Source organism: Cervus elaphus, chromosome 12 (assembly GCF_910594005.1).
Source record: "Cervus elaphus chromosome 12, mCerEla1.1, whole genome shotgun sequence".
Taxonomy (NCBI): domain Eukaryota; kingdom Metazoa; phylum Chordata; class Mammalia; order Artiodactyla; family Cervidae; genus Cervus; species Cervus elaphus.
The window spans coordinates 21,689,756-21,824,815 of NC_057826.1; the positions used below are offsets into that span (position 1 = coordinate 21,689,756).

At 50.5% G+C, this 135,060-nt stretch overlaps 2 protein-coding genes, 1 non-coding gene and 1 pseudogene across 5 annotated transcripts; 2 read left to right on the top strand and 2 right to left on the bottom strand.

Moving 5' to 3' along the window:
- Positions 1–11,722: 11,722 nt before the first annotated feature.
- LOC122705107 lies at positions 11,723–14,660 on the bottom strand. The gene is made up of 3 exons (XM_043920316.1): positions 14,577–14,660; positions 13,980–14,107; positions 11,723–13,863 (listed from the first exon to the last, which is right to left on the bottom strand). Exons 1-3 carry the CDS (start codon positions 14,658–14,660, stop codon positions 13,212–13,214), a joined length of 864 nt encoding a protein of 287 aa, XP_043776251.1. The 3' UTR covers positions 11,723–13,211.
- ACTN1 (actinin alpha 1) lies at positions 14,359–111,604 on the top strand. 3 transcript variants are annotated; one of them, XM_043921060.1, is made up of 22 exons: positions 14,359–14,766; positions 67,995–68,109; positions 72,379–72,498; positions 80,029–80,115; positions 81,945–82,032; positions 82,546–82,624; positions 86,058–86,139; positions 87,386–87,471; positions 94,766–94,858; positions 96,114–96,344; positions 98,038–98,185; positions 101,424–101,574; positions 102,064–102,172; positions 102,670–102,810; positions 103,643–103,825; positions 104,096–104,230; positions 105,276–105,455; positions 106,206–106,352; positions 107,301–107,381; positions 107,889–107,954; positions 109,120–109,278; positions 110,842–111,604. In XM_043921060.1, exons 1-22 carry the CDS (start codon positions 14,662–14,664, stop codon positions 110,998–111,000), a joined length of 2,745 nt encoding a protein of 914 aa, XP_043776995.1. In that variant the 5' UTR covers positions 14,359–14,661; the 3' UTR covers positions 111,001–111,604. The 3 variants fall into 3 exon arrangements, with proteins under 3 accessions (XP_043776995.1, XP_043776996.1, XP_043776997.1); XM_043921061.1 differs by lacking the exon at positions 107,889–107,954; XM_043921062.1 differs by lacking the exon at positions 107,301–107,381.
- Positions 37,376–37,482, top strand: LOC122705993. Its single transcript, XR_006344259.1, has one exon. It is a non-coding gene; the product is annotated as a U6 spliceosomal RNA (small nuclear RNA).
- Positions 111,605–117,046: 5,442 nt separating the features above from the next.
- On the bottom strand, positions 117,047–117,683 carry LOC122705881 (annotated as a pseudogene).
- Positions 117,684–135,060: the final 17,377 nt, after the last annotated feature.

Sequence of the window (135,060 nt, forward strand, 5' to 3'; positions counted from 1 at the left end):
GGGAACAGACACACGCATATGTAGGACTGAGTTCCTTGACTGTTCACCTGAAACTATCACTACATTGTTAATGGGCTAGACCCCAACACAAAATGTCTTTGGTGTTAAAAAAAATTAAAATTAAATACATATATATATATATAAAACCTTATAGAACTATGTGTGTATGATGCTCATGTTTTATATAATCTTAAAGGGACTGTGTATGTATGATACTGATGCTTTGTATAACCTATAGCTGGGGATATGAGCATAGCTTGCCCTCCTGGCTGGCCCTGGCACTGAGACTGATGGAAGAAGCTGGCCTCAAGGAACCAAGGCAGGGGTTGTCTCCACTGGGACTCCCTGGGGGAGAGTCCACCAACTTGTCAAGGCTTGGCCTCAGCCCCCCCTCCCCCCCAGGAGCCCTATATTTCAGCTTCTCTAGTTGTCTCTTTTTCTGTTTTTAAATACTTATTTGGTTGCACTGGGTCTTAGTTGCCGCATGCGGGATCTTTAGTTGCAGCATGCTAACTCTTAGCTGCGCCATGTGGGATCTAGTTCTTTGATCAGGGATTGAACCCCAGCCTCTTGCTTTGGGAGCACAGAGCCACTGGATAGCCAGGAAAGTGTCAAGCTGTCTCCCAGATGCTGTGGTCCCAGCTCTGTTGCCTTTCTGCCACTAACAGAAACACTTCCCTGGTTGCTGTTCCCCTTACCTGTCACTTCCATGACTGTCTCCACCCATTTCCTTCAGCTCCAGGACATACTTTACCTAGGAAACAACAGGAGAGAATTTCAGGTCAAGAACAAGGCACAGTTGCAATGATTAACTCAATTGGCTCCCATCTATGCTCCTGAATACAAATATATTGATTCACAGATGCAAGTTCATTTGGTCCAGCTTCAACATAACCTTGTATGATGGTTAATTTTATGGGTCAACTTGAGTGGGCCACAAGTGCCCAGACATTTTGTTAAGCATTATTCTGGAGATGTCCGTGACACTGTTTTTAGATGAGATTAACATTTAAATGAGTTGACAAGTAAAGCAGATTGCCCTCTTTAGTGTGAGTAGGCCTCATCCAGTCAGTTGAAGGCCAAATAGAGTAGAAAAACCTTACCTCCTCTGAGTGAGACTTCTTCCTGCCTTATGGCCTTCAAACAGCAATGCTGGCCTTTTTTTTTTTTCTGCCCTTGGACTCACACCAAAGCATCAGCCCTTCCTGGGTCTTGAGCTGCTGGCCTTCAGACTGGAACTACACCGTCATCTCTCCAGCTTGCCAACTCACTCTGTCGATCTTGGGACTTGCTCACCTCCTTAATCACATGAACCAATTCCTTGTAACAAACCTCTTTATATATATATATATATATTATATATACATATATATATATACATCCTACCAGTTCTGTTTCCCTGGAGAACCCTGACTCATCACCACCTTGCCTCAGAGATATTGTCAATATCCCCATTTTGCAGATGGAGAACATGTGTCAGTCAGGGCCATCACCAGCCACTCCGGGTACACTGCCCTCTCTGAATCTTGATCATACTAGCTCTTCTCACCTCCTTTCTCCCTTTCTCCCCATGTCACGCTCCCTTCTGGCTCATTCTAGTTCTGCTCACTTCCTTTTCTCCCTTTCTCCCCGTGTCATTCTCCCTTCTGCAGCTTACCTTGTCCAGGTGGCAGCTCTGTCTCTAACCCCATCCCCATCTGGGCCAGCAGGTATCTCAATCTAGGAGCTGTGATTCTTTCACTGGTTCTTTCACAGGGAGTTGAGCAAATCGATATTTATGGGGGAGTTAAACACACATGCTGGCCTTCCCTGATTCTGCAGTCACTTCTTTTTTTAAACACTTGAAAATATCTCAGAACCCACATTATTTCATTTGGTTGTCAAGCCACACCATGGTTTTGTAGAGAAGGCTGTATTTCCTGGAGACTCTAATCTCCATTTCTTTTCCTACCACTTTGTACTTTCCTTTCTCACTTCAGATAATCTTCTCCTGCAGGTTTATGTTCAAGATAATTCAGGGAAAGGTGTTTGGTTCACACATTTTGACCTGCTGTAGTTTCCAAAATATTTTGGAGAGATCTAGGGGGTAGTTTAATCTCTTCTTTGCCCTAGACTGGGTAGTTTTGATGTGACAGTGAATGTATTCTGACTTGCAGATGGTAGAAAGAAAGGAAAGGAAGGAAGAATAAAAGAAATGAAAGAAAATAAAGATATCAATAGCAGTGCCCAGCAACTAAGATTATATGAATAATTCTCTAAGGATAGCTTGTACTTGACCTTGGGCCCCTGATAGCTCAGTTGGTAAAGAATCCATCTGCAATGCAGGAGACCTGGGATGGATCTCTGGGTTGGGAAGATCCTCTAGAGAAGGGAAAGGCTACCCACTCCAGTATTCTGGCCTGGAGATTTCCATGGACTGTATGGTCCATGGGGTCTCAAAGAGTCAGACATGACTGAATGACTTTCACTTTCAGCCAGGAGCAGGGGGAACCAACAGCCACAGTGAGGAATATACTAGCTTCAAAGATTACATTTACCCTAGGTTCTTTTTCCATCCTTCATTTGCCTGCCACCTGCCCACCCTTGAGTGGCTTGTGGGGATCTTAGTTCCCCAACCAGGGATTGAACCTGTGCTCCCTACAGAGGAAGTATGGAGTCTTAACCACTGGACTGCCTTGGAAGTACCTATCTTTAGGTGAAAACACTTCAACACATTCACTGTTAATAATTCTTTCTTCTGAGCATCTAGAGAAACAGGTCAGTAAGAGATTTATGTGGAATGATAAGGCAAATGGGAGCCAGGAAGATCTTTGAGTCCTGGATAGTGTCCTTTATGAAGCTTCTCCTCCAGACTGGAACCTGGGAACATGGTCTTAAGCTAGAGCCAAAATAGAGTGAGAGGGAATATGGAGAACAGCTTCCCAGAAGGCAGAATGTGGATGAGAGACCTGAAGAAAAGCCTAGTGGGAAGGCGCCAGGAGGGCCATGAGGTCATGGTTTCAGAGTCCTCCAGCCCCTTGGTTAAAGAACCATTTCACTGTGAATTATTATCCCTATTTGTTTGTGTCTTTAATAATAACCATAACAATGGATGCCACAAAGGTCAGCCCTGGGGCTCCTGTTGGGTTAATGCATTTAGTAAGGGTTGGAGGCGGAAATAAGTTGATGAAATTGTTGTTGATCCAAACACAGTTTGGCTGGCCAAGGCGGCGGAGCCCTGTGAGAAACTCCAGATGGACTTCATCTCCTCTGGGTTCCCAGACAAGGACAAGAATGGCAGCTAGAATTTAACTTGAATATATTTAAGGTGAGGCATGTGGGATGAAAGCTCATCTCAGCTTCTTATATGAGATGGAAGACTATGAGGGGTGCCCGGAGAAGCTGGGCTGGCCCACAGGTGGTGGATACTCACTCAGTCTAGGGCAGAGGCCCACCTTGGTAGCCAGAGCAATCATCATGCCTGTTGTAGAGGAGTCCTGGGCCCCACAAGGGTCTGGACTGCCCCTTGCTGTGTGGGGTCATCAGAAATCCCACCTGACATGGCTTGCTGGGATCTTACCACTTTCCCTTCAATTGACATTAGGAAAGGAGGCCCCATGGGATGGAAAGACCCACCCAAGATCACTTGGTTGGATGGAAGCTGAGTCAGCACCAGAATCTGGCCCTTGGCTTCCCATTGGAGTATTTCCACTTTTCGTGTCTGTAAGCCCCCGGCCCCTCCAACTCCTGCTCAACCAGAGGCAGGTAAGCAGCAGCCTCCCAGCCCCCAGCTGGAGATGGTGGGGGGATGGGGTGCCTGGGGGCTGCTCAGTTTTCAGCCATGCCTTCCAATGAATGCACACCAGGAGCTATGCCTAATGCACTGTTATCTATAAGGGCATGAAGTCTGGAGTCAGACCTTGATCATTTAATTCCTCTGAGGCTTTTTTCCTTATCTGGAAAATGGACAACATTAATCAGTGTGTCTAACACATAAAGTGAAATGCTCCATGAAGGATCACTGTACAAGATGGGGGGTCCAGGTCCCCAAAGAAGTTCATGGTGTCTCAGGAGAGCCAGAGTCACCTGTAACTGTACTCAGTGTATATGAACGTGGTGGTTTAGGAGCAGGGGAAGGAATAACTAACTAACTAGAGTGTACCAATGTCTGTCCTACTACTTATCAGTTAGATGACCATAAACACATTTCTCAACCTCTCTGGAGGTGACTGAACTTCTTATGTGTAATATGGGAAGATTGAGACAACACATACATTCAGGGTTATGGATTTAAGAACTGGATATAACAAATACGAAGCACCTGATACCTGGAGAACTCCATGGACAGAGGAACCTGGTGGGCTACAGTCCATGGGATCACAAAGAGTTGTAAACGACTGAGTGATTAACACTGACGTCAATAAAATAATATTATACTTTTGGGGAGTAAAGTCAAAGAAATCTTCACAGAGGAGGTGATGTTTGAGTTGGGTTTGAGAGATGAGCAGAGTTCTACAGGAAGAAGTTAGAGCAGCATGGACAAGGGCATAGAGACATGGAAATACGGCTTATTCAAAAGAGAGCAAGCATCCTGGAGATTCTGCGGCAGGGAGTTGGTGGGAGTGAGGACACAGGGACAGGTTTTTGTGCACTTTATGCCTAATGTAAAGAAATTTGGACTTTAGGACAAAGAGGGCCTTTGGAGATTTTTGAGCCTAGGTAGGACAGGATCAAATTGGCATTTATAAGATATGCTTAGTTGCCACTCTCTTGGCTACTGGGTTTTTGTTCGTTTGTTTTGCCACAAGCCATGTTACAACAACTAATACAACAGCTAACACTAATACAATAGTGTTAAACTCCTGAATATCTATCAGAAGCCCATTGGTTGCAAGTGACAGAAAACCAAACTCGAACTAGGTGTGGTGGTTTTAAAATAGGTCCACAAATTCTTTGGTGGTGGTCCTCCCTTCAAGAGGTAAAGACTGATACTTTCCCTTTGAGTGGGAGGCAATCAGAAACAGTAATGATTCTAACTGGAGGGACTTAGTAACTCACTGCTAACAAAGAGAATAAGTGGAAGTGACAATGTACACTTCAGAATTGAGGTCATAAAAGGCCCTTCTCACTTGCTCTTTTGAATAAATCATTCTGGAGGAAGTCAGCTACCATGTTGTAAGGACATGCAGTCAGCCTACGGAGAGCTCAATGACAAAGAACTGAGGCCTCCTGCTAACAGCCACATGGATGAAAGCCCAGTCAGGCCTTGAGAGTCTTTGCTAACATCCAGACTGAAATACAGTGAGAGACCCTGAGCCAGAACCATCCAGCTTATACCACTCCCAATCCTTGATCTATAGAAACTGTGAGATAGTTAGTGTTTATGGTTTTCAGCCAGTTTTGCAGTTCTTTATTATGCATCAATAAATAATCCGATATGCCAACTCAAGCAAAAAAAGGAAATTAATTAATTAGCATACACAACTGAGAAGTCCAGAAGTAGTACAACTTCATACAGGAAATCAAAAGACGTCACCAGGACTCAGCTTTTCTTCACTCCTTAGAACTGCCATCCTCTGCACTGGCTTTTCCCTTTAGGTTCCATGTAGCTCCTGAAAGCTCTAAGCTGCTATCATCCTCATTGCTGGGATCTCCAGGGGAATAGACTGTGTGCCTCTTTCCCAGCAGTGCCAGCAACAGGCTCATTGCCAGTCGTGCATTCTGATTGGCTCTCACACCCAGCCCAAACCAATCGGTGTGCTCTGATTGGCCCTTTGTTGCTCAGCCCTGGTGGTTAGGGGTGTGGTCAACTCTACCTGCAGCACAGGGCCTGCGGTAGAGGCGGTGCCTCCCTAGAGGAAAGTCAAGGTACAGTTGCCAGGAGAGGAAATGGTTTCTGGGCAGAGAAACAATGAATATCCATTATACCCACACTTGCCCTGTACTTTTCCTCATGAGTCTCACACACATTATTCCATGCCAGCCTCCTGGCTGCTCCTCAAATGCTTTTCCTTTTTCATGTTATTTAGGTCTTAAATATTCCCTACTCAATGAAACCTTCCCCAAACACCCCATTTAAAAGAGTAACTGCTCTCTACATCACCCCTCTGATGTTGTGATTTATAATAAGAAATATATATTTGCTCTTTGTCCTGTTTTTGGCACAGAGCTCCTAAACCCCTCAAAATTTCCTAAGTGGTAAGACCAATAAAGATGTCTTGATATTCATAACAAACCCCTTTCAACCACACTAGAGTTTATGTTAATTGTATGACTTTTGGAAAGCACCTAAAGATGGGGGCTGGTTGCCAGGGCAACCAACTGTGTTATTGTAGGGTTGGAACTTTCAGCCCCATTCCCGTGACCTCCAGGGAAGTGGGAGCTGTTGGAGGTTGAATCAATCACCAGTGGCCAATGATCTAATCAATCATGCCTATGTAATGAAGCCTCCACAAAATCCCAATAAGGACAGGGTGTCAGGGTATGTTTCTGGACGATTTCTGGGTTGGCGGACACATAGAGATTTGGGGAGAACGACGTTTCCCAAAGAGGACTTTAAAAACTCTGTACCCATTCCTGCATACCTTGCCCTATGCACCTCTTCCATCTAGTTCTTCCTGAATTATATCCTTAGGGTCGCAGAGTCAGCCATGACCTAGTGACTAAATAGCAGCAGCAGTAGCAGTGTAATAAACTGGTAATCTAGTAAGTAAAATGTTTTCTCTGAGCCACTCGAGCTCAGAGGGGGTTGTGGCAAGCTCAGAATTCATAGCCAGTGTGCCAGAAACACAGGTGGCAACCCAGACTTTTGTTTGGCATCTGAAGTCCCGTAGGATTCAGCCTTGACCTGTGGGATACGATGCTGTTTCCAGGTAGATAGTGTCAGAATTGAGGTAAATTATGTGGAGGACATCTAGCTGGTGTTGGAGAAGTGTCTGATAGTGTTGGGACACCCGTATATCAGATCCCTACACTCTCTATTCCCCTTCTTTCCTTAATTTTTTCCCCCTGAATAATATCATATTATTTTCCTCATTTATCTTACTCTCAGACTCTCCCTTTGGAGTGTGAGTTTCATAGGGCAGAGATATTGTCCATTCTGGTTCCTGCTATATCCTCTGTGTCTAGAACAGTATCTGGTCCAAAGCAGGTACTCAGTACATAATGGTTGGATAAATGAATGAATGGGGTTCCCTGGTAGCTCAGCTGGTAAAGAATCCATCTGTGATGCAGGAGACTCAGGTTCACTTCCTGAGTCGAGAAGTTCCCCTGGAGCAGGGATTCTTGGGCTTTCCCTGTGGCTCAGAAGGTAACGAATTGGTCTGTAATGTGGGAGACCTGGGTTCGATCCCTGGGTTGGGAAGATCCCCTGGAGGAGAACATGGTAACCTACTCCAGTATACTTGCCTGGAAAATCCCATGTCCAGAGGAGCCTGGCAGGCTACAGTCTATGGGGTCGCAAAGTCAGATATGACTGAGCAAAAAGCACAGCAAATGGATGTTCACAGCCATCCTGGGAAATAGGTGGGATGAAGGTGATTCTTCTTCTGTTAGCGGTAAGGACATTGACACTTGAGAGATGGCTCCTGTTGGCAAAAAGATTAAAAAGAATTTTTTTAACTTTAATTGCAGAGTGCTAATGAGAAAACAGCAGAGGGGAACTTAGTGCATTACAGTGTGTTCTCACCAAATGAAGGTTAAATGATGCCCTGATCAGTGGTTCAAATAGAGAAACTAGTAGGAGAACTGAGTCATCGTCTGGCACTGTGGTGATACAGGCCTCCTGAAAGCAAAAGAAACACCTGCTGTATCACAGTCAGAACTTACATCATGCTGGGAGTCGTAGTTTAATTTAAGCAAATAGCAACAGTCACATTTAAATGAAAATGGTTCGTTTAAATCTTATTGGTTTTGCTGTTTCTGTTAAATAGAATCTGAGTCGGACACGACTGAGTGACTGAACTGAACTGAACTGAACTGAACCTTGTTTTGATTTTATCTTGATGGTAAACCTTAAGAAGATTGTGCCTAGTTTTATATTTGTGCACATTTAAGGACCATTAAAACAAAAATTAAGTAACTTTGTGAGAATTTGTATCCTTTATAAAGGGACTTACTTTGTATTCCAGATTGTGAAACACTGTTTCCCAAGGCTTAAACCCTTTTGTCATTGAAGATCTGAAGGAGGAGCCTAAGGATGTTCTTAGAACAGGGCTCAGAACTTAAAGACCTTAAAGAACTTAAAGACAAAGTCCAGCTCTCTCAGTCTGCAGGTAAATAAACTGAGGAGCTCAGGTCTTTTGACACCCAACGCCCACCCCGGGGCTCTTCCTCTGATGCTATCTTGTGCTCAGTTAAGGACACCTGCTCCCAAAACCTACACCATTATTTCTATGGAGTGACCGGAGCAGGCCTCTAAGGATCAGCCTCTGTGGAAGACCAGTGGGGTAAGCTGGGATTGATAAAACTCCTGAGGAACTCACTCCCCTAGCCTGAGGTCAGCTTACCCCTCCCAAGGGGGTGGGGGGGTACTAGTCACCAGGAATTCCCCAGTTGTGACTTGAGTGTTTCGCTCTGGTATTTGCTGGGAACTAGAGGCAGCTGGGGAGAGACCCCCACCCTCCTCAGAGGGCTCAGGTTGGGGAACCCACCAGGCATGACTGTCCCCTGATTGGAGCTGACCTCAGGGTGGCTCTCTGAGGGGGAGATTTCTGAGGTTTCTATTTAGATTGACCCCTGGACTTTGGGGTAGCTTCCATGTAGCTCAGTCGGTAAAGAATCTGCCTGCAATGCAGGAGACCCAGGTTCAATTCCTGGGTTGAGAAGATTCCCTGGAGAAGGAAATGGCAACCCACTCCAGTATTCTTGCCTGGAGAATCCCATGGGTAGAGGAGCTTGGCGGGCTACAGTCCATGGTATCCCAAGAGTCGGACATGACTTAGCAACTAAACCACCACCACCTGGATTTTGGGGGAGAGATATATGCAAAAAAAGATGAAAACAAGGGCACCAAACCAGCTAGATGTTCCATCACCTGAGATCTAAAACCTAAGAGCTGGGCAGAGCATGAGAAACAAAGAAACATTTCTGCCTGCTCCAGCAAGATTCTGCCAGATGGGACTCTGCCGGCCATCTTCTTTTCTCCCCTGATGAGCCTGTGGGGTGGGCGGGGGGCGGGGGGCGGGGGGCGGGCAGGATCTGGCTGCTGGTGGCTGAGGACTTGGGCCTGAGGGCTGAGAGCTGCCTGCAAGGATGAGAAGGATGATGGCCTGGTCAGTTTCTCCAGTGCTGGTTTCTGGGGGAGTTCCAGGACTGACGAAATGCTTATGTGGACAATGGCAAAGCCTCCCACAGGTTGAAGGGGGAAAGCGAGGCCCAGAGATGAAATTTGACTCAGGTCATTTTTCATTCAACAAAGACTGCGTTGGACCTTTTGTATTCTAGGCCCTGTGGTAGGCTGTTGGGGGGAAGTAGAAGGGTAAGACTGCATAAGGGCAGTAGGAGATAAAACGTGGGCAAAGGACTACAATAAAGCAAAGCAAAGAAAAAAAGCTCTTTTCAGTTACAAATGATGTGCTGTAGAAGCTCAGGGGAGAGTGACTTAATGCATTCAATTGCTGGTGAGTGATTTCCCCTCTCCTCTAGCCTTCTACAAATACAGTCATTCCTTATGAGAAGCCCATAAGGAATCTTAGTCTGTAAGGTCAGAGGTTCAGGACACAGTGAAGGAAACCCCCAGATCTCTGGGCTTGCGAGGTCTGTGGTGCTTTTGGTTTCCATAATCTTACAGATCCTACTTGCGTGTTTCCCCACAGGGCCTTGTGTGGTCAGTTCCAGACTCAGAAGAAGATGGGCCTAAGGAGCACTGGAGTGGCTGTGGCAGGACAGGCTCCCAGCTGGAGCTCTGCGTTCTTTACATTCCTGGCAGATGTCAATCCAGTTCATTTTTTTTTTTTTTAATCCAGTTCATTTTTATCTGTAGACTGTGTCATGGGTGACTATCTGCTGGGTGGATGCGTTTTAGGGGAGAAAACCTGTGGTTCGGTCCCAGCTAGACCAGGAGGCTTGGGAACATCAGGACCCCTCTTGAGTCTCTTAGCACTCTGCCTGACACAAAGTAGGGGCTTGATAAGTACTCCCAGAACTCATAGACACACCATTCCTCCCTCTTTCCAAGGGAAGTTGGATCATCGACGCCAGAGCTAGGTTCTTCCAGCTGCAAAGCACTTGTGGCTTTCCGGGTGACTCATCACTGGCTGGAGTGGGGCTGTCTGCAGTGCTGGTAATGGACTAAGCTAGCCTCTCAGAGCTGCTGCTGAGCCGGGAGTTCCATTCCTTGAGGAGCTAGGGGGAGAAAGCCCCAGCTGGTGGAAAGGACCTGAGTGCTTTCCCCGCCACTGACTTGAGACTCCTTCAGTCTCGATTCACACCCACTGGCCTATAGAATGGCAAGACCTCTGCCCACAATCACAGTTCCTTCGTCATCGCATCCAGAGAAATCCAAAAGGACGGAAAAGGGGCTGGAAAGGCTGAGCCTCTGGGGAGAAAGGAATCAGTGCTGTTCCAGATGAGCCCTCCCATTTTCCTTCATGATCTTCCCTTACTCTACGTGGGTTGCCCATGTGACCCCAGGGATTATTTCTTTTTCCTTATTAAAAAAAAATTTAGGGAGGGGGGATTGGTATGGGGAACACATGTAAATCCATGGCTAATTCATGTCAATGTATGGCAAAAACCACTACAATATTGCAAAGTAATTAGCCTCCAACTAACAAAAATAAATGAAAAAAAAATATTTATTTGGCTGTGCCAGGTCTTCTTTGATCTTTGTGCAGCATGTGAATTTTTTTTTTTTCTTCTTTCGGTTGTAGCATGTGAATTCTTAATTGTGGCATGTGGAATCCAGTTCCTTGACCAGGGATCAAATCTGGGTTCCCTGCATTGGGAACATGGAGTCTTATCTGCTGGACTAATGGGAAGTTCTTTTTTTTCTAAAGGAGCTGCTTTTCTTTTTAAAGCAGCTGCTTTTCTTAAACATTTTTATTGAAAAGTCATAATGGACCTGCTCTAATGCAAAACAAAACAGCTCCCACAAGGGGCGGAACAGCCTCCCCAAACAAGCATTTGTGGAATATTTGCTAAGAATCTCCTACCTCCTCTAAGAGAGGACCACATCTTTCTTCTTTGCTTTTGTATCTTTATAGAGCAATTGCTTGATAAATGTTTGTTGAATGAACTAATTAATTAAATTTGGGGAAATTAATAAAATATGCATATGTTATCTCAAGCAGCTAAAAAAATAAATTGCTATTATCAATGGCAGTAGGAATGAGAGTTATTGATTCAAATGGTAAGTATATGACAGATTAAACCCATAAAAACAGACCACTACTCACCAATCTTTAAGACTAAAATTAAAAAAAACACTGAGTGGAGGGAGAACATGGAGCAACTGAAATTCTCACATTCTGCTGCTTGGAGAGTAAATTGTTAGTCGATTTGAAAAATTAGCAATATCCACTAAAATGAAACATATACCTATACCATAGTATGACATAATTCTTTTCCTAGGTACATATATATATATATAATTTCTCTTGGATGTGATATATATGTGATATCTCCAAGAGAAATTATTTCTCCAAGAGAAACATGTTCACCAAAAGCACACATAAAAATGTAAAACTGTTTATAGCAGTTTTATTCATAGATTCAAACTGTATACAATACAAATGACAGGAGAGTAGGTAAATTACTCAGCATATACTTATACAATGCAATACTACACAGGAAGAAAACAAACAAAAAAAATCAACTGCTGATACAAGCGACAACATAAACAAATCTCACAGACATTAAACTTAGTGAAAAATTCAGAAACCAAAGTACGCATACTGCATGATTTCAGAGACAACTTTTCAGGCCTTACTTTCCAGGCTCTTCTGCCATATCTGATGTTGCCGATGTCCCTCACTTGGATGTTTCCTTCTGGATTTTCATGACACCATGTTGTCCAGGCTTCCTGTGCTTCTGTGGCCCATTTCCTGTCTCCCCCAGGGGTCCTTGTTCTTTACAGTTCCTTTCTAAGTCCTGCTCCTCTGGGTTCAGCTGGGCACTCTTAGCTCCACTGAGGCATTCTCCCTGGAGTCCCTCATGGTGTCCATGCTATCCATAGTCAGATGACTCTCAGATTCTGTTTCCCCTCAAGTCAGGGCTGTGCCATCACCTGCTTACTGGACAGCTGACTCTGGACATTCTTAGAGCACTTCTGGTTCCAGCACTACCTGGATTATTACAACTCCTTTGCAACTGGTTGTCACAGCTTCCAGCCAGCCTTATTCCCCTCAGACCCTCACATCATGTGGCAGAGAAGGCCTTCACTGTCTGGCTGCTGTCCACCTCTCCAGCCCTGTCTCTTGCCCCTCCTGGCCTTGAATTTCTGGTCTAGCCATGTTGTAACGCTAGCATTCCTTTTATACCATACAGCTTCCTGCCCCCATGTATTAGCTCACACTGTTCCTTCTGCCTGGAATAATCTCCCACTCTTCTCTTTGTCTGGCTGACTCTTGTTCTTAAAGACTCACTTGAATTTCCCCTCCTCCAAAAAGTGATACCTGGAGCTTCCTTTCCTATGCTGGGTTCAAAATTCATCCTCTCTACCTCTACAGTCCCCTGGCTGGGGAACTATCTATCTCCTTGCAGTATATTTTTATTTCTGTGTGTCTCTGCTGGACTGCCAGGGGCAAGGAGTGTGTCTTTTTCATCTCTAGATACATAACATCTAGCACATCTCCTGACACATGGATGGGGCTCCACAAATATTTATTGAGAGAATGAATGGCTACCGCACCATCATTACCCTCAATATCAGGTTTAGAGCCATAGTTTACAAGTGGATATAAAACAGTCTATAAATCTGCTGTCTCCATGGCTCAGAAGCAGTGCTTCGTCAGCCAGGGACTTGTGGAGGGCACAGTGCTGACCGGGGACACTTTTATAAATGTGCGAGATGGACTAATGGTGCAGGGAGTGACACGTCACCCATATCTGCTTCCCACAGCATCAGCTGGCTCCCCTGGGAGTCACAGGCACTTTTTCCAACTTTCCCATCTGTTGGCCTTTCAGGTAACCCAATTCATGGCCCTTTCTAACTCCTTCAGTCACCTCTGAACTGTCAGTTGAATTTTCCCAGTACACCCAGCCATCCTTCAGGGGCACACACGGATCAAACACTACTCTGTGCAGATGCTCCTGGAGGCCCCTGGCTCCTGTTCTTCAGCCCTGGAGCTCTCGGGGGAGCCCACTGGGGGGATCCGCCTCTTTCTAGGCCTGAGGGAGGAGGAGCAGGCAGGCTCCACCAACCTAAAGGTGTTTCTTCGGTCTTGCCCTCCTTCCTCCAATAACAATAAGGCTTTGTTTGTCAGGCATAAGGTTACAAGGTTGGCTTGTGGAGCTCTGAGAACCCGATAAGTCCCCCTTTTACGCTCATCTCTCCGAAGTTCAGTTTCTCCATCGGGTCTGCGGTGTGTGTTGAGGGGGCGTGGAATAGGTAGATCGCTCAGAGCTATTAGGGTGCTGCCCAGGTGTGTATAAGGATAGCTCGGCCCTGCCAGCCCGCGGGAACCCGCAGCGGAACCCGGGGAGCTGAGCGACTGAGACCCTGAGCCCAAGGGAGGGCGGCAAAGGAGCCCGCGGCGAGGCGGGAAAGCTGTGCGGCTTCGGAGCGCCGATGGCTTGCCAGAAACCTGGCTCCGGCAGGGCAGGGGTCCGCCGGGTCGTGCCGCGCGGGGCGGGGCCGGGGGCGGAATCAGGAAATTCCCAGTAAATTCCTTTCCATTCCGGCACTCCCCGCCCCCCTTCTCCGGGTGCCGATCTCTCCGGACCCTGGGAAACAGAAAATGAAATGCTTTTCGGGTTTCCTCGCGTCGGTCCTCCACCCCCTGGCAGTTGTGGGCTTTGGAGCGCTCGTGGGAGCGCAGGACGCCGCGGCAACGGAGTACCGGGCCTTCCTGTGGGCTGGGAGCGTGTCCAATGCCCCGGCCGTTCCTCCTGGGGCTCCCGAGCGCGCGGCCGCTCGGTCCCCGAGCTTGGCGAGGCGTCCCCCGGCTTCGGTCCCGTTCAGCTTAAGCTGGTGTCACATGAGCCGCGCGGGGAAGTGGGAACCCGGGGAGTGGGCGGGGGCGTGCGCGCCGGGAGGGGGCCGCCCAGTCCACCTATATGCGCCGCGGCCTGGCTGACGGATGCCAGGAATTCCCAATGAGAGGCGAAGGGGGGAAGTTTGGGCAACTCGGCCTGGCCAATGGAGAGCCTCCGGAGGGCTCTGCCCCTGCCCCTCGCCCCCGCCCGCCTCTGCGCCCGCAGCGCGAGTGTGTCCGCCTCGCTCAGTGTGCGTGGAGATTAGGTCTGAGCGCCGGCGCGAGGCAGGCAGTCCGCGAGCTCCAGCCGCCGCCGCCCGCAGCCGCCGCCTTCGCCAGCAGCGCCGCGGCGGAACCGGGTGCAGGGGAGCTAGCCCGGCCCCGCCAGCCCAGCCCAGCCCAGCCCTAGCCCAGCCCAGCCCAGCCCAGCCCCAGCCCAGATCGTCCCGACTCTCTCCCTACGCCTGGGCAGCAAGCCGCAGCCGCCGCCGCCCGGAGAGAAGGTGGAGGAAGAAATCCAGCCCCTAGCACGCGCGCACCATCCATCATGGACCATTATGATTCCCAGCAAACCAATGACTACATGCAGCCCGAAGAGGACTGGGATCGAGACCTGCTCCTGGACCCAGCGTGGGAGAAGCAGCAGAGAAAGGTCAGCAACCTCCCCGGCCCGTCGCAGCCCCCCGCCCGGGGCAGCTCGGCTCTCGGGGCTCCGGGGTTCTGGGTTACGAACCGGTTCCAGGCGCGCACGAGCGGGGGCGGGGGATGCGCGGCGGCCGCGAGGTGGGGTGTTGGGTTACAGGCGCGGGGCGGAAGGGGGAGCGCCCCGGCCCCAGAGCCCGCGAACGCCGAGGCTGAGCGCTGGGAGGTGGGGCCGCCCGCGGGCAGGTCGCCTTGGGGCGGGCTACCCAGGCCGCCCAGCTGCAGTCGCACCGGCCCCGCGAGGGCAAGGCGCGGGGGCGGTGCTCCGGAGGCTGGGGCCGAGCCCCGGGCTCGGTGGCAGTTAGCTCCGGATCGATTTTCCCTTCCCTTCCCCGCCCCTTGACCGCCTTTCCATATGGCGTGCGGTGGCAGTGCGCTTCCTGGGTCGCCTTGGTACCTGAAGGGGACAAGCTGCATGGGTCCTCCCAGCCCCAATCCGCCGGCCGAGGGGGCAGCGGGCGCGGCGGGATTGGCACCCCCCTCCGGGTCTGTGTGGAGGTGGACCTGCCGGAATGGGGTTAGGGCCGAGAGAACCCGGGCCAAAGCGGGCTCCCCAACGGGCCCTGTGGAGGCGGGGTCAGGGCAGCAAACCGTTTTATTGCTTAACTCAGTGCTTGGTAGCTGCGAACCGAGATGAGCTTGCGTCTGCGTCCTGCCTCTCCGATCCCCGCTCGTTCCTGGGAGATGGCGAATTTGGGCAACTTGATCTGAGTTGAGGGGCTCGGTAGGGCAAGGCATTGTCTCTGGGGATATTTGGGGTCAGTCCTTGGGGCTCCATGCTTAGCCACCGAGGCGCGTCCCAGGCCGCGTGCCGGGTGCGCGCTCTCCCACGGGCGCTGGGCTCAAAGCTGGCGAGGGGACCCGGGCACAGTGGCCGGTGGCAGGAAGAGGTCAGAAACCACTCTTGTTGGGGGGAGGGCGCCCCAACCGTGCCTTTGCTTCCTGCCTGCGCGGTGAGCTCTTGCCCCAGGCGGCCACGTACCCTGAACACCCTTTTCCCTCCTCCCTCGCGGCCCGCTCCCATCCGGTCCCTTCTTAACCCCCACCCCCACCTCCACCCCTCGGCTGATCTGGGAATGGCGGGGGGGGGGGCGGGGGACACACAGGATGGCGCGTCCCCCTGGATAGTGCGGTTTGGGCTGGGCTTGAGGGAGAACGCTTATGTCCAAAAATGGTAACATTCATTCCCTTTTTTAAACTTAAAAGGGGGGGGAGTTTAGGGAGCCGACTGAAGTTTTTTTTCAGCCAAAGGCATCCTGTATTAGCTCACTCAGGAATCCTAAGCCCTGAAACTGGCGCCCTTTTACTCACTTCATCAGACAAGCAGAGGTAATTTAAAACAGCGCACAAAGGGCTTCCCAAAGCAGGGCGACCTGAGCCCCAGGGTCTTGGCTTCTGCTGGGCCCAGCCCTCTGCAGCCGCCCCAGAAGGTTGCCCTGCTTCTAGCCGACTTCTTTTCCTTGCAGCAGTTACTTAAACACCCCTCCCCCTCTACCTGTCGGGCCCCTCTGGGAGGGCTGGGGGAGAGGTGAGTCCCTCCCTCACCTGGTTTATCTCCTGGGTCAGTTGGACTGTTGGGGAGTTGAGAATGGAATAATCTGGAGATTCTCATGGGGGTAAAGGTTGGGGAGTTTCAAGGTGCACCTTCCTTGGGAATAGATTTTAAGTTGGACAGGAGGAGTGGGATTAGTGTGTGGTGGATATTTGGGGGGGTCTTCTGTGGGAGGGGGGTAGAAGAGTAGAAATTTCTGTTTGCCTAGCACCTACTGTGTGCCTGGCTAGGTGGAGTGACAGGACTGCCCAAGAATTAGGAATCAGGTCCTTTTAAGGACTGTGGGACTAAGCATTGAACCTGCACATGGTATTCATTATTATCAAATGAATGAGTGAATATATTAAAAGCAGTGGGGGAGAAAAATTAGTGTCTCTCTTTCTCTCCCTACACACACACACAGACTCAGAACTCTGACCTGGGTGGTAGTGGGTGTGCACCAGGCTTTTGGGCAACCAGGTGGGAACAGGGTCACCTGGGAAGGTTGGTTACCCAGGGACAAACTCCACAGTTCCAAAAGCTGGCATTGGCTGATGTATGCTGGGCCCTGTTCTAATTGTATATATTGTTTCAGTTGTTACTCCCAGCAGCTCTGGGAGCCGGGCAGCAGGAGGATGAGGAAATGAGGGGCAGAGGTGGAAGTAACCAGCCTAGCGTCCAGACAGTTGCATGGAGGGGCTGGGTTGCAGCGGTGCTCCCTCAGGCAGCTTCCCCTCACTCATTCCTTAGTTGGTGAAGGAGGCCGGAAAGCTGGCTCTGGCATCCAGAGCCTGCAAAGATCTCAGACCAAGGGGAGCCAACACCTGCTTTGGTGGGGTTGATGGAGAAGGCCCACAAGCTCTGGGCCTTGATTGAATCTGGTCCACAGCTTTTTTTTTTTTCTGGGCCATTAAGTCTCTGTAACCTCAGTTTCTGCACATTTCCCCTAGTTCTCAGCAGGCTGGTGGGGATCTAAATTGGCATTACAACAGGAGGATCAGACTTAAGGTAACTTGGTGCTTTTTTTTTTTTTTTTTTTTAACTTGGTGCTTTTGACAGTCTCCCTGCTGACCCTGGGAGGTGAGGGTTGAGTGGGACCAGAGCCAAGGAGTAGGACAGAGGCCGACCGTTCCAGATGGAGGCGGGAGAGTGAGGGCTGGGGTGAGGAGGGGCAGAAGGAGGTCACGGTGCTGTGAGATACAGAGCTGAAGACCCCTGTGTTTTGTCCTAGACCAGACAGCCTGGACTGTGGGTGAGACTTTGGGCCAGTCATTTCGCTTCTCTGAGCCTTTATTAGTTTGTTCAGCAAGTACTTTTGGAGCCCCTCCTCTGGGCCAGGCTGGGATCCCGGTGCAGAGGGTGCAGCCATGAGCTAGACAGGCCAGGTCTCTGTCCCTGTGGCCCTTCCGTTCTGTTTCCTCCTCCTGCCTGCCCTGCACACCCCTCAGGGCTCCTTACAGGCATCAGATTAAATGACTTCTTGGGTGACGCCAAGGCTGATGCAGATGCTGGTAGAAGTCTGTGCAGGTAGCAGGCATGACTCAAGAACCTGCCTTGGGTTGGCCATGGCTTGTCCCTTCAAAGAGTGCTTCAGTGCAGAGTTCATCCTGCTGGGCTCCTTGCCTCAGGACAGAAAATGCCGTGGCTTGGGCAAGTTTACTGGATTTTACAGTCTTTCTGATGTTGGAGGCTGAGAACTGAAGCCATCTTTTCTAGGGGCCCCAGCTCTGAACGCCCATCTTTTGGGAATGACCAGCGTCCTCAGAGCCCATGGGTGACTCTCACCCACATCCTTGTGTGTGTGCTCACGTGTGCCTGGAGTCAAGTTGGCTAGAGAGAACATAGATTTTGAGTAAAATCCTGGCTCTACACTTGTATGCTTGTGGCCCTGGACAAGTTACTTATCCTTTCTCAGCCTCCAATTTCTTGTTTATAAAAAGAAGCTAATACCTTCCCCGCCCCCACCCCCTTTACTGCTAGGTCGACAGCAGAGGATATGTAAAAGGGCCTCTTCTGCTGTTCAATTTTTTTTCTCTCTCTTCCCTCTTAAATCCTGGAGGCTCTAGTGTCCTGTGTATTCCCACTGGTGCCAGCCCTGGGTTTTTGTTCTGTTTTTCACATGTAGGACCTTAATTAATATTTGTTGAGCTGATGGATGTTCAAACAGAGAGACAGCCCTGACAGGTAAAAGAAGGTAGTTGTAAATAGGCCAGATCCTGATTCTGTATCCACATCAAGCCAGGTTGTCAAGCTATGTGGCAGGAAGAGAGGCTGCTTTATTTACATTTGCTTCTGGATTTCGAGGGGCTTCCTGGTGGCTCAGCGGTAAAGTGCCTGCGATGCAGGAGCCACCAGAGACGTGGGTTCGATCACTGAGTCAGGAAAGATCCCCTGGAGGAGGGCACAGCAGCCCACTCCAGTATACTTGCCTGAAGAATCCCCATGGACAGAGGAGCCTGGTGGGCTATAGTCCATGGGGTCACAAAGAGTCAGACTGAGCATGCATGCATTCATGTCCTGGACTGCGAGACCATCCTCAGAGGAGCTACCAAGGTTACCCACCAAGGTGGAGGATTGCAAAGAGGGGAGAGTCTGCTGTAGGTGGGTTTATCTGGGGAGGATCAGGATGTCTGTCTACCCTGAAGGCAGGAGGTTAGGAGTGAGTGATGCCTGGTAGTGATAAAGCCTGAAAGAGGAGAGAATTGGCCCTCATCTCCATCCTCATATTCCTAGTGTTCACTCCTTCCCGATTCACTCCTCGTCAGTGTCCATGGAGGCAGGACGCAGCCTGTCCTGTGCTGTGCAGAATCCCTAGTGCCTAGCACAGAGTCAGACCTATTGCACGTGGTCCAGAAATGATGATGAAATAATTGGATAAACATCATGCCTGGCTGCTAACTCCAGGCCAGGTTGGTAGAGATTGGGATGAAATGCTTCACATTCCAGATAAACCATCCCTTTCTGGGACTGGATTCTGGCTCCGGCCTCCGCAGATGGACATGCTCTGGGCACCCTGGTTCAAGTCTTCACCCCGCCACTGGCTAGCAGTGTGATCCAGGGTGAGTCACTTACCTGCTCTGTGCCTGATGATGCCAAGAGGGAAATGGGGATAATAATTGTTCCTGCCTGAAATAGCTGAGTAGAAGCTTACAAACCAAGTAAGGTGTGTAGGGAATTTTAGCTTAGTACATGGGGTATAGTGAGTGCTCAGTAAATGTTAACTATTTTGAGGAACCAGAGCCGCTATGGCTTTTTTACCGTGATGCTTTGAGATAAGATGTAGTATAAAAATCCGCTTCCAAAGGAAGCCAGGAGTGTGTGGGAGTTGTGTTGTCCTTGACCTTTGACCCCAAAGTCAGTGCTGGTTCATTGGGTGTCACCTGACCTTTCCGTTTGCTCAACCCCTTGACCTATAGAATGGTATAGAATCCCTTGCCTACCCTTTTCCTACTTCCTGGGTATCCAGGATGAAGAGATGGATGCCAAAGTGCTTAAAAACATGTCAGTTGGTTGTAATACAGGTAAAATACCTCAGAGTGTTTTCAGGCTCCTCTGATAATTAACCGATGAATGCCAAAGTGCTTAAAAACATTGTCTTCTAGTGGTAATGCTGGTAAAACGACCTCAGAGGTCTTCAGGCCCCTCTGATAATTAACTGAGCGCATTCTGCAGGCCCTGCTCACACCCCCAGCAGCTTGCCCAGCCCCGCTTGGCCCCAGATTGCAGCTGCTTCCTCTCTGAAACTTGGCCCACGTGGGTGCTCTGAGTGCAGGTGCCCTGCTAGTTGGTGAAGTGGTGGACAGAACCTGGAAGAGAGATGGGAGAGATGGACAGACTGGGAGCCTCAGGGCTGCCCTGGAGAGAGACATGTGAGAGGGCCTGGGGCACAGGGCGGGCCGGACTTTCCAGTTCTGAGCAATGATGAGACCTTGAGGGGCTGCTGAGATGGGCTTGTAGGATTCAGCCTCTTCAAAAGGAGGAAAATCACTTCCTAAAGTCTGACTTCTTGAGGAGGGCTGCCAAGGCCTCCTTGCTCAGTGGGTCAGGGCCTGGGAGAGGCCCTCACCCCTGGGACCTTCCCTGGGGGACTGTGAGCGGTTCTGTGCGAGGAGGTCACACCAAATGGGCGTCCTGTCACTTGGGATTTGTGGTTGGGATTTGGGGCTCCTCTTTCCAGCTTCTTGAGGAAGGCCTGGGGCTGGGCACCTGGCCAGTGGCCACAAACCATAAACTTGGCTTGAGGACTTGTCACATGAGACCTGGCGCCTCCTGCCCTGCCAGGGTGGGGCAACCTGAGACATGGCCCGGCCACAGGCCTGCTACTGTGTGTGCCTGCTTCTCACCTTCTAGTCCCTGCAGAGTGTAGGAACAGCGGCGATTTCTCCTTGTGGAGTCGGTCTGAGCGCTGATTGGAACCCCTGTTAGGTAGCAGATGCTCCACCCAGGTGGGGCTGTGACAATGACAGGTTCCATGCAGAAAGGCAGAAAATCCCACCAGGCCATACCAGTCACAGCAGGGGCATGCACTGACCAGTACGGGGCAGGAGAGGTGGCAGGGAAAGTTCTGCTGGGAAGCCTTTCCTTTCCCTGGTAAATGATCGGGGCTTGTGGTTGTGGTTGTGGTGGGGTGTGTGTGTGTACACAGGGGGTAGGACTTCCCCTACTGGAGGGGGAAGATTGGGAGGAGCAGGGGTGCCAGTGAGTCCACCTGCCATTGTTTTCCCTCCTGGTCCTCCTTCCCCATTCTCTCTGCCCCTCCCAGAGCTGACCTCTCACCTTGCTAAGAGGCCAGGCTGTTTGTACAGCTCATAGGTTGGGCTCTGGAGCCCCACACCTCTGCACAGGTGTTGTCGTGCAGGTGTTGTCGGGACTGTCCAGCACCTGAGCTGCCCCCATGTGTGACCCACCCCCACTTTTCCTGGGACCTGTTGTGCGGCTCAGGGTTGAAGTGTTAGGGCATGTTCCTGGGACCCTGCTTTTATCCCCTGAGTGTGGTCAAAGGGCCCACGTCTCTGCAGGAAGGGTCTGGGGAGCTGGGCTGAGTTACTCACCTGGGATGCTGGAAGGGTCCCAGAGCCCACCAGGAGCTGGATAGGGTTTGGACAGTCCAGTCTGCAGCTCCCCAGAGGGGTCACAGCTAAAAGGCAGCAGGCGGAGGGACCCTGTTATCTGGTTCCATAGTCCTGGTCACACTGGGTCACCCTGCTGGGACTGGGGATTTAGCCCAGCGTGTGCTGTCTCCTTTGGCAACGGCACAGTATCTTAAGTCCTAATTGCCCAATCTGAGGCAAGACACCTGGGGAGTGGCCGGGGCAGGGGGTTCAGCAAGGCAGGGCTTAGGGCCATCCTGGGAGCCCCTAACACAGGGCCTGATGGTTCTTGGGCTGAGCATCAGGTCGGGGAACCCTCCCTCCTCAGTGGGTAGAAGGTAACCTTGGGGAGAGGGCTAGTCCTTCGCTCTCCTGCTTGTCCCTCCTGGTCTTCCTTTACCCCCATCACCCCCATCCTGGCTGGGGGTTACTGGCAGGATCTTGCCGTGCAGGGCACCTTGTGAGTCTGGAGTAGTCACACTTGGTCGCAAAGATACGTAGGCGACAGTCACAGCCTCACCCTGCCCCCTCCTCGTGCCCTATTCAGCCACCCCAGGTGGTGCCATTACTTGCAAAGGGGTTGGGTGGGGGTAGCAAGGCCTCCAACCCCTCCCAGACAGAAACTGGCCGTCCCAGCCACCTGCTAGCAGAGCCAGGAGCAGGACTGGATTTTTTTTTTTTTAAGTTGAAAAAATTCTTTTTCTTTTGAAAATTACAGTGGCTTACCCTTTCTGAGCATGTGCTAAGCATTCCGCCCTGTGCTAAGGACTCCACATGCATTAACACATCTAATCCTGCGAGGGGGTACTCTGACCCTGTTTTACAGAGGAGAGAACCGGCTCAGAGCAGTCACGTAACTTATCCAAGAACCCACAGCTGGCGAGAGGTAGAGCTGGGGTCTGAAGCCGGGCTGCGTTGCCTCCTCAGATTTTGCTCTGCTGCTTATAAAGCAAATGCTTGCATTTCTAGCAACATTTAACCAAAGCCAAAACATATACAAAACAAAACCCGGTGATGAAAGTGTTCTGGAATTAGATAGCGGTGGCAGTTGCACAGCCTTGTGAATATACTAAAAACCACTGAACTGTAGGCTTTAAACTGGGTGACTCTGACGGTTCAAGAATTATATCTCAACTTTAAAAACCCTCAGATAATGCTAATTTAGGAAGAAAATGACAGTTGCCTGTCATCCCACCTCCCAGAGTTGAGCTCTCTCCATCCTCGCCCCTTTTTCTCTCACTTGTGAGTCCACCTTTTCTCTCTTGCTCACTCTTTATGAAAAGGTCAGGGATCCTGGTTCATTGCGAATGAGTGGGAGAACAGAAGAGGAAAATAATCAAGAAGGATAGCTTTCATAAAAAGCCTGATGTGGCCCTTTTCTTGGAAACTGCTTAAGACTAGATCTCAGATAAACACAGGCAAACGGAAGCCTGGGCTGGGGGTGGAGGTGTGTTCCTTCCTCATTGATCAAAGGCTGAGCTAGTCCCATGGGACCTGCCTCCTTGGCCTGGGATTACTTCCCACCTTCTGCCATCCCACGGTTAACAGGGAGGGTCTAAGTGGGGCAAATTTCTCTAAGTCCTGAGGCATGAAGAGGGGAGGGCAGGGCCAGGGTCCTCCCCCAGGAGACAGCTGCCCATTCTCAGAGGTTGCCTAGCAATAGTGGGAACAGGTGACTTAGCCCACTACAGAGGTGGGAGGAGAATAAAAGGCAGCTGGGATGGAAATCGGGAGAAGATGCAGAGGATGCTGTTACCCTGGAAACCGCCTGCTTGGTCCTTGGCTGCAGTGGGCTACTTCTGGGCTGGGATCCATTCTTCATTGAGAGATTGAGGGGTCCTCTCCAGGTCTGTCACCCACAGGGTTGGGGCGGGGGAAGGGGATGTAGAGAAACCTCTTGCACATGGCCTCTGTGGGGGATATGTTCTCTGCAGCCTCATTTAACATTCACAACAGCCTTGTAAGGCATGTCGGATGATCACACTTGATAGATGAAGATGCTGAGCTTAGAGATATAGAATAACAGGCTCACACCCAAAGGCTCACAGTGAGAAGGGGCTGGTACCCTTGGTCCTTAAACATTTCATTTTGGCTTAAAGCATTTCATGTGCCCAAGATCTGGGAGGCAATGTAAACACTATCCACTTTCAGGGAAGGGAAGAGAAGACGAGAGAAAGGAAAGCTAGAAAGACGAGTTGTCTGTTTTATATCCAACAATCAACCTATAATATTTATTAAGATGTCTTGGTTCTCCAAATAAGTAAAAAGACTGTAGCTTACACTGATTGAAGTTTGCATGGTTTGGATTATCTCAATCTTTAAAAAAAAAACCCTTGAGAAAGATAGTTAACTTCCCATGTTACTACAGATGGGGAGATTGAGGCTCAGAAGGTTTAAGTAGGTTTCCAAAGATTGACCAGCTAATAAACGAGTTTATGAATGATCCCAGGCAGACTGACCTCGAAATGCCACCCTTCACCAGAAGTACAGATGCACCCATTGGTATCTTGGAGTTTATGTTTTAATTGAGACAAGGCTTACATAAATAAAATAATAAGGAATAGTTTAAGATGAAATATAGTAATTCCCTGGTGGCTTAGGCAATAAAGAGTCTGCCTGCAATGTGGGAAACCCAGGTTTGATCTCTGGGTTGGGAAGATCCCCTGGAGAAGGAAAGGGCAACCCACTCCAGTATTCTTGCTGGGAAAATCCCATGGATGGAGGAGCCTGGTGGGCTGCAGTCCATAGGGTCGCAAAGAGTCGGACATGACTGAGTGACTTCACTTTAAGATGGAATATAACCGAGTACTCATTAGATGGTTCATGATTTTTAACATTTATGCTTTCACCTGTGTTCTCTCCATTCATTGTGATAAAAAGACTTGTGAGGTCTTATTCCCATTTTATAGACAGAACAAGTAAGGCTCAGAAAGGGGGAGTGGTTTTACCAGGGTCTCTTGAAGCCCGATTGGGGTAGAGTTGGTTTTGAATCCAGGTCTTTGACTAGAGGGTCTGTGATGCTAAAGGGGTAGGTGCAGGCCTTTCTGAAGTTCCTTTTCTGGGTTGAAAAGGTAGTGGAGGATTCTAGTTGTATTTCTCCCTACTTTTCAGTAGAAGGAGTAACTGCGGGGAAATGACTCCAGAGCCTGGTGGCCTCTCCTGGAGCGGACCCTAGCTGTGGGGGGCTGGCTTCCCTGCTATGAGAGTCATGCATGCCCCCTCCTTCTCTCCTGCTTGGGACCCTTCAGCTTCACCTGCTCCTGCTGGCCACTCCTTTTGGTCTCCAGGGACACCTAGCACCCTTTGAACCAGGTAGCTGATGCTCAGTGTTTATTTTGACTTTAGAAGCCTGTGCCTGTAAACACAAAGTTGCAGGTTCTGATTTGAGCCTTGAGGCTGTTAAGAAAGGGGGTGAGGGTGAGTCTGAGGGCTTAGGTTGGGGTGAGCTGTTTTGGCTTTCAGTGCTGCAGGCCCGGCCAGGGGACAGCTTTGGGGGGGAAAGACCTGTCCCATCCCATCACCTTGCAGCTGAGGGTCTAAATCAAGGCCATGAGGGCCTAAATCAAAGCCATGATGGTGGAAGAGTGATGGGGGTGGGGAGGGAAAGGAGCCTGGTCTCTACCTTGTTTTTCCTGTTCTGTGATGGTTGGTACTTGGGGGCTGCGGAGTGTGGTTGCAGGCCTGTGATTTGAGGCCAGGGCTTACAGGGGAGCATTTTTATGTGCCTGAAGATTTATTTTTTAAAAGTCATCTGCAAAGCTGATTGTAACCAAGGGGAATAGAGCAGAGTGGTGCCGGGCTCCGTTTTCAAATCGTCTGTAGGTGAAATGACCGGAGGGGAGGGTGCGGCGACGTGGGTGGCCCCCTTCAGGCAGGTCTCCTAATGGAACTTGGCTTTCCATCTTGGGAGAGAGGCGCCTGTCCTGCCTGTGGGTGGGAGGGGGCTTGTTACCGTCAGGCTCTTTCTCCTTCTGTCCCATGTGGAAGTGTGCGCATGTCACAGCCTGTGGTTTGAGGATGGAGAGAGAAGTGGGACTTTTAATTCTTCTAAGTCCCCAGACCAGAAAATGGGACCCCTGTCTCCCCAGTGTGAGGCTGTGCTGGGGGCAGGGCCAGTAGCTTTGAGGTCCCGGATCTGTTTTTGATCTCCAGGTCTGTGAGCGAGGATGTGTGTGTCGATGTGAATGGAGGTGTGTGTGTGGGTGTCTGTATATATGTGTGTGTCTCTCTGTATATGTTTGTGTATGTGTGTATGTGAATGTGCATATGTATATGTGTATGTATATGTATACGTGAGTGGGTATGTGTATTTGTATGTCTGTGTACGTGTATATATGTGTGTATATAACGAGTGTATATGAGTGTGTATATATGTATATTTGTGTATTGTGCACATGCGCGTGTGTGTATGTGCGTGTGTATGTATGTGTATGTGTGCATATGTGTGTGTATATACGTGTGTGGTGTGTGTCTGGCTCTGAGGAGCCCCTCTGTTGTTTTTGGCCACTGCCTTGACTTCGGCAGGGGAGTGGCTCCTTTTCAAACACCGCAGACATCCTCCAGATAATGTCTAATGGCACTTTCCAGTAGAGTTCCCGATATTCGGAAAGGCCTTTCTTTCCAGGAACCCAGAGTGCTTTTCCAGACTTGGCCCTGGGAGCTGGGAGCTGGAGGAGGTGGAGCAGGGGAAGCGGGGATGGGGGTGGGGGCCCAGACCCCTGGTTTCCTGCCCTTCATCCTGGATACTTTGCTAGCTGGGGCTCTTTGGAGGTGTCTTTCATGCCTGAAGTCCTGAGGACTCGCTTTAGAAATCTGGATAATTTTCCAAAACTCTAGCCTCAAAGAAAGCCACCTACCTTTTTTTTTTTGGTAAGTTAAGCAGTGGTAAACTTAGAGATTCATTGTATATAATCAGCTTTCAGCTTTTTAAAAAGGAAAGAATTCCACATTGGGGTTTAATTCCCTGGGCCTGTCTGGATAACCGCCCACCTGCCTTCCCCCCTTAATGGTCTGCTTGGTGCAGGCAGCAAGGCCATTTTGGGGCCCAGGGGTGTCCAGTTAGGGCACCTGCTCCCGGTCCCTTTCCATGGAAGTCGCTGGCTCAGGACAAGGCCAGCTTAGGTCCACCGTATGGCTCGGAGTGTGGTTGGAGTTACCGAGCTGAGCACCCACCACCTCCCCTGAGAAGGAGCCAAGCCCGGGCTAGGCTATGGACCAGGCACGTCTCTGAGTGTTTCACAGATATTAATTCATTTAATCCTCAGAACACCCGTGTGAAATGATTTGGCTGGGGGAGTAAGGAAATTTAGACCTGCAAAGGCTCAGGCGGTTACAGCTGTTATTTCTATATTTTCTGCTCTGAGGCCAGTTTGCAAAGAAGATGAACATTGCAGATTGGAGACCCTGGCGTTCTTCTCCCCAGTCCCATTCCTGTCCCCCAGTGGAACTGATCACTATCCAGTTCGGTGGTTTTCATTCCTAAGTGTCCACGTATGCAGTTCCTACCTGTCTGGTTGTGTGCATGACAGATGGTGTCACACCCAGCGTATCACCGTGCACACCGCTCTTTCTGTCCTTCCCTGTCCCACACCCCACTTGGCAGGAGCTCTGACCCCCATTCCATGGATGAGGCGACTGAGGCCTGGAGGGGCTGGAGGACTTGGGGGATGTTTACAGGTGGCAGGTGGGGCCAGAAGCCGGGCTTCCTGCCTCTGCGGGTGGCTCTTTGTGTTCACCTGCTGTTCCCGCCACATCGGAGTTCAAAGACTCACTGCTATTTGGTGAGGGAGGGCAGGGGCAGAGAGTCTGTTTTTTATTTTCTTCCCTCCCATGTGTGTTTTTGACACCTGGTTCTCATCCCCTGGGGCATGTGCTCCTTTGCCCGCTGCCTTCTTCCTGGGGCACCGGGAGTCAGGTTCTTAGGGACTCACACTACTTTGCTGTTTTTTTCTCTTCCCAGGAGGGAGCCCTTCTGCTTTTATTGTTCCTTGATGAAGTAAATATGCAATGACAGAAAAGCTACTGTGAATTAAGGCATGCTTCTAAATGAATTTGTATTGTATGTCTCACAGTGGCTTCTTGCAACATTTGGAAGTTAGTTGTTCTTTGCACATAGTTTTGGAAGAGGCGGGAGGTGGGAAGCCGTGGCTGGCTGAGTCCATCTTGGCTGGGTCCCAGGGGCAGCCAGTGGGATTCCAGTTATGTCTGTCTGTGCACGCTTGGTTTCCTGGCTCTGGCCCTTTCTTCCTTCTGCCCTGGCTCTGGGCCACTCAGCCCCTTGCCTTTGCTCACTTAGCGCCTGGGTAGAAGATGGGTTGGAGAGAGCTGGAGAGGACACACATGTTGGCAGCCTCTTGGCAGCCTTCACTGCACTTGCTTAGGGCACTGTTGTGAGACTCCTAGCTCTGAGGACATTTGGAAGATTCTCAGGGGATGTCACTCATCTATGACTGACTGGGGACTCCTTGGATGAGTGAAGGTGAATCTGTAGGGTCTCCTGGGGCTTCCTAGTAAGGGGTCCATTGCCTGGGGCTCCTGAAGGCTGCGGCACTGGCATCTGGACACGCATGCCACCTCATCCCAGAGCCTTGAAGCCTAGCAGGATAGGGGTCGTTTAACAGCGGTTCTTACTTGGATGTGCATCAGTCACCTGGAGGATTTGTTACAACACTGGTTGTGGAGCGTCATCCTCAGTGTTGGTCATTCACTGGGTCTGGGGTGAGGCCTGAGAAATTGCATTTTTAGTAAGTGAGATGACACTTTATAGTGACTTGCAGAGGGGGGTAGATGTAAGCAGGGATGAGGAACTGGGGCTGTTTTTGCAGTCTGCTATGGAGATCTTGAACCAGACTCTGACATTGCTGGTAATTTCTGCCTAGTACCTCCTCTCTCTCCCCCAGAATAAAGACCACGTTCTTCCTCTCTTTGGGAGGCCCAAACTCAGGGAGGGAGGTGTGCTTTTGCACGCCAAGAAAAGGTGACTCCTCAGGGAGCTCCAGTGGGCATGTGGTAGTCAGTGGTTACCAAATGTTGGATGGACAGTGACTGGATGCCATTCGAGGGGGTGTGGTAGCCACAGTCCAGCAGGAGACGTCTGCAGATGAGAAGGTACTGGAGGTGATGGCCCCTTGAGTCACCAAGGGTCATTCTGGTGATGGGGCTGAATCCGGGGTCCAGAGCAGGGCCAGGGAGGCTCCTGGGACTCAGAAGGGTGCCCTGGGGTCAGGAGGAGGCCGGAGGCTGGGGAAGCCAGCCTGGAGCTTGGGATGGGCTCTGAGCCTGCCACACCACCTGGCATCCTTTCCTGCGTGTCCTGTTGCGGGCTGGTGGGAGCCAGCGCAGGCCTCCAGCTCCCTATTAGGTAGTCCAGCTGTATTTCTTCCTCTTTTGGCCAGCGGCCCACTTCACATTCCTCTCCCAAGGTGCTGGCCCAGCTGACACGCCTCTCCACTCCCTGCCCTATTGCATTTGGCTGAGGCCTCTACTTCAGAAATTCTTAGGGAGTTTCTGGTCCTCTTGTGAGGGTTTGGGGCCTCAAAGGAAGTAAACTTGGCCCTCGGTTTTCCTTCTCTTTCCAGTCCCAGGGCCGAGGGTTCTCTCAAGTATTGGACATGGGTGGCCTGCTCTGCTGTCTTTAGGCTCAGCCTCCTGGGGGTGTGGAACCAGACAGAACCCGGGGCTCTGCATCTCATCAGGATGTGGGGTCCAGTAGGACCTTGGTCTGCCTGCCTTCTCCTCCCTTTCAGCTGGGACCTTGGGGGGTGTCATTTAGGAGAAGAATCGGTATGGAGACTCGGCTCCTTTTTTTTTGCATTGTTAGGCCAGAGAGCTGCTTCAGGAGACCCTGTCCTCTTTCCTCGGGGCAGAGAGAACAGTTGTGCATTAGGTTCCGGGGCTGTGGGAGACCCGAGGTCTCCTCTTAGAGCTTCCTATGGCCACTGTGTGACTCTGGACAAGTCACAGCTGATTGTTACCTATAAAATGAGTTGTGTTAGTCGTTCAGTTGTGTCCGACTCTTTGCAGCCCCATGAACTGTAGCCTGCGAGGCTCCTCTGTCCATGGAATTTTCCAGGCAAGAACACTGGAGTGGGTTGCCATTTCCTTCTCCAGGGGATCTTCCCGACCCAGGGATCATAAAATGAGGGGACTGGGTTATAGGGTGACAGTGGGGCTCTGTTGTAAATGTCCTGCTTAGATTATCACGTGGAGATGATCTTTAGGGTCTGGGTCAATGCCAGTATCCTGTGTTCTTATCCTCTTTGTGGGGACGGGTTACTCCGCAGTCTAACACTTCTTGAGGTGACGTTGAGCTTGATCCCTGGGCTTCCAGTCTGGCCCTGAAATAGCCTGCTAAAACACTGTCTCATATCTTTAGGAGTCTTCTGTGTCTTCACCCTTCAGGAATTTGTTCCCACCCTCTAGGGAGGGTATGGGTGGGGCCAGGTGAATGAACTTCCCTTAGGGACCCACAGTGCTCTGTGTCTTGGGCCCTGCATGGACTCTCTTACTCTGGAAATGCCTGCTTGGGGTGTGGCCGAGTGGGAAGCCCAGGTGCCCGGGGAGAGAGTGGAGAGCCTTGTTTGGGGTGGTGATGGGTTCCTTAGCTTTGCCTAAGGATGCTCCAGGTGTGGTCCGGGGGTGGGAATGCTAGGGGTGGCTCTGGACGGGTGGGGAGGGCATCTCTGCCCTCTGCAAGGTGGACCACTCATAATCAGCCCTCTCTGTAGGCTTGGCTGACCCACGGCCTGGTGCGAGGGAGGCGGCCTGCCCGTGGGTTCTGTGGGTAGAAGAAACTCCTGCCGGAGCCAGGGAACAAGGGTTTCAGCCTGGAATCTGCCCAAGGGACTGGTGTCAATGGGCAGCCTTGTTTTTCACTTTGTTTACTCCCAGAACCCAGCTCTATCCTTTCCCTTGGAGCAGTCTGAAGAAATCAAATCACAGAAGGCCTGACCAGAAGGGAACCCATACTGTCCCCTGACCTTCTCCACTTAATAAAGAGACTGAGGTCCGTGGTGGTGATCTGTCTTGGCCAAGGACACACTGCTCTGAGTTCATTCCTTGTGGGGCTGGTTGAAGTAAAGAATTTATTCTGGGGACATGTAAATCATCTCCTGAAGTCCTCCTTGCCGGTGGGTTTCAGAACACCTGCCGACAGGCGGGGTGAGCCTCTGTGCTCTGAAGGCAGGTGGGGCTGCTGGGGATCTGTGTGGGTGGTCACGTTCAGGTGAATTTCACACCTGCTGGCAGCTGTGCTCTACGGGGGGAGGTGGTGATGGACAGACAGGTGGGCCCTTTGCATGGCTGCCCTTAGCTCAGAGGTTCCTGGCACTGGCTTCTGATTTTGCAGTTGAGGAGGGAGCCAGAAATGAGTCAGAGGGACCAGTGGTCCTGATGTTAGCACTTAGCACCACATGCCCAGCCCAGTGCTGAACCCATTACATGCATCGTATCACTGAATCATCATAACGACCCGTAAAATCTAGGTGCTAATACGGTTTCATCTCCACTTTACAGAAGAACCTGAGCATTATTGAGATTAAATAATTTGCCCAAGCCACAGACAGAGAGGGGCCTGGTGGGCTACAGTTCGTGGGGTCGCAAAGAAGCAGACATGACCGCGCACACAGCGTGCACCCCAAGTTCTCGAGTGGCGTTCTGGCCTGTGAAGCCAGAGTTGCCCGGCCACAGCCTGCGCTCCTAACCACCACGTTGACCGTCTCCTCTCCTCTCTGCCAGGGCATGCTGCTTGATGGCAAGTCGGCCTGACTGGAGAAGGGAAACCCCTCGCTAGAGAAGGAGCTGGGTCTCCGCCCTCCCCAGGCCCCAAATACCTCTCTCCTGACACACACATTCCTGCGCATTCCTGAGCAACCAGAAAGTGGCTGTCTCTCTGGTCCCTGCAGGTCCCAGCGCTGAGGCAGCAGGGGAGGGGGGCGGCTCAGCCCTGAGGGGGGCTTTTCATGAGCCCCTCCACACTTCTCTTTGCCGCCCTCTTTTCTTCTCCGCGTCTGTTGTGTCTCCTTCCTGCCCCGCAGTGGCACCCCAGTCGCTGGCCGTGCCTGGGGATGGCCTTGGGAGGTAGGCTTCTCCAGAGGGATGGCTTTCTTTGCCTTTCTCGGGGTGCAAGGTGCTGGGTGCCTTTGCGGGCTGCCCTGGAGCCGGGCTGTGTCAGGGTTGGGCTGCTCCTGTGTCCGTAGGGGGGCTCCAGGCTCCCGCCCCCTGAAACAGCGATGGTCATGTTTGCCCGTCTTTGTTGCAGCTGCTGTGCTGGCTGTTACACAGCCTGAATCTAATTTCATCCTAACAACAAGGTAGGAGGTATCAGCCCTGTTCACAGACGAGGAATCAAAAGCCCACAAAGTCAGAGATTGCACTGAGGCTAATTTATGGCAGATGGGGGTTAATGCCCAGGTCTGTGGACCCAAGTGCCCAAGTCCACTGAAGCCCAGCATGAGCAGAGAGTGGCAGCTGAACAGAACCCCTGCCAGACAGCGACAACAATAAAACACTTCCCAGCCGGGCTAGAGTATCCTGGGTCCGGGTGGGCTGGGTGTCTCGCTCATGAAGGCGCCTTGCTGGTCTCCTCTGAGAGAAGAGGCCAGATGGAAAGCATTTACGGGCTCATGGGCACCTCTTACTCATGAGGCTGTGGCCGGGGCATTGCTCAGAAAAACTCAGGCAGGAGAACACGTGATGCACAGGCAGCCAGAAGCCAGTCAGAGCCTGTCCCTCGCATCTGGCCTGGTTCTGTGATTCCTTCTTTTCAGAGTTTCAGTGCCCATTGTCATTGGGACTTGTTAATAGGGGCTGTGGGAGCCTGGTGAATAATGATAGTAATGTGATGGCAATAGTACTGTGAGCACTGTATGCACTCACTCTTCTAATGCTGTGTGCCTCACACTGTCCTTGGCTTTTTACATGTAAGCTCCGGGACGAGGACTTTCCATGTACTAACCCATATATTCCTCACAACAACTTTGTGAGGTGGGCACTAATACCCCCATTTTACAGGTGGGAAAACTGAGGCCCAGAGAGGTTTAGTTGTTCATCCAAGGTCCTACAGCTAGCAGGTGGCAGAGCTACCTTGGAATCCAAGGATTTCCAGTCAGTAAGACCATACATGATTTCCTGAGGTCAGGGACCTCCCCATGGCTTTTATTTCTGTCCCTAAAGTTGGCCTAGCACCTGATACCAAGTGGACTCTAGGAAGGGTCATAATGATAGAATGAAAGGTGTTGGCATCCTGCCCTTTGAGGGGAAGTTGCCTTTAAGTTGCAGGGATCCTGGCATGGCTGGCATGACTTTCTGTTGAGGAGTGAGACCCTGAGGCCCACCCTTGGTCTCCTGAAGCCACTTACTTAATGAGGGGAGCCCCTTAATAAGGGGAATCTTAATGGGGAAGACTTCAAGTGCAGATGGATAGAGTTGGCAGGGCTGGGAAGATAAGCCCAGGAGACACAAGGCCCAGAAAGCCCCTCATTAGCTACTTGTTGCTGTGGGGAGGTCTCCCCTGTCTTCATGTTATAAGTGCCATTAGGCATTTAACTGCCAGGGAGGGATAAGATAGCAAACAATTCAGAATTTAATAAAGTTATCAATTCATAGGGTCAGGGTTGTTTCTTATTTCTCTCTTTATCCATGTTTCCTGGCATGTGTAGGGCACTTAAGTAATGTTAGTTGTGTGAATGAATGAATTAAAATAGAATCTTCTTATGGAAAATTCAAGCACAGGAATAGAGAAGAGTATAATGAATCCCCATGTACCCATTACCCAGCTTCAGCAATTAGCAGCGGAACCTGCTGGTTGTATGTAGCCACCTGGGACACTTTACAGTGAGATTAGCATGCTAGGATGAACGGCTAAGAACTTCTTGAGAGGAAAAGGACACATGGAGATGAGATGCTGCTATAGTACTAATAAGAACTTGCTCTCATGTCGCTGCTGTGACAGGCTTGCTGCAGCTGCTTCTTTGAAGGTTTGACCTGACTGCACTGGACCATGTGGCATTGGGCTCCAGCCCCAGAGTGGGAAGAAAGTTTCTGAGGATGAGTTCAGCAGATCCATGAGATGCTCAGATGCATACACTGTGGCTAAAGGCAGTGCAGCCAAAATAGTTCACTCAATTCTGTGTATTATGGGGTCTCTCTTTTCTTAAATGGCGTTCAAATACTTTTAAAGTACAGAATAGTAAAACAGATACCCAGGTGCTTGCCACCTGGATTTAAGAGATATTAAGCACGTGCTGTTTTCAGATCAGGGCCAGATGATGCAAGATGTGTGCCTCTGAAGAGGCCATTTGAGTGAGAGACCTACCACCTAGCGTTTCCCTGTCATGTTCAAGGATGTCACAGCCTGTACAGTGAAGGGAGCGCAAGGAAGGCCCCAGGCCACCTTTGAGGAGACCAGTAAGACCTCCTGGAGGAGGTGATACTGTGAGCTAAAATTTAAGTCTTGAATGTGTAAGAGTGAGTCAGGCGAGGGAGGTGGTGGCAGAGAGTGGGGGAGGTGGACCAGGCAGAGTGTGACCAGAGACACGAGACAGTGAGTGTCAGGTTCTGGGAAGGGAAGGCCAGGGAATGAGTGTGAGGTGGGGCGGGAGCAGCTGGAGGGGAGGAGGCCTGGGGGTGGGTGACAGCCCCGAGGGCCTGTGCGGGCAGTAGCGGGCTCTGGGCCTGTCTGAACTGGACGGTGTATGCTGAGAGGGTTAGAGACCAATGTAATCTCCAGTGGAGGTTCGGGAACAGGGCGGGGGAGGTGGGGGAACCGCGTCAGAGAAGTATTGAAGGAAGCTGGCTGTTTAGAGAAGTCGCCAGGCTGGAAGAGGCTGTGCTGGACTTGGCGTGTTGAGTGGGCCCCGGGGCTTGGAGGAGCGGGACCTGAGGGGCGTTGAGTGGAGATGGAGTCAAGCTCAGAATTTCCAGTAGTCCTACTTTCCAAAGAAGGAATGAACTGTTAGGTTGGGAGTTACCTTGTCTTAAATGTGTTTAGGTCTGCTGAAATGGAAATGGGGGAATTCCCTGGTGGTCCAGCGATTAGGACTTCGTGCTTTCGCTGTTGAGGGCCAGGGTTCAGTCCCTGTTTGGGGAATGAATCCCACAAGCCATGTGGCGTGGCCAAAAAACAATACAAAACAAAAACCTTCTAGTTGAGGTATTCAGCTAACCCTAAAAGAAATGAGATGGGAAGGACATGGAGGAAGGAGGGCACTGGCCCCTCAAGGTCTCTTCTTGCTCTGTGTTCTAAGAATATAAGCTGGGAGAGAGTTGGTTAAGTGACCCGTGGGCGCAGACGAACGGTGCTTCAAGGAAGGCGGCTATGGAGGAGGTGCTGGCCTGTTGCCATGGGAACCATCTCTGCTGTGGGTTTCCAATTCCAAGGATGCCCTGGAAGGAATGAGCTCACTCCACCTGCAAGGTGATGAGTCAGCCTGCTCTGAAGTCCTGCTTGCCATCCAGGGCTGAGCAAGACCCTGCTTCTGCCCCTAATGGACCACTGATACTTCTCTGCCTGATGTGGGCTGTTGTCATTAGACAGGAGATGGAGGCAGAAAAGGCAGCCACATGCCATTCTGGTAAGCTCTCTGGATCCTGACTTCAGTAGAGGCAGGAGAAAGCCTCTATTCCACTAGGCCAAACCATGGTGCTCAGCAGGGCTGAACTATGCTGTCTGCAGGCCGCTCACCTCACACTGACAGGGCACCAGCTACACCTGGGACCTTGTCGTCCCGGCATGTAGGCTAGACGGATGCTGTGTGCTGAGGGCTTTGAGGAAGTTCAAGTGTAGGGGTGGTTTCCGAGGGTGGATGAGGAAACCTTCCGGGATTTGATTGCACACTGGAAGGATGAGGGGTCACTAGTTTGCCGATTGAGTCCTAGATATGTATTTGGAGGTCTGGGCTTGTGACTCATGGCCCTTGCCTCCCTACCGCCCGTGTGTGCAATTCATCGTTCTTATGGGGGAGTGTGCAGAGCTTCTCCACTGACTGCCAGGTGAGGACTAGCATCTCAAACAACTGTGATTTCAGAGTGTGAGGCATCTTCCTCAAGACCGTACTAAATGCAGACCAACATCCACTGGGTTCCATTCCCTCAGAATCCAGATGGGGGCCGGGGCCTGTTCCCTCCCTCCTTGGGGCAGCCTGGGGATAACGCTGAAAAGGCCAGGGGAGCTTGGCTTTTCTAGTTTCTCACTTGCCTGCTTGCTTCACCTCCATGGGCCTCTGTTTCCATCTGAGAAGATAAATGACTTTGGGGGAGCGGTGAATGACCACTTTAACCCTTTCACCTAAACACAACTACTTAAATTTTGAGAACCCATTTTTGTTTTTAGCCTCATGCTTGTGTTATTTTGATAACGGTAGTCGCGGTGGATCTACGATTTAGTTTACTTTTATATTTCCCCACTTGGCATTTTTATCAAAGATACTTTTTCTTATATAGCCACACAGCCTTGATCTTCCTTCCCTGGAGCAAGTGAGATCCAAGTATACAGATTGTTTCATGAATGCATATGTACTTTCCTGCCTCTTTCCAAAAAGCAGTTGAGGAAAGCATGAACCCGGTGCTCTGTGACATCCTAGAGGGGTAGGGATGGAGTGGGAGATGGGAGGGAGGTTGAAGAGAGAAGGGATATATGTACGCCTGTGGCTGATTCATGAAGATGTGTGGCAGAAACCAGCACAATATTGTAAAGTAATTATCCTCCAATTAAAAAAACAAAAACTTACTGGAAGTGTAGCACAGGGAACTCTACTCCGTATTCTGTAATGACCTATAGGGAAAAGAATCTAAAAAAGAGTAGATATATGTACATGTATAACTGATTCACTTTGTTGTCTACCTGAAATTAACACAGTTTTAAATCAACCATACTCCAATAAAAATTAAAAAAAGTTGGAAGATCCAGAGCTTGTCAGGGTGGTGGTAGGTGGGTGAGGTAATTGAGAAAATAATGTTAAAAGAACTTAGTTTTTGTAAGTCAGCACTGACCCTAGTTTTGAGCTTCCCGTTAGCTAAAACAAAAGAAGAAATTGGAATTATCATCTATTTCCTAATAAAGGGAAGTGCTCTAGTTCATGGGAAAGAGACACCTTGTCTCTTAGCGTGAGCACGGAACACCGAGGGCTTTTCCCTTTTAGGAGAGCAGTGTGCTGGGTGATGCCACCAGCATTAGTTTCATGGAGCACAGAGAGACCTTTCTGTATATTGGTTCTTAAATCAACGCGGTAGAGTCAAAGGCACGATGTTAAATCACACTGCTGTGAAGGCACTTCTGTGGGGAGCTGAGAAATGAAAGCTGGCTCCCCTGTTTCTAGAGCTGCAGCCTGAGCGAGGCCCCGGTCCTTGGAGACGCTCGTCAGCATTTCCTGGAAACTCACTTGCACTTGTCTGACAGGGGCTAGAGGGCGGTCAGTGTGGACTCCTGGGCTGTGTTCAGAGGTTTTCGGAGGCTTTTCTGAGATGAGAACTTGTGCTTGCAAGTGCTGGGCGTCTGAGGCCAAAACTGCTATTTCATTAGGAGAACAAGAGTTTGGCTCACACCACTTCTTTAGAAGGAGAGCCATTGAGGCCGAAGCTGTCTTCTGGAAGCACTTGGTGGTCTGCTCAACAAGGTGCTCCTGGCGCCTGGCTTTTGACTGCGGAGCGGGGATGAGGCTGTCCAGTCAGGCCTGGGCCTGGACCTCGACTGGCTGCCCGACTGTTCCGCCAGGTGACAAACTGCTCCTCTTACTTCTCCCGTCCCTGGGCATTTTCGTAGTGTCCAGTTTTGAGCTCTTATAGATAATTCCTCTATAAATACTCCTTTCACTGTGGACCTATTTCTGCATTTTAGGATAATATCTAGGAGCTGAGTAAATCAGTCAAATGAGATGATCATTTCTATAAGTGCTTTTACATACTAATCAGTTGCCTTTAAAAGGCAGACTAATAAAAAAATGGTGCTCGCTTTGGCAGCATGTATACTAAAATTAGAACGATACAGAGAAGATTAGCATGGTCCCTGTGCAAGGGTGACGTGCAGATTTGTGACGCAGTCTGTATTTCTGTGCTCTGACAAACTAGAGGGGTGGGATGGGGCAGGAGGTGGGAGGGAGGTTCAAGAAGGAGGAGACATATGTATACCTACGGCTGGTTTATGTTGATGTATGGCAGAAACCAACACGATATTGTAAAGCAACTATCCTTCAGTTAAAAATAAATAAAATTTAAAAAATAATAAGAAAAATAGAAAAGACAGGCTAGCTTAATGTGCCATCCATAATATACAAGCTATTTTTTGTTGAAGTACAATTTCAGGTGTACAACAAAGTGGTTTAGTACATTTATAGGTTATACTCAACCTACTTTTTAAAACTAATTGAGATGGAAAGTAATATTTACTGTGGCAAATTTAAAAAATACAGCAAAATTCAAAGAAGAAAATAAGGATCGCCTAGAATTCCCTCACCCGAGAGCATGGAGGTATGTGGTTTGATGGGCTGCTGCGGTGAATCTGTTGCCTCTTGTCAGGCAAGGGTTTGATCTGTGACAGTCCCCCCTTAATGGCCATCCTTAGGGGACCCCTACCTGGCGGAGGTGGGGGTGCCTGGTTTTCCTTGGACCCAAAGTATCTTCTCAGGCATTGGCCCATCTGGCTATAGACTTGCATTTCTAAGGTTCTCAAGGCTTCGCTAACATTTTTATCTAGTACTAGATACATAAGAAGGTGACTAGGAAACTCTCAGGATTTAAACATTTGGGAGGAACATGTGAAATATTATCACCTATTGGCAGCTTAGCAGTAGCTGCCTCTTGCCAGGCGAGACCTAAGGGCCAGGGGTATGGCTGCTGAGTGCCGGTGGGACAAGCGATCAAGAAGTGGAATCTGTGTCTGTGAAGATTCTGCCTGGTCCTGGCTCCTGACCGCATTCCCCAAGTTCCTGTGAGGCTCGTCAGAAAAGCCAGGGTGTTTGGTGAAATTGAAGGGAAGTGGGACGAGTCGTAAATGAGAACCTATGCCTGCCGTCTCTGTGCGGGTTCTCACTTCCCTGCTCGCTTCCTGTGGTCCAGGTGACCCTCTCCTCTACAGCTCGTCTTTAGGAGGGGGCCTCCTGGCAGCAGGAGAGACTGCTTCCTGATCTGGATTGGCCCTTGTTGACCTCTTGGCCGGGGTGCTGGTGCTGGGCTGAGGGTGGTCGACACCTCCAACCCACAGTGAGACGTCTATGACTCAAGCAGTTACGCATCCGCTCTGAATACTGGGGTAGGAGGAAGAAGAAGGTCTGTCCGTGGAATGACTTAACCTCAAATAGGAATGGAGGCCTCCGTCCCTGGAACTCCAAGAACTAACACTTTCTTATGTGAAGTCGCTTTAATCGTGTCTGACTCTGTTCAGTTTCTTAGATGGCTTCAGATGCCAAAATGGGTGAATCTACTGGGAGTGCTTGGTACTGTGCCCAGAGTAGGACTCACCTGGATGGTTGTGTTATTTTTGTTATGGAGGAGGTGGTGCACAGAAGCTTCCTTTTTCTTGCAACTTTGGCCTTGCCTTTGAGTTGAGTGGGACTTGGGCAGGACCATAGCCACCCCCCTTATGGGAAGAAGAGCTGATGCTGAAATGATGGCTTCTTAGAGTCACCCACCTGTGGGATTGCCAGGCCCTTGAGGAAGTGCACTTAGAGGAGGCTTGATGTTCCTTGTGCTGTTTGTCCTATGGTCAGCTCATCTGACATGGGTGGCGAGAGTTTTCCAATGTCTGGGGGCTGTGGATGATCAGAACTTTGGAACCATGGGATCCACCACAGAGGATCTTGGTGTTGGGACATTTCTTTGGGGGGCCCTGAAGGGGGATGCCGCCAGAACGTCTCAGCTGCTGTTCTATTTGTTTGGGTAAAGAGCTCCCTGCTGGGGCCTTGTAAGGCTCTAGCTTGTGGCCATGTGGAGAGGCTGGGATTGATTTATTCTGTCTGGTTGGTTAGGCACTCTACCCTCTGCTTCGCCCCACCCAGAAAACCACAGTGAACTGTCAAGGCTGGTCTAGTTACAACGCATGGTAATCGGGAGGAGGAGAGGGACTCCTGAGGAGACCGTGGCTTGTGCTTTGCTCTGTGAAGAGAGAGGATCTATGCTGTGAGGAGTGGAGACAGGTAGCAATTAAGGGCCTCCTACTTACACCTTATTAAATGATCATCTACTACTCCAGGTGGCCATGAGTTCCCGGTAGAATTCTGGTTCCTGCAGGCATGTCCACCCTCTGCCATCCAAGTGGAGAGTTTCATGCCAAGGCTGTATTCCCTAAAGAGTAGTCTGTGGACCACCTAGCATTCATGTAAAAATTGTAGCTTCTTGGATCTTGCCTAGACCTGCTGAACCAAATACTTCAGGCTCAGAGCCATGGGATCTGCATTTCTAGCAAGCTCCCGACTTAAGTTTTAGACAACGCTGGAGACCTCTGTGAAGGATGACCTGGGAATGTTGTTACTTCAGGCTGAACGATAGGTGTTCAGCTAAACAAGCTCAACTCTTTCACTTCCCCTAGGACATCTTGGTGATGCTTTGTCGCCTCATATACTGCAAATTCACTAGCTGCACCCCCCCAAATGTGAGTCAGGCATCTCTTCTGGACCCCAAGCCCAGAGGGGAAGTCTTTAGAGAGGAAAGGAAAGAAAATCTCTTGCTTCCTCTTGTGATGGTTTTTGGCTTTGGAGCAGATGGGCCGGTGGGCTATCTGCAAGGCTGCGTGAGAGCACTGTTGGGGTGATCATGGTGGATGGAAGCTGCTTTTCTCCTCCTGGGCTTGCAGAGGGGGTGTCTGTACCAGACAGGCGGTCCACCCTGTCCTGGCCACTAAGCACAAACATCTGTGTCCTGCAGTGACCTGCCAGCCCTGTTGTTTGGTTTCCTGTGGAGGGAGGGCTTTTCAGCATTGTGTATCCTGCTTTGCCTGCCTCCCCTCCCTGTCCACCTTAGTGACCTCTGGTCCTCTACGCTCAGCTGAGCCAAATCTGACTGTGGGCTGTTGTCTGGGTTCTAGCTTTCCTCCAGACAGTGTGACAGGAGGGGTTTGGGTTGGCCCTAGACTGTGTAAACGCCTCCTCATTGTTATGGCCCTGGATCATTTAAGCCTGGGGGTCTGCCAGCAGCAGTGTGTTTGCTGGCCCAGACTCAAACTGTCCCCTCGAGACAGGGGCCCAGGCAGCAGGAAGCTCGAAGGCCTGTAGGACTCAGCTTAACAGGCAATTCCCTGATGACTGCACACCTTTAGGGGTCATCTTGGAGGTTCTAGGTCAAGAAACCCTCTGGCAGCCTTCTGCCTAGCAGAGGGGCTAAGAGTTTTGCAGGGGAGATATGGCACTGTGGGGGTCACAGTGTAGAAGGGGGTCAGGGGCCTCAGAAATGGGGGGCCTGAGTCTGGTAGGGAAAGCTTTAGGGGAGCTACAAGGTCTACTGATGTCAGAGTGGACTGGGGTTACAAGAAGGATGGGTATAGAGGAGGTGGGACTTGGAGGTAAGATTTAAGAAAAAGGATGTCCGGAGCAGTGAACCTGGAGGCCCAGACAAGATGAACTCTTCCAGTCAGAACAACTTAACTTTAAAAAGGTAAGAAGAGAATCGGATCAGGGCAAGCTTCCAATTGAATGCATGCTTGTGGTCTTTTTTGAAGGCCTTGAGGATTGGTGCAGCCTGTGGGTTAGTATCTGGGGCTTGTTTATGTAGCAGAACTATGGAAATGTTCTTACCCTTGGGCCGGGTAATTCCACCCCCAGGATTGTGTCCTGAGGAAAGTGTCCAACTAAAACAAAGAAAGGCTTCAGAATTTTCTCTATGCTGTCCGTAGGAGCAGAAGGGAAGTCTCCTGTGTCTCTCTCACGTCAGGGGAGGAATTTAACGAACCGTCCTGACACATGATCATGGTGGAACATTTTTTCAGCCTTTAAGTGACATTTAGGATGATCACACAGGAATAAAATGTTCAACAGAATGTTGAAAGCAGGAGAACTTTATCTAGTATGTACATTGTGATCGGTTGCAACTGTAAAAATCTGTGTAAACAGGAAGATAGCATACAAAAGTGAAAATGACTGTGTTGAAGTTGTAGGATTAAATACTTAAAAAAAATTAGTACTCAAATTTTATTTTTTTTGCAAGTCAGAGAATTGCTGTCTGCAGCAACATCCCTCTCCAAATATTTTTCTGCCATCACCTGCCCTTTTTCTTGAGGAATGGCAGCTCAGTGAGATTTAGCTGTCTGTTCTGAGCACTTTGCTGCATGCTGTGCACTGTTGGGTCCCATGAAGCACACAGTGTGGGTAAGACATGGCCCCCTGAGCTTGAGAACAGGGTATTTGTCCGCTTGCTGGGGAGACTAGATGTGCTGAGCAAGCTGATTAGTGCTGGTTGCTGGGCCATGGTCCTAGCATGGCCAGGGGCCATGGGGAGGCGAGGAGGCAGGTAGATGGATGGTCAGTGCCTTCAGCCAGAATTGGAAAGATATATAGGACCAGAGGACGAGATGGTTGGATGGCATCACTGATTCAATGGATGTGAACTTGCAAACTCCGGGAGATGGTGAAGGACAGGGAAGCCTGGCGCTGTGCTGCAGTCCATGGGGTCACAAAGAGTCAGACATGGCTGAGCAACTGAGAAACAACAACAACTAGGACCAGGAGAACTTTCAGGACCAGGGAGTCACCTGCCTGGCAGCTGGGAAGCCCTCAAAGCCCAACAAGAGTCCAGTTCTCCTAAGATGGGTTTTACCCCAGTCATCACTGCTTTGAATGAGATCAGACTTAAATAAATGCTTGTGATTCACTCCATTTTCTTGAGACTGGAAACTGAAGTCCAGGAAATGAACTCTTCCAGGAATCTCCAGCGTGCCCCCCGGGACCAGGCTGCTGCTCAGACCTGCTCCCTGTGGGATGACTGTGCTCATCTGCCAGCCCCGCCAGTGCCCTCCCCGGGGGCAAATCCCCTGTTGACGATCCACGCCTGTGAGGCTGCACTTTGGTCCCTGTTGGGCTGGTGGAGGGGGTCAGGGGTGTCTGCCTTCCTTCCCCAGTGATCTCTCCTTTTAAATCTGTCCCTGGCCTGCAGGGCTGCTGGGCACTCCTGGGAGGCCGCCCATCCACACTTTCCATTTGGGGACCTTGACATTTTGTTTAAGAGGGGATGTGATTGAGAGTGTGTGAGGGTGAGAACCGGAGGTGCTGGCTCTTTAAGGCTTGGCCTTCAAGTGAATTTTGGCAGAGGGGACACTGAACATTTAATTTTAGGGCCAGGAGGGGGTGGGGGAAAGTCCCTGCTGCATCTGGTTTGTGTTAAGTCCTTCCCTTCAGAAAAGGGCTGTGTTTATGGTTCAAATCCAGCAGAGATGGTGCGAGCAGGGCTCCACTTCCCCGTGCTAGACAGTGGGGCACAGGGAATGCACAGAGCTTCCTTCTGGTCCTCTGACCCCCATCCCAAGATAAAAGGTTCCAACTCCGAGACAACTTGGACATCCATTTTATCCCTGAAGTTGAAGCAGGCGTTTGCCTCCAGCAGCTGAGCTTTGTACGCCAAGCTGTGGAGTGCCCGGAATTGGCTGGCTGTCAGGTCGGCTTGTCTGGATCTGAGGGTCCCGCATGGGTCAGCCGTGCTGCTGGTTCCCGCAGGCATCGCGGCCATGATCCCAGGTTTGAGGGCTTGTGTCCAGGAGGCCCAGGCTGTCAGAGCTGGAAGGTCCTGCACAGACCAGATCCAAGATTGGATTTGGTCTCATTCTCGACAGATGAGGAAACTGAGGCCCAGAGGGCCGAAGAAGCTTGTCCAAGGTCACACAGCGAATCAGCAGCGGACTCAGGATTGAACCAGACTTTCCTGATTCTCAGGTTTGGTTTGGTACTCTCTTCGGGGTGCCATCGGGCTTCCCCTTCTGCCTGCTGTTTGTGTCACTCTTCAGGTTCTGCTTCCTCAGAGGGCTGGCCTTGGGGATAGGGGTTGTGATGGCAGGTCTTGAAACTTGGTGGCAACATTCACGAGGCTGTGAGCACCTCCAAGGCTGGCTGACTCACTGCTGTTTTCCCGCACTGCTTCGGTCCCTGGCACAAAGTAAGAGCTCAGAAAAAATGAAATGAATGGATGAGTGGGTGACTTGGCCTGAGGGTGGAGGTGCTGGTGTTCCAGTTAGAAACATTGTGTTTCCTTCTGAGCATCTGCTCTGAAGCTGCCCTGTTCCAAGGCTGGGTCTTGTCTTCCCCAGCCCTTTCTTGGTTCTGGCCCATCACCCAGTTTCCAGGGAAGTCTAGGGTTTCAGAGCTAAAAGGAGTCTTCGATAGCAAAGGGTCCATCCCCTTCAAGTTACAGATCAGGAAACTGAGGCAAGGCCAGTTGTCTGGGGTCTGCAGGTCCTGGATGGATCAGCAGGGACTAGTCAGTGGGAACACAGGACTGAAGGCAGAGCCCGGTGTGTTATGGAGGGCGCTGAGGGTTCTCTGTACCTCCCTCATCCTATGTCTTCCTCAATTGGGCAGATTAGCCATTTCCTCTGCCTCCCTCTTCAGTCTAGCTTCCTCTCCACTGTGGAGGAGGATGGTGGGGTGATTTCACCAGTGCCATCTCGGGAGAGGCTAGGGCATGCAGGGATGGGCCAAGTCATTCCCTTGTGCTGTCCTAGAAGGGGAAAAAGGGTGTTTGGGCTCATTTCCTCCCAGGGAAACCGTAACTGGAGTCATCCTAGAGTCAGAGCCCCGGGAGGGGCCCTCCACCCTCTCCATCACCTCTGGCTTGGTGGGGTACTTCCCTCCTGCTGATTTCATGGGGGCAGAGGAGGGCCAGGGACACATGTGGTACACCTGGCCAGCACCCAAAGCCTGACTTACTGCTTTTGGAGGGGGTATTTCTCATGGTCCACTGCAGGCCAGGCTGGTGGTGGTAGCCAGGGGAGGAGTCAGGCGACATCTTTGTGCCATTCTAAGAACCGGGAGTTCTTAAATCCTATTGTGGGTTGCAGTTTGAAATCTGTTTGCCTTATAAGTCTAACTGTCTTTTTTGGTTTTATTATGAAAGTATGACATGCTCATGGTAAAAACAAAACAAAACAATTCCCTACAGGTAACATGGTTATTTTTCTATGCCACATACAATATTTCATATTTAATTTATATATATATATATATTTACTTAATTGTGGTAAGTATATATAACTGAAATTTACCATTTTGACCATTTTTATTTATTTTATTTTTATTTATTTATTTTTTTTCATTTTGACCATTTTTAAAGTGGGCATTTTAATGGCAACAGGTACATTCACATTGTCGTGCTGCCGTCACCACCATCTCATAAACCTGAAACTCTGCACCCATGGGACAAGCAGCTCCCCTTTAGTCCTCCCCCAGCCCCTGGCCACCACCATTCTTTCTTCTCGGTGAACTTGACTGCTTTAGGAACCTCATTAAAGTGGAATCCAGCAGCATTTGTCCTTTCATGTCCGGCTTATTTCACTCCGCATAGTGTCCTTAATGTTCATGCCCGCTGTGGTGTGTCAGCATTTCCTTCCTCTTTAAGGTTGACTAATATTCCATTGCATGTGCACACCGTTTTGTTTATCTGTGCATTTGTTGATGGACATTTGGGTTGCTTCCACCTTTTGACTATTGTGAATAATGCTGCTCGGAACGTGGCCTTGCTTTCAGTTCTTTTCTGTCTATACCCAGAAATGGAATTGCAATATTTTATGTATTGACTGTTTACTGTTTGCGCCTCTCAGGCACTTTGAGCCCCCATGTCAGTGGTGTTAGGTCAGCACAGCGCCCTGGGCCCTTTCCCACGTCCTGTTGCTCTTCCCCCAGGGCTGGGTCCCTGGCTGGCTGGCTTGGCCTGCCATGGTAGCTGTCAGCCGAGGTGGGTGGGCTGGCCAGCTGGGTCTCCTTGGTGTTCTGTGTCCAAGGCTGGCTGCAGCACAGCTCTGGGGAGACCTGGAGCTGCAGAGCTAGTGTGAAGCTCCGAATCTCCTGATGGAGGAGGGCCTCTGGCGGCCAGATCCCCATCCCTCTTCTCTGTAAATCTGGTGAAGCGGGGTGCAGTCTTCTGGGCACTCTGGGGTGGAACAGGGACCCCAGAGCCAACTGGCCCCATTTTCCCCACTGACTTTTTTCCCCACAGTTCTTCCTGCCCCAGGCTGTTTCTCTCCTAGACGGTTACTGTGTGATCCCTTGTCTTCCAGGGAGTTCCAGAGACTAATGGCACACTTCCTAAATTCCTGTGGAGAAAAGGTCTATTTCTTGCTCACAGAGCGAGCTCTCGCCTCCGCTTCCTGCTCTGCTCACGGTCCACCACTGTCTGGAGTCGGGCCCCCAAACATGCTCACCCTGCAGAGCGAACTGGTTTCTGCCTGCTGTCTGGAGTGGACCTCCACCACGTGCCGCGTACTGGCCCCTGGCCAGGATCTGTGTTGTCATTTCCCGATACTCAGTCCACGTGTCACTGGTGGGGTGTGTAGTTACCTATCGGCTTGGCCGTGGCTCCCTGGGAGCTGGGCTCTCTCTCTTGTGGCAGTCACTGGTCTAGGACCCTGTACTTAGAGATGCTCAGTAAGAGAAAAGAGAAAGTAAAAAGAGTTTGGGATCTGGTTAGGAAATGCCTGGTTTGGGGTTTGGGGCCTGCTTTTTGCCAGTTGGGTTAATTAATCTTCCAGAGCCTCAGTTTCTCTCTCTCTAAAACAAGGATCAAAATCTCCCTCTTAAAACTTGTTGTGAAGAGTGAATGTGATGATCAGGACAAAGTGCTTAGTGAGTGTCACTAAATGTTAGCTGTGTCATTATTGTGCCCTCTAAGTGGGAGAACAGTCACCCGCTGCCGGGTCTGGGTGAGGAGTCTGGGGGAAGGCGAGGTTTTAGGAGGGCCATGCTTTCCCTCTGCTTCTCAGCTGTCTGGTCCCTGGAGAGGCTGGGAGAGGAGCAAGAAGCTGTGTGATGCCGCCTGGCTGGGTGGCGGCAGTTTCCTCTGCAGGAGGAAATTACTTCCTCTCCACGGAGTCCGGAGTTGTGTGAAACTCTCCATGCAGCTGGTTGCTGCTTGCTGATTGTGTGTTGTGGGGAAGGAGGAGTCCAGGGTACCTTGGGCTTCATTCCAGATGTGATATGTCTTCTGATCTTGGCACCCTATCCTGTTAAACCTTCTGGGAGCCCTTCTCTCCAGCACCAGGAGTTCTGGCTCAGAAGTGCCTCTGCCCTGTCCCCTGTCCCCTGTCCCGATTGTTTCCTACGTGGGTCCTACCTACCTTTGTGGACTTCCGAGGTGGTGCTAGTGGTAAAGAACCTGCCTGCCAATGCAGGCAATGTAAGAGATGCAGGTTGGATCACTGGGTTGGGAAGATCCCCTGGAGGAGGGCGTGGCAATCCACTCCAGTATTCTTACCTGGAGAATCCCATGGACACAGGAGCCTGGCAGGCTCTGTTCCGTGGGGCCACAAGAGTCAGACATGACCAAGCGACCTGCCTTTGTAGACCGCAGGCTCCAGGATCCTGTCTCCCTCACATGTGGGCATAGGAGGCAGCAGCCTCTGTCTCCATGCAGTAGAATGCGCCTTTCTCCGCAGGATAGGATGCTTGGGACCACCTGTGCACAGGTCCTGTCCAGGCTCTGGGGAGGGAACAGGAGAGCGAGTCCAGCTTGGGGCTGCTGGCTCCTTTCTGCTCCTCCCTGCAGGAAAGTCCATCCTGCAGAGGTTTTCGGGTACTGAGAACAGCCTTTGGAGCTGCCAGTTCGGGGCTGGAGGGGAGCTCTGCTGTCTTACTAGCCTGTGTCCTCCCTCTGAGCCGCGGTTTTCTCATCTGTAGAAAGAAGGCGATCTCGCTTGCAGGATCACGGCCAGGACTAGATGAGATGATGGCGTCCTGCACCTGGTGGGCTCTCTAAGCAGGGGTTGTTATTTTGTAAGTGTGCCTGGAGCCGGGGAGCACTTACACAAACTCTGCCCAGAAGGCAAGGCGATAAAGACTTCCGGGGTGTTTTCAGAGCCCAGAGTTGCCCCAACAGGTCTGATTCTAGTGGAGTACTTGTTACTTGTTAAAATACCGATTCTTACCCCAGAATTCCTGAACCAGAATGGCAGTTGTCGGGGTGGGGTCTATATTTTCATCATATTGTATGATTCAGCCAACTTGGGAAACCTCACCTCCCTCAGATTGCTTTCCCAGTGGTTGTATCGCTTGTTCTTCACAAGAGCCCTCTGGGGCAGGTCTGAGGCAGTAAGGCCCCACGTAAGGTGAGGGGGGCTTTACAGGTGAGACGGTGGAGTGGAAGGGTCAGAGGTGGTGGTGGTCTGAACAGATGGCTTGTTCCCTGGTGGTGGAACCAGAATTAGAACTCAGATCTCCCGGTGCTGTGTGTCCATTGTGCCTGCAAACATTCTAGTAAAGCATGGAAAAGGTGGGGGATGGAGAAAAACGGGGCAACTGGAAGGAGGTGAGTAACATGGCTGCAGTGTTGGCAGGGAGACCCGTGGCGCCTTCTGACCCCCTTGAGGGAAGCCTGCAGAGGCCAGCACAGGAAACAGGTGGTAGGCACGCTAGGACACTTCCCAGGTGTGCCTTCTTGAAAACCAGGGCCGAGGTGAGCTTGACGAGCAAGGGCTTTGTCCCAGGGCCGCTGGGAGTCAGCAGGTGTGAGGAGTTTAGGGGTGGCCGGGGCCAGGTGGGCAGGGCCCAAATAAGACACACACATACACACACCCTGGATCAAGTTGTTTAGTTACTCAGTCGTGTCTGACTCTTGTGACCCCATGGACTGTAGCCCGCCAGGCTCTCCTGTTCATGGCATTTTCCAGGCCAGAATATTGGAGTGGGTTGCCATTTCCTTCTCCAGGAGTTCTTCTGGGCCCAGGGATCAAACCTGTGTCTCCTGCATTGCAGTCAGATTCTTTACTGCTGAGCCACTAGGGAGGTCCCTGGACTTAGGGGCCCATTTTAGCCTCAGATCTTCCATAAATTTTTCTGTATGCACTGAAGTTTAGTTTGCAAATATATATTTATTTATATGAGTCTTTGATTAACATTTGTCATCCTTCTTAGACTAAAGTCTCCTTGACTTAGGGGCTGTGTCTTTACTTGGCCCAAAGTGGGATCTTCCCAGGGCCATTGGCAGAGTCCTGGGCAGGTAGGTCTCCATCTCTCTCCCTTCCCCCTTTTTATGATTAGGTCTGGAAAGCCTTCTAGAAGCACAGGCAGGGCTGGCTCCCCTGCTCAGATGGAGAAGTCAGAGTGTGTGGGAGAGAGGAATGGACTTGGCCAAGGTCAGCTGGCCATGCCAGATGCAGGGGCCCACGGCCTCCCTTCTTCCTTATTCCCGGGGTTGGCCTGGTGTCCATTGAAGGGAAACTGATTTAGGTCGTCTGTGTACCACGTCCCCTTCCAGGTTCCCCCTGAGAACCTCCTAATGATGATTTCAGGTTGATTTTTCTCCCTGTGTCGGTGGAGAGGTTTGGGGAAGGGGGGTGTGGCGGGAGGCATTGGAATTGCTCTTTTAAGGTGTTCCAGGGTGGGGTGGCCCACCCTGACTGCACAGCAGGGTTACCTCTACCTGGATGGGGGTCAGGGGACCCTTCGGGAACTGCCTCTGCCTGGACTCACCCCCGAGGGCAGTCCAGATTGGGCTGCAGTGAGGTGCGCTATGGGCAACAAGAGAGGAGGAGCCCTGCCCGGGCTGGTGCATGTGACCTGCTGCTGGGCCGGCGGGAGGAGCGGGAGGGAGGAGGGCCACGCTGAGCGAGCCTGGGTCAGAAGCATGAGCTGTGCACTCCTCTGACTGGCTGTTTGATGTGACCTTGCGAGCATCTCTGTCTGAGTTTTCTCCTCTGTAGAATGGGATGAATGACAGCACCAGCCTCATAGGGTGGCAGTACTGAGGGCTGACTGTCTTGTACTGATGGAGCACTTGGGGAACTGGGCTGCAGAGGGCAGCCTGCTCTCTGAAGTCCTTCTGTGCTGACTTCAGGTTAGACTGTCAGGCTGAGGATGGTGGACCGTGGTGAGTGCTGTGGATGTCTGGCACTTTCTCCCATTCCGCCTTCCTCTCTTGGCTTGGATCCAAAACCTTGGTGTGACCTCTGAGCCCTCCTTTCCTCCCTCGCTCTCTCCCTGAGATATATCTCTCATACCCACCGACTTCTCTGTCCCTGCCACCACCACCCTGGTCTAAGTCACCTTTGCCTCTTGCCTGGACCTTTCTTGCCATGGTCCCCTGACTGGTCTCTCCTGCCATTCTGGCCCTCTTCTCATCTGTTCTTCATACTGTGGTTAGGTGTCTCTTTCTAAAATGTAAGTATAAGTATGTATAAACTAGGACCTGATTCCTGTACCTTACCCTACCCTTCCCTCGTAGCTCAGTTGGTAAAGAATCTGCCTGCAATGCAGGAGACCTGGGTTCGATTCCTGGGTCGGGAAGATCCCCTGGAGAAGGAAATGGCAACCCACTCCAGTACTCTTGCCTGGAGAATCCCATAGAACTTGGCAGGCTACAGTCTATGGGGCCGCAAGAGTCAGACAGACTGAGTGACTAAGCACAACCCTCAGCTGAAATCAAATAAAACCTCTCCCTTGTTCTCAGGAGACACCCATCCAGCGTCCTGGGGAGCTCCATGCTCCTGCGGTCTGCTGGCTCCTGGCTCCCTGCTCCTCTCTTCCTGCATCAGTCCGCGTGTCCATTTCCCAGTGGCTTCAGCAGCCTTCGTCCCTTCCCCCTGGGGCCTCTGATATTTTCTTTCCCCTGCTTGGGCAACACCACCTCCCTGGCCATCCCTGACCCCACACATGCACTGGGTACCATGCATCTCCGTTTGCACCTGTTGTCTGGATGTAATTATTAACAGCCCCTCCCTTTGCTTTCAAGTGCCCTGGTTTTGCTGATAAACTTTATGGTCCTCCTCCACATTTACAGTCTCTTCATCTAATTAAAATTCCTCAGCTTTAAAAATTCACTTACTTCCTCAGAGCAGTGGTCAGAGACACACAGACAGACAGACAGACACACACACACACCCTGGACCAGGTTGTTGTGTTGTTTAGTTGCTCAGCCATGTCTGACTCCTGCGACCCCATGGACTGTAGCCCTCCAGGCTCTCCTGTTCATGGTATTTCCCAGGCCAGAATACTGGAGTGGGTAGCCATTTCCTCCTCCAGGAGATCTTCCCGACCCAGGGATCCAACCCATGTCTCCTGCATTGCAGGTGGTATCTTTACTGCTGAGCCACTGGGGAACCCCTGGACTTAAGGGCTCATTTTAGCCTCGTATCTTCTATAACTTTTTCTCTATACATTGAAGCTCAGTTTGCAAATATATATTCATTTATATGAGTCTTTGATTAACACTTGTCATCCTTAGACCAGAGTCTCTTTGATTTAGGGACTGTGTCTTTACTTGGTCTATAGTGGGACCCCCAGTTCCTGATAGTGCTCAGTGAGAATTTATTGAATGAGTGAGTGAATGGATGGGTGAATGAATGAAACTGGCTCCAGCTGACTGGCAGAGGGAGCCTGGGGCCTGGATGGTTCAGGAGCACTGCAAGGGCCTGCCTTGAGGGAGGCTGCTGACATTGGGCCGATCCAAGCCTAAACAAGCCGGTTGCCCACACCCTGGCATACACATCCCCTGACTTGGCTGCCCCTATAATTATTCATGGCCTTTCTCAATGGGCTTTGTGTTCAGGAAGCCAAAAGTGACAAGAGTTCAAACCCTCTTCCCACCTCCCCAAAACTGAGACCTAGGAGAAAGAGCTGCCCGGCCCATTCTGCATCTCTAGGGAGCCGAGATCCAGGACCTGCTCTCGCGGCTGGATGTGCGCGCTGGCGTGATTCTCATCCAGGGTCCTGGGCTGCCCTCCCCGGGACGGGCCCGGGGACTGCCTGGGGACAGCCGTATACATGCTCGTGTGGTTCTCGGCAGCCCTGAGACTGGTGCTGGCTGGGTCCTCATTGTTCTCCACCCTGAGCAGAGAACTCGGAAGGGCCTCAGTCCCCCGCAGAATGGAAGAGGCTCAGGCACTGGCATCCTACGGAGCCCAGTTCAGATCTCAGCGCTGCCTCTCACTAGCTGTGTGACAGGGAAGGTTGTTGAATGCCGCTGACCCTCACTTTTCTCCCCTAGCACGGGGTTGTTGAGCAGATTTGCTGAGATAGCCCATGCCTCACTGAGTGGTAATAATAGTCCATATCTTTGAGCAACTCCTGAGACCTTATTCCCTTTCTCCTCCCCTCCTCTAGGGGCTCCCAGAGGTCCACTCTGCCTCCATCATCCTCTCCTTGAATTTGAGGGCTTAAGCTGTCCTTTCCTCCGGAACAAGGTTTGGGGGAGGCTGCCTTTCTCATGCCCTGCACATTTTCTGAGCTGAAGTCCGGAGCTGGGAGACACAGTGGGTGTGGATCTCCCAGCTCCCTGGAGGCTGTGCACACACCCACAGACAGAAGCCCCGCGTCCCGCCTCCTCCCAGCAGTCGGTTGGGTGGGCCTGGCCAGATCTGCCTACAGCTGCTCTTCTTCCCATCCTTCCAGAGATGTGGAAGTTTCCACAGACATTTCGGCTCCTCAGTCTCCCCTCTCTGTTCCCGATCCCCCTGCTGCCCTGTCCCTCGAGCCGGGCTGGCCATGCTGAGGTGTTGACCAGCTACCTGGCCAGCAAGTCTGCTGTGCTGGACTGCCCACGTGCCGGGTCACGGCTGGGTCTCAGTGGAGACTGGGAGGATGGGGATGGCTCTGGGCTACGTCCACCTAGACCTGGGTGGCGTTTTTCACGGACCACAAGTTGCCCATGATTTAATTAGAGGGGTTTGGGGGTTTCTGTGCTGCTTTATGGAGGGTCTTGCCAGGTGGTACTAGTGGTAAAGAGCCCTCTTGCCAATGCAAGAGACATAAGAGATGTAAGTTTGCTCCCTGGGTCAGGAAGATCCCCTGGAGCAGGGCATGGCAACCCACTCCAGTAATTCTTGCCTGGAGAATCCCATGGACAAAGGAACCTGGTGGGCCACAGTCCATGGGGTTGCAAGGAGTCAGACACAACTAAAGTGACTTCGCATGCATGCACGCACCGCTTTATAATGTGCTGTGTCTGTATTTTGGGAGAAACTTTATTTTCCGGGACATCAGGTGAAGAGATTGACTTCATTAGGCCCCTCGATTCATGGACCACTTGCGGGTCCATCCATGCAAGGCCATTGCATATCTATCATGTTTTACCTTAAAGTCTCCCTGCGATGGTCATGCCGTTAGTCCCCCACCCCTCCCCTGCCAACGCAGATGACAGAACGATGCGTGTTCTCCCAAGGACCCCAGTGTTCGCTGCGTGAGAATTTCTTTGAGAGATTTCCTGGGTGGATTGTGGGCAGGTATGTGTTGCAGCGCATAATGCAGCAGTGGCTTGCTCTCCAGCCTGGTTGCACAGCCCACCCTTCCAGCCAGGCACGAGGGCTCCCAGATTCCTCGACAACAGTGGTATTTGGGGTAATCACCTCTGTAATTGTTTGCCAGTCTCTTGGGGGTAAAGGGTGAATTATTGTTTTATCTGCAACTGAGGAGGAATTCTTAAAGTGCCAAGTCCTGTTCCCTTCCTGCATTCAGTGTTCCTGAAAGCAGAAACTTCCCCTTCGGCATGGAGTGATTGCAGAAAGCCCCGACTCCCCAGGGAGTGGCGGTTTATAGACAGTCTGTTCGTTCTTCATCCTCCCCACCCCCACCCAGGGTGCAGTCCCTGCCGTGGTTCCTTGTGGTTTGCGATGCTTGCGCAGCTGCTGGGTTCTAAGCTTGTGCCCCCTGCCACCTGCTTTCTGCTTCGGGCATCTCTGGTACCCTGAAGGCTCTGGGTTCCCTGGAGCTTTGAACTTCCTCTTGGGAGGCTGTTTCTACTTGCTTTTGGTGTGAGGGCATGTGGTGGTCCCTCGGGAGGGAGGTGTGGGCGGCATTGTAGCATTGGTGTGGGTTCTGGGCTGAGCTTGTTTTACTGATCATATGTCCTTGATTGGGTCAAGGAGCCTGGGGCCGGGGATTACTGGGGCACAGTGCTGGCTGGTGCGTGCTGGCCCAGGCTCAGGCACACACCGGGCACCTGGGCAACCTCTGTAACCCTTGGATGGTCCAGGTGACCATCTAGAACACACAGGCAATTCCATGGATCCTGAGCATTTTCTGTTATCTCACTCCTTTCTGTGAGATCTGTCTTTTATTTCTTGTATTTAAATAGGGAACTCTAGATATTACTAACAACTTACCATGTGCTAGGGTTTTTGCAAGGGCTTCCCAAGTGCACAGTGGTAAAGAATCTGCCTGCCAGTGTAGGAGGCACAAGAGATACGGGTTCTGTCCCTGGGTCGGGAAGATCCCCTGGAGGAGGGCATGGCAACTCACTCTAGTACTCTTGCCCTGAGAATCCCATGGGCGGAGGAGCCTGGTGGGCTGCAGTCTGTAGGGTCTCAAAGAGACGGACACGACTGAGTGACTCAGTAAACTCACACAAGCTTTTTGCAAATGTTAGCTCATGGAAACCCCTTAACAGCCCAGGGAGAAAGACTGAGGCTCAAAAAGGGCAAGAATTTGCTCAGGTCTCAGCGTTAGTAAGTGGCAGACCCAGATCAAATCCAGGTCTTCTGCCCCCAAATGCATCCTCTTAAGCATGAAGCGCATGGTCCTTAGTGTGGTCTCCAGGCCAGCAGCATCAGCAACCAGGTGGAATGTTGTGGGAAATGCAGTTTTTCTCTACCTGTCCGTTAACTATGGAAGCAGAAGTCTGGAGGGATCTGTAAATCTGTTCTAGCGAGCCCTCCAGGTGACTCTAATGCATGTTCAAGTTTGAGAACCACCACATGGAGCTACTCTGCTCCACGTTTTTATTTGTTTTCTGCCTTGCTCTTGTGTCATTGGGCCGATCAGTGTAAGCTCAGGCTTTGGGCCTTGGCCTCTCTTCGGGGGTTTCCTGCTCACTAGAAGAGGTGCAGTGGCTATCTCTATTGGGTCTGGGGTCTCTAGGAACACCTCCCAAGTCCCTGAAAGCATTGCATAGAGCTGATGCCCCCGCCTCTGGAGGTCAGAGTTCCTGACCCTGTGCCAAAGGAGATGCCTCGAGAGGGTAGGGGTCCCGGGGCGGGGACTGTGGGACAGGCCAGAACAGAAGCTCCAGTCCAGCAGGTTATTCAGGGACACAGAGAAGAGACTTGGGAAACTGCTTGATCCAAGCAGTGTCTCTTTCTTTTCTGCAAATTTGTAATAAGTGGTTTGGCCTCTCCAGAGGCTCCCCCATGGGGGGCTTGGAGCCCGGGCAGAATCCTTTTTCCCAGTCAGCAAAGCTAGCACACTCAGTAGAAATGACGCTGGTGAGAGAGGGGAAGCTAACTGTACTGTATGTTACATCAGTAACTGATGTTACACCATCAGTCCGATACTGTGCTGTTTAACTCTTATCACAACCCTAGGACAGGGTGGATTGATTATTCCCATTGCACGGATGCGACCATCAAGGCTTTAGGCTATAAAGTTGAGAGTCACAGCTCAACCACACAGAGGAGTCAGCTTAGATACTTGAGGTGGCCAGACCACAGATTCCCATATTTTATGAATACCAGGCAGGGCCTGATCCTTGTCATGTGGGGAAGTTCTCTATGGAATTGAGTGGCCCGTGGCTCTCAGCCTCGTGCCAGGAAAACCAAATGACCTCACATGTGAATGGCTTTTCCTTCTTTGGGGAAGGAATGTGCAGACCATTCCTGTGAGTTGCAGCCCACGTGGCTTGTGTGCTGTCAGACCCGCAAGGGCCAGACTCGGACTCCAGACGTGGGGGAGGTGTCCCAGGCCGGCCCACCCTTGGCTTGGCAGTGGGGAGCAGGCTGTTCTCCACTTGGGCTCCCCAGCTGATGTGAAGTGTGCCCAGGAAGAGCCAACAGCCCTTTCATGGCTAAGCGGGTACCCTGGAGTGTGACCTGCTCTTCAGAGTCACCACTCTCTGGGGAAGCAGCAACAAGACCAGTGGCGCCTAAAGCCCACAGCTCAGGCCTGGCCCAAGTGCTGCACGTGGGCCCAAGACGAGCCCAGGCCTCCTCCCTTGGAATCTTGGCCTCAGTTACTTCAATACCTAGGGAAGGTGAGGGTCTGGGGCCTGCCTTTGAGACTGGTTTCTTGCCAGTGGGCCAAATGGGTTTTTAAAAGACTTAGTGGGGTCTTGGAATATTTTCATTAAAAAGAATAGTTTTACTGATATATATAATTCACATACCATACAATTCACCCATTTAAAATGTACAATGTAATTTTTTTAGCATATTCAGATATGTGCAACCATTACTGCAGTCAATTTTAGATCATTTTCATCACCTCTAAAAGAAACCCCATCCCCCTTAGCTATCACCGATCCCCAGCCCTAAGCTACCACTACTCTATGTCTGCCTCTTGTAGATACATTTTTGTTTTTTTAACATCCAGAGAGCACTTAGTCTGCGTCAGACACTGGGCTAAGCCTTCTGTGTTAGCTCACACAACCCTCTTTTAGAACAGCTGCACAGAATAAGCTTTTATTTTGGGGGGGGGGGGTCTTTGTCTTCCTGATGTGGAGACTGAGGCTCCGCGAGTCCAGGATCTCAGAGCCGGTAGTGACAGAGCCTGCCGGTGGCTGGACCATTGCTGAGTCTCTTTCCTCCTGGGAGAGGCCAGCTGTGGATGGCAGTGGACTGGTGGGGGCAGCTGACATTCGTTGGCCGGGAGCTGAGAGGGAAGCCCTTGTTGCTTCACTGGGATCACACGCTAATTACTTAAAATGGCCCTGAAATTTCTCAGCAGCCTCAGGTTCAGCCGGCACCTGCAGGAAGGCCCTGGGCTCTCTTCCGGGGGCCTTGGCGGGAAGAGGGGCCTGGAACACTGGGAGGGGCTGGGAGCTCTCCTCTCTCCAACCAGGACACAGTTATTAGGTCAGATCACCTCCTAGAATGAGCCATTTGGCCCCCTGTGCTGTGGCCTTGTGGCCTTGTCCACCCTCCGGTCATCTGCTGGTGTGTCTCCCCGAATGGGCTGCAGGTGGACATAAACCAGAAATGCAGGTTCCTGCTCCTCTGCCTCCTGTTCTCCTCACCCTGGCCAGAGGCTGGTCTCAGGGTTTCCTCATTAGCAGGAGAGAGATTACAGACGTCTTTCTTCCTGACTTGTAGAGCTCTGTGAATGATTAACTTTGATTAAATAGAAAGGGAATGGGAAACGAGAGCTGTAGGGAGCAGACACTGATGGGGCTCCTGTCCTGTCCTCACGCCTGGCTCTTCTGTCTCTATGGCCCTCACCTGACAACAGGCCTGCACGTCGTGATGTTCTGTATCCCCATATGTCAGACAAAGCAACTGAGGCCACGACCGGTTCATTAAAGACACACAGCCACTGAGGGACAAAGGCCGACTGGTTTAACATTTTTTAAAGCGTCTGTTGCGAACAGAGCACCAGACTGTCTTTAAGTACAGAAGATCTAATGTGGTCCTTTTTCATGCCGTGCTAGGCTGTCATAGGTCTTGTTATACCCATCTTACAGATGGGCAGCCTGAGGCTGGGACTGAGAATTTTGTCCAGAGAGACACAGCTAATGAAAGGTGTAGGTGGAGACCTGGCTCAGTCCAGTTACAGAGTCCAGCTCCGTTGGGAGCCTCCAGCCACCTGTCTCTGAATTTCCGGTACCCCAGCATTCACCCGCCTCCAGGGGAAAGCGGGTAGGGAGGTGCCCTCTCAGAGCAGAGGAAACCGCCTGGTGGTTCAGCACCACTCCCAGGTGGGTAGAAAGTAAACAGATCTGGGTGGAGATGTTCTTGGGGACTCTGCTTTTCATCTGTGAGTGAAGCAGCTGACAGCTTGCTTTGAAAGGCTGGCGTCCAGCCCTTGATAAGTTAACCAGATACTCCTGTTTATGTTACCAGAATACTGGGCATTGAGATCACTGCTGGCAGGCCTTTGCTTGGACAGCCCACCCAGTGCCCATGCCCTGGCCAGACTGGCCATATGTGGGGGTCAGAGGGAGAGAGAACTCTTCCCTGGCTGGTCCCCAGTGACCTCCCCCGGGGCCAGCAGATGCTGCAGAGACCTCGGCCCTGAGTTCTCAAGGTGCCCTGGCCTGATGCTTGAACATGGCGGCCAGGAGTGGCAGAGGAGGTGGGCTCTGCCTGGCAGCCGTGGCAGGGCCCCCACCCAGAGGGGTGCGGTGGGTTAGGCGGCTGCTGAACTGGTTATCTCAGGTGATGTGCCCTAGAGCCTAGACCAGGGTCCTGGTGCCCTCCTCCAGAGAGGGGAAAACCATCCAATGAGAAGCCAGCTTGTTTGGGCTTTTCTGGGCTGCTGGGCCAGGGGTTTCTCCTCTTAATTTCCTGACAGTTTGCTGTCTGACTATTGAGGTGGACATGCGGGCATGATTGCTGCTTTATCTTCATGTCCTGGCCCCCAATTATGATGTTCCTTATAATATTGTACACTGATAAGGCACGTTAGAGTTTTTCACAACCCTTTCTCTATATTTTATTCACTAATTCTTTTAAATAGGTGGACTAATTTTTCATTTATCAATTCTTTTTTTATTTGGAAGTGTGTGTTTTCTCTCTGATCATTCAGGAACACTGACCCCAGCCGACTGCCACTCCACGTCCTCCTAGAGAAACTCCCTCTGTGCCATCCCAGAGGTCTGACTTACCAGATAAATGTACACACTTCCAGACAAGCTTTTCTTATATTTGCATAGTTTAAAGAAAACAAACAGATGACTGCACACGGTATAAAATTCAAAGGAAACAAAAGAGTGTTCTGTGAAAAGCAAATGCCACACCCTCCCATGTCAGGAGCCTCCCTCCTGCCTCCCCTCCCTGGAGGCAGCTTCTGTGCCAGGCAGGTCCTTCTGTGTCCTTTCAGGGACATTCTGGCAGAAAGCTTTTAGGGACTATCCAGTAAACTAATAACAGGTGTCTTGTTGTGAGGGGTGGGCAATCTTGAGAGCGAAACACTGATCATGCGTTGGGTCACTGAGGTGAATCTGCCCCCATGGACTCGACTGCATTGGCCTCTCTGACGCGGAGCAGAGCCCATCCATTGTGATCAGCCTTACACGGGAACAGAAGGCGTCCGGCATGCTCTCCTGTGGTTTTTACGCTTGCGTGTTACGATGGGACAAGTTGCCGGGCTCCGACCTGCAGGGTCTGAGGGATGCTTCTGAGGTTACATAGGTGGAAAGGGTTGAGGTGATGTATACGAGGTCACACTCATGCCTGGCTGAACCAGGGCAGAGTGCAGGTTTCCTAACCTCTGTGCCTGGAACAGTAACTCCCCTGGAGTGAACCGGGGGCTGGTGTCGAGTGTCAGGATCCCAGGGGAGCGGGAGGATATGCCCGGGAGAGGTGTGGTCAGCACGTGAGTCTGGGGCCTGGCGGCCGGTGAGGTGGTCCTGCTGTCTCCCACTCGATGAGCCAGTCTCATTTGGCTGCAGGTGGGGTATCTTGTTTACCCTGCCGCAGGACCAGTGCAGAGGTCAGCCAGGAGTGGACGGCCTGGACTGAGGGGAGTGAGTGCTGGCAGGCAGAAGGCCAGGGAGGAGACGGGGACCGCCAACCACATTTGCAGACGGATGGGCAAGGAAAAAGAAAAGGTGTCGGCAATTCAGCTACAGGAGCACGAGCCCTGCTGGCGTTGGGATTTTCGTTTCCATCGTTTTTTCTCATTCATGTGATCGCTCGCATAGTTTTAAGCCTGTGGTGCATACAGTTTTGTATCCTGCTTTTTTGTTAATTACATGTCAGCCTTTTCCCGTAATATATAGTTTCAGAACCCATCATTTTGGCCATCTAATGTTCCATTAAGTGGATAAACCATAATTTACTTAACTAATATTTTATTAATAGAATTTGGGGCTATTTCTAATTTTTTTCCTCTTATGTAATGCTGGCAAGGATGTTTTTGTCCCCACGGCCCTCCTCTTTCTTGAGTGATATTTACCCAGGAGAGCATCCCAGCATTGGGCTCAGAGTCTTGCCCATTTTAGCTCCCCTTGGTGAGTTTCCTGCCACCAGAGATGTGCCCCCATCAGCCTGCCCACTGTGACGTGTTGTGGCTTTGCCACTGTACCTACCCTTTAATGGGAATTAGCAGAAAGTTCCTTTTGCAGATGTTATAAATGACGATTGGTGCCTTGGTTTGAGTTCACACAGCTTGGTGGTGTGTGTACATGAGTGTGTGGGACACATCTGTTATTGTGCCTGGTGACAGGTGTGGGTCCTTGATCAAGCCCAAATGAGAAGAGCCCCTGTGGCCTCTCATAGGATGGACCTTGAGTTTTTGATTCCAGATTCCCAGGTGGCTGATGCCGGCAGTGGTCTGCGAGGAATGCTAACCCTGCTGGGCACAGCTGTCTGCTGAGCACATGTGTTAACACGTGTGGTAACTCTGTTGTCAGGAGACTTAGAAAGGTTTCACGTTTTCCCACGGTGGAACCAGGGACCCTGTCAGTCTTCATCCAGATTTAGCCTGCCTGTATCTTTTGAGGGGTCTGTGGAATGTCTTACTTTTATATTGTCCTAGCGTTAAAAAATATAAAAGTCCAGATTTCTGGCTCCTCTTCACGCGAGGTCTGCCACCTGAGGACCCTTCCCTTGTGGAGCCAAGGAGGGAAGCCTCCTGTCCCCTCACCACGCCTGCCCCGGTACTGAGGCTGTGTTCTGATTGCCACTTACCATCTTGCAACCAATTCTTTGTGCCCATGTTGCTCTCCTGAGTAGATAGAAACCCAAGAGAGAGCCCAAGAGAGCCTTTGTTTCAAGAAAAATCCTTGAGTGCACATGGAGGCGAGGTCTCCCCAGTCCCACTTTTCTTACGCTTGCCCATTGTGCTCTTTTATGAAACCTCTTTGTGCCTTGGTCTCCTCATCTGTAAAATGAGGAGAGTAATAGCACCTGCCTCATAATGTTGTCATGAAGATTGAGTTAAAAGGGCTAAAGCCTGCAGAAGGGGATCCAGCACAGAGTGAGTGCTCAACAGATGTTAGATGCTGCTGTTATTATTATTAGTGGCATATGTGTCTATTTCCTCTAGACTAGATTCTCAGCCAGGGGGTATTTTTTGATTATCACAGCTTGAGGTGAGGGATGTTACATGCATGTAGTGGGAAGGTCTAGGAATGCTGCTAAACATCCCATGATGCATGAGACAGGCCCCAAACCCTGAACAAAGTAGTAGTCGACCCAAAATATCAATGGTTTTGAGCTTGAGAAACTCCGCTTAGACATTGAAGCTGTGATCCTTGGTCCAGTTGAACTCTTCAAACACATCTCTGAAGCAACTTTTCAAGGGCTGCTTTGCACTCTTGAAGAATCAGTATTATAAGGGACCTACTTAGCTCAGCTATGAGGGGGTGCTTGGTTGAGTCCTCTCTCAGCACCCTCACCAAGCACATGTCTTTGTTGGGTAACGCATCCATGCTTGGTCGGTCCTTTATTACATTGAACTCTAGTCTCCCTGTCCTTCATTCTAGAAACAGTAGCTCCCATTTATCGAGCCTTATGTGTGGGTGATTGTGCTTAGCACTTGCTGTGTGTTGCCACACTGATCCACAGCACCCTTTTAGGCATATTCTATTATTATACCCATTTTACAGATGTGGAGGTTGAGGGTTGGAGAATTAAAGTCATTTGCCCAAGGTTATTCAGGGTCAGAGGTGGGATTAAAACTAGCTCAGTCTTGCTGTAGAATACATGTTCCTCACCATAGCTGCCTGCCCAGGGCTACACCCAACATGTTTATTTGCTTGTCCATAGGAGGGTCTTTCAAATTTGGATGAGCCCCTGAGTCCACTCTTCTCTCTTCCTGGTCAGGGAGCCCTAGTTCTCAGAGTTCTCCTCAAAGACATGTTTCTGATCTGCTCACCATCCAGGATGTTCTTCCATCTCTGAACAAGCAGCTGCCTGCCTCAGGACTCTCCATCATGCTGCCCCCAGAGAGGTAGCCCACCTCACGCCAGCTCTACTGATGGTCCATCAACTCAAGACTCTCTCTGCCAGTGCTGACCGGAGTCTCTCTGGGTGGTGTTTTCACTTCACAGTGACCAGTTTCCCGTGACATGCCACAGATTCAGTTCACCTGTCTGCCCTTGGTTCTGCTGTTCCCTTCCAGCACCCCACCCACACCTGCACCTGAAATCCCCATTGTCGTGGTGGAGCAGAAAGTATGTGGGGCTGGGAGTCAGGAGGCCAGGTTGTGAACATTCCCCAGCTGTGTGGCTTAGGAAAAATCACTCACCCTCTCTGGTCCACGTGCCCCATTTGTAAAGTGAGGGTTTGGCTCTGATGTGCCAAGCATTTCTTCCAGCTCTAACGTTCTTTGATGACATGTGTTGAATAGCATGAACTTGTAATAATTATCTCTAATTATTGTGGTAACAGTAATGAGAGGTAATTATGGAGCAGCCCCTGTGTTCCAGACCTTCTTTTCAGTGTTTTAAGAGGATTGTCTCAGGAAATTCTCCACCAACCCCATGCTGTTATTACTCCATTTTACAGACAAGTGCCTTGAGGCAGAGCCGTTTGCCTGAGGTTATCACCTGGCTAGACATGGATGAGCTGGGGTTTATCTTGTCTTCTTCAGGGTGATTGAATCCTTCCAGTCTCTTGGATTCCTGCTCTGTGGAGTGATTTTTATTTTCAACTTAAAAAAAAAAATTTTGGCTGCACTGAGTGGCTTATGGGATCTTAGTTTCCCAACCAGAGATTGAACCCATGCACTCAGCAATGAAAGAGTGGAGTCCCTTCAGAGATTCCCTCTGTGGAGCGATCTTAAGCAAATCCTGTGACCTTCCTGTGCTCAGCATCTTGTGTTTTATTCCTTGTGTTTCCCTCCTCCCACCAAGGTCATGACCCTAAATACCACTTGACTTCAAACGCTCAGCCTCTGACTCATGCTTATGGGGTAATCCTCTGTACCCCAGATCCCAGCTGGGTGTGATTATTCAGACACCTTTTAGAATCTAAAATTTAGTCAGTAATGATGGTTAGTGACTACTACGTGCATACTTAATTTATTTCAAACCACATTAGTATTAATATTATGTTATCATAATTAATAAAAATTAACAACTTAATATGTTAATATTAGCTTTTCCTGATTTTTTTTTTGTGTGTGTGTGGTAAGATACACTGTATTGTTTAATCTTCATTGCAGTTCTGTCTGGTAGATGCTATTGTCCCCCATTTACAGATGTGAAAACTGAGGCTCCAAAAGGCCTGTGGGGCTAAAGTCACATGCTAGTGCATCTGAACTGGGAAGTAGGGAAAGCATGTTCTCAAAAGCCATTTGCCTTTTCAGTACATTTTAAGGAAATATAGGAAATGTCCTGGTAGTCCAGTGGTTAGGACTCTGTGCTTTCATTGCCAGGGGCCTGGGTTTGATCTCTAATCGAGGAATTAAAATCCCACCAGCCACATGACTCGGCCCCCCGCCACCCCCCCACCCCCGCCCCGCCGCAAAAAAGGAGATGTATGGACAGGATACTTGTTAAAGATGTAATGGAAAGCCCTTAGAGGATCTCGTGTGAAAGCAGGATTGTGAGATCCACAGAGGGTGTAGACAGAGTTGCTTCTCTCTTCATCATCTCCATGGTCTTGACTCAGCTCCGGTGTCCCGTACTCCCCCACCCCCTGTTGGAGCTGGGCCAGGACCGTTTGCAACCTTGAGCTACAGGGCTGGATAGTTACTCTCTTTGTCTCCTCAAATCCCCTTCATGCCAGATTACACGTGGGCAGATGCTTCCAGGTCAGTGAGAAGCTGAGCAGGGGTCCTCTGCCAGCCCCTCCCTCTCTGTCCAGCGTCCTCCGAGGCTGTGCAGTGCAGTGGAGGTGGGTGAAGGATGAGAAGGGAGTGAGCCCCACTGTATCTCCGGCCGCCCTTCCAGCATGAAGCCCAGGCCCTTTCCCTAAGACCTGTCCGCACACCCGAACTCATTCTACAGCAAAGCAGGTCCGGGTAGAGCCTATCAGCTCCTATCTCCTTTGTCCGAGACAAAGCATGGACCCCCTGACAGAGCTCTTGGAGCAAGGGGAAGCTCGGATGGGGCAGGGCCTGGTTGGGGGTGAGGCAGCAAGATGCCATCTGCGTTTATTTGAAGTCAGGCTGGATTGTAACCCTACTGGGGCAGCCCTGCCTGCCACGCCGGGGCATCTGGGCTGGAGGCCGTGGGGCCAGGGTCTCTAGCATGGGCGTCCCCTGTGGCTGGTGGCTTTTCCTCCTGCCCAGGGCTGGGTGCCTCCCTCTGTCATCAGGCGGGAGCTGGGGCTTCGGGACCAGGGCCTGCCCGTGCCAGAGGAGAGTGTCTGTGCGGTGTGCAGGGAGGACCTCGCTCCTGACTGTTGTCTCCTCTCCTGGGGCCCCGTCAGCCTCCCCTGCTGGGGGATCCACAAGGCCACGGTCAAAGTCATAGGCTTTCTGCCCCCACAGTGCACTTTTAGCCCTCTTCCCATAACACATCGGGGCCAGTTCAATAAAAGAGTTCTCAGACACAAGGTGTCATCTTGTGGATACGGTACATCACTTGCTCGGGTGGAACCCAGGACCGAGCTGGGTGGCTGGAGGAGGGAGGAGGGTGTGGGCTGGGGGCACACAGGGCTGAGTCCTCCAAGGCCTGTCCCCCAGGGAGGTTCTGGAAGAGCTAGTTTTCTCCTTCCTCTAATCATTTATTGAGCATGTTCTAAGTGGCAAGCACTTTGTAGATGTTTTCCAGTTAATCCGCCTGGTATTTATAAAGTGCCGACACTACCCCTATTTTGCAGCTAAGGCACCTGAGATTTAGGGAGGCGAGTCTGCAGCTCACACTGCTGGTAAAGAGTGGATCTGAGTGCTAAACCATATCTGGTTCCCCCCAAGTGCACATTCTTGATCACTGAGTTACTGTTTCCTCTGTGGCCCAAGCTTCGAGGTGGGTGCTGCTTGTTGGGGAGGCGCTCAGAGGCCCCTTCCTGGCAGTCACCCTATTTGGGTCAGGACGGGGCCTTGCTGTCTTAGCCAAGTGTGGCCCCCCCGCGGCCTCAGAGGCAGGCCTTTGTGGGAGGGAGTCTGGGCAAACACAGGTGCGTCTCAGCCTTCAGGCCTCCGGGACTGGCTTCTCCAGGAAATGGGGCTGGCTGCTTTCAACAGCATTTTTCCCCTTGCAAAAGCGGTATCTTTTTATCTCTTTCCCCTTCCTCTCACCCCATCCCCTCTCTACAACTGGGTGGTAAACAGTGAGATTTCATGGTCCCCCTAACTGTGAGGGTGCTGGCGATTCCCACCAGGACCCCGGCACCACTGGACCTGAAACTCTGAGCTGCTGGGGTGATCTACTTCTTGCCAAGTCAGCAGAAAACCCCAGGCAGAAGCTGAGGGTGGGCCTGGGAGGGAGATGAGGGGAAGGTACTGTGGAAATGCTGCTGCTGCTAAGTCACTTCAGTCATGTCCGACTCTGTGCGACCCCATAGACGGCAGCCCACCAGACTCCCCCGTCTCCAGGATTCTCCAGGCAAGAACACTGGAGTGGGTTGCCATTTCCTTCTCCAGTGTGTGAAAGTGAAAAGTGAAAGTGAAGTAGCTCAGTCGTGTCCAACTCTTAGCGACCCCATGGTCTGCAGCCTACCAGGCTCCTCCGCCAATGGGATTCTCCAGGCAAGAGTACTGGATTGGGGTGCCGTTGCCTTCTCTGGTGGAAATGCTAAATGGTGGTAAATGACCCACCCTCGTCAACGTAGAGTATGGTGACACCCAGGCAGAAGTGCATATATGGACTCATGACAGCTGGAAGAGAACAAGGAACCACAAACAAAATTATACTTATTGTAAAGATTTTAAAATTCTTTAATTTTTTTTTTTGCATCAAAAAATTTACGGCAAAATGAAAAGAAAAACTGAGTAGCCTCCCATTCCCTCCTAGGTTTGCAATGCCAGCACGAGAGGAAGGGGACCCAGTGAATACTCTTTCTTTTTTTTTTTTCCTTTATTAAAATTATTTATTTGACTGTGCTAAGTCTTAGTTGCAGGATCTTTGATCTTCATTGCAGCATGTGGGATCTAGTTCCCCAACCAGGGATTGAACCTGGGGCCCCTGCATTGGGAGTGTGGAGTCTTAGCCGCTGGACCACCAGGAACGTCCTGTAACTACTCTTTCCTGTCCTGCTGTATCTTCTTTCCTCTGAGCCAGAGGGTTCCTGGGGGTCCCTGAGAGCTGTCAGTCCCTTGCCCTGATACCTCTCAGGTGTGGTTGGACCTTCCTGGATCCTCTCACTTTGTGTCGGTTCCTTACTTGCTCCTTCACTCAGTCGTCTCATTTTTACATCCACCAGAGTGTCTGTTGCACAGAGCAAGGATTTTTGTTATTTTGCTCAGTGCTGCATCTGTGACTCTGTGCGCTGAGACTCTAGGGTGAACACTTGAGTCCAGGTGTGAAGCTGACCAGTGGCCACCTTGCAGTAGGATTAGAGCAATGATGCAGGAGATGCAGGGTGTCAAGGGCTGACACATCGCCCCATGTGGTGGGTGGCTATCCGGAAGTCTTTCTGGAGGAGGTGATCTCTTAGCCCAGTCTTAGAAGAAGAGAGTGAGTTGGCCAAGCCTGATAGAGGACACTCCAGGCTGAGGGGTCAGTGTGCGTCTCCTGCCCACCTTCAGTCTATGTGTCAGGTTCATCAAACTCTGGGACAGCCCACACATCCCTCTTGCCTATCATGGGAGTGGGCTTGCCTACAGAGTGGAGATGTGTTTGCAGGGAGAAAAGAGTATCCTGTGTTGCTAAGTGCCTAGTGAAATATGATTTAAGAATGAGGCTTGGACTTTCCTGGTGGTCCAGTGGATAAGAATCCACCTGCCAGTGCAGGAGACTTGAGTTCGATCCCTGGTCTCGGAATCAGAAGATCTTACTTGCCTCGAGGCAACTAAGTCCCACGTGCCACAACTACTGAGCCCGCATGCTACAACTACTAAAGCCTGTGTGCCCTAGAGCTGGCAGTGAGAAGCCCACACCCCTCAACTAGGGAGTAGCCCCCCTCATCACAACTAGAGAAAGTCCATGCACAGCAGCAAAGACCTAGCAGAGCCATAAATAAATAAAAAAAAAAACAAACACACAAAAAGAATGAGGCCCAGTGTTGGGGGAATGTCATAACACAGCCTCCTCTCCCCTCCTTGTGTGACTGCTGTCTCCTCTTGCTCCAGGCTCTTCAATTCTTGCTTATAAACCTGCTCAGCCATTTCTTCTCCCCGGTCCTCACTGGTGTGGCATCCTGCCCTCCTCCTGCCCATTTTTGCCAGTTCATCTTGGGGCTCCCCAGGGCAAGAGGAACTGGTGGTGGGGGTCTGGTGACCTTTCTGAAGAGGAGGAGTATTTCTAGCGTGGATGCTGCTGTTTTGATGAATAGCTCACTCTCACCATTGCCACTTGGCAGCGTGGGTGGGGAGAGACCTGGCTGGCCCTGCTGGGGGTGACTGAATGTTGGCTCTTGAGCCCCTATGTAATTGGCAGTACCATTTGGTGCAGAGAAGTCTTGAGTCGGCAAGGAATAGTTTGGACCTAAAGCAGGAGCGCTCTTCTCTCTGTTTGTGAGCTGGGGAGAGGCACTTGCCCAGGCTTTGTTTGGATGGGTGAGTGAAACTGAAGCTCACACTTTTTATTTCTTATATTTGTAGAGTCACCCTGTTCCTTGAGTGAGCCACCAGGAGGTGCTTTTGGCCTGGGACAGCTCAGTTGGTGACCTGCCTGATCATCTGGTTAAGACAGAATACAGAAGCTTCAAAGTTGCTGTTCTTTCCCCACAGATTAGAAAATTACAATGATGATGATCTTTCATTTAGTCTCCTTACAGTCCTATTTAAAAATTCTTGCTCATGCTTTTGCAGTTTAAGGTGCCTCCACCTCCCACCCCCAGTATACACATATACACCATGGGGTACTTACCTTTCTCTCTCTTTATCCGGACACTGTTCCTCTGGACTCTGCCCCCAGTAAACCTGATTAATGCTCTCCATTAGCTAGCTGTCAGGTGGGCAAGGATTTAATAAATTTATTTACCCTAAGGTGTTAATGAGGCTTAATATTTTACCTCTGGGATACTCCACCTTGTAACTGTGAAGATCGATACTAAGCTTTAAAATCTAAGAGGTAAACTGCCAAGAATAGAATCATACCACTTCTAAATGTAAGTGGGGATAATGGTTTTGGAAGAAGGTCGGGAGAGTGGACTTTAAAAGGAGGGTGCTGCTTTGTCCATCCCACTGTGCCCACCCGGGCTGCTGGCCCTGCAGGGTGACCCCTTAGCTATTGCCCTGCGATGAGGTGAAGGAGATTGTGTGAAGATTGATTGAGGTGAAGGAGAATGATGTTGCAAGGTTTTTGGGTCTCTCCTGAGTGGATTTCTTGCCCTCTTTGACCCCGTCAGATGTCTTAACCAACAAGGATGACAATACCAACCCACGGGGCACCTCGCACAAAACAACCGGGAAAATGACATGAGGCAGCCGGGTCCCGGGGACACAGTGAGGCGCTCGTGAGCGCCTCAGAGACCTTGTGACTTGTGGGAGAGACTGACCTCTTGCTCTTCTTTCCTTCCTGCAGACGTTTACAGCATGGTGCAACTCCCACCTCCGGAAGGCAGGAACACAGATCGAGAACATCGAGGAGGACTTCCGGGACGGCCTGAAGCTGATGCTACTGCTGGAGGTCATCTCAGGTGAGCTGGACCACTGGTCTTGGGAGTGCCAGGGCAAAGGTGATGCCAGACGGGCGGGGTCACCGTGGTCCAGGATCAGACACTGCCCACTGGGTTCTGCCATTTTGGGAATGCTGCCCCAACACCTCTGCTTCTGCCCCATCTTTGGTTGGGGTTAGCTTTTGAAAAAGTGGGAGATGGCGTGTGATTTTGGACCCCGAGACTGAGTTTGGGCTTGGCTCTGCTCCTGACCATCTGTGTGTCCTTGGACAAGTCACTGCCTTTCTGCCTCAGCATCCTCATTTGCATAAAGAGCGGTCTGAAGGTTGGTCTCTGGTGTCTCTTCTCCTCCAAGGCTAGAATTCTTTGGTCAGGAAAGCAACCACATCTGGCCATCTCCAAATGCTGGCTCCTCTGCTACTTCTTCACCTTTATCAAGGTGATCCTAGTTCCTTATCCAGCCCCCAGTTTGGCATTTGTATGTCCAGATGTCTGGAGGGACAGCTTCTCTTTCCAGTGCCTATCTCCACTTTCTTATAAATACCTTTCCTCCACCATCCCTTAAGGGTTGGAGGTCCTTGAGATTCTAGCCTTGGCTTACTCGCTGGGCAGTCTTAGCTGCTTTCTTCACTTTATCTTCCATCTTGATGCCAGTGAGTCCTGGACTAGGGTTGGTCCAGCCTTCTCCTTGGAGCCTCCTCTTAAATCCTGAATTGCACTGGGCATCTCCACCCGTTTGTGCCCCAGGCTTCCATACCGTGTACCACGCCTGGCCCTTGCAAACCTCTTTTTGCTCCTGCAGTCTTCATCTTGTTCTTCTCAGCCTCATTCAGGAATCTTAGACAGCTCTTCCTTTGGCATTCAAGTTTCATTCATTCTGTTTTCTTCTTCTGTTCGCCTTCTTTGAGCTCTGCTACGCAGACATCGTTGTGCCTGCATCAGCTCTCACCTAGATGATGTCTAGCGGCCTTTGACCCCTCCTCCCAGCTCCCCCCTCCTCACTGCCCTCCATCACTCACATGTAGCCAGAGGGTCCATCTAATAGCCCAAATATGGTTGCACTGTTCCCTGCTTGAAACTTTTCAGTGCCTCCCTGGGGCTTTGTACCTGCAGCTCACATTTCTTAACATAGCTAGCAGAATCCTTCATGAGCTGGCACCTGCTTTGTTTTCGACTAACTATTCCCCAAAAGGTGTCAGACTTCAGACTCTGCCGCAGGAAGACATGCAGCCCTCCCCATGCATGTGTCCCTGCTTTCTGTTTTCACTGCTTTTACACAAACTCTGGCTGGCTTCTCTGCCCCTCGGTGCTTTAAAATATTTCCACTGCAGGTGGGGGTAGGGTGTGTGTGTGTGTTCAAATATACGTAACTTAAAATTTACCATTTGGGCCATTTTTAAATGTGCACAGAGGCATTGAGTACATTCACATTGTTGTGCAACTGTCATCACCAATCCTCATCCCCAGACTTTTTCATCATTCCACACCAAGATGCCATGCCATCATTCAATGCCAACTTGCCATCTCCTTCTCCCCCCAGCCCCTGCCCACCACCATTCTACATTCTATCTCTGTGAACTTGGCTGTTCTAGGTTTCTCATATGAGTGTAATCCTGTAGTATTTGTCCTTTTGTGACTGACTTATTTCATTTAGCATAAGGTGCTCATGGTTCCTCCATGAAGTAGCATGTATCAGAATCTCCTTCCTTTAAAAGACCAGACAATATTCCATTGTGTACATATGTTCCACATTTTGTTTATTCAGTCATCTGTCATTCACACTTGAGTTGTTTCCACAGTTTCGCTATCGTGAGTAATACCGCGAAGAACATGGCTATACAGATTCTGTGTAAGTCTGTGCTTTCAGTTCTCTTGGGTATGTACCCAGAAGTGGAATTGTTGGAGCCTAGGGTAATTCTGTGTTGAATTTTTTCAGGAATGACCATATGTTTTCCTCTAACTGCCTTTTATTTATTTTTTTAAATTTTAAATTTATTTTTTTAATTGAAGGATAATTGCTTTACAGAATTGTGTTGGTTTTTGCCAAGCATCAACATGAATCAGCCATATGTATACATATGTCCCCTCCCTCTTGAACCTTCCTCCCATCTCCCTCCCCATTCCACCCCTCTAGGTTGTTACAGATCTCTAAATGCCTTTTAGAGTGTCCTTCTTACCTCTTCCTCCAACATTTCTTAGTTTAAGCAAATCTGGCATTGTTCTTTTTCATTTTTTAAAACTCAGTTTAGGCATCTCCTCCAGGAAGGCTTCCCTGACCACCACCCTTCTGTTCCTGCTTTGAGTGCCTGCCCTCCTCTGGGCTCCTGGAACACACTGTTGATTCCTCTAGCATGTCATTTGCCACACAGCAGGATCATTTTTGGCTCCTGTGTTTTCTCCCCACTTCACACCTGGCCCTGGAGGGCAGGGACAAACTTGTCTGTGTCCCAGGTGCTCAGACCTATATACTTGGCAGCTAGGTGATGCTCACCAAATACTAGAGTGACCGAATGCCCAGCTGGGCTTTTCCGAATACCTACCAGGTGCTTGCACTGAACAGGCCTGTGCACGTCTGTGAGGCGGCTCTTCTGTTTCCTGGGGTGGGGAGAGATTGAGTCATTGAGATGATGCCTTTTCCTCCCTGGGTGTCTCTGGAGATGGTTAGGATGACAGGAAAAGGAAGGGGACTGCCGCCTGCAGAGGTCCTCTGAGTGTGGTCCCTGGACCACCCAGCAGAATCAGCAGGACTACTTAGCCACATGTGGGTTCCCAGACCTCATCCCAGACCTCCAAAGTCAGAAACTCAGGAGGAAGGGGAAGGGGGCCAGACACCTGTAGTCAGCAGGTTCTCCAGGTGGTTTTGTGTGGACCGAAGTCCCAGGACTTTGCTACCTCCCTTGTCTTGGAGGGCCCTGTTCCAGCCAGTGCATGTAGCTGGCAGTCAGGCTGGCGAGCTCAGGCTTAGCAGGACCTAAAGGCTGGGGCTCTAGTGGGAGCAGCCCTTGCTGGGGGCGGGGGAAGGGGGCACAAGGTGCTGCCTCCATCCCTCCTATTGGAAGGGAGCCCTGGGGCATCTCATCTGCCCAGGGGGGCAGTAGGGTACCTTCCCAGAGAGGGGGGACTGTGGCCACAGCCTTGAGAAAGCCGCACTTGGGAAGTCTTGATTTAATAATAAAAACCCAGCTGGGCTTCCCTGGATGCTGCCAGGCCAAGTGACATCTGTAGCAGGAAGTCTGTTCTATGGAAGTCGGGTGGGGGGCCCTGGGCAGGGGGGCCCCCTGGAGAAGTGCTGCTCTTGATAGGATGAGCATGGCCCAGCATCAGGGCCACCCTGCCCCGTGGGATCTCTCAGCCAGGCTGTTGATGTGCTCAGAAGTGGGGTGGAGAGCGTCCCGCTGGGCTGGGCTGGAGACTGTGGTAGGTGGAAGGTCCTGAGTTCTAGGATGGTGGTTCTCAGACCTCTTGGAGACTGAAAGCTGAGCTCCCCTTCCCCAGGTCTGGGCACACCTTGCACATATATATTTTTCAGATGGCTTCAGGGGATCCCTGGACGCCTCCTTCCTGTGCTCTGAGCAGGGTATTTGGAGAACCAGCTCATCAACCCCTGCTTCCCCGAAGCTTCTGATCATAAACACTGAACAGCAGAAGCCCCCACTGTGGGAAGTGGGGGTCAGGGAAATGGCCGCTGAGTGAGGGTGGAGGGTTGACTTGGAGCTGAGCCGAGGGTGCCCCTGGGCAGCAGTAAATGGACAAGAGCTGTGGTTCTCAAGTGAGCGAGGGGCTCTGTGGGCAACACACAGGGAACTTTCCCAAAATACCCTAGCGTGACTCACACACTCTCCTGGATTGAAACAGTCTAGGCTAGGAGTTCAGGGCCTCTGCAAATGCTGTTCCTTCTGCCTTGATCGCCGTTCCCTGCAGCCTGGGTCTGCCAGCCTCCCACTCAAAGGCCTCCCCTGACCACCTCACAACTCTTTCACCCTCCTACCTGCCCTCCCTCCTCTGCAATCTCTTTTAAAGCCTTTGTTTTAAGCATTTCTCCTTTTTGGCTTTTTGTTCATTTGTGTATGTTGATGTATGTTGAAGGTCTGTCTCTCCTCCTGAACCGTAAGTCCATGAAGGCAGCAAGTTGTTTTGTTCACCCCTATATTTCTAGCACACCGCCAAGTCCCTTGACACATACTCAGGGCTTAATACAGACTTGTTGAGTGGCTGCAAGCAATTTAGAGCTGAGAAGTAGGAGAACACTTCTGTGTTTCACTTCGCATTGCTCTCTCTCCGCCTGTTCAGGTGAACGTTTGGCCAAGCCGGAGAGAGGCAAAATGAGGGTGCACAAGATCTCCAATGTCAACAAGGCCCTGGACTTCATAGCCAGCAAGGGGGTCAAGCTGGTGTCCATAGGAGCTGAAGGTGAGTAAGGCCTGCCCCCTGGCTGCCCCCTACCCCCATCCTACCCCTCTGCATCCAGCCAGATTTTCTGCCCCCACCTCTTGGTTCTCTTGGCCTTTTCTGGCCTGACTCCTAGACCCACACATTCATGGGGGCATTTGGAAGTAGGGCTTCCAGCATCTGGCTGGCCAGTGGATCCTTCATGTAAAGACAGCACTTTCTATCTAGTCTCTGCACCTTGGTGACTGTGACCCCCACTCCCACCCCACCCCACCCCCAACTGCTGAATCCTACCGCTGTGGGATCTGTGTGTGTGGAATGCCACCTCCCCCTTCTGCAGGCCTGGCTGTGCTCCCCTGTCCCAAGCACAGAGTTCTGTGGTCTGTGGTCTGGGGCGAGTGTGTGGACACTGGTGTGTAGAGGGATCCCCTGCAGGATGGCTGTCCAGAAGGCTTTAGGAACTTTTTTTTTTTTGCTACACTGCAAGGCATGAGTAATCTTAGTTCCCGGACCAGGGATCGAACCCGTGTGCCCTGCATTGGAAGCATAGAGTCTCAACTGCTGGACTGTCAGGGAAGTCCCAGGAATATTCTTAATAACATTTCCCTGCAGAGCAGCCTCTTGATTTTTTTCCCTTTTACTTAAGAAAAAAAAATTGTTTATACACCTGAAACTAACACCAGATTGTAAATCAGCTATACTGCAATCTTTAAAAATTGTTTAAAGTTCAGTTTAAACTATTATTAGCATCTTCTTAATGGTTAGAAGGAGCTGGCACAGTTTCTTGTGTGCATTTCTGAAGGACTTGGAGAGGGTCAAGGTGATTAGAGTACCATAACCAGGCCCCATGAGGACTGCGTCCCATGGATTCATCAATGGATTGGGCACCTCTGTGGTGCCAGAGATTAAAAGGTGAACAGTACACAGTCTCCATTCATTCATTCATTCATTGTAGACATAACCTTGACTGTGATTACTGATCGCTTGTTCTGCAGCAGGCACTCTGCTAAAGCCGTTTGTACGAGTGATCTCATTTCATCCTCGCCATAGCCCTATGAGATGGCTCTAATTGTTATCCCCATTTTACAAAAAGAAAACATGTGCCTAATGAAAATTAACTTGTCCAAAGTCCCATCTTCAGCAAGTGGTAAAGCCGGAACTCAAATCCAGGTCAGAGTGACACCAGAGAAGTGCCCCAGAGGGTGGCCTTTCTTTACAGAGGGTGTGGGGTGTTGTTCCAGTAAATCCATAGCAGCTGGTCTTTTTCTCTGGTTGATGATCTGAAAGTCCTTTTTTTCTGAAAATTGAGGGATTTGATGTAGCAAAATCAAACTGAGAAACTTGAGCACAGGGGCTGGCAAACTACGGTCCGTGGGGTCAAACCTGGCTGACCCGGGCTTTTGTAAATATTGGAACACGGCCACACCCCTTTGTTTACATATTATTGGCTGCTTTCCTGCTGCAGGCAGAATTGAATAGTTGTGTCAGAGACCATATCCCTGCAAAGCTGAAAATATTTCCTATCAGGCCCTTTACAGGAAAAGCTTGCTAACCCTTGCCTTATCAGGGACTCAGGTTAGTACTTGAGGTCATTGTGGGTGGTGCCTTATGTGTCCCATCCCCTGAGCTCTGAGGCAGAGATCATATCATGTCTCCTACGTCCTTGTGGCCCCAGCTCCCAGCGGTATGATGCATACAGTCAGTGCTCAGTAAATGTTTGAAGGGCTTGTGTACAGTAGGGTACAGATAAAGAAAAGAATTGTTTGTTCTCTTAGGGAGCAATCAAGACTTGGCAGAACAAGTTTCAGCCAAGCAGGGGTGGGAAGCCAAAGAAATTACCACTCTGGTGGTCTGCTACAAGTTCAGATGTTCCCTGGGGCGGGGAAGTAGAGGATATGTGAGGTGGGCCAGATGTGCGAGCTATGTGACAGTAGGGATGAGTGGGGAGTGTGGAGAAGTGGGAAAAACGTGTGTAGGCGGGGCAGCTGCCGTGTGGATCTAACCAATTGTTGCTGAGTGGGAATAACATATCCAGTGTTGCCAGATGTTCTGCCTTTTCAAAAGAAGCCAGAAATCCAGATTTTTAGAAAGGAGAATGTAGCAACTACCATAATCTATATATATGTATATCGGGGGAGAGAGAGAGAGGGTCCCAGGTAAAGAACCTGCCTACCAATGCAGGAGACATAAGAGACTGGGCTTGATCCCTAGGTCTGGAAGATCCCCTGGAGAAGGGAATGGCTTCCCACTCCAGTATTCTTGCCTGGAGAAGCCCATGGACAGAGGAGCCCAGCTACAGTCCCTGGGGTTGCAAAGAGTCAGACACAACTGAAGCGACTTAGCACACACACACACGTATATGTATATATAGTAGTAGTAGTTGCTGCATTGCAGGCAGATTCTTTACCATCTGAACCACCAGGGAAGCCCGTGTGTGTGTGTGTGTGTGTGTGTGTGTGTGTGTGTCTGAATACCAAAGGGGAGGAAGGAAGGAGAAGATGGGCAAGAATAGCACTTGCTAAGGTCCAGATCTGCGGCTGGCCAGACAGGACAGAATGGTTTAACAGGCTTGTAGTATCACCACCCATATTTTACAGTCAAGGAAACGAAGGCTCAGAGGAGATGCTCGAATGGAAGTGTGTAGTATGTTGACCACAGGCTCTGGGCCAGATGGCTTCCATTTGGCAGAATGCAGATTAAACCCCGGGGGTTTGGACTCCAGAGCTGAGGTCTAAAGCTCTCCAATCACCAGGGCACTGCTGCCTCCTCTGCAGGGGTCCAGAACAGAACCTTCAGGTCTGGTTTTCCTCAGCTGTGAAGTGGCGGGTCACACTAGCTGTGTGGTCTCAACAGAGGGGTAACGAGCACAGCCAGACAGGGGCATAGACTCTAACCATCACCTCTGTTCTCCCAGGAGGTCACTTAAACTAGCTGTCTAGAGTTTTCCGGTTCCCTTGACACAGACCTTGCTTCTCGAAAGATTTCTAAAGCTGCCTTTAAGATGAGACATTCCGAGCCTTCCTGCTACCTTTAGGCCAAGACTTCCCTCTTTGAAATCTTCTCTCCCATTTTAAGCCAATGCATTAATAATAACCTATATGGGAAAAGAATCTGGAAAAGGATGAATGTCTATGTGTATAACTGAATCGCTTTGCTGTACCCCTGAAATTAACACATTGTAAATCAACTATACTGCGATTAAAAAGAGGTCGAGCACCAAGATCATGCCAGGACGGCCACGCTGCTGAGCCGGGAAACCAGATGAGGCCCAGAAAGGGTTTTGTTTATTTTAATGAAATGAAGTTTGCTGCTGTAGACTATCAAAGACAGTGGAGTGGATCACACAGAAGGAGCTCTCCTGGGGCTGGGGTGGGAGGAGACATTGCCATTTATCCTGGCAGGGGAGCCTTGGGGACCAGATTTGGGCCCCAGTGGAAGACCCCAGACCTTTGAAGGATGATCATGTGGGGCAAGGTTTTGACTCTGGCTGATCCTGGTGGGAAGAACCAGGCCTGGAAGGGCGAGCCTGTGGGCAGGCTGACTGTGAATAACATACAGAACCTGAGGGGATGGAGTGGGTGCTCTGGGAAAGGCATCGGTTCCCTGACCCCGAAGATGTTCAGATGGAGGCCGGAGGCAAGGAGCATCCATGCCACAGGAGAGGTTAGAATAGATCCATTTCTTGTGTGATACTTGATTCTAGAATGTCTAGACTTCATGGGATTGGGACTTGACCTGGGTGAGTGGTTGGGGTTTAACCAGATGAGAGCACCTGAGAAGGAATTTTCATTTTAAAATCTAGAGGCAGGGAAAGCCTGATAGCTTTGGGTGCCAGAGCCTGGGAGTGGGCTTGATGATTTAGCATCTGTCCTTAGGTTGGATGGTGGCCATTGGTCTGGGCAGTGGTGACCCCCCTGGGGTGGAGGGTCTAGTTTTCCTCCACATGGAGTTTCTTCAGCATCATTGATTCCACTATCTGAATACTGCCTGCCTGGAGTGGGGCCAAGAGAGAGGCAGGTTCTGAGTAAAAGCAGGATATGAACAGCTTCATAGGTAGCTGTGGTTTAGGAATGGCATCTTCCCACACCCACAGCAGACATTTGTTAATCTGTCATCATGACTTTTCCCCCAGGGGCCCGGTTGCAGCCATGGCACCCTCCTTTTGGACTCAGCGTGTCAGGCCATAAAGATGCCTGTGAGATGGACAACCTTACTCCAAACTTAGAGATGCCTAATGAAAGGATCCATTCTTGGGAGGGTTTTTGAGGGTCAGGGGGGCTCAGGTGGACATGGGGGATGGGGTGGTGCATGGGCTCTTAACTGAACACAAACCTCTCTCTTTGCCTGTACTCGGCTCCTCTGTTTTCTGGCATGAAACTGCTTCCTTGGTAGGAGTTGAGAATTCAGTAAGCAAACTCCCCAGGGGTTGGGTATTTCTGGAAGAGAAGAGAAGTAAATTGGCAAGACCCAGAGAGGAAGCTGTCTTGTCTTCCTTGGTATTGGGAGGACCCTGAGCTCAAGGCCAGCAGGAAGCTGGGTTATTTAGCCTTTATGCTGGCAAAGACTGAAGGCAGGAGAAGGGGGACGACAGAGAACGAGATGGTTGGATGGCATCACTGACTCAATGGACACGAGTTTGAGCAAGCTCCAGGAGATGGTGAAGGACAGGGAAGCCTGGCATGCTGCAGTCCATGGGGTCACAAAGAGTCGGACACGACTGAGTGACTGAACAACAAATGGGGGTGGGTGGGTACACACACACGCCCCTCCATCCCCCAGGTCAAGAGGGACAGGCGTTGCAGCCTCTACTCCTAGAAAGGCATTACCATCCGGAGTTTTTACTCGATGTTAAAAAAAATTTCTCCTTGATTTGATATGGTGTCCATAAAATTTAATACCTGATTTTTGTCTTCGTCTGTAATTACAAAGATTTTTTCCAAATCATCAAAAAATTGTAATTATGATTTTGAATGGCTGTGCTAATTACCTGATTGTTGAGCACAAGTGTGCCGTGTTCCAGATCTGCGCCCAGTCCTAGAGAGGCCTGAATGCTGTTGTGTTCTCTGCCCATTCACACACCCGTGGTTAGTGTCCTCCATTAATTCATTCATTTAACAGATGTTGATGGAGGGCTTTTTCTGTGCCAGGCACAGTGCTGGGCTCTAAGCAATGCTGTAAAACAGGGAGCTTATGTTCTAGAAGAGGGAGAAAGAAAATACACGTATCAGTTGGAGTAAAGAGGGAGATCCAGGGAGGGCTTGGTGAGAAGATGGAGGGAGGAGACAGGAGGGAGGTGAGGGATATCCCGGGAGAGGGGAGCAACAGGGAGGCCGTGTGACTGCAGGGGTAGGGTCAGGGGTCCCAGAGGCCCCACCAGCCACTGCCTTTGACTCTGAGTGGGGTGGAAGCCTTGTACCTTTTGAGCAGAGGGAGTGACAGGATCTGGGGTTTACTTGGTCACGCCTTGTATTTTGTACCTTCACAGAGTTTCCAGGGTGGGGTCATGATAAGTAACCTGGCAGCAAGTGCCTTTACACACCAACCTTGCTCTACATTTCACACTTCTGGCTAACTGGGGCTAGAGAGAGAATTTTACTCTCAAAAAGTTGAGCAACTTCAAGATGCCTTGCTCCCTGTTGACAAATTATTTCCCCAAGAGGTGTTTCTTTAAAATAACGAATTTATACTTCTAGCCACAGGGTGATAGATAGCCACATGGCTATCTATCGTTATATTGATACCATCATCACCATCATTATCTGTATTTGCTTTGTTCATTTAATAGCTGGGAAAATGATGTATCTCTAATTACAAGTGAGTTTGACATTCTTATAAGCTGGTTGTTTGTATTTCGTGTTTTGTGAAGTGTCTATTCATGTTTTTTGCTGACTCTTGTATTATGAATTTAGACTTTTTTATCTTATCAATTTATGTAAGCACTTTGAATGTTACAGATGCAAAACTGTTGGGAGTCACAAGTGAAAGGGCATTTTAAACATAGCAAACCTTTAGGAGGGGCTTCCCCAGTGGTCCCGTGGTTAAGACCCCACGCTTCCACTGCAGGGAGCCCTGTTCAGGGAACTAAGATCCTGCATTCCATGAGATGTGGCCAAAAAATAAAATAAAAAATATTAAACTTTTAGGAACTGATTCTTGACTGACTGACTCCACTTCCCCCTCAGCACGCTCTGCAGAGTGTGTGACAGCTGTCTTAGTTGTTGAGGAGGATGGTTGCATGCTGCTGCAGCTCCCTGTCTCTCTAACCGAGTTTCTCAAACTTGGGTCATTGCTCTGCTGATGCCTAGAATTCTAGGAGGGGCATTTCAGCCCCCCTCTTAGCAGGAAGAATCACATCCTGTCCCATGCCCAAAGTGGACACTGTTCTTCCTTTGCTGAGAACCCTGGTGCAGGCTCAGCAGGTTTGTCCCCACGCTGCCCCTCCCGCCCCCGAAGCGGCTCTGGGCCAGGCGTCACTGCTCAGCGCCTGTACCTTGTCGGTCATAGAGCAGCATGCAGTTTTGCCCTCTCTTTTGTGGAAGGGGATGAGGTATTAGAGTTAATTTCCTTACAGGAATCCACTCTTGTTTAAACGGTTTGTGGGAAGGAAACCCAAGTGGACATTGGCTCAGGGGATCAGGGGTCCTTGGAAGTTGTCTCTTCTCATGGTCTTTTCGGGTGTCCCCCAAATCTACTGTTGTCGGAAGGGAAAAATGAGATATTCTTTCAATGCCTGAGTCTTAACTGAGAGTAGCTCATCACGGGGCCAGGTTACCGTCTCCTGACCTGGGAACAGGAAAGGTAAGGAGTCTATGTTTGTTACCTTCACAGTCTCCAAGTCTATAAATGACTACATCTTTTAGGCTCCTTAAAGACAGGGCTTTTTTAATCTTTGTCCTGCCTCTAAGTCTGGGACAGGGGAAAAAAAAAAACTTCATAGAATTTATAGCATTTTTAAAAAAACCTAGAAGGTGCCGCTTAGACTAAATTTAGTGGGGTATCTCTTAATTTTGATCTTGAAGCTGCTGTTTGTTTTTTATGAAAAAATACCCAAGTTATGGCATCATGAACTTGATTTGTGAGTTAGTGGATCCTTCTAGTAGCAGTTTATAAACCTTTGTCAGGTTGGTTAATTTCTGTAGTCTGCACTGACTTCCCAGGTAGGTGGATGGCTGTTCTGAGATCTGTGCTTGCCCAGATGTCCTCCACTCATGGAGGCGCCAGGACATTTGCGATGGCATAGAAGTCCTTTTCCTCTTCTCTGTTAGGCTTGTGGACACTGCCCAGGTTTAAGATGCCCCCTTCTCTGTTGCCTTTCCTGTTGTACCCAGTTGAACTGACCACACTCTCTGGGTTCCCCAAGACACCCCCAAATAGACTTCCGTCCTGGGACCTTTGACATGTAATTGTGCTGATTTTTTGACTTCCCTCTAAAAGTGGAGTGTGTGGCCTTTGACCTCCTAAGTGGTGCACAGAGTGACATGAGCACTCGGGAAATGTGACCTTTGTCCCTGCTGAGACCCGTCCTAACATGTCTGGCTGCTGTTTCTGTAGAAATCGTGGATGGGAATGTGAAAATGACCCTGGGCATGATCTGGACCATCATCCTCCGCTTTGCCATCCAGGACATCTCCGTGGAAGGTAGGTCTTCTGCTCTGCTCCATGCTGTCCCCGGGCTTCCACCTCTCCCAGGCCTTCACCATCACATCTTCCTCCCTGATCCGTGAGGCAAGAGGTCCTTCATCACAAGCTGCATCCTGGGCTGCTCCATTGGTGGCATCCTTGCTCTCTTCTAGTCTATAGACAAGTAAAAACTGGAGTGCTGGCCCCTATAGTTAGTTACATTGGCCTCCTCACTTTGGGAAAGCCCAAGATGGCTGTGGGGAAGTGTGTTGGAACCACCCCACCTGGCTCTTGGGTTGTTAAATCCCGAAGAGTAAGGAATAGCAGTCAGGAGAGCCATGAGAGAGACAGGGCCTCCACTTTGCTCCCATAGCACCCTCTGGTGGCCACCTTGCAGATCTGCAAGGGGCCGCAATGGTCTGGGGCCGTGGTCTGTCTAAACTTTGGGTTTTACACTCCCGCAGTTTTTCACCTTTATGTCTGATAGGTGTGTATTTATTTTTCAGTAAATTATATTCCTGTATTTCTATATCCTGGAGAAGGAAATAGCAACCCAATCTGGTATTCTTGCCTGGGTAAATTCCCAAATACAGCAGAGCCTGACAGGGTACAGTTCATGGGGTCGCAAGAGTCAAACATGACTTAGCGACTAAACCCCTCCCACCACCATTGCTATATCAAACACATCAAACCAAATTTTTAAAAATGAGATGGAAGTATTTTTAAAATTCATTTTAATGGCTTAGAAATTAGTTTTTAATGAGAGCAGTGTGGATTAAATTGCTTTGTTATGAGAATCTTGGTTTGATACTTAGTGATACAGCAATGTGAAGGTCTTAAGTTTGGTTTATAGATGCCTGGTATTTAGGGCTGAAGTGACTAAAAAGATACCCACAGTAGTTGCTTAGGGTTCTTGTTAGTGATAATAGATACAAATCTGGTTTTCAAATAGCTTTCTTGATGAGTTTATTCTTTTGGGTAGACTCCTTGTCAGCTCTGAGTAAATTATTGTTTTCAGCTTGTAACTGACAAAGAACTTGAACTAAAAGCGGAAGCATTAGCTTTGAAGATTTTTATTTTAAATCGTTTTCTTGTGCTTTAATTATTATATTATCTTTGCAGAAAGTGTTTAGCGTCATTTTAAAGTCCATTTTGTGAACTGAAACCCACTTTCCTGAGTACCATGAGCTGCTGTTCACAGATGTGAACGCCTGGGGGCAGTGTGGTTTGCGGCCCTCCTGGGGCCCCCTTAGATACCTGCCTTACTTACTGACACCTGTCTGCTTTCCACAGCAGCAGTGTCGATGCATGCGTTAAGTATAAGGAGACCTTGTTTTTTCTTTTTAGATGAACAGTAAATGTGACTAGGAGTCCTAATGCTTTCTTCTTACGTGATTGTGCGGTCCACAGGGCACACGGGCCCTCCCTGTCTGAAGAGTCCTGGATTTCAGATTTCACAGACCAGGCAACCCTTCCTCCCCAAAGTGGCTGCCCGACAGAGGTTGCCGACTTAATTTTGTGTTGTTGCCATTTCTGCATAAAAGGGAGTGAGGGGGAGAGAGTCTGAAAGTTTGAAAGGCCATTTTCTCATTATTTTAATGTATCAGGTGGCCAGTTCTGAAATGATCCCTGGCTTACTTCTCTGTGTCTCAAATAATGTCTCAAACTTTGTCCAGGAAATAGATTTGATGGCCTAGTAGCAGCAGGGTTGAAATCTAGGAGTCTCTGTGTGGACCCCATGTGAAAGAGCATGGACCCTGTGGTCACAGGGTGGCCTTCAGGAACCCACACCCTCCTTCCACCAAGCCAGCCTCTGACCTCTCTGCCTGTCATCCCCTTCCCCACAGAGACTTCGGCGAAGGAAGGGCTTCTCTTGTGGTGTCAGAGAAAGACAGCCCCTTACAAGAACGTCAACATCCAGAACTTCCACATAAGGTGCGTGGCTGGAGGCTGAGGGGCTCTTGCAGAACCTGAGCTGCTTCCCCCAAGGCCCCTGGGGCCCCTGGGCTGGGTCAGTCTCTGCTCTGGATCAGAACACAGAGCCTTGGGGAAGGAGTCGCTTTTCTGGAAAGGGAGCGTCACCCTTCGAGGCCCGCTCCGTCCTGGCTTCTGCCTGATACATCTTGGGTTGATGCTCTTGGAGCCCCCTTAGGAGAGTGTCCAGGGAGTTCCAGCCTGGGTCTCTGAAACAGAGCAGACGGGGGCCCCAGACCTCGGTGGGGGGCTTGGGTGGGACGTGACAACTTGCTGAGCCCCATGGAGCCTTAGCACGGTGCCTGGGATTGTGGCAGGAAGCAGGTTCCTTCCCCTCCTGTGTTCTCCCAACTCCTGCTCCGAGGAGTTGTGGGTTCATCTTTGGAAAAAAGGAGACCCCTGCTTGGCACTTTGCCCTTAGTGCTTGGCCCCACTCACCCTTTGGCCACCCCCCACCACCTCTCCCCTGGGCAGCTGGAAGGACGGCCTCGGCTTCTGTGCCTTGATCCACCGACACCGGCCCGAGCTGATCGACTACGGGAAGCTGCGGAAGGTTGGTGTGCTTGCCTGACCCTCCCACCCCTCCCCCGCCGGCTCCCACCCCGCTGGTCCCCCTGGGGTGTGTGGGGGAAGGGCGGGACTGGGCCCCTTGCTCTGAGAGCCCACAGCCCAGAGTGAGAGCGTGGCAGTCTTCTTAGACCAGCTGAGGAGACGGCCCCTCTGGAAATAAGAGGAAAACACCTTCCATCAGGGCCACTTGAGTTTATATGTGCTTACCGAAATGCCCAACCTGCCAGGAAAAGTATCAAAAGCACCACAGAAATTCTGTTAGGATGCTGAGATACTAAGTGGCATTTCCCTGTTCTGAGATCCTAAGTGGCGTTTCCCCGTTCTGATTTTCTGAGCTTCCCAAGGTGCATGCGTTACTTTTGTAACTTTAGATACTGCATGTCCTTGGTGACCTGTATCCCAGCCTTGTCGGAGACTTGCTGCACAGTCCTGGGCAGGTCCCCGCCAGGGATATGCTTTCCCTCCTGCCCGAAAGTTGGAGGGGATTTTGTTGCCACTTGATTTCATTTGTGCTTTTGGCGTGAAGCTGCTGGGGGATTTTCTTGAGCGCCTGTGTTGAGGAGCAGACCGGGAGGTGGGAGCTGTGTGTCTAGCCTCGTGGTGGTTCTTAGCATCCGGGCTGGTTAAAGGACACTGGCATGACCTTGGAGAGGGCCGTCCGGGACACTCTGGACTCACCACCCTCCTTCTCAGCCCATCCTGGCACGAGAGGCCTCATAGAGCAGGTATCCTGGGAGAGACCACAGTGGTGCCCTCCCCACCCTCCCCACCCCAGTAGATGGTCTGGAGCTCGGGTTGGAATGTCCCCTGTCGGTGCTTGGATCTCTTGACAAAAAAGGCTTCTAGGAATGACTGTTCTGGTATTTGTCTCCTTGACCTTGATACTTGGAGGGTTTGGTGTTCAGCCAAGTCCCCCGCCTTGCCTGTGCCCCCCGTGGCCACGGCAGGCTTGATGTTGCAGGTAGAGGAGCTGCTCTGTGGCATCAGACCTTCTGTTTGGGGGGTGTATTTGTTGGGGGCTGCCGAAAAGGATTTGTGAGGGAGGAAAGGAGTCGGGTGGAGTTTCCCACCCCTTCCAGAAACCCTAAGCTGGGCCTGAAGCTTGAGGCTGGGTCCCCTGCCTGCCTGGAGGGGCCCACCACCTGCCAAAGGAGGGGAGCTGGCTGACTGTCCCTGTGGTAGCTGTTTCCCGGTGTATGTGGACGGGGGCCGGCTTCCCTCTCGGGGGATGGGGATCCCACTCTAATTCAGCCACTTTGCAAAGAAAAAAAAGCAATTCGAGACCCCTCCCACTGCCCCTCACCACCCCAGCTGAAAACTGTGCGGCCAAACCAAACAGGGGCCAAGGTGGGGGAATCCTGGAGATGGAGACTTTTTTAAAGGCATCATCATCATGGTCCTCCCGGCGGTCAGCTGATGCACTGTGGCGACAGGAGTGTGTGTGCCTGGGTCCCTGCGTGGGGGGCTGGGGAGGCAGCACCCAGTTAATGCACAGCTGTTCCCCAGCCCTGTGTAAAGCGGGGCCTGTGCTGACATGGCTCTTCAGTCTCACCCCACACACCCCCGCCCTGACCCCAGGAGCCTCAGCCATTCGGGGAGGGGGAGTCCAGGGGCCTTTGTCTCATCCCCGGCCAGCTCTCTCCCCACCCTCTGTCCTGTCTGTCTTTTCATTTCTCCCGGCTCATTTCTCTGTGTTTCTCTGCGTCTGTCTCTTCTCTTCAATTCAGTAGCAACAGTAATGCTAGAATCCTAGCACAGACCTGTTCCCACTGAACTGTGGACTCTTTCCAGAAAGCACAGAGGTTGCCAGAGGCTCTGGTGCTTGGGAACAGAGGGGAGCCAAGGGCTCTGACCAGGGAGCTCTTCCTTCCCGCACCGGCTCTCGGTGGGCGTGGGGGCCTGGTGGTCCCTGGGAATCCGGCGGGGCAGGGGGGTGTGCACCCAGGGCCTGAGGATGGCCTAAGGCCTTGGACGGATATGACCGCTGCCTCTTGGCAGGGGTTTTTATCATTCTGGAAACTGTCAGAAACTTTCCCAGAAGGACTCCACCTTCTCTATTTTGAGCAGTTTCTTCCTGAAAGTGTCCCAAATGAATGGATGTATCCTTTCGTCCCCTTTGATTCTCACCTTGGCAGATGCAGAAGCTGAGTTGCAGGCTGACAAAGCCAGTTTGCTTTAGGTTAGTCTCAGGAACCCAGAAGAGAGTGGGAGGTCCAGCCAGGAACTCTCTCTACTAAGTTGTGGCTTTTTTCCCACATTATATATATATATTTTTAATTTGGTACAATATACATAATATCAAAAGTACCACTTTTAGAGGGGTGGGAGGGAGGGGATGTTTGTATACATACAGCTGATCCACTTTGCTGTACACAGAAGCTAATATAACATTGTAAAGCAATTATACTCCACATTTTTTTTAAAGTACCACTTGAAGCATTTTTAAGTGTACAGTTCAGTGATATTAAGTATATTCACACCACCACCATCCATCTCCAGAACTCTTCATCTTGCAAAATTGAAATTCTGAAGCCATCACACCATCACTCCCCACTCCTGCTTAATGTTTTTAAGGTTCATCTATGTTGTAGCACACATCAGGATCTCTTCTCTTTTTATCACAGAATAGTATCCCATGTCTATTTATCTGTCCATGAACGTTTGTGTTATTTCCACCTTTTGGCTATTGTGTATAATGCAGTTATGAACATGGATATACAATTATTTGAGTTCCTGCTTTCAGTTCTTTGAGATATAGACCCAGAAGTGGAATTGCTATGTCATATAGTTCCATGTTTAACTTTTGAGGAACTTCCATAGTGTTTTTCCATAGCAGCTGTAGCATTTTACAATCCCAGCAAACAGTGATTTTTCCACCTCCTCACCAGTCCCCGATAAGTTTTCTTGAGAAGGTAGCAGAAGCCAGAATGTAGTCAGAAGACTGTGGCTATTTGAAGGAGTCCCCAGATTTCATGGAATGTGAACACCAAAGGGGCATGAGAGCTCCTAGTCCAACTTTTGAGTAACAGATCGGGAGACTGAGGTTAGGTTATTTGCCACTCCAGCTGGCTGATGGCAGAGCTGAAACCAGAAGTCAAGACTGATGGCTCCCAGGCTAGTGCCCCTCTCTCAGCTTGCATTTCTTAGCAATTCTTTCTTGGGCTGCAGGCTAGTATTCTTCACTCTATTTCTTTGACAAAGAAACTGCAACTTGAGGAGAAAGATGGCATTTTAAGCCCCCTAGCTAGCAAATCCTGGCCATGAGGCCAGACTTCTATACCCTAAGCTGGCCCCCGAGGACTGAACCAGGGAGGGGCCACAGCAGTACCCCCTTGCCCCCCAGTCTTGATGATCATGCAGGGGTGGGGTATCCAGAGACTTCTCGTGCTTCTTACCCACCTCTTCTTCTCCCCTAGGACGACCCGCTGACAAACCTGAACACAGCTTTCGACGTGGCAGAGAAGTACCTGGACATTCCCAAGATGCTGGATGCGGAAGGTGAGAGGCCCTTTCCTCTGAGCCTTTGGCTTTTCTCCCAGCTGCATCCAGTGGCTCAGGAGCTGGGCCTTGGCACTCTGAGGCCAGACGGGAGAAGGCCTGGTTCCTGGGATCTCTTCTGGGGAGCCTGGGGATCACTAGTCTCTCAGGGATTCCACAGACAGACAGATACCTTGAGATCTGGAGGCAGAGGTGGTAGCTGGTGCTGAAAAGGGCATCCTGAGGGTGATGCTCATGTTGGTCTTGGAGTTGGGGTGGTGGGTGTCAGGGTGGAGCACAGTGGTCCTTTGTTGTTTAGGGGAGAGAAAAAAGTTTATTTACATGTGCTTCAGGTACACACATGGGAGCTTGCAGTGATGGGTAATTCAAAGAGATGATTTGTGTTTGAAGTCTATATGCATATCTAACTTCATAGGGGAAAGGGAGGGAGAGAAAGAACACTTAAGGGAATGCTAATGACTTTTTGGAAAGATAAGTGGACCCTTAGGAGAAGAGATGGAAGATACAGTTTGTGACAATGTCTGTCAAGTTGTGGGGCCATTTTCAAATGTGCAAAAGCAGGGAGAATAATGTAAGGAACTTCCATATACCCACCATCCAAATAGAACAATTATTGAGATTTTGTCACATTTTTTTTCTTTTTGTCTTTTTTGTTGAAGTATTTTAAAACAAATCCCAGATGTCATAGCATCGCACTACTACATACTTCAGAATACATACCTTAACAATAGAAATATTTTCATTCTGTTTTTCAATCATAAAATAATTTTCACACCAAACAAATTGACAGTAGTTCTTGGATATATCTGCCATTTGGTTCAAAATCAAATCTCCCCCCCCCAAAAAAAAAATCAAATCTCCCCATTATTTCTCTTTAGTTGGTTTGTTTTGATCAGAGTATGCATGTGGCATTTCATTGTTCTAGTTCTTGTATCTTTTCTAATCTGTAGCATTTCCCTCTTCCCTCCAATGCCTTTGGTTTCTGGCATTGAACTTGTAAACTGGTGACCAGCTGTCCCGAGAACCCATTACTCTGGTTTGTCTTGTTTCCTTTCTCAGGTACCATTTCACTCCTTCTTCTACCTCTTGTGTTCCTGTAAGTGGAAGTTGATGCCAGATGCTGGTTAGATCCAGGCTCAGCATCTTGGCAAGAAGACTTACGGTTCTGAGAGCTGCTTTTCCCATCACATCAGGGAGTGTATCATGTGTTCACCAGCTGGCTTTAACTCCAGCTTTTTCTTGACAGACATCGTCGGAACCGCCCGCCCGGATGAGAAAGCCATCATGACTTACGTGTCCAGCTTCTACCACGCCTTCTCTGGAGCCCAGAAGGTACCTGGGGCCTCTTGCTCCTTCTTTGCCCAGCGCACCTCATGCCTGACCCCAATCCATGCCCTCCCGCCCCTCCTTTCCCCGCCTCTCCTCGGCTACAGGGTCCGGACAGTCTGTCCCTTCAGTAGCGTCAGTCCCCGGTGCCAACGTGGCGTGTCATTCTTGCTCAGTTCCTCTCCCACCCACCCCGCCACCCCACCCCAGCCTCTCTGCTTTCTCTCATCTTCCTCTATCTGCTGTCTCAGAGAACACTGGGAAAGAGCTCACCTTCTGGGACCCAGATGGCAGACTTTAGCAGGAAGGGGGCGGCGTAGGTGAAATTAACCAGGAGGCGCCTGGAAGGCACCGTGGGCAGTAGCCCTCCTTGCCCACCTCTGCTGAAGCTATGGCTTTAGCAGAGCAGCAGGGTGGTCCTTAGGGAGCAGATCTGACAGAGGCACCTCCTGTCTTCACTGACTCGTCCTGCAGCGGTGACACGAAGCCCCTACCTTTCTCCCGCTCACGGCCGTGGTTTAGCCAATCTGTCCACAGCCCCCTTGGGCCTTGCTGCTGCTGCTGCTGCTAAGTCGCTTCAGTTGTGTCCAACTCTGTGCGACCCCATAGACAGCAGCCCACCAGGCTCCTCCGTCCCTGGGATTCTCCAGGCAAGAACACTGGAGTGGGTTGCCATTTCCTTCTCCAATGCATGAAAGTGAAAAGTGAAAGTGAAGTCGCTCAGTCGTGTCTGACTCTTAGCGACCCCGTGGACTGCAGCCTACCAGGCTCCTCTGTCCATGGGATTTTCCAGGCAAGAGTACTGGAGTGGGGTGCCATTGCCTTCTCCGCCCTTGGGCCTTAACACCTTCTATATCTTGCCCGGGCCCCCCATGCGGGGTCAGTACACAACTTCTTTGGGGGGGAGGGAGGGAAAAGGTGGGCAGCTGTGGACCCTGCCAGTGTCCTGACCCAGTTTTTCTCAGGGAGGTCTGAGGTTCAAGTCCAGTGGTGCAGGTTCCGCACTCAAACCTTTGACACTGAAGATCTGAATATTTCTGTTAGCAGGCAGCTGATGCCCCTCCCCTAGACCTCCCTCACAGGCAGGACCCCAGAAGCACAGCATGCAGGTTGCTATGGCCACAAGCAGCAGGCTTGGCCTTATCAGCTCTGGGCCTTGGACCTGCCTCACACTCGGGCAGATTTCCTGTCCTCTGCATGGAGTTTGAGTGACCTGTTTTGAAATGCATGATGGGGTGATGATCCCCCCCATCCCAAGCCTTCCCCGACCCCCCTCCCCTCTTTGCTCTTTTAGCCTGGGTTCTCTCAAACCCCGCCCCCTTTCTCCCGCTAGCATCTATTTTCTCTTCCTGTCCATTCCCTCAGTGTCCGTCTGTCCTGTGCGCGCTCTGTCCGTCTGTCCTGTGTGCCCTCTGCCCACCACGGCTGTTTGGGTTGATTCTGTGCTGTGCCGCCGCCTCCTTTCTCCTCTCAACCTCTTCTCCTTCTCTGTGCAGATGTGTAGGCACGCTAAGGCCGGATGGGAAGGCCATGTGACCTAATGTTTCATGTCGCCTTCTCGGTGCGCAGAAGGTGAGCTCTCCCTTGGCCTCGCCCACTCTCCCAGCGCCCTTCTGCCCACCTCTTCCATCCTCTCGGGATATTCCAGCAGCAGCCCCTTGGAACTGCAGCCCTGGAATGAAAGGAGGGATTAGAAAAGATCCCCCCCACATACAACCCCGAACTCCTGCAGGAAGGCAGGATGCTCTCTGAACTTTGGCCAGGGCACTTAAAGATGCTGGGGAACGCCCACCTCTGGATGGCCTCGGGCATCTCTGTCCCCACACACTGGGCATGATGGGTGCCACAAACAGGAAAGAAGTCTGTGGTCTCAGCTACTTCCCTGGACTGAGTTGAAAGCCCTTATCCCAAGCAGTGCAGTTTGGGACTCTGCTTGTTCTCGTAAATATAGAGGACCCTGTCACTTCTCTCTCTCCCTCCATCTACTTGAGCAAGACCACCCTCTCAGATTACCCAGCAGTCAGGGCAGGGAGAATTCTTTTACCTTCCTCCTGGTGTCCAGGCCCTGGGCTTAGAGTCCTGCCTGATCCTTCCCACCCATGTCTGCCAGGGACAGTGGTGCAGGTTGCACACTATACAAGGGTGCCATGTGTACATCATAGACCATGAAGATCTGATTATTTTTTACTAAAATAATCCCAGAAATGGCACTACAAATGTCTCCTAACAGAATGAGTATGACAGTTTTCTAATAGAAGTGCCTTGGGGGAAAAGGTGCCTTAAAAAAAAAAAAACATAAAAGCATGAGGTGAGCTAGCAGCAACCCCATCCCCTGCCTGGATGGGCACCCATGACCTTCTTCACTTTCCTTCCGGGTCTCATGGGCACTGCCTGGCAGGAAACAGCCCTGCTTGGAGGCTCCCTATTTTGGGTGTCCCTGCCCCCCCAGGAGGCCCAGACCCTTCCAGCCTCTTCTCTGGTCTGCATCTTGCTTCTTCTTTCTCTTTGTCCCATCTCTGCTGCTGCTCTTTCTTGTCAACTTCTTCTGGCCCCTCTTGCACCCCACCTTTTAGGCAGGATGTGAGCACCATCTATCTACTTGCCTTGGGGGACCTCCAGCCCCAAGAACCGCATGAAGTCCTGCCCACACCCAGAGCTAGGCTGAGCTCTCTGCCATGGTCTTTCCAACTCTCCTTCCGCCAACTCCTCCTCCTCTCCTGCGCTTGCAGGATTCTGTCCTGGGCTTCATGCCTGCTAACACTGGCCTTCCCTGTCTCTGGAGCCTTCCCTGTGTCCTGGCTGATGATGCTCGGGAGGGAGTGTGTGCCTGTGTGGGTGTGTGTGCGCGTGCATGTGTGTTTGTGTGTGTGTGCGCGCACGTGTGTAGCAGCCTGGCATTCTCCCTCCCAAATCTCATACCACCTCCTCCCATGCCCTCTTCCCTCTCACTCATCCCTGTTGCAATCATTTCATGCTACTCTGGTCCATATCTGAGGACAGGGTCATCAGTTTGGGGGGTATGGGGCTGGGGGTGTGGGTGGTGTTCCTTGCGTGTCCTGGCTTGGGGGCCTCACCCAGAGCTGCCCCTCCCAACCCACTTCGAAGGATTCAGGCAACTGCTTAGAGCTGAGCAGGCCGGCGGGTGGGGACTCTTCCCCTTCCCCCATGGAAGAAGGAGGAGTCTTTCCTACCCTCTTCTTGTCTTGACTGTCTTGTGTCTGAAGCCAGTGTGGGAGAGTCTCCTGAAACCCACGTCCGGTGCCCTGCGTCCTCTCCACTGTCTTTCTCTTGTCAAGCCTTGGGCAGCAGAACTAAAAAGGCAGCTGAGTCTGATGCATGTGTGCATCAGACATGTGTGCACGTGTGTGTACATGTGTTTGTGTGCCTGTGTGGATACGAGTGTGTGTGTGTGTGTGTGATTGCCGTTCCTAGTCAGATGAGGACCAGCTTCTGTCTGATGCATTGGTTTTGGTTCTAATTCTTCCTCAGCCTCTCCTCTCTCTTCCTCTTCTCTGTAGGGATTTAGAAGGTGTTGTGAGCAACCAGATTTTGTTTTGTTTGTTGCTTCAATGTTCATGGCCTGTGAACTGTTTCTGAGAAACAGCCCTTTAGGGTGTGAACTGGATCTGCTGTGGGGTTCTGGGTGCTCTTAGAAGTAGATGATACTGTTTGCATCCTTCCATTTGTCATCTGTCAGTTGTGAATCTTCTAAGGGAAAGAAATCCTGTACCTGCCCTCAGGGGATTCATAGTCCATCTGGGAGAACTTTTAGTAAAAGAAGCTCATGATGCTGCGGTCTGATCTCTGCTCTGCTTCAGACCTGAGCAGGGGAGGGGGCGCTGCAGGGCTGTGGGACACGGAGGGTTGCTTGCTTGCTTTCTTCTTCTTTCTTTCTTTTTTTTTTTTTTTTCAGTTTTGGCTGTGCTGGGTCTTCATTGCTGCTTAGGCTTTTTTTTCCAGTTGCAGCAAGCAGGGCCTACACTCTAGTTGCAGTGGGGGCTACAGTCTAGCTGCAGTGAGGGCTTCTTATTGCGGTGGCTTCTCTTGTTGCAGAGCATGGGCTCTAGGTGTGAGGGCTTCAGTAGGTGCAGCTCAAGGATCAGTAGTTGTGGCTCCCAGGCTCAGAGTTAGAACATGGGCTCAGTAGTTGTGGCACATGGACTTAGTTGCCCCGTGGCACATGAGATCTGACCAGACCAGGATGGAACCCGCGTCTTCTGCATTGGCAGGTGGAGTCTTTCCGCTGAGCCACTGGAGGAACCCCACGGAGGCTTTCCTGAGTGGGAGACATTTGAGCCTGAGGGTCTTCAGGGTTGAGTGGTGGGGGCGGGGGGTCCTGCAAATGAAAGGTTTGGGGAGGTTGAGGAAGGCTGCCACGGTTTGTGGAAAGCTTCATGATATGACCATGCAGCCTCAAAGGGAGAGCAAGTTAGCACTGGTCTGGGTCTCATCCTGCAACCTGGACCCGTAGGGGTGAAGCCAGAATTGGCGACTGGGGACCATGGGGTCCACTCCCTTTTGTCTGGGGGCCTTGCTGGTGGGAACACCAGGGCAGGGAGCTCACTTGGGACGTGAAAGAAGGCTGAGCCGAAGGAAGCTGTGGGAGGGAGGAAATGGGCAATTCTAGCTAGATTTGGGAATTTTTTGACTAAAAGTGTCGCAAATGAGATCTTCGTGGCACTCGCATGACTCTGTGGGTGGTGGGTGGCAGAGTCATGGGGTGTCATTTGGCCACATTTGGCAGTTTGATGTCACCAGCATTGAGGCTGCTTCCTCTCAGTTTGACCTGGGATAGCAAGGGTTTCATTTGGGGATAGCTAAGTGCTCTGGGGATAATAATCCATAACTTAAAAACCCAGGTCTCCAACATTGCAGGCAGAATTCTTTACCGTCTGAGCCACCAGGGAAGCCCCAAGAATACTGGAGTGGGTAGCCAGTCCCTTCTCCAGGGGATCTTCTTGACCCGGGATTGAACCCAGGCCTCCCTCATTGCAGGCAGATTCTTTACCTGAGCCACCAGGGAAGCCCTAACTTGGAAACAACTAATGTAAAACTAAGCACATTGTTTTGTATTACGCTGTTTGGTAATACAAAGAGTGGGTCATAAAAAAACATAAAAATAGAGTCCATGGAAGGGTCAGGAATTTTTTCCTTTGGTACTTGGAAGTCACCCTTTTGCCTGTTTCCATAAAATATTTTCTCAGCCCATTGATGATCTTTGTAAAAAGTCCCCAGAAGGCCCACCCGGAAACTCCCCAGACTTTATCCAAGAGGAGCCCCCTTTGACCCTGGATCAGTCAGTTGGCTCTGAGGGGCGGGTGAGGCTCTTGAGGCCCAGAAGGCATGTCTTCCAGAATCCTATGAGCATGCAGGCCTCATTCAGTCCATCAAGTTAACAAATTGACCCACAAATCAAAGTTTATTGCTTCCAAGCTCAGGAGCGCAAGATGAATCAGAGGATAACAAGGTGAAGGTGGGTTTGATCCATTAACCATCTCAGTGATGTTGACTCTTGCCTGAAATTCTTACCCACTTGGTCAGCACTTTGGGTCGGGGACTTTGCAGCCGCTGCACGTTCTTAAATACATGTCAGCACACAGGAGAACACTGACCTCTCCTGAGGTCCCCCTCCCCAGCCTTTGGGAAACAGCTCTGGTGACTTTGGGCAGATTCGTGTGGTATGTCAGCCAGTGCCCAGGACCCTACTTGTTCTGTGACCTCACATCTTCTGAGACAGGTCCAGGGAGGCATTTCCCTCCTCGTCACCTCTTGGGATTCCCCACGGTTGCCTGTTGGTTCCTAAGAGGGAAGAATGATCAGTCGGGAGTTCCTGATTATCCTGTTGAGAAGTGGCTTTAGCATCTCCAGGACAGAGTTAGGTTGCAGGGCTGGGGGTGAGGGTCTAAGGATGTGATGGCTTGTCTCCGTTTCTTGAGACCTGGGACTCCCAGCTGCTTGCTCCCCGGCCAAGCCAAAGCTCCCCTGCTGGAGGCTTACCTGCCCCGACACCCCGCCATGGAGGGTCAGTGTCTTCACTTTAAGCTTGAAAGGTCCTTTATGGTGATCTCATTCTGCCCTCGCACACATACCTCCCAGCACAGTTACCCATGCATCACGTGATCTGGTGGGCGTGTGTCCTATTTGAAGAATTCCACAAGGGGAAAAAAAAAAAATTTATATCTTCTCAATCATTCCTTCCCAAATGAAAGCACCCTCATTCTCAGGAACTTCTTCTTGATGCCTAAACTCAGTTTATCTTGCTGCAGTTTGAAACCCACTGTTCATCAACTAGGTTCAAGGTCCCATCTTTCTCCCTCTTCAACCTTTGCCATCTGCAGGGTCACCCTTCTCCTAGGCTCTAGAATGTGTATCTGTCTATTCATCATGATTGCCTGCTGCCATCCTCAGGCCATCTTCCTTCCTATCACAGGACCCCAAATGGTTTCAAGTTCCCCTCCGCTTGGAGCTGGGTTAGGATTGTGAACGGAAATTGTATTTAAAGATCACCTGAGCAAAGTGGGTTTAGGAGCGCCTGGCCCAGCTGGTGTCAGGTGCAGAGTGCCCTCTAAGCCAGAGAAACCGTGTCCCCTGGGTTTCTGGGCCTTTGTATCTGATTGTCATTTAGTCTTCTTTTATTCTTCTTGCCACCTGGCTCCCCTCGGGTGTCTGCTGGCCCAGCACTCAGTATGCAATGTGTGTTTACTTTTCCCAGAGGTGCCCAGGCTGGCTTTCTGGACATCCTGTCTATGCTGGGTTGATCCTTAATTCCTGCGTCTTCTCTAAAGTTCTTTGGGCCAGGAGCCTTGAGAGATTCTGCAAAGATCCTGAGGGGCCCCACTCCGTCTCAGCACCTTATTGTAGGACTCTCAGATTTAAATTCCTGCATCTCCAAAATCCTGGCAGAGCCAGTCTGAGAGCCTGAGCCTTTGGAATCCCAGGGTCTCTACTTGGAATTCCAAGGATGGGCATAGATTTTCTCACCTTCCACCTGAGCGCAGCATCTCAATTATATCAATCATTGACTTAATTTCTTCCCAACATACATGTTGGATCTCAAACTTTTAGTCTCTTCTCCAGGGGCCCCCAGTTCAGCCACTTAGGTCTCTGTCTGTGCTTACTTGCTCTGTGGGACTCAGCCTGGGCTGGTAAAGAGGATGGTGAGGAGCCTGTGAATTCAGTCTTGGGAGCTGCCTTCCAGCCATGTGATGCTGCAGGGGTGGGAGGAGACCTTGTTGGCGCAGGCGTGTGCCAGGCGCTCCTGCTGTTGCGAGGCTGACCACCACCCTCTCTGTCTTGCCAGGCCGAGACAGCAGCCAATCGCATCTGCAAGGTGCTGGCCGTCAACCAGGAGAACGAGCAGCTCATGGAGGACTACGAGAAGCTGGCCAGCGATGTGGGTACCCCTGGGTTCTCCTGGTCTGGCCCCGGCAAGGCCTTGCTACTCTGTCCTGAGAGACCAGGCAGCCCCCAGAACCCATCCATTCCTCCAAATCCATCCCTGGGCACAGTCCCAGACTGGGCATTGCCCCTCATCCCAGCAGCTGACCGAGGGCGGCTTGGGCTCCCCCAGAAATTGGGGGTGGGGGTGGGTTAGGGGCCAGTCGGGACTTTGGAGTTCCAGGCTTTTTCTATCACCTCTCTACTCTTGTTTTTTTTTCACTTGACAAATGAAAGCTATGCCAAGAGACCTCAGAGGCCTTTTGGGCCCAGCGTACTGTTACTCTGGGAGTTTCGTTTGAGCTTAAAAGGAGTGTGCAGTTCTGAGAGGATGTGAACCAGGGATAAATCAGGCTGGCTCAGGCTAGGTTAGCGGCTGGGCCCACCCAGAGAACAGGAGGGGACAGGATGGGTTTGCTGTTCTGCCACTGGCTGCTTTTGGGTTAGAGCACCAGTTGCTCCTTCCTTAATTCAGCCCCTGAACAGCTTAGCCCGGCCTCTTGGTGGACTTGCCGTCCCCCAGCATAGTAAGAGCCCAGGTTCTGGGGCCCCAGTGCCTGGATTTAATCCCTGCCCTAAACTGGTCACCTTGGCAAGTCACAGAAACTCACAGTGCTTTGGTTATGTCCTCCACCACTGGCAGGGAGGGTCACAGCACTTAATCCCATGATGACTTAGCTTGTCATCATTATTCAGATGAGTTAGTCTGGGCCACGTGATCCAGTTACAGGGGATCACAAGTTTCCTCTTATCGTTTCCACTCCTCCACCCCCATCATCTCATTGAGGAAACAAAATTCAGACTGTCCTCTGCAGCCTTTTTCCCTTTTGAGTCAGGGACCCACATTCTAGAATCCTAGAAGGTCAGATGGCAGGGGCTCTGGCCAGCAACTGTTCACCCCTCCATGGTAAGATAGGGAAATTGAGGCCCAGCCAGGTAGTAGAGGGAGAACTAGAGCTTGGGTCTCCTGCTGAGTTGAGCCCGTCTTGCCCCCAGGTTTCCCCTTGCGGAGCAGGGAGGTTGAGTGATGCTGGCTGAGTTGACCTATCCTAGTGGCCAGGCATCATGAAGCCTTTGATTCTCAGAAGGAGCCTGGCCCTGTGGCCTGGGAACAGCCTGGGGTGGTGGTTGGAAAAGAGTGTGCGCTCAGGAGAGATGCTCCCCGCCTCCCTGGGCCCCCCTCCCAGCATCCTCCCCCGCTCCCCGCGCAGCTGCTGGAGTGGATCCGCCGCACCATCCCATGGCTGGAGAACCGGGCGCCCGAGAACACCATGCACGCCATGCAGCAGAAGCTGGAGGACTTCCGAGACTACCGGCGCCTGCACAAGCCGCCCAAGGTGCAGGAGAAGTGCCAGCTGGAGATCAACTTCAACACGCTGCAGACCAAGCTGCGCCTCAGCAACCGGCCCGCCTTCATGCCCTCCGAGGGCAGGATGGTCTCGGTGAGCAACCGGACTGCCCAGACCCGGAGCCGCTAGCGAGGCGCTGTGGGCGGGGCAGGGGGCGGGGCGGGGGCGGGGCGGGGCGGGGCGTGTGCTCTCCATCTGCCCACACTTGGCCAGGTGGGGCTCCGTTCGCCCCAGAGAGGGAGTCCCTTCTCTCCTCACCACCCCGGGTCATACTTGTCCTTTCCAGACCCCTGCACATCCGCTTGGATCTGCCCCAGCACTTTCCTCCCTACACATCAAAGAGTCATCTCGGCCAACAAAATCCCACTTGACATGTTGACCCAAACAGGGCGTAATTCAGGAGCTAGAAGGATAATTTTCACTTCCATGGAATCTTGTTTCAGCACTTAAAAGCTTTTTTTTTTTTAATCTTAAATAATAGATTTTTTTTTTTTTTGGTAGGACATTTTCAAATATGTAAATAAGTAAAATACAAAAAATAGAAATTCTTCATAATCTTCCTACCCAGGATCAACTTAAAAGATTTTGGGGAGAAGAGACTCTTTTAGTCTCTGTAAATGTGATTTTAAAGGGAATCCGAAAGCATCTTTTATTTAATGAGCTGCTTAGAAAAAAGAACGTTCAGGGATTTTTCTGGTGGTTAAGATTACATGTTTCCACTGCAGGGCACAGGTTCAGTTTCTGGTGGGAGAACTAAAATCCCCCATTATACATGGCGTGACCAAAAAAAAAAAAAAAAGAAAGAACTAATTATATCGTGACCAGCTTTCCATGTCACAACTTTTTTTCATTTTTGTCATTTTTTGTTATTCCTCCCTGTTTACTCTTTTCCCAGGACTTGAGATATGAGCCAGAGAAACATGCAAACAAAAATTTTAAAATTAAAAAAAAAAAAGGATAAATAAAAATTGATCAGGATATTGACAAGGAGTCATGGGCATATAAGGCAGGTGTGGAAGGGACTGGGAGAAACTTGTAAACAACACTGGAAGGAGGGCAGACCCTGGGGGAGTAGAGAAAGGCCTGACGTTGTGCATGTGGTTTGGAAAGCTGGTCCTTTTACAGATTCCAGGCCGAGTCAGCAGCTTTTATATGGCTGGAACTGCTGCTCGATGGGGGGGGTGCTCTGTGCTTTAACGTGTCCTCCTGTGGCAGAGGCAATGTGGTCCCTGGCACATGGCGAGGACCTGGGTGGCATGTGAGCCGGACAGCCTATCACTTCCCAGGGGGTGTCCTTGTGCTAACTGTAGGGGGCAGCTCCCTGTCTGAACGCCTGTGGGTTTGTGCTCATTACCTGTCACCATCTCTGGGTGACTCTGGGATGGCTCAGCCAGGCCAGGGTCCTTGGAGGCTCCAGGCTACTGTCCAGAGCCCAAGAGTAAACCCAGATACGTGAGGAGGCTGGGAGGCTTCCACCCCTGCCTGCCTTGTTGAGTCTGTTGCCATGTCTCCCTGGCTGGCCCTGTGACCTCTGCGGTTGCCCAGAGTCCTGTCAGAAGCCAGTCTTGGAGCCCAGAGGGCCTTGGGCTCTCTTCCCACTGGGATGCACTGCTAACGCCCCCTAGCAGCGTGGCCCCACTTCCCTGCCCAGGAGGCCTGGTTCCCCAGGAACCCTAGGTCATACCGTGGGGGGCTGGGTGGGGAGGAGGCTCCTCCTGGAAGGCATGGAGGAGCCCTGGGGTCTAGGGGGCCAGGCGGCCTGACCCTGTGCCTGCCATCCCTGCAGGACATCAACAACGCCTGGGGCTGCCTGGAGCAGGCGGAGAAGGGCTATGAGGAGTGGCTGCTGAACGAGATCCGGAGGCTGGAGCGGCTCGACCACCTGGCAGAAAAGTTCCGGCAGAAGGCCTCCATCCATGAGGCCTGGACGGATGGTAAGACCAGCCTAGCCCCTGCCCCCGACCCCAAGCCTGGGTCTAGCTTTCATGCTCCCCCACCCAAACCACCAGCCACAACTCCTTTTCTCTTAGGTTTTATCTGTTTTGTCTCTTACTTGTTCCTTAACATTAGGCTAGTTCATGACCCACCCTACCCCCTTTTTTTATTGGCCACTCCCCATGGCACATGGGATCTTGGTTCCCTGACCAAGGATCGAACCTACCACCTCTGCACTGGACGTGCAGAGTCTTAACCACTGGACTGTCAAGGAAGTCCCTCCTTAGTCTTTTGGTTGCTTCAGTTTTCTCCTCTGCTAAGTAGGGGCAATAATAGTACCGACTTAATATGTTTATGAGAATTAAATGGCCTAATACATCAGAAGCAATGAGAAGAGTTCCTGGCATTAGTACAGTGCTATATATGTGTTAATTATTCTTGTGACTATAGTGATTTCTCTTCCTTGAGTCAGGTTGGGGTTCACGTGCTGATTCTACCGCCTAGAAGCAATGTATCTTGGACCAGTTGTCTTGTGTCCTTGTCTGTTATATGCGGGTGATGATATGCCCTCCTGTGTTAGTTTCTTAGGGCTTCAAATTACCATAAACTGGGTGGTTTTACATGATGTAAGTGCATTCTGTCACAGTTCAGGAGACTAGAAGTCCTGAATTACAGTGCCGTCAGCACTGGCTCCTTCTAGAGCCTCTGAGGGGAGGCATCCCCTGCTTCCTCCTAGTGTCAGGTGGTTTTACTGGCACTTCTTGGTGTTCCTTGGCTTGTAGCAGCATCACTCTAATCTCTGCCTCCATCATCACCGGCTGCTTCTCTCTGGGTCTCAGTGACCAAATCTTGCCTCTGGTTTTTTTTTTTTTTTTTTTTTTTTTTACTGAAGACACCAGTCATTGGATTTAGGGCCCACTCTAATCCAGTAGGGTTTCCCAGGTGGGAGAGTGGTAAAGAATCTGCCTGCCAATGCAGGAGATGCAAGAGATATGGGTTCAATCCCTGAGTCTGGACTATCCCCTGGAGCAGGAAATGACAACCTGCTCCAGTATTCTTGCCTGGGAAATCCCATGGACAGAAGAGCCTGGGGGAGTCAGACACATCTTAGTGACTAAACAACAACTAATCCAGTATGACCTCATCTTAGCTAATTATATTGGCAAAGACCCTATTTCCAAATAAGGTCAGACTCTGAGGTTCTGGGTTGACATGAGTTTTAGAGGGACACTATTAACTCAGCATACCTCCTCATGCAGTTGTTATGCTTTTTATGTGTAGCCGAGTGCCTGGCACATGGAACACACTCGGTAAATGGGAGCCCTTGATATCTTCCCACCTCTGCCTTCTCTCCCACTGTGGTAACCTGGAGCTCTGGCCTTAGCACCTGTGTGTCTCCATCACTCTGACCTGGAGGCACTTGGCCATGTCTGGTGTCTGCTTGTTGGCAGATGATCTTCTCCAAAGAGAGAAGATCACACCTAAAATGGTCTTTTCCTCAGAAGCTGGGCCGGGGCTGGAGAGTGAGCCATGTTACCCATCTCCTAGAGCCCTGCGGTCATTTCAGCTGGAGCCCCTGGAGCAGACCCATTGGCCAGTAGAGCTCAGTACCCTGAGATGCCCCATTCAGCTCTGCGATGGTCCTCAGACATTAGGCTAGAGATGAGTAGGGACGGCTGCACCCTGGGGCCATTTGCGAGTGGCTTGAAGCAGGAGGGCATAGGTGTGTTCATGACTCAGCAGAGGGGTTTGCTGGGCTGCATATATGATGATACGCAGCTGCTGCTGCGCCTTCCACAGTGCTTGTGTGAGCTATCTATCCAGGCATGGGTGGATGGAGGAGAAGGGGGATGCTGGAGTTTGCACCGATTCACCCACACGCTTCTATTGTGTTCTCTCTGGGGCCAAGGAACAGCTCACAAAAAGGTACAGAGCAAAGACTGGCCCTGCCAGCCACCAGCAAAGGCATGAGAAGTGCCGGCGTGCCTGCAATAGACGCCGACGTAGCAGTCTGGCTATACATACTCACAGCTGACAATGCTGTTGCCCACTTACCTAAGAATTGCATGTATTGAGGCTGTCTAAAACCCCTAAACGTGGCTGAAATCACGCGTCTGGGATGTTTGCGATGGGTCCATCTACAGTACTGCCAGCTGAGGGGCCGAATGCTCCACAGTAGTGCAGTGTGTGGTTACGCCAGGGGGGGTTCAGCCCCTCGACAGAATGTTACGGGGCCATCGGAGTGACTCATGTGATGGCCGTGGTGCCAGGGTAGAAACTGGTGATGTGCTGCTGAGTATTTTAAAAGCAGGATATATAATTTATATACACCCAGTGGTTTTAACGCAGCATCCATAGACGGCGATACTGGGAAGGAGTAGATAAGTAGGCTCATCTGTGATTCCCCCCTGCCCCTAAACTCGTCATATTAATATTCTGACAAAAAGAAGTAGAGAGAAGGAAAGAAGCCATCACCTCTTTGGCCCAGCCCTCATTTCCTGAGAGTTGCTGAGCCTCCCTGATGGGGCAAACACCGGAGGTGGGCGTGCAGGCAAGGCCACGTCAGTCTCTGTCCTGCAGCAGCCGCTTCACAGGGCAGCTGGGGACCGTCACCTAACAGCGATCTGAGAGGTCGATTCTCATCCTCTTCCCTTTGGAAACAAAAATCCAAAAAATGCAAGCCTTGCCTCACCCCTTAAGTGAGAGGGCAGGGCACCTGATGCTTGGAGAAGGTGCTGGCTATTGATGGCTAATGTGCAGAGTGCACTGGACAGGCTTCCCACACAGGGTGTAATTGAGGGGTGGGGTCCCTGCAGGGCTGCTGGGGGCCAGCAACTGTAAGTGGAGAAAACTCTAAAGATGGGGTACCCCTGGGGAACTTGTTTCCCCCAGGTTATACCGCAGGCGTAGATCGTTGTTTCCTGCTGTTTATAAAGTTCGTGTTATACCCTGACTGTCCACTTAACCTGCATCGTCTGTACATCACCACTCCTGGTGGCCCTGGCATGCTCCATGAAAAGGAGTGACTTTCCCACCTCTGCCCCATCGCCCATGTTCCGGCTGCATATATATCTGTTTTGTCGAACTGCAAATAATTGATCATCGTATGGGGCACATCTATCTCCTTGGGATATACCGGAAGTGGAACTCCCAGGCCCTGAGGGTGGGGGTGGTTGAGATCAAGAAGGTGGGTCTCCTGGCTCCTGCTCAGCCTTGTGCCTGACCTCTGACCCCCAGGCAAAGAGGCCATGCTTCGGCAGAAGGATTACGAGACGGCTACCCTCTCGGAGATCAAGGCCCTTCTCAAGAAGCACGAGGCCTTCGAGAGTGACCTGGCCGCCCACCAGGACCGCGTGGAGCAGATTGCCGCCATTGCCCAGGAGCTCAAGTAAGCCTAGTGGGCACTGCAGCGCTATGGGAGGTGGGCTGTGGCCTGAAAAGTGAGCCGGGTCCTGGGGCAGGAAGGTCATCGATACAGAAGACTAAGGACGTCCTCGCAGGTGGGGAATAGCCTGCGACCGCTCTGTCACAGGCCTTCGGTCCTTACCTACAGCCAGTGTGGGACCAGAGGGTGACCGAGTATGGCTCTGAGATCTTGCCTGATCTTAGTGGCTTCCTGTCACTGGCCATTGCAGTCAAGGCTGGCATGGCCTCCAGGCCAGGTTGGGGCGGGGGCCCGTGCAGAGGAGAGCTGGTCCCCTCCCAGCAGTCTCCTGAAAGCCCAGAGGTTGAGGATGGGAGTAGGGGTCCTGGAAGGCCTTGATGAAGCGCGCACACCTGGCCTTCCTGCGTCATGAGCGCCCCAGCCCCAGGGAAGGGAGAGCAGGCCACAGAGGTAACCTGGGTCACCCGACTCTTCCTCTCTCCTCCCCCGCAGTGAGCTGGACTATTACGACTCACCCAGTGTCAACGCCCGGTGCCAAAAGATCTGTGACCAGTGGGACAATCTAGGGGCCCTAACCCAGAAGCGGAGGGAAGCTCTGGAGGTGAGGGCCCCCGAGGAGACGGAGACCTGCCTCCGGCAGCCCTGTGTGCTCCTCCCTGCGTCCTGACTCCCTTTGCTTTGGGCTAAGAGGCTCCACTGGGTTCCTCACACCTTCCCCAGGCCTGGTCTGACCATGGAAGGCTCACATTGGCACTAGACTTGACCTTTGCCCTGATGGAGATGCCCTGATCATATCTTCTCCTCCTCCTGATTTAGTGTACTTGGACCAAGCCCCAGCTGTTTGAGAACCTTCCTGTTCTCCAAACCAGAGTCTCTGGGGGCTAGGCGAGTGACTGCAGTGTGGGGTGGTCCATACACCCCATATTAAGAACCAGCACTCTAGAGAATCTGTTCTGAGTTAGTCTGCTCCTTCCAGACCTGAAACTCTCTGGGCTGGTCAGGAGGATCTTGAAGTCTACTGGGTTGGGTGGGGGTTTGGTGATTCTGGACATGACTTTACTAAGCACCTTCCCATCCCATGCCGTTTGGCACTCCCAGCGCACGGAGAAACTGCTGGAGACCATTGACCAACTGTACTTGGAGTACGCCAAGCGGGCCGCACCCTTCAACAACTGGATGGAGGGGGCCATGGAGGACCTGCAGGACACCTTCATCGTGCACACCATCGAGGAGATCCAGGTGTGCTGCCGACCCCTCTGTCCCCAGAGGCTGGCTCCACACAGCCCACATTCTGCCAGTCCCCTTCCTGCAGGACTGGCCTTATAGGGAGAAGGCTGAGAGTAGCCTCCCCAAGGATGTTCTAGATTTGAAAGCTTTGTGTTTTATTTATTTTGACTCTGTAATATATGCATATATATTATCAAATGGCATCAAATCTACAAGCTAAAGAGACTATGCAATGAGTTTCCCTCCTAGCCTTTGTCCCCCAGCCCCCCCAGTGCCCCTCCCCAGAGGGGAGCAGGACACAGTCTCTGCATAGGCGAGCACATTTGTTTATTAATATGTTCTTCCCCCCCATTTCATGTAAAAAGTAGCTTCTATTATATACTGTATCCCGAACCTTTATTTCTAACCTCATAATTATCTTGGAGCTCATTTCACTGCAATAAGCCATTCTTTTGTACAGCTGCAAAGTGTTAGATGAAAAAGGTTTTGCAGAATAATGAGAAACGTGTGTTGGGAGAGGTCACTTGAGCAGACCCAGGGTACCCCTTGTCCCCAACTAACTATGGGGTGGTGAGCACCCCAGGGAGATTGCTGCTGAATTCACCAGCCCTGAGTATGAAGCTGTGGCACCTTCCTGGGGCCAGCCCAGCCATCCTGGTTCTCAGCCGAAAGAGTCCTGGGTTGGTGCCTCCAGGCCACCCAGCTGGTGTGGGGCTGGCCTCCGGTGGCCCCTTCACCCACTTCTGCCCTGGGACCTGCAGGTCTCCCTTGGCTTGTCTTGCCCATGGGAGGCACCAGTCCCTCCCAGTCATTGTGCTGCTTCTGCATGCCCGTCTCTCTCCAGGGACTGACCACAGCCCATGAGCAGTTCAAGGCCACCCTCCCCGATGCCGACAAGGAGCGCCTGGCCATCCTGGGCATCCACAATGAGGTGTCCAAGATTGTCCAGACCTACCACGTCAACATGGCAGGCACCAACCCCTACACAACCATCACGCCTCAGGAGATCAATGGCAAATGGGACCATGTGAGTCCAAGGGCTGGGTGGGGCGCTGGCGGAGCCATTGTAAGTTTCAGAAGGGCAGGGATTTTTGTCTGTATTGTTGATTTTCATTGATTTCAGTGTCGTACAGTAAGTACTCATTGTCCGTCAAGTAAATGAATAAATTTCTAGAACGGGTCAATGTGTTCACTCCTGTTACTGCCTGGCCCCTTCCCTTCATGGCTTCTCCATTTCTCTTGACATGGAGGCAGATGGCCGGCTCATCCCAATGTCCCCTGATTGTTCCTGCCCCAGGTGCGGCAGCTGGTGCCACGGAGGGACCAGGCCCTGACGGAGGAGCACGCCCGCCAGCAGCACAACGAAAGGCTACGCAAACAGTTTGGGGCCCAGGCCAACGTCATCGGGCCCTGGATTCAGACCAAGATGGAGGTGGGTCCCAGCATGGGAGGCAGGGCAGGGCCTTCCACCCTTCCCCACACCATCCCAGACAGTCAAGCTTGCCCTGTCTCCTCCTGGACGGGACCTGTGGGCACTGTGGGTCCTGAACCCACAGCTGGTCTGCTGCCCCATGGAGGGTGTGGGACCCGTGCCCACACAGGGACACCCATGAGACAGTCCCATGGAAGGATCAGTGCCTAGGTGACTGATTCGGCTTGCCCGAATCAGTGGCATATGTGGTTGAGCTGGTCTCCCTTCCTCCTGAGTCATGAGCTTGGCCAGAAGGAGGTGATCTCCCCAGAGAGAGAACTGTGCTTTGGGCAAACGTGAAATTCTTTGCTGTATTGTTGGACCAGGTATCAGGGTGATGTAGATAAGGAAGGAACACTGCTTGGGTTAGAGCGTGGTGTCCCTCTGAATTCCTTGAGGGCAGAGACCATGTCAAGTTCCTGTGTGCTTCTCTGGACCCCATCTCCACCCGTTTAGCACATTATGCATAGTAGTAGGTGCTCCAGAAATACTTGCTAAGTTGGACTGAGTTCCCAGAAAGTGCTTTCACAAGCTAGGTGTGTTTACATGGATGAAAGACAGAGATGGGGATTAGGCCTGGACCATGGAGATGGGGGGATTGAGGTGGGCAAGGCAGGCCTCGGAGGAACAGAACAGCAGGAGCATGTTCATTGAGAAGTTGAGCCAGGTGCCCTGAGGCTGTGAGGAACTCAGCTCAGTGGGAGAACTTCCCTGAGATGGATGGTAGTTGGGAACAGGCTTGGGATGGGAGTTTGAATGGAAGACAGAGGAGTGAACCTTTAAGTTAGCAACTGACCTTGCATCCCCTTCCTGAGGCTGAGGGGTACCCGGGAGATGAGAGGTATTCATCTGGTGATATCAGTCAGTGCTGGTCAGATTCCTTTATGATGCTATTTCCATGCCAAGAACCATCAGAGGGGTTTTTCAGTGACCTGGGGGCCCCAGTCTCCACCCTGGGGGCCCAGAATGCATAGGTCTCACAAGGGCCTCCTTTCTGGGTGAGCAGGAGATCGGAAGGATCTCCATTGAGATGCACGGGACCCTGGAGGACCAGCTCAACCATCTGCGGCAATATGAGAAGAGCATCGTCAACTACAAGCCCAAGATCGACCAGCTGGAGGGCGACCACCAGCTCATCCAGGAGGCGCTCATCTTCGACAACAAGCACACCAACTACACCATGGAGGTGGGCGCCACCAGCCTTGCTCCCCTGGAAAGGGAGCCCCGGGTCCTCCTTCTGCTTCCCCATCCTGGGCTGGGAAAGTGGTGGGGGGTCACCCATCATTCCAAGAAGACTGGTCGTGTAGTAGGATAAACCCTAGCTTTTAAGTGAGAGGATACTCACTTCTCCTCCCTCCTGGGGCTCTGGGTCTTTGGTCCTCAGGGCCTGTGAATTTCCCAAGGAGCTTGCTGAGAATGCTGATTTCCAGGTGCTGTCCCAGAATTTGATTCGCTAGGTCTGGGATGGGACTTGGGTATCTAAATTTTTTAACAAGTACCTGGTGATTCTGAGACTGCTGGTCACCAGACACTGTTTTGGCCTCTGCTTTTTAAATGACCTACTTGTTTGGACCATGAAGGCATGGGTGTGAGGTTATAGAGTTGGATGTTCAGGGAATTACCCACTTTTGTGTCGTTTGATCTTCCCCACTGTCAACTTTGCCCTTTTTCCTGACCTGACCGTGCTGGTCATTCTGGTCTCTGCTGTTCCAGGCAGAAACCATCACCCTTCTGTGCTTCCCTCCTCATCATCTGGGTCCTCTGTCCTGGTTTGCTGTCCTTGTCTTGGTTTCCCTGTGCCTGGTGACTCTGTTAATCTGGGCAGCAGGCCTGGTTTGATTGCACTGGTCATTTTGATGGTCAGGGGAGGGGGCAGGGAGGGGGGGCCTGGGCCAGTCCTGGGATCCCTTTGCTGACGCGCCTTGCCTGCCTGCAGCACATCCGTGTGGGCTGGGAGCAGCTCCTCACCACCATCGCCAGGACCATCAACGAGGTGGAGAACCAGATCCTGACCAGGGATGCCAAGGGCATCAGCCAGGAGCAGATGAATGAGTTCCGGGCCTCCTTCAACCACTTTGACCGGGTGAGCTCCACCCCTGCACTCGCTGAGGGCAGCCCCGGCCCCAGGGCCCTGGAGGGCACTGCCCAGGGCATGGGCCCACTTCCTGGGCAAGTGAAGAGGAGGAGGGGGAGGGAGGAACTGCAGTCAGCCTGCTCTGACTCTCCACCACCCCAGGCTGGCCTTAGAAGCTGTCCAGGTGTCCCATGAGCATCCCTGGTTTCCTGGAGAGAGCTCGTGTTGTGGGTGAAGAGAAGCCCTCAGATCCGTGACCCTTGCTCTCCTACCATGAGGAGTCACCCCCTGGGGGCAAGGCTGCCATAGCCTCGAGGGAGGACCTGCTGTCCCTAGCTATGGGGACCATCCCCTGCCTGCGCCTGGGGACAGAGCAGAGCCTCCCTCCTCCCTGCAGCCCCAGGGGTGGCCTTTCTGACCCCTGAGAGAGGTGTCAGAGTTACCAGTCCTCCTGGATTCTCATCCAGTTTTGCGTGGGCTGCCCCTCCCAGTGCCTTGGGGCTTTGTGGTGGCCACAGGGGGTGGGAGCATGGGCTTGGGTGCTGCCCACCACCCCTGCCTGCTTCACTGCCCTCCAGGCACCTGGGTGGGTGGCGTCCTCCTGGAAACCCCGCTCAGGGCATCGGGGCTGGAGGTGGGCTGGGCACTCTTCTGGGGGAGCTTCTTACCCCCATGGCTCACCATGCTTCCCTCCGGCCTGCTCTCCCGGGGCAGGACAGCTGCGTGTACCGGGGAGAGGGTCACCCTCTGGACCACGTCCGTGTGTCTAACCTTGTGCACTTTTATTTCCCTCCTCCCCCCGCCCCTCCACCCTCCACTTTCCCCATCCGCATGCCTTCATCCCTGTCTCTGCCCACACACGCTACCCTCCACTGGGGCATGGCCCACCCCTTCCCCCTCACGGCCTCCACCTCCCTGGCACCGCATGGCTCGCTGGCTGGCGCACGGCGGCCCCAGGATCACTCCGGCACGCTGGGTCCCGAGGAGTTCAAAGCCTGCCTCATCAGCTTGGGTTATGATATTGGCAACGACCCCCAGGTACTCGCCTCCTGCATGGAGCACGCTCAGGGGTGGCGTCCGGGGCGAGAAATAACGCGTTTCTCCTTTTCTCTTTTCTCTCTTTTCTCTCTGTCTGGATCTCCTTGCCTCCCCTTTCCTGTGGGCCGCGGGGCTCGTCTTCTGCTGTCCCTGCCTGGCCCCTGGCGGGCTCCTCCTCCCACTACTCCGACCTCTGACCTCTGACCTCTGCCCTCGGTTATCTTTCGTGGGAACCTGCACGGTGCCCACCTTCCTCTCTCCTCGTCGCGCTCCATCCCGTGGACGGATTTTTGCATCTCCCTGCTCTGTCTTCCTCCTTCCTGTGGATATCTTCCCCGGATGTGTATTTGCATCTCTTCCTCCTATGTTCCTCTCCCCTTCCTGACCGCCCCCCCCCCGCCCCCCAAAACCATATACCTCGACCTCCCCTCTGGCCATCTGTGCCCTCTTCCTGGCCCTCGGCCGGCCCTTTCTCCTCCTTGTGTCTTGATGCCCCTGGCCCCACAGAAGAAGACAGGCATGATGGACACGGATGATTTCCGCGCCTGCCTTATCTCCATGGGTTACAACATGGTAATGTAAACCCCACCCTCTGCCCTGGCGAGGGGCAGCCAGCCAGCTGACCGGAGAGGCTGAGTCCTGGCCATGGCGGGCTGCAGGCCCTTAGGCTCAGGGGCTCCCCTCCCTGGAGGGGCCTCAAGATTCTGATCCGTGGGGAAGATGGTGTCCTGAAAGGGCTGGGCCCCAGCTGCAGGGCCTGTGTGCGTCTGGGAGACCTGGCCTTCTCTCCTCTCTCTGCCGGTTTCTCTTTTGATATTTACAATGGAAGTGGGTTTTTTTTTTTTTCTCCCATCGTGGACGGTGGGGCTGACCCCAAGGCTGCTGGGCAGGACGGTGCTGGGCACTCTGGGTGGGGGTTGGTTCAGCTGCATCTCACGTGAGGCCTGGAGAGTTCCACCTCTGTCCTGGTGATGGCTTCAGCCAGGCCTGCCACCCCTTTGCTAATTGCCCCAAGCCCCTTCCCAGCCTTCTTAGCTGCCTTGCCCTCATGCAGGCCTTCTGAGCGGGGCAGGGGCCTCAGCTGGGCAGCCAGGCAACTCCTGGCCTACCTTGCAAAGTCCAGAGCCCTTGGGCCACCCAGCGCAGGAGCAAGGGCGTGGGCTTTAGAAGCAAGGAACCTGGGAATAAATCCCAGCTCTGTCATCCCCTGCTTGGGGGCCCAGATAAGGTGAGGGGAACACTGCCAGACCATCATAACAGTTAAACAAAGCAACTCAACGTGAGTGCTGTGCTGTGTCTGACACATAGAATGTACAGTGTGGTGGAGGCCCAAGTTTATGTCTCAGCTCTACTACCCGCTGGCTGTGTGACCTTTGGCGAGTCACTAAACCTGCCTGGGCCTTAGGTTTCTCCTCTGGAGACCTGATGAAAATAATAAAATAAGTACCTACTTTGTGGTTGTGAGGAGGATTAAATGAATTTTATAGAGCACCTAAAATAGAGCCTGGTGTATAGTATATGCTGAGTGTTAGCCATTGCTGTCTTTAGTTATCGTCCATATTATCATTTTTGTTCCAAGAGGAATGCAGGCATCCGTAGAGGGTGGGAAGCCGAGACAACTCAGGTTAGGTCAGGGGCCCACTCTGACAGCCTCAAGCACTTGGAGGCCCCAGAGGCTTCAGGTCCATAGAAAGAGGAGACTGTGGCTGACAGGCCTGGGATTGGCTTTTCCCTCCAGGGAGAGGCAGAGTTTGCCCGCATCATGAGCATCGTGGACCCCAACCGCCTGGGGGTGGTGACGTTCCAGGCCTTCATCGACTTTATGTCTCGCGAGACAGCTGATACAGATACAGCAGACCAAGTCATGGCTTCCTTCAAGATCCTGGCCGGGGATAAGGTGGGTATGCTGTGATGTGGGCATCATGCGCAGGTGGACTGAATTGGAGGGGAGGTCGTGAGCAGCTCCACTGTTCCTTCTTCCCCACCTGAGCCTCATTGCTGTCTACCTCTACCCATTTCTGTAACATTTGGGCATCAGCTAAGAGGTTAGGACACAGCATTAGCTTAAGGGAGCCCCCTGTCATAGACACTGCATGTCATACTTATGATGAGATACTGGTGATGAAATGACTGGTGGTGGAGGGCAGTCCAATCAGACGGAGTATGTGAGTGGGTGATGGAAGGTCCATCTGGGAACTTAAGACTTCAGCCCTGCATCATTCTGGGCACAAGCCATGGCATGTAGATGGGAAGAAGGAAAGAAGCGTGTTTCTCATTTGTCTACCCTAAGCAGCAGTCAGCTTCAGATCTCCAAATCTCCCAAGTTCCCTGCACTGCCAGGCCTGACAGTGGGAAAGTAGGAGCATCCAGGGGGATTGGGGGGCAGAGGGGTCTAGAGGTCAGATTCCCTTTCTGTAAAATTCATAGGCTAATCCTTACGCCATCTTTCCTTAGCCAGTAGGGAGAATAGTTTCTGAAATGTCTCAGTCTACACTGAAGTAAAGACTGAAGCAACAAAGAGGTTCCTAAAGCTCTTACTTACATTTGAGGACACCTTCTTAGAGTCATAGCACTTTGGAGCTGGAAGGACCCTCAGAAACCACCTCCTTGAAGTGACTCATTTAGTCGAGGAGGTCTCTGGGGCCCAGAAAGGGACCTGGTCTCCTGACTCTTGAGGTGACTGGAGGGCCAACCTCTGTCTCCTTCAGACTGGCTCCTTAGGAGACTCTGGCAGAAGTCGGGCGAGTCCCTGAATGCTTGCGGAGCCTCAAACTCCCCAAAGATGCAGGTTCCAAGTAGATTTTGATGGGCAAGCCCAAGACAGGGAGGAAGCAGACACCCCAGACTGGGAACCAGATGAGCTGGGGGAAGGTTAAGATATCTATCTGTGGCAGTGATGCCCCAAACTGGATGCTCCTGTAATTTGCAAGAATTGTGTGACCTTCTCAGAGCCCAGCTGAGTGGGTGTGGGAGTCCTACTCTGTTTCACCAAATACGGTGTTGCTAATATTGTTCCAGCCTGTGGTTGGTGCAGGCTAGAGAGATACATGAAAAGATTATAGGTGCAGTTAGCTCTTGGAATTACTTGGGAACAGGCTAAAGCAGTGAAGTGAAAAGCATAAGGGGATTGAGATATATGTTATTTAAATATATATATACACATATATGAAGAAGTGAAGTGAAGTGAAGTCACTCAGTCGTGTCCGACTCTTTGCGACCCCATGGCCTGTAGCCTACCAGGCTTCTCCGACCATGGGATTTTCCAGGAAAGAATACTGGAGTGGGTTACCATTTCCTTCTCCAATAGATATGTATATCATATAATTTATTTATGTATATGCCTGATACTGGTATGTGTAATGTACACGTCAGAAAGGGGGCGGGGCAGGGTATCTCACCTCCTGAGTGAGGTTCCCGACCTCCGCGCTTTGCGGCCGCCCTGAGCGCATTCTTCCCGCAGAACTACATCACGGTGGACGAGCTGCGCAGAGAGCTGCCGCCTGACCAGGCCGAGTACTGCATCGCGCGAATGGCCCCCTACACCGGCCCCGACGCGGTGCCCGGTGCTCTGGACTACATGTCCTTCTCCACGGCGCTGTACGGCGAGAGTGACCTCTAACCCGCCCCGGCCGGCCCCGCACCCTCGCCCCGCCCCGCCCGCTGTGCGAGCCCCGCCCTGCGCCTCCTCTCTGCCTCTTCTCCTGCCCGGGGTTTGGTTCCACGCTCTGCCTCCAGTGGGCGAGCTGGGACCCGTGTGGCATCCAGCCTCCCTGCCCGTGAAGTGACAGTTTACAAAATTATTTTCTGCAAAAAAGAAAAAAAAGTTACGTTAAAAAAAGGTAAAAAAAAAAAAAAACCAAAAAAACCACATATTTTATTATACAAAAAGTATTTTTTTCTCCACCAGACTTAAATGGAAAAGAGGAAGAATTAACTATTTGCACCGAAATGTTTTGTTTTGTTGTGACATAGGAAAATAACCAAGCACAATGTTATATCCATCCTTTTTATCGATTTTTTTTTTCTTTCTATCTGTACCATCTGCTGTATTCATTTCTCCAATCTCTTGTCCACCTTGATGTGGGAGTGGGAGGTGAGGGTAGGGGAAAATCCTGTCAAAAGGCACATTGGTGCATGTGTGTTTGCAAGCTCACTTGTCCATGAAAATATTTTATGATATTAAAGAAAATCTTTTGAAATGGCTGTTTTCTTAAGGAAGAGAATTTATGTGGCTTGTCTTCTCATTTTTGAAGTCCAGAGGTGTATGTAATTACCCTCTTCATCAGTACACACTTTTTGCCCCCCAAATACTGCCTATTAAAAATGGTCAGGACAAAATTGACAAGTGTGGACAACTTTGGTCCTATTTGGCACACACTGTTAAAGCAGCAACACTCCCATGGCAGTTCTTTGCTCCTTGCTTACTGTTTTCCAAAAGAGCGCATGGGATCAAGGATGGTGTTGGGGCATCTGTACCACCTCTAGTATGCTTTTGACCTTGGCACGTTCAACCTTCTACTTCTGTTTTGTTTTCGAGAAGAAAACATGGTTTCCTCACAAGGCTCCTGTGCATTGAAAATAAACCCCACCTTTGTTTCCCACATCATCAAACAACTCTGTGACATCTACATGCCCCGGTTCCTTGTATTTTTGCCGCAGGAGATGCTCAGAAAGTCATCTCATCCCCTACTCTTCAGACTGTCCCGGAGGCAGCAGCTGTCCAGCCTCACCCGGGAGGCTGTTGGAAATGCAGGCTCTCGGTCTACCCCAGATCCTCTCATTAGAATCTGCCTTTAAGCAAGGTCCCCGGGGATCTGTGTTTCTTAGGTTTGTTCCTCCTTGCCTATCTCCTCCTGGAGGCTTTTACTCACACTACAGGCAGCGAGGACTGCCAGTAACGGAATCATAAAAGTGCAGTGATTTATAGACATAATTTAGCAATGGAAGCTGCAGGTCTGTGTCCCAGTTCTAACTGTGTCAAGGAGTAAAGCAGTTTGGTGCGGCAATAACAGGGGGTTGAGTCTGTGGAGTCTGATGGCCAAAGTTCAAACCTACAACTTCTATTTCCAAAATGGGTAAACTGGACACTACAGTTCTCTCATCTACTAACAGGAAATAATAGTGCTGCTGGAAAGTTGATGCTCTAATATATAGAACTCCTAAAGTATTAGTGCATATAAATGTTAGTTGTGGTCAATCCTACTTTAAGTTTTAAGGGATTCTCTTGAAGGATCTTTTTTTTTTTTTCATTTATTTTTATTAATTGGAGGCTAATTACTTTACAAAATTGCAGTGGTTTTTGTCATACATTGACATGAATCAGCCATGGATTTACATGTATTCCCCATCCCGATCCCCCCTCCCACCTCCCTCTCTACCCAATTCCTCTGGGTCTTCCCAGTGCACCAGGTCCGAGCACTTGTCTCATGCATCCAACCTGGGCTGGTGATCTGTTTCACCCTAGATAATATACATGTTTCGATGCTGTTCTCTTGAAACATCCCACCCTCGCCTTCTCCCACAGAGTCCAAAAGTCTGTTCTGTACATCTGTGTCTCTTTTTCTGTTTTGCATATAGGGTTATCATTACCATCTTTCTAAATTCCATATATATGTGTTAGTATACTGTAATGGTCTTTATCTTTCTGGCTTACTTCACTCTGTATAATGGGCTCTTTAAAAGAGAACCTTTTAAAAAAAATAAAAGAGAACGCTTAACATGATATAAGTCCCCTCAAATAAGAAGACTAAGACTAAATTGGATAATATTGAACTGGGGCCAGAGATGACAGTTTTTCAGTGTAAGCCCCATTTGTTTAAGAATTAGTTCCATGAGTTTCTGGAACACCCACTGCCCTGGGAAAGAGGCAAGGCTATTCAGGAGAATGGACATGGGGAGAGGTTGGCTTTTGCTTTGGGAACCACAATTGCAGGTTTTCCCACTGGCTGGCAGAAAGCCGTACCTGCTCAAGGTGGGTCTGCTGTGACAGCAGGTTGGTGGGGAAGACTGTGGTTTAAGAGTTGAGGAGAAGGAAATTGTTCCAACCAGAGAGTTTCCTAAACTCAGGGTGTAAGTGCATTAATAAGCCTCAATTTTCAGGGACTTCCCTGGTGGTCTGGTAGTTAAGACTCCAAGCTTCCACTGCAGGGAATGTAAGTTCAACCCTTGGTCAGGGAACTAAGATCCCACGTGCTGTGCAACATGGCCAAAATATTAAACAAAACCCCACAGAAGCTCCCTCAATTTCCAGAGGTATGATCAATCTTTAAAAGAATGTGTAAGAGTCATTTGAACAAAGTGTGTTTACAGAGTTATTCCACAGTCTTCAAGAGTTTTGAGTTTCTCAACATTCAAGGGTGCTTATATGTGTGCAAACGACTATAATTTTCAATCCGTTAAAGAGGTAAAGTCTTAAAATTTCATTTCTCAAGCTTTTAAGCTCATCATGGACATCTTGTTTTATTGATAATGTAATTTTTCTGTAAAAATAAAAACACTCTTCCGTGTCCTAATCATTCATACATTTAAACAGATTTAATCCTCCAGAACAACCCCATTTGCAAACTTTGTTAAATCCCTTTAAATATTTTAAACATATTAGCAAGTTTTAATCACTCTTTTCAGGACATCAGACTCCCAACCCAGGCAGATTCAAATCCAAGCTGCAGAGTTTCACTCAGCACAAAGCAATTGAAATATTATAAATGCAGTAAATCAGGTTCCCTGGAGCAGTTCAAAGCTGTTTACTAACAATTCTCTTAGACCTCAAAAATTGAAATTACACGTCTCATTTCAGTTACACATTTCAGATGAAAAATCACAAAGCTGTTATATGCTGGGTTCTTCTATGTGTTCAGTCACCCTAACCCACTCGTTGTCATGATGCATACAAAACTGCTGAACACCACCAACGTTTTAGTACTAAAGAGTTTGATTTATGAATATGTCATCTGTTTTAAGTATTTCTAAAGGGGTGATTTCAAGACCCTTTGCTACTTATTGCTGGCTTTTGGAGTCAGAGGTTCAAATGATACATATATATATTTAGGGAAATACCACTAAGAGGAGTCCTCTTCCAGTCTTTGAGCTCTGTGATGGGCTGAATAATGGTCCTCACAAGATGTCTGTGTCCTAATCGCTTGGATCCTGTAACTATGTTACTTTACATGACAAATAGGACTTTGCAGGTGTAACTGAGTTAAAGTCCTTAGTGGAGACATCATTCTGGATTATGTGGGTGGGCTTTGATGAATAGTGAGGCAGCAGTGTCAGAGATGTGATGACGGAGGTACAGTTGGAATGACATGAAGCCAAAAGCCAAGGAACGCACTGTCTTCTAGAAGCTGGAACAGGCAAGGAGATGGAAGCCCCCACTTAGAGCCTCAGTGGGAATGCCCCACTGCTGACCCATTTTAGGTTTCTGAACTGGAAGATAATAAATTCGTATTTTCAGGCACTACATGTGTGGTAGTTACTGCAGCAATAGGAAACTAAGTTGCTTCATCACCCAGGCCTCTGGACAGGCTGGGTGCCCCCACCCTGACCCCCCCTACCCCGATGTCAGTGACTTGTGTTGTAGGCTTGAGGCTTTGGCTCAACCACCCCAGCTTCAGAAGCCTGAACTTGCAAAATGTCAGCCCTGGGGAGGCTCCCACAGGTACTCACCAGAACCCCTAACCCTAAGACTGCCAATCTGCAGAGGAGGGAGACAGAGGCTTCAAAGCTCTGAAACCCCAAAGGGCCAGAATGACTATGCCCAGTGGGGGTGGTTTCGGGGGTGGGGGGAGTTGCTGGTTAGTGGCGCTGGCTGAGGGGCTGAAGGCTGTGGGCTTAACCCCTAATAACCCCTAATGGGGTAGGTGACCTCACATGGACAAGAGTCCCCCAAGGTCACAGGCTGTTCCCTCGCCCCCAGACCAGGCCAAACTTGGGGGGACAGAAGAGAGGTAACAGCAGCAGCACTGCCAGCAAAACCATTGAAAGGCCTGGTCCACATGCGGTGCCCTGCAGGGTGGCACTGGAGAGGGACCCCTTTCACACCCGATGCTGGGGAAACCCTGATATTGGAGCTGGAAGCCCATGTCGAGGCCGAGATGGCCCAGGGTTTACGGGACACTCAGACGTGGTGGGATGGAGTCCTTCAGCTAAATGAAAGCTCTAGGGGCCACTTTGTGACCATCGAGGCTTTTGAAGCTCCAGGAGAGGTGGGGGAGCCCCCGTCTGAGCAAGCGCAGCTCAGGTGCTCCTGTGGGACCTTTTGCTAGTTATTGGACACCTTGCCAGCTTAGAGATGAAGGGGAAATGAGACTTCAGGGTGTCTCCCGCACCCAGGACCCAGGTTACAGCCCAGCCTCGGGTAGGGACTGCCCACAGGCCCCAGGAAGCCCTGGATAAGCAGTGAGTCTGCCCTCTATCTCAGCCCCTCTGTGTGGGGGCTTCACTCCTCTCCCGGGCCTAGCTTTCTCTGGTCATGACCCCCATGGTGGGAAAGGCCAACTCCACATGCCCTAGTGTTTTCCTCTAACAAGAGGCCAGTCCCTGTTCCAATTTGCAGGACCTGCCTGGCCCAGCCTGGCCTGGTCTGACGCGGTGATGCCTACCAGTCAGTGGATGAGGCTTGTGGCACTGGTCAGGCTGGGTGGGACAGATGACCCCCAAAGTGGCCTTATGAGGGATACCTCAGTTCATCATCAACAATCTCTGAGATTGGGATGCAGCTTACAACCGATCTCACTTCAGAGTTAATGGTGTCTTAGCTACTACTGGCCAGGTGGCAGTCATGACCTCCAGTCATGGCCTGCTCTTTAGAAGTAGGAAAGTGAGTCCTGGTTTCGTTTCAGATATCCATTAACACCTTCTAGTAAGATCAAGCACCAGGATCAAAGCCTGAAGAATGGGTATACAGAAAGACAATCTAGAGGTCCTAGCAGAGCTCTCTCATCAAAAGCTGTGCTATTAAATGCTATGGATTAAAATGGTGTGTGGAAAATGCACTTGAAGACTCTGGCAAGGAATTCAGAGGAGCTGGACTCTGCATTTGAGGAAGTTTTAGCAAATTTGTTTTGCTCGTCTCTGCACAAGAGTGATAGATGATAAAAATGTTTAAAGACTAAAAGCGTTTTCGATAACTACATTGTTGTTGTTTAGTCTCTAAGTCGTGTCTGACTTTGCAACCCCATGAACTGTAGCCTGCCAGGCTCCTTGGTCCATGGGGTTTCCCAGGCTGGAGTGGGTTGTCATTTCCTTCTCCAGGGGATCTTCCTGACTCAGAGATGGAACCCACGTCTCCTGTATTGGCAGGCAAATTCTTTTTTTTTTAAATAGATATTTGAAATACAACTTTTTCCTGCTTCTAAATAAAAAGGAATGAGAGTGACAGTAACACAAGATTCCACCTCTCAGTATTGTCTTGTGACTATAGCAGTTTTATATTTGAAACTCAAGGAGGAAGCAACTGTATTCCAAAAACACCTAATGTACAGATCCGAAAAATGAAGGTGTTTTTTAACTGCCACATTCACTCCGAAGCCCATCCATTTCCCTCAGCATCCAAAGAGTAAGCACATGTTCTGCTTAGACATATAAAGTGGCGAACACACACCACTGACATCACAGGACATTGCCTGTAAAACTAGACTTCTGACGATGGGCTCAGCTTTGGTTTCTCACAGGTCATTGTTTTCATCCAGGAAAGGAGTTGTCTGAGCAACCTCTAGACTGCACTGCCAAGGCTGGGTCCATGACTACCTCTGGCGGGTGAGAGCAGGCACAGCGACAAATTCCACGTTAGGGCCTGCGATCAGCCTTCTAGCAAGCCCGAGGGAGGGCTTTTCAAAGCTTTTCTGCCTACTTTTGGCAGAAATGTCACAGTACCTAAGATTCTCCTTTTGGTGGAAGGCAATTGACTTTGCCTTAATCTTTCTGTCCTTACTATCTACTTTGTTGCTACACAATATGATGGGGATTGTTCTCACACACTCGAACCAGATTTCTGTGCCTGTTAGGCGTGTTCTTGTAAGTAACTCCTGATGTTACGTCAAACGTTCTAATGAGACACTTACTTTGATTATCACAGCCATCTCTTAGTCAACCAAATTTCTCCTGACCAGCTGTATCCCATACATTGAACTTAATAGATAGATCCACTGTTGGTATGGAACACAAGGGATGGGACTCAACACTCAAGGTAGCTACGTACTTCTCAGATTCACCAATCAGATGACGTTTCACAGATGTGGTCTTCCCAGTGTCACCATCACCAACCAAGTTTGAACGAACTTGGGGTTCTTTCTGGGCAGCCATTGCAATGTTACTTTCAGATATCTATTTGACCTAGTCGGCAGGCAGATTCTGTACCACTGAGCCACCAAGGAAGGCCATCAGTAACTACATACATTAAACAGAAATAAGTTTATAATTAAAGAATGATAAAGCATTGTGTCACAGTTTAATTGGCTACATGTTTTCTTTCTTGATGTTTATAAAATAATGGAGCATCTTATTAATCTGATTGTATTTAAATCCAATAAAATATGGTCCACAAAACGATTACCTGTCAACTCTCCCAAACCTTCTGGATTCTACTTTTGATGAGACAACAAAAGAAAGATTCATTGGAGATTGGTACCAGGGGTTCAAAGATTAACTGGGGTTGGTACCAGGCTCTCCATAAAGAGCAATATATAGAGATGTCTCAGAAAGATTCATCCTAAACTTATTCTCTGTAATTTGGCAAGCTAAGAGATCACAGGCAATGTAAAACATCCATTCTTATCACTGATTGACATTTGCTTTCCTATCACCCCTCTCTAGCATCTTCCATTTCTAATTATATTTTTCTCAGCCATCTTCATGAGTCCTACTTTTCCAGCAGAAAGTACAGGAGAGATTTTGCAAACACTTAATACCTGGGAAGCTGGCTTCTGAAAGCAAGATATTTGAAAGACGGTTTGTGAACATTTGTAAAAAGATACAGTCATCCCTGGGCACAGCCCAGTTCCATGAATAGCAGATGCTGCTTGACTAACATCTTCTATCAGGGTTGGTACCAGGCTCTCTGGATAGAGCGATATAGAGATGTCTCAGTCCTTGTTAAAATTCAGACAAGCAGCGTCTCCTCTGTTCCTGATGGGAGAGTTCCACTGCAGAGCTCAGTGGCTGTGTAAACAAAAAGTGTGTCCGGAGTGTGCTGGCTTATGAATCTGATGACTTCTGGGAGGTCGCTGTAGGCTGTAAGGACTGGTTCTTGGTCCTGTTTTGTTCAGGTCCTACTGACTTGGACTCATCAAACCCGCAGGTGTTATGAAACCTATAAGGTAAACAAGAGAATTAGGATCACAAAAGATCCCAACAGGCAATGAGAGTAATCTTCTAAGATTATGTTTTATGAGAATGCATGGAAAACCCTGAAAGTGGGTCTAGAAAAACACAAGATGTGGGAGATACCCTGAAAAAGAGACCAGAAGGTCCTCAGCTTAGTATGAGTGAACAGTATAGCGAAGCAGCTTCAAAGGGCTAATCTGATCTTGGGTTGGACCAATAACTTGGAAACTCAGAAGTTGCTCTTGCTCACATCTGCCAATTGCAGGAGAAGCATGAAAAGCTGGTCTTTAACAAGACAAAGCCTTGCCTCTGCAGAGTAGAGACCCAACCCCAAGCCTGGGAGTGAAATGAACTGGATCCTTGTCTGCAGTGACACATTTTCCTCTTCTAATTCAAGTTAGCTCAGATGGGCTTTGGACACTTGCAGCGAAAGTCCTAACCAATGCAAAAGGGTGTACACTTTATTCGGAGGTAGTGGGATGGGCAAGACACAACCAAGGACACTAGGTTTTCTGAGGAAACCCCCAGACAGAGGATCATTTGGGACTTATTCTGAGGATCAGAATTAGTGGAAATGTCCCCTTGTCTTTCCAGAATTTTCAGAGGGACGGGTATCTCTCAGGCTCTCCTCACTGCAAAATTTCTTTTTTAGTTCTAAATTAAGACCCCATGGTGAAAGCAGCGGTTTGAGGAAGAAAGGGAGAAGGCATTCTCCTTACAAAGGTAATGGAATGCGGAAGGGGTGGGTGAGATTTGAGGGAACTTAAATGGGCCTCAGTGACTGGCTAAATAGGGATGGAGGAAAATATCCATAGAATGTTAGTGTTGGAAAACCTTTCATTTGACAGAGGAGGGAATCAAGGCCTGGGAGCACTGTTGCACCGCTAGGGTCGCAGGGGTAGTTGAGGTAGAGCTTGAGTGAGAACTCAGCCAAGCTTGGAGCCCAGGTGGGTGGGAGAAGGGGGCGGGGGTGGGAAAGAGAGGAAAGGATATTTTGGCTTCACACAGTCAGCTTGAGAAGTTTAGATGTGATATCTCATGCATGTACTCAACCCCGTGTCATGTGAGGGGGTTGCTCATGCATGCGTGCTAAGTCGCTTGAGTTGTATCTGACTCGTGGAGACCCCATGGACTGTAGCCCACCAGGCTCCTCTGTCCATGGGGGTTCTCTAGGCAAGAATACTGGAGTGGGTTGCTGTGCCCTCCTCCAAGGGATCTTCCTGACCCAGGGATAAAACCAGCATCCCTTACATCTCCTGCATTAGCAAGTGGGTTCTTTACCACTAGCACCACCTGCTCAGTAGGTTGTATATTTGGTTGGGAGCCTTCTAGGGCAAGAATCACAAAACCCAGCTCAAGCGCATAAGGCCAGAGGGTGATTAACTGGTCTGAATAACTGAAGTATCCGGAAGTGATGCCTGAGGCAGGGTCTTGCAAGCTGCCATCAGGACCTGCTTTCTCTGGATGGACTTCATTCTCAGACAGGCTCTCCCACTTCAGTCTGGCAAGTCCATAGCACGCCATCATCTAGAACTTGCTTTGGGGGTAACCCTAAGTGAGATCCAGACCATTCTCGAGGACATGCTTTGGACAGTGACTTCTGAGAGCCTTGAGATGGGTGCCCAGGGGCCCCATGCCTGGTCCTCACACCACACTAGAACACTCCGACCCGCTGATTGCAGAAGGTACCCCGCTGCCACCTTGAGAAGGGGAGACCGAGAGTCTCTGGGCCGCCTCTGTGCGTCTTCACGAGCAGCAGCTGAGGCTTGGAAAATAGGGAGCTTTTCGTGTGCCTGGGGGTGGGGTGCAGAGTGCTGGCGGTCAGGCACGTGGACACTCAGAAGACTGTCACTGGGCGCCTGTGAGCGACCCCAGGTTTAGGATCAAAAGTCTCCCTTCATAATCCAAGGCAATGGGAAAGCAGCGTTCTTTACGCAAAACTTCCCTCCGTAGGTTATTTTAGGACACATCTACGGGCTGACTAGGATAATGTAAAGGAAAGTTTCGGTGAGGCATCTAACCCAGAGTCCACCATCTTCCCCACACTACCACCGGAAAGCTGCTTTTTGAGAAAGCGGTTGTTTAAATTAACTAGATGGACGCTGCCCTCCAGTGGCCAGATGTGTCCTTACAGTGTTTCCCAGTTTGAACGGAGAAGGAGCAAACAAAACCCAAGCCCCCATCCTCCTTGCTCTGGTTTGCACTTCTCCCAACAGGTTCCGGGCTTCCCTTGTGGTTCAGCTGATAAAGAATCCGCCCACAATGCCGGAGACCTGGGTTTGATCCCTGGGTTGGGAAGATCCTCTGGAGAAGGGAAAGGCTACCCACTCTAGTATTCAGGCCTGGAGAATTCCATGGACTGTATAGTCCATAGGGTCACAAAGAGTCGGACACGACTGAGCAACTTTCACCCACTCACAACAGGTTCCAGCTGGGCTGTTCCCAGGACGGTGGGGGCCATGGTCTGAGGCACAGAGGGGCAGCAGAAGCAACATTTAACAGGAGAAAAACAAAGGCTAACACCTCTTGACACTTACTTTGTGCTGGCCCCAGTCTTAAGCAATTTCCTTGCATTTAACTGTCACATATAGTATTATGATCTGCATCTTAAAAATCAGGAAACCAAGGCATAGAAACCTTAAGTTAGTGGCCAAGCTGAGATTTGAACCCAGATCTCTCTAATCGCCAGAAGCAGTGCTTCATTCACTTTACCATTGGAAGGCAAACTGCTATGCCCAAGAATTGTTTAGGGAGTTTGTCAAAGATGCAGAGTCTAGGGTTCTGTCCCCCAAGATTGTGATTGAGTGGGTCTGAGAGGGCCAAAGGCAACTGGGAATCTGTCCCTGGCACAGTATGGGTAGAACCCAATAAGCAGTCCAAGCAGGGTGGCGGGCCACACTTCGGAAAGCATTAGATTAAGACCGCATCATTAATAAGAGGAAGAGTTTGTTAGGACATAAGAAAGAACTTTGTAATAGTCCTATACTCTGATTCGGCTAACGTCTACACGTCAAGCATGTAGGTGCACACAATCTCATTTCCCCTCGTTGGTGACCCTTGGAGGCCAATGGCCCCAGTTTACAGATGAGGATGCCAGGGTGTGAACCTCCAACAGATAAGAAATTCCTCCTCTTCTTTCTTCTGTCTTGAGGCTCCTTTCATTAGCAGTCCATCACAGTGGGTAGCCCCTGATGACACTCCAAAATATGCCACTTCAGCACAAGGATTATTTTGAACTGAAGGCTATTGAGAAGCAGATACAAAAAAGCTCTCTTCCTTTCTCCTATTTGCCTAAAAGCAGGACATAAATTTATAAATTGATGTATTATTTGTAAATTCTGCTCTCTACCAAGAAGTCCAGAAATTAATCTCTGGCGACAGTTCTAGACCCTCTCCAGCCCAGAGACAGCATCAGAGGAATCTAAACACAAATCTTGCTAAAACTAGCCCTTAGCTACCACTGGCTTCCCCATACATTTGCCTTCCCATAATTTTCCACCCTATATCCTCCAAGTTCCTTTTCCTGTGTCTTATCATTTCTCTAAAAGTTTATTGTTCTTTTGTTAAGATACTATACAAGCCCAAGTTCTCACCACTCTTGTGAGTTACTTAATGCTGAGAGCTCCCATGTACATTCAGGATACACATGTTAATAGACTTCTGTTTGTTTTCCTCTTTTTTTTTTAAAGGTTTATTTACTTTTATTGGCTCTGCTGGGTCTTCATTGTTGCGTGTAGGCTTTCCCCGATTGTGGTGAGTTGGGGCGACTCTTCACTGAGGTGCACAGGCTTCTCTCGTTGCGTGGACTCCAGGCACACAGGCTTCTGCAGTTGCAGCTCAAGGGCTCTAGAGCATGGGCCCAGTAGTTATGATGCAAGGGCTTAGTTGCTCCGCGTTATGTGATTTTCCTGGAGAAGGTATCCCCTGAACCTGTGTCTCCTGCATTGGTAGGCATCCTTTTTGTCAGACATGACTGAAGAGACTTAGAATGCACGGCATTCTTATCGAACTCAAGTTTGTGTGCCCAGCACGCAGTGAGGCTGATCTCAGCCTGTAGGGACCTGAAGCTCGGCTTTGACTCCCGGCCAGAGATTGAGGCTGGGTTGCGGCGGTAAGAACACCGAATTCTATAGCCACTAGACCAGTGGTCAGTGACAAGACCCTGGTTCTTCAGCTTTGCATGGAAAAGAATTCCCACAAAGATGGAAAGTAGAGAAACAAGTAAATGTTTGTTCAGAGGAAAAAGAGTACAGGCCGCGTGGATAGACACATGGGCGGCTGGGTTGCACCCTTGTGGTGGTTTGAATCACTTTACGGGCCATTTCTTTGGGGTTTCCTTTGACAGGTCACTCTGATTTGCCTCTTTTGAGTCCGTGTTTGGTATAGCTCAGGGTACTCCTGTGTGCATGCTCATCTCTTAGTCATCTCTTAGCATAGTGAAGAGGCTTATGCGTAGTTGACACCACTTACTGTGAGGTGCCCCCTCCCTTTTGGACCTTCGAGGAGCCTTTCTGCACCTGTGTAGTTGATGAGGTCTCCTTGACTTCGAGAATGAAGAATATGTGGTCTTTTATCTCATGTCTACCTGGGCAGAAGCCAGCCTCCTCCACCATCCTGCTTTTATGGACTTTCTATCCACAGGGGGAAAACTCTTCAGCCTGGGGTCTACCTATCTCCTGCCTCAAGGCCAAACAAACTGAAATGTCAGAATTTAGAGCAGAGAAAATTTGGGTGCAAGGGCTAAGTAAGGAGAACGGGCAGCTAGTGTTCAAAAGACCCAAAGTCCCTGAGGATTTTCAGGGTAAAGTTTTTAAAGGCAACATTTGGGGTGAGGGCTGCAGTGTGTGACTCTCTTCTGATTGGGTGGTGGTGAGGTAACAGGGTTGTGTTCCAGGAATCTCAGTCATCAGCCTTCTGGCTCCAGCCAGTCCAGGGTCTCAGCGTGTAGTTCCATCCCCCTTCTTGGTGGGGCCTTAGTTCCTTCAGAGCAACTCAGAAATCTGTTCAGTTCAGTTCAGTCGCTCAGTCGTGTCTGATTCTTTGCGACCCCATGGACTGCAGCACGCCAGGCTTCCCTGTCCATCAACTCCCGGAGCTTGCTTAAACTTATGTCCAGATAGTCGGTGATGCCATTCAACCATTTCATCCTCTATTGTCCCCTTCTCCTCCCGCCTTCAATCTTTCCCAGCATCAGGGTCTTTTCCAGTCAGTTAGTTCTTCACAGCAGGTGGCCAAAATATTGGAGTTTCAGCTTCAGCATCTGTCCTTCCAATGAATATTCAGAACTGATTTCCTTTAGGATGGACTAGTTGGATCTCCTTGCAGTCCAAGGGACTCTCAAGAACCTTCTCCAACACCACAGTTCAAAAGCATCAATTCTTCTGCACTCAGCTTTCTTTCTTAGCTTAGAAGTCATAGGTTGGCATCAGCCCTGGGGTTGGAGCAGCCCTCTGGGGGTACTGCTCAGAAATCTGTATCAGATTGTTATGTACATCCCTTGAGAAGAAACTAGGACCCTTTTATTTCTGCAGTATTGTTTCTTGACTGCTTTTCCTTGGCTTCTTCATTCCCTCACTTCCCTAGTTAGTGACTAGCTGAAGCTGTTCTTTGGAACTCAGGGAAGGTCTAGGAGATGAAAGCCTTTTTCTACAAATGAGAAACAGGGGCTGTTGTACCTGGGAGGGCCCCTCAGGGTTCTGCCCAGTTTCGATCCCCTTTGCTGATACTCCTCAATCCTGAGGGGAATAGGGGCGGGACAAGAATGGGAATAAAGCTTTGGATAGCGAGGTTAATCGGAAACTCAGCAGAGGAACTGGGGTTTACAGAATCTGGGTTTCAGTGTTGTTAAGCCGACTTGCCTCACCTGTCGCTAGCAGGCTTGTATAAGGGTCTGGTGGGCCTGTGGAGCAGCTGCCCTAGGCATCATAGGGTGGCCTCAACCCAGGGGCTGGAGCAGCCCTCTGGGGTACTCTGGCCACGAGCCTGATGGCTTCCCAGGCTCAAGGCCTCCAGGGCCTGGGGGTCTCTGCCTAGACCTTCAGTTATTTGGGCAGAAAACAGGCCCTGTGAGTCCTCCGACTCGGCTCTGTGGACAAGGGCTGTGTGGGGAAGGGGTTGGCTTTGGGGCTGGGCCCTGAGGGGCTGAGAAGGCAGAGTGCTACAGACCCTTCCCCGGCACCCTAGGGTCTCAGGCCCTCCAGCCAGAGAGGGCCCAGGAGTTTCTGCGAGCTTGTGTGCAGTGTGGGGAGGCCTATTTTAGGACCGAGTGAAGAGCAGGAACATGACCTTCTCAGCTTCTGTTTTACCTCCTGAATGGCCTCTGGCAGCTGCCAGAATGCGTATGTGATTTACTTGTGACCTGAGCTTGGTTTGGTAACACCGGGAGTCAAGGGTGAATTCTGGGGCCACCTGGCCTTAGGGGACAAGGGACTGTGTGTGTGGCCAAACTGGCTACTCCTGCCCAGGCTCTGGGGCTCTAAGTAGGGGTCTGCCTGCAAGAGGGTTCCCTCCCCACACCCCCCACCGGCTTTGTTTCCATAAACCAGTAGGATTTCCATCCCACCCTCACCCACCCTGGGACCACCAGGGCTCCCCTCACTCCCCACACCCACCCACCCCCGCTGTAGTGCTTCTTTCCTTAGTGTTTCCCTCCTCACAACTTCCTCCTTATACCATTTGTATTATCTGATTTTTTTTTTAACCTGAAGCAAGTGCTACTTTGACAATTATTATATATTAAAAAACACTTTTCATTTGGGGAAAACTACAGTTTGGACAGTTTTCAGGAAAACAGGCTAACTCACCGAGAGCAATAATTTCATTTAAAAGGAACATGTTTTCACAGATTTTAAAGAAAACCTCCCAGGACCCAGTTCAAGAAATTCCGACTCAAAACTTTAGTCTAATGTGATGTTGTCTTTCAGTTGTGAAATACCAATATAAAAACCTCACCTTTAAAACTTGTATCTTTCAAAACAAAAAAGTACTTTTTTCTGCATTTTTACAAATCTTTAATGTTTGGCTTAAAAGAATAGCTTGGACTCTTGTATTTGCTTCTGCATGCAAACTACTGTAATATTACATGCCATGTAGCCTCTGGAAAATTGTACTGCAGACTCATGAGAGAAGGAGAAGGCAAAATACTAATGTCTTAGTGTTGTTGTAGAAATATGAAAGTGAAAGTGTTAGTTGCTCAGTCATGTCCGACTCTTTGTGATCCTGTAGCCCGCCAGGCTCTTCTGTCCATGAGATTTCCCAGCCGAGAATACTGGAGCGGGTTGCCATTTCTTTCTCCAGGGGATCTTTCCGACTGGGATCCCTTGGAAAAAGAAATGGGATTGAACCTGGGTCTCTTGCATTGTCAGGCAGATTCTTTACCATCTGAGCCATCAGGGAAGCCTGTTGTAGAAATAGTTTTGATCTAACGGATTTCCTGAAAGGGTCTCAAGGACCTCAATAGACAGACTAGCAAGAGTCTCCATCCCAGGGGATTTATAGTCTCAGGGAGGCAGAAGCATGTGGGGTCCAAAGAGTCAGGGAGTGAAGGCCTCCAAAGACTCACAGGGGTGGATAAATGCCCCAGCTTCCCTGACGCTCCGCGGCTGACTGAGTTCTGCTCCTCACTGCCATCTCCAGGGTTGGGTGCTGGTTGTCCATGTTGGAAAATGTAATACCTCCTTAAATAAGTTCCTTCCCTTCCCTGCCTCACCGCTGTTGTCCTCTGAGATTACCTTCCAAAGAAACCACTTGTTCCTAAGTCCTTGTCTCAGTATCTGTTTTTAGGGGAAACCCAAACCAGTGGCTCTCCCCAGACCCACAGACCTCATTATTCTCCTCCCACAGTGGCCTGCCTGTCCATCTTTTTTTAAGATTATTTATTTATTTATTTTTGGCTGTGCTGGGTCTTCATTGCTGCTTGGACTTTTCTGTAGTTATAGGGAGTGGTGGTGGGGGGGCTACTCTCTGGCAGTGAGGGGGCTTCTCACTGTAGTGGCTTCTCTTGGTGTTCTGCACCTGTGTTCTCACAGGGCTCTAGGGCCCCCCAGCTTCAGTCGCTGTGGCACGTGGCCCCATAGTTGTGGCACGGGGGCTTAGTTGTTCAGCAGCATGTGGGATCTTCCCAGACCAGAGATTGAACCTGTGTCTCCTGCCTTGGCAGGTTTTTTTTTTTTTTTTTTTTTTTTTTTTTTTACCACTGAGCCACCAAGGAAGCCCACTGGTTCATCTTTAATAACTTACTATGTAGGAAAAGAAAAGTCCTGGTTTTCAGATTTCTGTGGTATAAATCTTCCCAGCAGGACCGATTCCCAAGGCCAAGTTGATGTCACTGAGACCACAGAATAGAGAGGAGACGCCCACTGCCCTCTCCCAGGAACCAGCTCTCATGAGGGCCTCCTGCTGTAACACTTGCTGCCCTCCACTGTGTTTGATTCTGCTCCGTGTCCCCTTTGTGGTGGCTTGTCACTCTAGCACTACGGACAGTGTCCCTCTGTTGTAGGTACAACTATTTGTTAGCTGAAAAAATGCACAAACTAAAAGTTGAGAATTATTATTATTACTTTTTTTGAGAATTATGTTTTATTTGGGGACCTTAGTGAGAACTATAGCCTGGGAGACAGACTCTCAGATAGCTGGCTCTGAGGGGCTGTTCTGAAGAGACAAGGGAGGAGCCAGGATGTATAGTTTTTGCTTGAAAACAAACAAACACATAGTTGAACATCACAAGATTACTGCTCATCACAAAAACAGGCATTTCAACTTCAATATTTTAACGATTTTCTGTGTATGGGAAGATGCAAGAGTCTGGGCTTATTGAAACCATTCCTTTAATGAGCATCTTTACCATCTAGGACCAGTATCTTGTTTCCATCCTGAATTCCCCTCTGCGTGCATTGTTGGGGGCAGCTGCAGGAACTGAGGGCTTGGTGGTGGGCAGTTATGTTTACTGAAATGGCAGGCAGCATTTCTGGCCCACAAGTCAAGGAGAGTAACCAAGCCACATGGTGGTATAATTGAGAATGCCTCAGGGAGATGTGTCCTGGCAGAGGGGAAGGGGGACCAGTGGGCCTGGGAGGGCTGAAGGCTGCCTGGAGGCAGCTGAGCCTTGAGACAAAGCACCAACTTCGAGTCCACATAAACTTCAAGGTCTGGCAGGGGGGAATGAACCCACAGGCAAAGTCAGAGCCCAGAGATGGAGGGGGGGTGGGGGGAAAAAGGATGGGGAGAGGTTATGCCAGGTCCTTGGCAAGTGGGTGGCTGCAGCATAGAGGAGGAGAAAGGGGAGGGTCCCTCAGACTCTTTAGGGCTTGTCCCCTTGCTTCACCCTGGTTTGAGTTCCAATCCCACTGGCTCCCTGAAGGCTGGAACCCAGGCAGGCCTTCACAGCGGCCCTTCTGTCATGGGCTGTTTTGAAAGTGGGAGCCCTGGTCTAGTCATCCTGTCAGTCCCAGTCTGATGAGACAACTTGTAATTAGTGTCTTTCCCAAAACTGCCACCTCGTGGAGTTCTTCTAGCCTTTCCCCCCAGAATCTGGGGTGGGCGGAGGAGTGGGGGTAGGTTTGGCCAGTAAAGCGCCCAGTGAACCTGGGAAGGCAACAGGAAACCCAAAATTAGAGTTGGGGAGGACAGGAGGTGGAGACAGGCCAGGGAGGTCTGTGAAGCTGTTCCAGAATGGGGTGAGTTGTGAGCCGTGAACCAGGGCTTCCTAAGCATCTAGGCTTGGAGCGGAATAGTGAGGATCCAAGTAAAGCTGACCGGAATAACTCACCCAGGAGAATCATCTAGGACCTACAGACCTCAGGCTTTGACTTTGTCCCCGTCACTTCATCTAGAAGAAAGGAGGTTATGACGATATGGTGGGAAGCACGGGGGCGTTGGAGATCAGCAAGCCTGAGTTTGAATCCTGCTTCAGCTACTTGCTAGCTGTGTGACCTTGGGAAAGTTACTTAAGTTATCTGAGTTGCTTTTTCTCATCTGTAATGAGTTGTATGATAAGGAATGCTAATTGACCAACCTGGTGCCTGCAACATATTCAGGGCTCAATAGATAATGTATTTCATTGAGTCTAACATGCCATCAGTTTTAAGAAGCATCTTTCAAGGGGAATCCTTTCATAATGTATATATATATTTATTATACTTTAAATATCTTATAATTTTATTTATCAATTATATCTCAATAAAATTTTTTAAAAAAAAGAAAGACAGGGAATTCCTGGGGGGTCCAGTGGTTAGGACTCTATGCTTCCACTGCAGGGGGCACGGGTTCCATCTCTGGTTAGAAGATCCCCACATGCTGTGTGGTGCAGCCAAAAAAAAAGAAGGAAGGGAGAAAACACTGCCAGATAAATTGACTTGCCAGTGAATGTGAAACACACTCAGATTTCAGAGGAAATGAAATATGAAAAAAAAGTACATCTTAGCATCAATGAAATGTAATGATTCTTCTTTGCTTCTCATCTGCAGTTTTATGCTTCTGGACTTTTCTGTCTCTGGAGTACTGGAGGGCGCTGTAACCACTGCCTGTCTGAGCACCTCCACTGGCGAGGTCACTTCTGACCCTCTAGCCTCTCTGCTCCGCGTGTTCAGGTGCTGCCCCCCCACCCCAGGGTTCATGTTTGGGGGTCTGGGGCATGTGGGTGTGTCCATATAGTTCATTACCAGTAATGGGACTCCTGCACTCTATGCGCTTTTATCATCTGATAGACTGAAAATCATTTCTAATTTATGTTCCCACTGTAATGTTTGAGAGAGACATTTGTTTAAAGATGAACTTGAGACACTCTAATAGCATAAAAGGGCTTCCCAGGTGGCTCAGTGGTAAAGAATCTGCTTGCCAATGCAGGAGACTCAAGAGATGTGGGCTCGATCCCTGGGTCAGGAAGATCCCCTGGATCCAGTCTGCAAGGTCTTAGCTCAGGACCTACCATGGACTGGATGACTTGGTCACACCTTTTCACCTCTGGTGGCTCAGACAGTAAAGATTCTGCCTGTAATGCAGGAGACCTGGGTTCGATCCCTGAATTAGGAAGATCCCCTGGAGAAGGAAATGGTAACCCACTCCAATATTCTTGTCTGGAGAATCCCATGGGCAGAGGAGCCTGGTGGGCTACATACAGCCCATGGGGTCGTAAAGAGTGGGCAACTAACGCAATAGGATAAAGGCTGCCTAATCTAATTTGGTATAGGAAGTGTTAGAGATCACCATCAGTTAGATGTCTCAGTGTATTTGTATGTGCGTGTATAGAAATGCAGTCTTTTCTTGCCTAATGTATACAATGTGTCTGGTACCTTTAAAAAAAGAAACTGCTTTACTGAGGTCCGATTGATAAACAAAACCTGTAGATATTTAATGTATACAACTTGATGTGCTCGTGACTGGCAATTTTTAAGTCTTTCCATCCCTGGAAATCACAAAATTAGTGTATGTGGACACAGTAAATTAGACGTCACTGTTGAGATGGGGCTTTTAAAATGAGGTCAGGGAAGGCCGGGCCGGGCGTGCGTCGCGCCTTAGTGAGGACTCCCCGCCCCCGCGGAGTAGCGGTGCTGGCCTCCCCGCCCAGGACCGTGCCGGTATTCTGCTTTGGGCCAGCAGGTGGCGCTTGTGCTGCCCAGTAGCCGTCCGACCTCGAACTGGACTTAATATAGTCATCCGATGTTGCCCCGAACATGTACTTTTCAAACCTCCTACCCCACCACAAGGAAAACCTCGGAGGATTTTCTTCCGGGAAGAGCAATTAGCCTTAACCTCTTAGGAGGAGACACTGCATCGCGGAGCTTGTCTGGGGAAGTAAAGTCTCCTCCCTCCTCGGTCTTAGCGGGAAGTAGAGAAACCAGGCATAGGCAGGGCCTTGCGGGAGGATGGAGCGGGTGCTGGGGAGGGCTGGCTGCAGACATGATTAGGGCTCCACGTGGGAGAGGCCTCCGGTCTAGGCTGGAAGGAGATGGAGACACCGAGCAGCCGGCAAGGTTACTCGGGGGGTGGGGGGGGAACCTCTCTCCTGAGCTCTGTTCCCACCTCGGGCCAGCTCCGGAGACCCTTCTACCTACTGTGACTAAATGCCACTGGGGACACAGCTGTGATGGAGGGGCCTGGTCCCTCCCTGCTCTCCCAGAGCCTGTGGTGCAGGGGGTAGTGTGTGGGGTGGGAGCAGAGGAGACTTTGGTGGAGTCTCCCTCAGAGGGCAGGTGGAGGGGGGCCCAGGCTGGCTGCTTTAGGCTCTGGACACCCTGGGATGGGAGGGAAGACTGAAAGGATCTGGGAGCAGAGATGGGCTGAACCAGAAGGGGTGGTCTGGGAGGCCCACTCAGCAGGGGAGCTCCAAGCTGGGGGGGCCCATGCCAGCACCCTGTGGGAAGGCTAGTGGGGCATCCGTGGCCCCCATGACAGGTGGGGCTGAGACTTGCGTCATGTCCCATTTTGAACAAGAGGCCCTGATGTGGCAAAGGCTCTGGTGGTAAAGAACCCACCTGCCAACGCAGGAGACATAAGAGACGTGGGTTCGATCCCTGGGTTGGGAAGATTTCCTGGAGGAGGGCTTGGCAACCCTTCCAGTATTGCTGCCTGGAGAATCTCATGGACAGAGGAGCCTGGTGGGCTACAGTTCATAGCGTCACAAAGGGTCAGGCACGACTGAAGCGGCTTAGCATGCCTGCATGCTGACGAGGGTGAGGGGCTGGGGAGGAGGGAAAGAGACAGCATAATTGTTCCTACTTTCAAAGACAACATGATGTCAGTGGAGAGAGAAAACAAGTGTGTGAGTGTGCACATGCAGACACAACAGTTGTTACCATGAGGCTGGTAGTAATTGGAGCCAGAGGAACCATACAGATGACCAAGACTTTGGGGCCTTGGGCAAATGTGTAACCTCTCTGTACCTCAGTTTCCTCATCTGTAAAATGGGAACAATATTAGTATCAACTTCATAGGGCTGTTAAAAGGATTAATCACAAAGCGATGCTTGTAAAGTGTGCAGCACAGTCCAAGCACCTAGTATCACAAATGGTTGTTGTCGCTATCATTCATCATCATCATTAGTAGTAGTTGTCACCTACTGGAAGAGGAAGGTGGGGAAAGGTGGGAAATGGGGCACTCAGAGGACCAATCACAGAGTGGTCGAGGCAAGGCAACCAGGAAGGTGAACAGTGGGAGCAAAAGGGAAGAGGCAGGAAGTGTCAGGTGATGAAAATAAAACAATTTCCTAATGAGCTTTAGTGTCCTTTATTCAAGGGAACACAATCCATAGGTTGGGGGTGTATATGGCCTCACAAGGGGTGGAGTACCCTTACTGAGGATTCTGGGGCAAGGGTTTCATCGAGCATTAGAAGCAGTAACAAGGATACCAAGCATGACTGGCTATGAGGTGAGGGTTTCCTTATAATGCCAGCAGATCCTCTTTTCTAGGGCCAGTTAAGCTAGCTCCAGCTGTCTTCGTGGATTGCCACCGGGGCATGTTAGGTTTCCTCAGTGAGGTGTGTCAATAACTGAGGCCTGACTGAGGTTTGTTTAGATTTGGGACGTGGGCCAGGCCACTGGGTCGACCTTCATTTGGTGGATCCCGATATAGGAATTATCTTTGTCAGAAGGTAACATTCAAAGTCTTTGCTACTCAAAGTGTGGTCCGAGGACCAGCAGCAGCATCACCTGGAGCTTGTTAGAGATGTAGATGCTTGGGCCCCAGGCTAGGTGCACTCACTCAGAAGGAGTTTCTTATGAGGCTATCCTAATGACCTGCTTGCTTGTTGGTGCTAGAGAAGCCCAGCTCTCAGCAGTAACCAGTTTGGTGGGGCAAGAAGAAGGAGGACTGGAGAGATGGGATGGGGCACACTTCCTCCTCAATGTTTCCATGTGCAAGTTGTTAACTAGAATTCAGTATTTGTTTATAATTTTTTTCCCCTTTGAGGTAAAAAAAGGTTTGTTGTTGTCATTGTTGTTTAGTCACTAAGTCATGTCCGACTCAGTGATCCCATGGACTGTAGCCTGCCAGGCTTCTCTGTCCATGAGATTTTCCAGGCAAGAATACTGGAGAGGGTTGCCATTTCCTTCTCCAGGGAATCTTCCCGACCCAGGGATCGAACCCATAACTCCTGCACTGGCAAGCAGATTGCTTACTGCTGAGCCACCAGGAGAGCAAAAAAAAAGGGTTTATATACCATGAAATGTTCATAACAACTGTCTCTTTGAATTTTCAATGAATGCATCTAATAATGAAACTAGACTCCAATCAAGATATAAAGCATTACTGGCAACTAGAAAGTTCTCTCCCCAGTCAATCCCTACCCTAGCCCCTAGAAGCAACTGCCATTCTGATTATTTTCCCACCATAGTTTATTTTGCCAGTTTTAGAACTCCATATAAATAGGATCAGACAATAGGTTATCTTATGTAATACTTTTGTCTCTCACATGATTTTGATTTCATGTCGTGTGTATCAGAAATTCGTCCCTGTTTATTGCTGAAGAGTGTGCTCTCACGTAGGTATGCCATGGTCTGTACATCTGCTGGCCTGTTTCTGGGTTTTTGGTTATTATGAATAAGGCTACTAGGAACATTCCCCTATGAGTCTTTTTTGTGAACATATATCCTCATTTCTCTTGGGTAAATACCTAAGAAGTGTAATTGCTGGGTCATGAAGGAGGTATAGGTTTCGTTTTTATAAGAAATCACTAGACTTTTTTCCAGGGTGGTTGTACAATTTTATACATTTACCAACAATGTATGAGTGTTCCCGTTAACAATCTCATTAGCATGTGGCTTTGTCAGACTTTTCAATTTCCGCCATGGTGGTGGGTGTATAATGTGTTATTTTATACTTCCTAATGATGACTAATGATGTTGATTATCTTCTTTTATGTGCTTATTGGCCATTCACATGTCTTCTTTTGAGAAGTGTTTGTTCAAATCTTCTATCTTTAGGTGAGGTTGTCTTTTTACTACTGAGTTATATGAGTTCTTTCTATATCCTGAATACTGGTCCCTCGTCACATTTTTGCAAATATTTTCTGTGAGTGGATTTTTATAGGAATATTGGGTATTTGGCCCCAGGTGGGGCTTATGTGGGTGCAGGGCTGGAAGTTATGTGAGCCATCGCCTTAAGGGTTGTGTGTTGTAGGGGGCCACAGCCCCCTCCCTCACAGGGCTGGTGTGAAGTGCAAGTGAGATAACACAGGGGAAAGTCCTTTGTAAAGTACAGGATATGCGAAGATTTAACACTGACCCTTTGAACATGCGAAGAGGAAGGTTCATTTCTCTTTCTTCTCCCCATTAGCGCAGTCTCTCTGCAGCAGGAGACAGGAGAGAAAAAGCTACTCATTGGCTGGAAACAGTCTCTCATTAAGATCTGAATGGTTATAGTGCCTGAAACACGGTACAAGCTTGGCATCCCACGTAGGTTCAAATTTGGGTTCTGCCAGTTACTATTTGAGTGCTTCTGAGCAAGCCCCCATTTCATGAAAATTGGAAACAATAAACACCTACCTCCCGAGTCACTGCGTCATTATTATTATTTGCAAAATGTCATGCTGAGAGGATTGCGCATATTGTGCAATCTTCACAATGACCTTCTGTGTAAGTTGTATCAATTTCCGCCCCCCCCCTTAGGAAATTATGGGTTATTTAGATGCTCCTAGAGTCTGTAGGCGGAGAAGGCAATGGTACCCCACTCCAGTACTCTTGCCTGGAAAATCCCATGGACGGAGGAGCCTGGTAGGCTGCAGTCCATGGGGTCGCTAACAGTCGGGCACGACCGAGCGACTTCACTTTCACTTTTCACTTTCATGCATTGGAGAAGGAAATGGCAACCCACTCCAGTGTTCTTGCCTGGAGAATCCCAGGGATGGGGGAGCCTGGTGGGCTGCCGTCTACGGGGTCGGACATGACTGAAGCGACTTAGCAGCAGCAGAAGAGCCTGTAGGAGGCTGCGTGGAGGCTGCTCTCCTAGGAGTCCTGTCTGGGGAGTGAGGTTCCACACGTTGTTCCACTCAGAGCCACCAGGGGGCGCACGCCTCCTCTTCAGGGCTTGCGTTGAGGCGGGCAGTTCCCTGCCCCTAACCCTGCCTCTCACCGCTGCCCAGCTCACGGGTCCAAACTGACCTCGGTGGCATTTTCCAACGGAGTATAGTTTCCAGAAGGTCCTCATTTGGGGATAAGGGGCTAACAAGCCCGAGGAACCCTGCATGGGAAGGCCAAGGAGGGCAGCGCTGGTTTCTGTCCCCTTAAAGATTTCCTTGGCTCAGGGGGTTCACGCAGGCTGGTGGGCACAGGGGAGGGAACCAAGCTGCCGAACGGGTTTCTGTGCACCCTACCCCCACCCTTCACAGCCCTGTCACCTCCTTGGACCTCAGGTCTCCCCCCATCC

Coding starts and splice junctions, on each gene's coding strand:
- ACTN1 (XM_043921060.1), top strand. CDS start 14,662: ATGGACCATTATGATTCCCAGCAAACCAATGACTACATGCAGCCCGAA. Junction 104,231..105,275: donor GGATTCAGACCAAGATGGAG/GTGGGTCCCAGC, acceptor CTGGGTGAGCAG/GAGATCGGAAGGATCTCCAT. Junction 109,279..110,841: donor AGATCCTGGCCGGGGATAAG/GTGGGTATGCTG, acceptor TTCTTCCCGCAG/AACTACATCACGGTGGACGA.
- LOC122705107 (XM_043920316.1), bottom strand. CDS start 14,660: ATGGATGGTGCGCGCGTGCTAGGGGCTGGATTTCTTCCTCCACCTTCT. Junction 14,108..14,576: donor CTGCGGCTTGCTGCCCAGGC/GTAGGGAGAGAG, acceptor ATGTGACACCAG/CTTAAGCTGAACGGGACCGA. Junction 13,864..13,979: donor CCAGCCCACAGGAAGGCCCG/GTACTCCGTTGC, acceptor TCTGTTTCCCAG/GGTCCGGAGAGATCGGCACC.